We start from the raw sequence: 144,179 nt of genomic DNA, 5'->3' as shown, positions 1-144,179 counted from the left end.
CTGAACTTAGAGGAGGTGAAGATGTAAGACTTTCATTTTATGATGTATTACTTTTAGTTATTCCGACATAATACCGATTTATACAAATCTAAAATTATAATAATGTATGGCTTTAGGTTTTTCTCACAATGAACATGCCAGATCAATTCCCCATAATATGAATATCTTATATCTCCCAAAAACTGAATGACTGCAAAATTTGATTCAGATCAAATTTGGAAAAATTCCTTTTAGGACCATAAAAGTAACAATTATTACCGTAGTCATTAAAGGGAACCTGTCACCAGGAGACCCATTTTTAGCACTCCTCCAGTCCCCACAGAGCATAGTACATACACTGCCAAAGTGTTTTTGTATTAAAAATTGGTTTTACAGAAAAAAATATATATTATTGTGTACCTTTCATTAGCATCTGCTGTGTGACTAGGCAGTTGGGAGGGTCTGTAAAGGAGCAGTCCCCCCACCCTTGGGAAACAGCTTCTCCATGTGACCTTTTCAAATATATGAAAACACCCATCACTTGGCTTAGCGACGCCCCCTGCTCCTCTACAGCCAATCCCGAGTGTGGGGAGTTATTCATATATTTGAAAAGGTCACATGTTTCCCAAGGGTGGGGGGAACTGCTCCTTTCCAGCCCCTCCCAATTGGCAACTGCCTAGTCACACAGCAGATGCTAATGAAAGGTACAATATAACCTATCTTTTTTTTGTAAAACCAATTTTTTATACAAAAACACTGTACTATGCTCTGTGGGGACTGGGGGAGTGCTAAAAATGGGCCTCCTGGTGACAGGTTCCCTTTAAAGGGCCACTAAATATAAATTCAGCAGTTTATAAAGATCTAGTAGAGGATGGGTATTTTTTTTAATCATTTTATGTCTATAGGGCAGTATTATATATCACAAATTTATGTCCTCACTTTAAAGGGGTATAAAGGGAGTCCCAACTTACAGACAACCCCTAGTTACAGACGTACCATAGAAACTATCCTGTACGTAACTGGGGACTGTCTTTATTTGTCTAATTAGACATAGTAGTAGACAGTGTTATATAGGCCTTATATGAAGCTTTTATGTGTGATGGTGCTACATTGGTAGAGTTGTTTGGTCATTACATGGTACTATTAGGTATGCCCCATGCTGTATCCTTTGGAGAGTTGTTTTTTATGTGTCACTGGTGGTAGTCTAGCATTACATGTATGTACACAGGGTAAGAGAACCAGGAATGTTGCAAAGAATCAGTCGCTGAGATATCAAAAGGAGCAAAGTGTTACAGTAGTCATGCAGCAGGTGCACTCAGTATCCAGGGTGTGCAGACTCCAGGATATTGAGTGAGGATGCTGCAAAGTAAACAGGAGAGTAACATTGCAAGGGCCAGAGTACAGGCAATATGGATGCTGGGAAGTAACAGTGATGGGGTCCTGTACGGTTCTAAACATAGGAGTGCAGCAGAGTACTAGCAGTATGGATACCGAAAATGACAGTGGTGGGATGTTGTAATGTAATAACAGTAGGGGTGCTGCAGAGTACTAGCATTATACACAGTGGGGTGCTATGATGTAATAACAGGGCGGCTTCAGCACTTCTGCCTTGCAGCATTGGGGTCAGAATCCCACCCAGGTCAACATCTGTAAAGAGTTTGCATGTTCTCTCCGTGTTTGCGTGGGTTTCCTCCAGGTCCTCCGGTTTCCTCCCACACTACAAAACATACTGTTAGGTTGTTTAGATTGTGAGCCCCATGGGGACAGGGACCAATTTGACATGCTTGTGCAGTGCTGCGTAATCAGTGTGCGCTATATAAATAAAGAATTATTATTATTATTATAACAGTAGGGGTGCTGCAGAGTACTAGCATTATACACGGTGGGGTGCTGTAACGTAATGACAGTAGGGGTGCTGCGAAGTACTAGCATTATACACGATGGGGTGCTGTAACATAATAATAGCAGGGGTGCTGCATAGTACTAGCAATATACACGATGGGGTGCTGCAGAGTACTAGCATTATACATGGTGGGTTGCTGTAATGTAATAACAGTAGGGGAGCTGCAGAGTACTAGCATTATACACAGTGGGGTGCTGCAGAGTACTAGCATTATATACGGTGGGGTGCTGTAACATAACAACAGTAGGGGTGCTGCAGAGTACTAGCATTATACACGATGGGGTGCTGTAATGTGATAACAGTAGGGGTGCCGCAGAGTACTAGCATTATACACGGCGGGGTGCTGTAATGTAATAACAGTAGGGGTGCTGCAGAGTACTAGCATTATACACGGTGGGGTGCTGTAATGTAATAACAGTAGGGGTGCTGCAAAGTACTAGCATTATACACAGTGGGGTGCTGCAGAGTACTAGCATTATACAAGGTGGGGTGCTGTAATGTAATAACAGTAGGGGTGCTGCAGAGTACTAGCATTATACACGGTGGGATGCTGTAATGTAATGACAGTAGGGGTGCTGCAAAGTACTAGCATTATACACAGTGGGGTGCTGCAGAGTACTAGCATTATACATGGTGGGGTGCTGTAACATAATAATAGCAGGGGTGCTGCATAGTACTAGCATTATACCCGATGGGGTGCTGTAATGTAATAACAGTAGGGGTGCTGCAGAGTACCAGCATTATACAAGGTGGGGTGCTGTAACATAATAACAGTAGGGGTGCTGCACAGTACTAGCATTATACACAGTGGGGTGCTGTAATGTAATAACAGTAAGGTTGATGCAGAGTACTAGCATTATACATGGAGGGGTGCTGTAACATAATAACAGTAGGGGTGCTGCAGAGTACTAGCATTATACACGGTGGGGTGCTGTAACATAATAATAATAGGGGTGCTGCAGAGTACTAGCATTATACATGATGGGGTGCTGTAACATAATAATAGCAGGGGTGCTGCATTGTACTAGCACTATACACGATGGGGTGCTGCAGAGTACTAGCATTATACATGGTGGGGTGCTGTAACATAATAATAGCAGGGGTGCTGCATTGTACTAGCATTATACACGATGGGGTGCTGCAGAGTACTAGCATTACACACGGTGGGGTGCTGTAATGCAACAACAGTAGGGGTGCTGCAGAGTACTAGCATTATACACGGTGGGGTGCTGTAATGTAACAACAGTAGGGGTGCTGCAGAGTTCTAGCATTTTACACGGTGGGGTGCTGTAATGTAATAACAGTAGGGGTGCTGCAGAGTACTAGCATTATACACGGTGGAGTGCTGTAATTTAATAACAGTAGGGGTGTTGCAGAGTACTAGCATTACACACGATGTGGTGCTGTAACAAAATAACAGTAGGGGTGCTGCAGAGTACTAGTATTATACAAGGTGGGGTGCTGTAATGTAATAACAGTAGGGGTGCTGCAGAGTACTAGCATTATACACGGTGGGATGCTGTAATGTAATGACAGTAGGGGTGCTGCAAAGTACTAGCATTATACACAGTGGGGTGCTGCAGAGTACTAGCATTATACATGGTGGGGTGCTGTAACATAATAATAGCAGGGGTGCTGCATAGTACTAGCATTATACCCGATGGGGTGCTGTAATGTAATAACAGTAGGGGTGCTGCAGAGTACCAGCATTATACAAGGTGGGGTGCTGTAACATAATAACAGTAGGGGTGCTGCACAGTACTAGCATTATACACAGTGGGGTGCTGTAATGTAATAACAGTAGGGGTGATGCAGAGTACTAGCATTATACATGGAGGGGTGCTGTAACATAATAATAGCAGGGTTGCTGCATTGTACTAGCATTATACACGATGGGGTGCTGCAGAGTACTAGCATTACACACGGTGGGGTGCTGTAATGCAACAACAGTAGGGGTGCTGCAGAGTACTAGCATTATACACGGTGGGGTGCTGTAATGTAACAACAGTAGGGGTGCTGCAGAGTTCTAGCATTTTACACGGTGGGGTGCTGTAATGTAATAACAGTAGGGGTGCTGCAGAGTACTAGCATTATACACGGTGGAGTGCTGTAATTTAATAACAGTAGGGGTGTTGCAGAGTACTAGCATTACACACGATGGGGTGCTGTAACAAAATAACAGTAGGGGTGCTGCAGAGTACTAGCATTATACACGGTGGGGTGCTGTTATGTAATAACAGTAGGGGTGCTGCAGAGTACTAGCATTATACACGGTGGGGTGCTGTAATGTAATAACAGTAGGGGTGCGGCAGAGTACTAGCATTATACACGGTGAGGTGCTGTAATGTAATGACAGTAGGGGTGCTGCAGAGTACTAGCATTATACACGGTGGGGTGCTGTAATGTAATAACAGTAGGGGTGCTGCAGAGTTCTAGCATTATACACGGTGGGGTGCTGTAATGTAATAACAGTAGGGGTGCTGCAGAGTATTAGCATTATACATGGTGGGGTGCTGTAATGTAATAACAGTAGGGGTGCTGCAGAGTACTAGCATTATACACGGTGGGGTGCTGCAGAGTACTAGCATTATACACGGTGGGGTGCTGTAATGTAATAACAGTAGGGGTGCTGCAGAGTACTAGCATTATACACGGTGAGGTGCTGTAATGTAATGACAGTAGGGGTGCTGCAGAGTACTAGCATTATACACGGTGGAGTGCTGTAATGTAATAACAGTAGGGGTGCTGCAGAGTTCTAGCATTGTACATGGTGGGGTGCTGTAATGTAATAACAGTAGGGGTGCTGCAGAGTACTAGCATTATACACAGTGGGGTGCTGCAGAGTACTAGCATTATACATGGCGGGGTGCTGTAATGTGATAACAGTAGGGGTGCGGCAGAGTACTAGCATTATACATGGCGGGGTGCTGTAACATAATAACAGTAGGGGTGCTGCAGAGTACTAGCATTATACAAGGTGGGGTGATGTAATGTAATAACAGTAGGGGTGCTGCAGAGTACTAGCATTATACACAGTGGGGTGCTGTAACATAATAATAGTAGGGGTGCTGCAGAGTACTGGCATTATACATGGTGGGGTGCTGCAGAGTATTAGCATTATACATGGTGGGGTGCTGTAATGTAATAACAGTAGGGGTGCTGCAGAGTACTGGCATTATACATGGTGGGGTGCTGTAATGTAATAACAGTAGGGGTGCTGCAGAGTTCTAGCATTATACACGGTGGGGTGCTGTAATGTAATAACAGTAGGGGTGCTGCAGAGTTCTAGCATTATAAATGGTGGGGTGCTGTAATGTAATAACAGTAGGGGTGCTGCAGAGTACTAGCATTATACACAGTGGGGTGCTGCAGAGTACTAGCATTATACATGGCGGGGTGCTGTAATGTGATAACAGTAGGGGTGCTGCAGAGTACTAGCATTATATATGGCGGGGTGCTGTAACATAATAACAGTTGGGGTGCTGCAGAGTTCTAGCATTATACATGGTGGCGTGCTGTAACATAATAATAGCAGGGTTGCTGCATTGTAGTATCATTATACACGATGGGGTTCTGCAAAGTACTAGCATTATACATGGCGGGGTGCTGTAATGTAATAACAGTAGGGGTGCTGCAGAGTTCTAGCATTATACACGGTGGGGTGCTGTAATGTAATAACAGTAGGGGTGCTGCAGAGTATTAGCATTATACATGGTGGGGTGCTGTAATGTAATAACAGTAGGGGTGCTGCAGAGTACTAGCATTATACACGGTGGGGTGCTGCAGAGTACTAGCATTATACACTGTGGGGTGCTGTAAGGTAATAACAGTAGGGGTGCTGCAGAGTACTAGCATTATACACGGTGGAGTGCTGTAATGTAATAACAGTAGGGGTGCTGCAGAGTTCTAGCATTGTACATGGTGGGGTGCTGTAATGTAATAACAGTAGGGGTGCTGCAGAGTACTAGCATTATACACAGTGGGGTGCTGCAGAGCACTAGCATTATACATGGCGGGGTGCTGTAATGTGATAACAGTAGGGGTGCTGCAGAGTACTAGCATTATACGAGGTGGGGTGATGTAATGTAATAACAGTAGGGGTGCTGCAGAGTACTAGCATTATACACGGTGGGGTGCTGTAACATAATAATAGTAGGGGTGCTGCAGAGTACTGGCATTATACATGGTGGGGTGCTGCAGAGTATTAGCATTATACATGGTGGGGTGCTGTAATGTAATAACAGTAGGGGTGCTGCAGAGTACGGGCATTATACATGGTGGGGTGCTGTAATGTAATAACAGTAGGGGTGCTGCAGAGTTCTAGCATTATACATGGTGGGGTGCTGTAATGTGATAACAGTAGGGGTGCTGCAGAGTACTAGCATTATACACAGTGGGGTGCTGCAGAGTACTAGCATTATACATGGCGGGGTGCTGTAATGTGACAACAGTAGGGGTGCTGCAGAGTACTAGCATTATATATGGCGGGGTGCTGTAACATAATAACAGTTGGGGTGCTGCAGAGTTCTAGCATTATACATGGTGGCGTGCTGTAACATAATAATAGCAGGGTTGCTGCATTGTAGTATCATTATACACGATGGGGTGCTGCAGAGTACTAGCATTATACATGGCGGGGTGCTGTAATGTGATAACAGTAGGGGTGATGCAGAGTACTAGCATTATACATGGTGGGGTGCTGTAACATAATAACAGTTGGGGTGCTGCAGAGTTCTAGCATTATACAAGGTGGGGTGATGTAATGTAATAACAGTAGGGGTGCTGCAGAGTACTGGCATTATACATGGTGGCGTGCTGTAACATAATAATAGCAGGAGTGCTGCATTGTAGTATCATTATACACAATGGGGTGCTGCAAAGTACTAGCATTATAGACGGTGGGGTGCTGCAGAGTACTAGCATTATACATGGTGGGGTGCTGTAACATAATAATAGCAGGGGCGTGCATTGTACTAGCATTATACATGATGGGGTGCTGCAAAGTACTAGCATTATAGACAGTGGGGTGCTGTTATGTAATAACAGTAGGGGTGCTGCAAAGTACTAGCATTATAGACGGTGGGGTGCTGTTATGTAATAACAGTAGGGATGCTGCAGAGTACTAGCATTATACATAGTGGGGTGCTGTTATGTAATAACAGTAGGGGTGCTGCAGAGTACTAGCATTATACACAGTGGGGTGCTGTTATGTAATAACAGTAGGGGTGCTACAGAGTACTAGCATTATACACAGTGGGGTGCTGTTATTTAATAACAGTAGGGGTGCTGCAGAGTACTAGCATCATACACAGTGGGGTGCTGTAACATAATAATATTACCACTGTAATACAGACCATACCATAGCACCATATGGCGGCATGCAGTGCAATGAGCAGGACTATTCGCACACAGCACTGGGGCTCAGCTATATACTATTTCTTTATATACTCCTGTCACTGTGTAAGACGTATCGTGGATAGGTGGTAATAGATACTGCACCCACAGCTCCTCCTGCCCTCTCCACAGGCTGCATAGAACAAGGATCATAGGTTTGTACCTGCAGACGACTCTCTTGTTGCAATGCTCTGCAGATAGGCTCCACCCCCTGGTCACATGACCACCAGCACAGCTCTTCTTCCAGGGTGAGGACTGTGGAGGTTGTGAGTATGATCCTAAGCTTCTACTAAGAGGGGTTCACTTACTTATAGGAAATCCCGTAGCAGATGGATACTACGTATAATAAGGACCTCGCAGATTATAATTCACACTCCATGTATGAGTCTGTGCTGTAGATTTTCCTGTGCATCTCTCCCTGTCCTGAGCGGATTTCCTCCATTGACTTTTATGGGATAAAATACTAAATAAATTGTCGAAAGGCGTGGATGTGGCATCAGGTTATGTTCACACATGGCAGATTGGTTGTTGCTCTGTGCCATATTTTTTTCAGATGGTTAGAAATAAACAATTTCTGCTTATTTTGGTTCATGCGTCCACTACGGCGCGTATTTAGCGGTGCGCCTTGCCTATGTGACATCACCGCCTCTATATACAGAGGCCAGCAGTGAACGGATACAACACTCTAGGAAACCCCCTTAAAGCCGCGTTCACACTCTTGTGTTTTGAAATAGAATTTAAGTGCAGTGGAGAGGTGGTAAACCATGCGGCTTCCCCATCGCAAGGGGGTTAAACGCATCTGTGATCGGGAAGGGCTCCTCACTGTGCTTCAATCGCGTTTCGAAATTCAATTTGACTGCCAGAGTGGGAACGTGATTTTATATTAAATTGTTTGGGCCATAAAGCTCCACAACTGTAGAAATGGGGTGGAACAGGTGCAATATGTTATGTAGACATGCCTTGCGCCAAACAGCATACCTCCCAGCTCTTGGGCTAGACAAAGAGGGACAAAGGCCCCTCCCCTTTTTCAGAAACAGCGCCTTTTGACCTACCCCTAAACATAGTATAATATTGACCTAATGGCCCCCACATAATATAATGCCCCCTGTGGCCAAGACCCCCCCCCCCCTTCCTTGCTGACCCATATGCCCCCTAATACATCTCAGCAACATATAATGGCCTCCTGTCCTCCTCTATCTCTCCTCATATAGTGGCCTGCTATTCTCCTCCATCTCCCCTCATATTGTGGCCACCTCCATCTTCCCTCATATTGTGGCCTTCTGTCCTCCTCCATCTCCCTTCATATAAAGGCCTCCTGTCCTCCTCCATCTCCCCTCATATAGTGGCCTCCTGTCCTCCATCTCCCCTCATATAGTGGCCTCCTGGCCTCCTCCATCTCCCCTCATATAGTGGCCTCCTGTCCTCCATCTCCCCTCATATAGTGGCCTCCTGGCCTCCTCCATATCCCCTCATATAGTGGCCTCCTCCATCTCCCCTCATATAGTGGCCTCTTGGCCTCCTCCATATCCCCTCATATAGTGGCCTCCTGTCCTCCATGTCCCCTCATATAGTGGTCTTCTGTCCTCCTCCATCTCCCCTCATATGTTGGCCTTCTATGCTCCTCCATCTCCCCTAATATAGTGGCCTCCTCCATATCCCCTCATATAGTGTCCTCCTGTCCTCCTCCATCTCCCCTCATATTGTGGCCTCCTGTCCTCCTCCATCTCCCCTCATATAGTGGCCTCCTATCCTCCCCTATCTTCCCTCATATTGTGGCCTCCTGTCCTCCTTCATCTCCCCCCATATAGTGGCCTCCTCCATCTCCCCTCATATACTGGCCTCCTGTTTTCCATCTCGCCCTCATTGTGTCCTTTTGTCCTCCCCCATTTCCATTTATATAGTGGCCTCTGTCCTCCTCCATTTCCCCTCAAATAGTCACCTCATCTCCATCCCCTCTCATATTGTGGCCTCCTGTCCTCCACCATCTCCCCACAAATAGTGGCCTCCTGTCCTCCCCTGTCCCTGGGTATTAAAAAAAATACTTTGCTACTCACCTTTGCCTCGTTGCCCTGCAAAGTATAGAAGAGACATGTTGAGGCAGCAGCAGCTGATCCTGGCCCTGCAGCTCTGGTGAGTAGGGACAGGGACCAGTAGGAGAGACCACCCATGGGATTGAGGAGCAGCTTGGACATTCACCCAACCACCCGGGGCGGCGGGACAGCACCCAAAAAAAAACGGGAGTGTCCCGACGAATCTGGGACAGTTGGGAGCTATGAAACAGTAGTAAACCTGGGTGAATTTCAGTATTTAGGAGGAATAGTTATATAGGTGTTATACAGTCATAAATATGGAGTGCGTTTTAATCCCTGACCTCATATTTTCTGAAAAATTACCAGATTGCTGCCGGATCCAATTCCAGAGCTCTTCTGTAGCAGCATGTACCTCAGTGGCCTAGTAAATTTACTATAACTTACATTAATAAGAGTGGAGTTATAGATTATTATTAATTATGTTTATGATGTATATTCTCTTTGTTTCCCCAGGTAGGTCTCCCCTTACTGGATATATTTGGCCCTTATCCTTTCCCCTCCCCGCTCCTGGCTCTTTCAGGGGGGCAGTTCATGTTTTCTGTTAACTGCAAGGAGATGGGGCCTGTGCACCCTACAATATGAAAACCCGACAGAACAAAGACTCGGTGAGTACTGGGTAATCCAGGTGCTGACCCACGTTTCGTTCCTGAAATAATTGTGCTACTAGGGACTCTTGTACCTTTCCTATCTCCTTTGTGGTGGATTCTTTCCCGCTTATCGCCGCTCCCCTCCTCACATCATAGACCTGGCTTGGCCCCTGCTGCCTATACGCTTCCTCATCTCCAAAAATTCTCTGTTGCTTAGAGACGGTTTTCAGTCTATTACATAACTTTCCATAGGTATTTTTTTTTTCCTACTCAATATGACGCGTCTTTTCTTTTCTGTGTCTTTAAGAAGATGTCGATGAGGAGTGGAAGGAAAAAGGAGAGCGTGGGTCCACGGGAGGAGCGTAGAGCGAGGGGCAGAGCATCTCCTGGGGCCATCAGTACATCCAGTAGTGACAGCAAGAGTGAAAAGGGCAGGCCAAGTGCGAAGGTAATGGTATAAAACATAGGATGTACCTGGGAACCCTAAGGTCCACCTTATTTACAAAAATTCTTGTCTCCTCCTGAAGAAGGGTCGCATGGATGACTCTGTCCCTAAGAACAGTAAACGGGAAAGAGTAAAAGACTCCTCTGAGAGTGAGAGCGACGCGGGGAAAAGTCAGAAGAAAGCTAAAATGGAGGTGAGACACTTGTCATTTCAGAGAGTTCTACATCTCCCTACATTCATCTTCATACATGTCTAATACTAGGTAATATGGAGGCAGGAAGTTCTCCCTATCAGTATTTTACAGTGTTTCTTCATTTCTCAAGAAAATCTGATTACCATCTCGGCCTGCACTATTCATTAGATTTTTCTAAAAGCAATTTTCAGTCCTTCAAGACCTTTCCATATGACCCATTAGGGTAAAAGATTATCGAGAGAGGCGTTCCCTTACCCTAATTGTGGAAAAACAACACAAAGTGGACAATGACTAGTTGATTTGGGCAACTTTGGGGTCTCTAAATACTACTCTCTTAGTGTGCAGGAGGTTTATAGACACAGATCTTCGTATATTTCTGTAACATAATCTGTATGAAGTCTTAGACTCTGACAAGACATTGTGCTACTCAAACGAAGTGGTTGAAACTTTCTGGATTTAAAGGTATTTATGAAATTAATATCAAATCCCTAATAGAGGAACCTAATATTCATGTCTGTTCACCTGTATTCATCCACAGTCTCCTGAAGTTCCCCGTCCGCCTCCTGATGAAGAAAGCTTAGATGGGCAAAGTGGTAATGAAGATGGAGGGAGCGACCCTCGTGATATTGACCAGGATAACCGCAGTACTTCTCCGAGCTTGCACAGTGGAGACAGTGAGAGTGACGCGTCTTCAGTCCCTTCCCCAAAATCATTTCCTTCTCTGTATAGGGGTCCTGGTTCTCCCCCACCTCCTGCTTCACCAGTTCCTGAAAATCCTGTGTTGCCTCCACCACCACCTCAGACTTCTCAGCCACCTGTACCAAGCGAGCCTCCAACTGCTAGACCATACCCAGCTCCCCATCTCCCACAATTATATCCCAGTAGTGGTGCGATGATAAAAGCTGGACCTCCACAGACCCCTCAAGTCAAGCCTCCACCCACCACTCCTATAGCAGGGTTGGGTTCTCCAAGGCCGTTGGCTTCTCCTACAGCTCCTCCTCCTTCTTTACCCGCAAGTTCTTCATCCACAACATCATATCCCCATGTTTCCCACAACTTGCCTCCACCACCGGCTTTGCGTCCTCTCAATGCATCTCCTGGACTGCCATCCCAGGTCGGAGAAAAAACTGGACCACCTCTTCCTTCTGCTTCCTGTACACTTCGATATCCTCCTTACCCAGGACAATACCCACCTGGTTACCCTCATCAGTTCCCTACACAAGGGAAATATGGTCAGCCTCAGCCAGGTCCACATCCATCTTGGAGTCAAGGTGGACTTGGTTATGGGCGAAATGAAGGAGCCCCACGGTATCCCCAGCCCCCTCCTCAAAATGGACAAGTTAGTGGAGGGCAGAACCTTGGAGGTGGGTTTGGTGCTCCTCACCACAGTAGCACACGTGCTCAATCCCCTCATAATAATCACCCCCCTCACCCAATGCCTACACCAGGCACCATTCAATCTCCAGCATCCCAAAGTAGCATGCTTCACCCTCATGGGGGAGCAACAGGTGCACAGGGTCAGTCTCCAAATCATAATACAAATAATTCTCACCACCCTCATATTCTACCAAACAGAGGAAGATCTCCCACTCCACAAAGTAGCCAACCACAAGGGGTTGCTCCACAATCCAGCCATCACCCCCCTCATGTTCTGCCTAGTGGCATTTTATCTCCAAGTTCCCACCATCAAAACAACACTCAGCATACGGCTCCTGGGTCAGGAAGTGGCGGTGGACAGTCACCTGCACCCCAAAATACATCCCATCTCTCATCACAGCCTCCAGCTACAGGTGGGAATTTGGGTTACTCTTCCCAGGTCGAGTCCCAGAACCCTCAGTCAACACATAATCTCTATCAACCCCAATCAACTTCTTCAGTTTGCCATTATCCTCCTAACAATCAACCTTATGCCAACTACCCACCATTCCAAGGTTACAAAGGAGCTCCTCCAGCATCAGCACCACCTTATAAAAGTGGACCTCCACCACCTTATAAGAGCGGGACATTTCCAGTTTCCACTCCGCCACCAGTTCCAACCCAGACGTTCAAAGACACTTCGCCTACCACTCCTTCTACTGCTCCCCCAGCAGCTCCTCCACCGGCACCTCCACCGCCAGCTACAGCTCCTGTGCAGATCAAACAGGAACCAATCGAGGAGTGTGAAGCAGAGGGCGAAAGTCCTGTTCCTCCTGCCAGCAGCCCCTCGCCTCCCCCCAAGATTGTGGACACCCCAAGTCATGCTAGCCAATCTGCAAGGTAAATCAAAATCATGTTAATATCAGTATGAAAGCACATGCCTTTAAAAGGGCACCAACACAACCAAAATCTCTCACCAAGTATTATATGGTCAACTCATTGGTGCCCACAGCTGATCAAGTCATGTTCAAGCTTCTTTGTTTTTTTTCCTTTCCTGTTTCATGCATCAATAGATTCAACAAACACCTGGATCGAGGCTACAACTCGTGTTGTCGGACCGATCTGTATTTTGTGCCCTTGGAGGGGTCCAAGCTTTCAAAGAAAAGATCGGAGCAAATTGAAAGAGCACGACGAGAGAGTGAGCAGAGGGCTAGAGAAGAACGTGACCGAGAACGTGAACGGGAGCGAGAACTGGAAAGGAATGTGGTAAGATCACATTAATCACCTGAGAGGTGTTGTTGTTCATTCCCAAGTCATTTTCGGGTATATGCCGAATATGTTATCGTCAACTTCACTATGTAAGGAAGCCCACATAGCCACGGCTGCAAAATGATCCAATCACCTAAATTTGTCGAAATGCATGCCCTCCATAATCATGAATAGAATATAGAATAGAATAATCTAGAATTTTTTTTCTTAATTTCTTTCTATGTTTTATTGCAGCAAAAATTGGAGTCTCGATCTCATGACTGCCCTCAGCTGTGTTCTCAGCCCCCTCCTCACCATCCCTCTTTGGCACTGCCTTCTCCTTCTTCAGCCCCGTCTCGTCCTCCTCACTTTGAACCCCCGGGAGCTGTAGCTGCTGTCCCTCCTTATTTGGGACCTGACACACCTGCTCTCCGCACCTTAAGTGAATATGCTCGCCCTCATGTACTTTCACCAGCTGGAAGAGCACCTCAACCCGGTCACCCGCCGCACCACCCATTTTATTTACCTATCGGAGACCCACTTCTTGCCTACAATTTACCTGCTGTGTTTGCCAGTGACCCTTCTCGGGCAGAAAGGGAACTGCGTGAAAGGTTAAAACCTGGATATGAAGTAAAACCAGGAGAGCTAGACCCTCTACACCCATCTACTCTCCCTATGCCTCCACCACCACCACATCACCCCCCACCTCCACAGCCACCACCCTCTTCTGCTGGTGTCCCACCACAAATGGGATTGCACCCTGCTTTTCCTTACCACCATGGGCAGCACTCTCACCAACATGCTCTAGAGAGGGAAAGACTAGCACTAGGGGCCACAGGGGCAGGACCCGGGGCTGGACCAGGAGCAGCTGGAGCCGCAGGAGCTGCCCGAGGGGAGTTATCCTATGCTGAGCGACTGGCTGCAGAACGACAGCACGCAGAAAGAGTGGCTGCTCTAAGTGGTGACCCCTTGACTAGACTCCAACTGTTGAACGTTACTCCACATCATCACCAGCATTCCCACATCCATTCACACCTACACTTACACCAGCAGGACGCCATACACGCAGGTGAGTTCTAGAGTCGTAGCCTCGAATTCCGATAACGAAAGTATGGTGCCTTCCAGCATTTGAAAAAAAAATCCTATTTTTTTTTATTTTAGCTTCCGCTGCAGTGCACCCTTTAATGGATCCACTCACATCAGGGTCCCATCTTACACGGATCCCGTACCCTGCAGCTGCCCTCCCAAATCCATTAATTCCTCACCCCCTGCATGATAGTGATGTCCTCCGACAACAGATATTTGGTAAGTGCTACAGCAGTCATTTCAGTTTCACAAATGTGACAGTGTGTAAGAGAAGCAATAACTTTAAGGCCCCTTTCACAGAACCGTATATGGTGACCATATGCTAGCCGTAGGAATGGCAGTTAGCATACAGCCCCATACAAATGCATTGTGCATAGCACGATACGGTGAGCACACAAATGTATCACTGTACTGTGCTATTCAAGCAAAAAAGATATACCGCGCCTCTTTCTTTTGCCAAATGTACGACCTGGCTGCACAGCTTCCGTTGGAGAGGGGAAGGGTGAGGAGCGCTCACCCCTCCTCCTCACCAGCCGAAAGTATGCTACACCTAGGTCCGAGTGTAGCACATATGTGTGGGAAAGGGGCATTAGAGTGGATTTTAACCCATTTATTTATTTGTATATCTTCTCAAACTAATCTGCTTTTCTGATACAGAGCACCAAATCCTGTGCATAAACTTAGATTAAGAGCAGAAAACACTGGCTTCCTGCAGCCACCTCTAGAGGGAGCTGTATTAGTCCAGTTCTGTCCCATTATGTGTCAGTGTGAGAAAGACAAGATTGATCATTTTCTGGATTCTTTCACTTGTGTCATATTTTTACCCCTACAGCCTCTCCTTATCGAGACCTCCCTTCCTCACTTTCCGCCCCTCTCTCGGCTGCCCACCAGTTACAGGCCATGCATGCTCAGTCTGCAGAATTACAGCGCCTGGCCCTGGAGCAGCAGCACTGGTTGCAGACCCATCATCCTCTACAGGGAGTTCCGCTTCCTGGACAAGAAGATTATTACAGGTAAGTCGTTTTCATCTAAGATTATAAATCCTGCCATTCCATATTCCGAAAAGCTAAAAAAAATAAAGTAAAAAAAAATAATCCACTTTGTAGTGATAGGGGTTGTTGACATTTTTTTAACAAAAATCTGATTAATACGGCAATAAAAGGAGCAGAAATGACGTCTGTCTAAGCAGATATGTTGCTGAGAACATGTTGTTTTGAAAGTACATGTTACTGTGTATCCATGGCAAAAAGTCTTTAGCAGAGGATTAAAAGCACCCTAACTGCAGCCTTCTTGTGCTTTATTAATCAGATTTTTTCTAACAAAAATGTGCTATGAAACTAGGAAATTCCACTCTGCATCAACTTCATTATGATATGAATTATCCATTTTTTTTACTAAAATCTGATTAATATGGCAATGGAAGATGCAGGTAGGACCTGTGTAAGCAGGGTTGCCACTTCAGAAGACAAATTTTACCAGCTACAACAAAGGTCAACACTCAAAAATACCATCCACAAAGAGACAGGTAAAACAGTTAAATATGTTGTTTTATGGCAACAAGAAAGGAAAATAGAAAATAACAGGTGATGATGATTGCCTGGGTGAAATCCTCTGTAGAATACCTGAAAGCAGGCAGTACTCCATTAGATATGGTGAAACAAAGTGGCTTTATTCACCCATGCAGCTACGTTTCGGCTGATCCATACAACCTTTATGAAGCTTGATAAAGGTTGTATGGATCAGCCGAAACGTTGCTGGCAGTACTCCTGCTTTCTGCTATATGGCAACAAGGCAATCTCCAATAATGAGCGGAGAATTAAATGCAGTCTGTTGCAGTTTTGTTTTGCTTTATTAATCAGATTCTTATAAAAACTACTATTAAGGGCGCATTCACACTGCCATTGCCCGCCATACCGTAGCCAGGGAGAGGAAGAGGGCTGCTCACCCCCGCCCCTCTCCATAGAGGAATATGGCACCGCATGCTATGGTGCACGTGTGCTGCACCGTACCGCTCCCGTGTGCCCATTGCCGTCTATAGGGGACGTATACCGGCCGTATATACGTCGGTGTGAATATAGCCTAAATTGCAAAAAAGCTAAAATAATCCAATAATACAATTGAATTATTAGATTATTATTAGATACTTAGAAAAATTCTTTTTTACTAAAATCTGATTAATATGGCAATAAAGGGTGCAAAAAAGGCCTGTGTTAGGGTTGCTTGAAGGGTTGTCGTCTCTCCAACGCAAATATGCCAGCCGCCACAGACTCAAACCAGAGGGACACTTTATCTGATTTATCAGTTTTTGCACACAAAAAAATACTGATCTTTAATAGGATTGTAAAATATATATATATATCTCTATTGTAATAACTGTAAAAAGTGTTCCCAGTGGCAACATGTGGACATGTTGCCTTGTCAATACTAAACTTTTACTGTGTATCAATGGCAACAAGTCTATCTCAGGAAATGGGCGTGTTTGTGCCTTATTAATCAGATTTTTCTAAAATTTAGGTGGAGAAACTCTTTAACAATCCAGTTGACTAAAAAGGACCAGATGCCAATAACCAGACCTTAGTGACTCTTTTAAGATTTGTACAATCCTTTTACAGTCACTTGAAGAAGGAAACCGATAAAACCCTGTAATGAAGTCGCGAGGTTCGGAGGTCATCTCGCTGGTCACATGCATCTAACTGGACAAGACAAGGATCACATCACGGCTCCAGAAATGAGAATCTGCTGCCCAAGATGGGGGAAATATTTATCGTGACCAAAAATTTCATAAAACTCCCTAAGGATGGACATTGGTAGCAAGAAAAAAACATTCTTTGAGAAAGAATCGGAGATTGTATGAATATACACCTGGATACAGAATCTGTGGCAAGAGACTTACTGTATCCCGGACTGTGATATAGCGGAGCAAGAAACTATGTGGAAAAATTTTCCCCAATTAACCTAAGAGAGCAATTCTACAGATATAGAGACACCCTACTACAGTTAGATAGCCCTTCACTCAAACACTGCACCTTGAAACCCAAAATATGGAAATCCTCACGTAGAAAGAGATGCCCTGAAACATCCTGTGAGAGTCCGTGACCCACACGCGGGAAGTACACTGTGAGAACTCCTACAGACTAAGACAGTGACAGCCCCATAACAGACAGAAGCACTTGATGGAGGCCAATGCCTTCTGTGAAAAGAGACACTTCCTATAAGAAAGAGACATCATAGGATAGTATCAGCAAGACTCCTTATAAACACTCCCCCACTTCCCAGCAGAGAGACATCCTGCAATAGAGAGACCACACAATTCTAGAAAGAGACTGCTCGCTCCATTAATGTGACATCTAATGGACATGATTTTTTTTTGTATGTAACGTGTCACTAATAGTTTGTCTGGGTGTGACTGAGCTCAGCCCCCCCTGGATGTGTCTGTATGTACGTTATAATTGGACATTGATGCCCTGAGAGGCACGTACATAAATGGCGGCCTATGTCATCTGACCCATCAAATGCGGGGAAAGTCATATATAACATACAGGGGAAGAAGTCATGGGGGAGAGTAATGTCTTGCCCATAACAAGTGTGAGATCTGGGCTCTAATTAGTTGCTATAGGTAACAAAGACTGCTTTGATAAACAAGGCCCACAATACTAGGAGGGCAGCCATTTTGTGACCTAACAACAAAACATTGGTGTCCGTACTTCACACCTCAGTAAAGTTATTGGTACATTAAGGGAAGGCATTACAGTAATTTGTGTGCCCTAATTAAAGACACAGATATCAGAAAAATAACCCATCTATAAAATCCCTAATATGTTCACTGAGGAAATATTTGTATCTGACTGACTGCTATGAATGAACACAACCCTATGACAAAATGGCTGCCTTCAAAGTATACAGGTGAATTGTAAAATGGCACCTTCAACCATCCAAGGACAGTTTACAAAATGGCTGCTCTTCTACAGCAAATATATTTTGACCATAGATGGGCAACTATTGCCTCCTCGTGACCAGCGTCGCCGTGATGTCACTTGAAACGCACTTTGACATGATTTCAGATGATGATGATGTCATCGCTTACTAAAAAACCCAAAAAGATTCAAAAACAGGACTACTTTCTAGTCAGCATATTCGGAGATGCATCACATGAAAACGCCATCTATGTACTTCAGTGCCTCACTCAGTCTGTATATATCCGTGTATGGATGTACATATATATAGGTGCGTGAGGCTCTAGTTCACCTTGTATATACCTGTACGTGAAAGAGGATGCATGTTCTTGTCGCTGTATATATGTGAGCGTAAGTACGCAATGCAAGTGTTGTATACCTGTATATAGCAGTAAGCACGTCATTTTTTTTCCCGATCACCTATGTCTGAGTGTGTACTTGTATCTCTCTATGTATATACCAGTGATGATTGCGTTTTCCATATCTGTATATACATATATTTGAACCCTGCGTATAGAGTATATCTGTGCATACGCACACTCCATGGTGTATGCCAGGACAAGCGGTATGTGTGCGTGCGTAGATGTGGCGTGTGGAGGTATGCAATCAGTCTGTCTCAGATCCCTATTGGACGTGTCTGTCACAATTCAGGAGATTTTAGACAAAATAATTCCTAAAAAAAAATTAGTATTGAGCACTTAGGAATTTGGGGGAAGGCATGTTATGTTTTAGTAGGTGTCAGTAAAAACACAAGACAGTTATAGCTTAACCTATGTGCTAATTTGCATTCTCTTCCCAGAAAGCATTGCCAGCGCCGCCTAGATCTCCTCAAGGAGAACCAGTATTATACTTATTATAGTAAATTCCACAGTATTTTAGTGTGGTATATTTATTTTTTAATGTATTTATTTTACTTTTTAAAAAAAAAATTTTTTGCCAACCTACATTTATTTTATATGTATATATACTGCAGAAGGACCACGCAGCAGACTTTAACCCAAGTCTAAAGGGTGATCTTTTTTGAGTACTTTTTTGACTTTGGGGTCTGTAGAGCGGAGGGAGTCCTATGTTTAGCACTTTTTAGCTTTTTTTTCTATACCTAAGCCAATTGTGACTTTAGTTTAGAATTGTCTAAATCTTCATCTGAATTTTAGGAGGTTGGGTGACGTCTATCACCTATGTGATAGTGTCTATGACACTTGGCTGTATTATTTATAATTTTGCTTGTAATTAGGGCTGGGTTTTACCTATCCAAGGATCTCATAGGCCCAGGTTAGGGCACCAAAAAAGATCAACTCAGATTAGAAATTTAAATATCCATTAAAGATGGGACCCTAGGCACTGCAACTTAAAACTGCTAGGGACCCGTCAATATGTGACTGTACATCACTTTAAGCTTTTTCAAAAAATTGTCCAATCAAGGAGTCTTTCATTTTTGGTCCCTGAGGGAAAATTTGAATGTATCATAATTTTTCACAGATTTGACCCAAAATTCACCCATATTTTTTTGGCCTAAGCTTTGATTTTTCCGGTCCAGCAATTCTGTATGTATTTGAGATCTAGGACATATATGGGATGTGTGTATGCGTGTATTGTCCATCACCTCCAGCTATGGGCGACAAGTCTTTCCTATATTTCAGCCTTCTCTACTCCTCATTTTATAAATGACGTACGTAAGTAGAGAGCGTGACTGACAGAGCTGTATTTATATATGAGAAATCTGCGTGTACCTGTATATATATATGTGTGTGAGCCTGTGCGTGTACATATGTGTGCGAGAAAGATGGGGGAGAGTGAGAGCCTATGAACATATAACTGTATAATTATATATGGATATTACACTCCTTCATCCACCCAAGCCCCACCCCTTTTGTACTCTCCGCCTCCTCTTGCGCCTTTGCACGATGACTTTGCGCGGCCACCTGTGTAACGTGCGGAGGGGGGGGATGGAATAAAGTGAAAAGGCACTTACACTATATATGTCATCTATGTGGAGAGTTTTTTGTGTGTATTTTGTGACAACTGTTTGAATTATGGGTTTATGCTTTAATCTTCTAGGATTTACGGTAAGATGTTCCAGACTTCCAAGTAAGTGTGACCGTGCACTGGTTCTGGAATATACTTGGAAAACCAAAGCATGGAGCAACCAGTTCTACTACTTAGATTCAGCTCTCAGAGAAAACTATAAAATACTATGAAGTTCATGATCAAACATTTGGCTCCAAACTAAGCCCCCCCTGTAACATTTAGTACCTACAACATTAAGTGAACTCACATAGTGTGATATAAAGTGATATAAAGTCAAACCCCAATGCATATTTAAAGGGATCCTACCACCACGATTCTACTTATAAAGGTAGAATGGGTGGTAGGTGGATGAATGGGACGTGAGGATAGCCCTTTTTAGAGCAAATCCTCACATCCCGCTATCTTTTAAAAATCTTTATTGCCCTAATATGTAAACAGGGGGGAGCGGGTTAGGTAGGTCGTAGAAATATTTTCTATGTTGAAATGTTGCAAAGAACTCTTGAAGTCTTCACAGATGTCTCCCACATAGAATACCCCCATATAATAATGGAAGCATACCCCTACCCAAAGCAGGAGTTGGTGCAATAGATGCCCCTCTATGAAGGAGGCTTAAAGGAAACCTACCACCACGGATCTACCTATTAAGGTAGATCGGTGGTAGGTGCGTCTATTGTATGTGAGAATAGCCCTTTTAAGGGATAATCCTCATGTCCCCTGTATCTTTTTTAACTTTTATTACCCTAATATGCTAATTTTCAAAAGAGGCTACTGGGGCGTGGAGTAGCCGGACATGAGGCTACACGTCTCCACACCCCAGTAGCCTCTTTGTTCCTCCTACCCTGACATCTTTGGCGCGCAGCTACGAGGAGCCCTCGTCTGAAAAGCCAGAGTTATGTGCATGCAGTGTAGCAGTGGCTGCACAGCACGCCGGCTTCTCGGACGAGGGCGTGCAGCTACTCGTAGCTGCACGCCGAAGATGTCAGGGTACGAGGAACTAAGAGGCTACTGGGGTGTGGAGTAGCTGTGACGTGTAGCCTCATGTCCGGCTACTCCACGCCCCAGTAGCCTCTTTAGAAAATTTACATATTAGGGCAATAAAGATTTAAAAAAGATAGCCGGTATGTGAGTATTATCTCAATAAAGGGATATCCTCACATCCAGTACATGCACCTACCACCCGTTCTACCTTTGTAGGTAGATTCATGGTGGTAGGTTCCCTTTAATGCTCAACACAAACTACATTTATTTATATACATATATTAAATAAAAGACCAAATATTACCACAATAACCAAAAGCAGACCTGGCTAACTGGTACTACTCACGCTAACTCACTTCTCACGCTAGAAGGTTAGTCGGTGACTAGAGTACTGAACACAAAAGTGGCATCTAGCAACTTACAGGTGACTTGTTCCTTCCATCGGGTCCTTGACTACTGCTCCCAGCCATGACTTATAGATGGCAAATTTGCTCCCAGATGTCGTTAGCTCCGTGCGGCCACACTGCGCCCCTAAAAATAAATGCTTCTTAATAATAGAGTACATAACCCTCCAACAAGTGACATCGCTGTGTCCCTGCATATATCATATTAAGCTCACATGCCACAACCGATCACACTGTGCCCCCACATATATATACCCTCATATCACAACTGACCACACTGTATCCCCATATATCATAGAAACCCCTCACACCACAAGTGAGGACTCAATCAATATATAGTAATATATATTCATAATATACATTGAAGACAAAATATATACTGTACCCAATAAATAAATACAGTCCTACTCTAATATCAGGCCACCTTGAATTAATTATATACAGCGCCCCACTAGATGATACTACATGCAACATCTCCATTTATTCCATTACAATTGTAACATTCAGGACCTTGGGAAAGCTGGGTGAGGCAAGATAAACACATTACACACAGAGCTTGTCATTACATATGGAGCTTAGTCAAAACCTGCCTAATCAACCTGAGCTGGATCACTCATACACAGCAGCTGGGGGATGGTGCAGCACTTGATTATTCTGACTTCAGCCACAACCCAGTGATTACATCATCCTCTGGTGCAGTGAATAACTAATGTGCTATGAGAAGCCTGAGCCAGCCACAGAGACAGCTTCATTATCATAATTTTATAATTGTTTTATCAACAAAACCACTCAGCGCAGGGATTAACCAAGATATGATCCTGCATCAGTGTAGCTACAGCATTCTCAAGGCATGTTTGCTTCATAATGCATCAAATCAAATGTTAGGTTTCCTTTAACACCTATGGAGCCTGGAGCCCCTCAGGTTCATTCGCATAATTTTAATAGCCTTTTCTTGTAAAAACCAGGGCATAAGGAATTAAAAGAAGAGTCGATCCTACCAGAGGGGGCACACACCAGCATGTAAGTGTGCTGGGTTTACAAGCCTTGGTCCTGGTGGTAGATACCCTGCACATTATATGCAGAATCTCCTTGGAATATTTATATAGATTTCCACCAATGAATATGGTCCTGAGGTCTATAGCTCTGAATATTATGTGAAATTATATTATATAGGTTCCCACCAATTTTTTATGCAGCCCCTCCCCTCAAATAAATTCAAATCCTTAATTATGTTATCGTTGAGACCCCCTGAAATGAATTAAAATACATATAGTGCTCCTATAATAAATCATTTACCATGTCCCCCAATCATATACAGTCCTCCCAGCCTCCCAAATAAGTGATCTAAACAATGCAGAGGTATGGGTCTACTATGTTCTTAATATTATTTGTTCTCATATACAAGTCATTTATTATCCTGTATCGTGCAAGAATTATTTTTCCAGCTTTCCAGTACATTGCACAGAATAATTAATGGTGTCACTAGGACGTACAATGTGCCCCACAGATAACAAGCCTCATATGGCTCTGTGAATTGAAAAATAAAAGTGTTCTGTCTCTTGGAAGACAGGAAGTGGAAAATCGGAAACGCAAAACTTGAAAATGCTGTTGCCCTGAATGTGTTAAAGGCTGGGTATGTCCAGATAATCTCATAGAAGTGAATAAGCTCAGTATGGGGCATTCTCAGACTCCTAGGCTCTGTCCTACCCTACAGTGGGTATGTTCCGGGTCCTCCGGACACCTACAGAGATACTGCAGACAGCTGTCAACTGTGCCTGCTGCTGCCGCTGTGTGCACCCGAGGATAGTCGGCACAATATGATGATGTCATCCTGCCTGCTGGCATCAGTGCTGCACACAGCAGAAAGACAGGAGCTGCTGCTGGGGAACGGTCTATAGTGCCAGTATAAGGCACAGAAGTCTATATCCTGTTCGTGACGCCACTTGCAACATCCCCCACCTAGCCTTTTCTTGGGGTCTGGGGCAGCCGGGTCCCAGAATACCGGAGTGGCTGGCGGTTGCAGCCTAGGCACGCTGATGTCCCGGTGCTTGGTATTTGTTACCGGAGGGCTGTCCTACAGCCTGGCAGGTCTCCAGCAGGTGTTGTGTGCATGGAGGGAGAGGCTGATGCAATGGTTTCTCCCTGGGGCAACCCTTGAATGTCTGTAAGATAGGTCATTGGGTAATGGATGGGGAGCTAGTGGTGGTGACAGCCGTATCCAGGGATCAGACGGAGGCAACGTTGTGCAAATCAACTTACAGTTCTCTATTGAACAGCAGGCAACGACCAGAAACGGTTAACAGCAGATTCTTTATGCTGGAGTGGTCAAGGAGAGTGGTCCTCAGGAATGGTGCACACAGCCTGATAGTTGATACAGGCTGGGATAGTTGAGGTGGAGCTGCGTCTATGTGGTGGAAGCTGCAGTTCTGGGCTTAAGTCTCCAGACTTGCCTGTGTGCCAGAACCTTCCTAGAGGGTTTGTCACTCCCCTAACAGCTGCTGACCAGGAGAGGGCGCTATTCACAACTACCAGCCTGTCTATGCATTTGCAGTTGTATTATTGTTGCATGAGTAACTGGTGTTTATTATTTTTTTTATAAAGCACCAACAAGGGGGCACAACATGTAAGGAAGTTTACATAATGTAAGGGGGAGGCACTAGAGGGAAAAATATGAGGGATAGTTTCTGGGGGTCATAGTATGTGGGGGAGCTGCTTGGGGCATACTATGAGAGGGGGAGCTGCTGATGTGGGTAATATGAGAGGAGCTCCTGGGGTAATACAACAAAGAGACGCTGGGGGGCATAATATGAGAAGGAGGTGCTGGGATAATAAGAGGGGAAACTGCTGGAAGGGGTTATACAAGGGGGAGCTGCTGGGGGCATAATATGTGGGGGATCTACTGGGGGGACAATATTAGGGGGAGCTGCTAGGGACATAATATGAAGGGGACTGCAGGGGACGTTACAGGGGTAACTGCTGGGGTGATATGAGGGGAAGCTGCTGGGGATTAATAGGGGGGTGCTGAGAGGTAATATAAGGGAGGGGGGCTTATGGAGGGTAATACAAGGGGAGGCTGCTGGGGGGAGGGGAGTAATATGAGAGGGAACTGAAGGGGGATAATATGAGAGGGAGCTGTTGTGGGGGGGGGGGGGGTGAGAGGTTAATAATATCAGGAGGACACAAGATGAGAGTGGCTACAATCTGACATGGGGCTGGGGGGACACAATGTGAGGGGAAGTATGAGGGAAATGACACTGTGTGGGGTTGTTCCTTTTGTCCCTCTCTTTTCGGTGGTGCAGGAGTCTTGAGGTCTCCCGCTCACCTGTCACAGCAAAACCCCCTCAATTAATCAGACCAAAGAAAAGACCCTCCACTCCACCTTATTCATAGAGCACGGGGTCGCCCCACCTAATGCCATCCGATGTAAAAAACTACAACTCCCATCATACCCTGGAGTTGTAGGTTGGTGACAGGGTCCGATTAGGACTAATTGGACGCTGCTTTGCACCAGTACATGCTAGGAGTCCTTGTTTTTTTTTCTACGTGACATGATAGGAGTTGTAGTTTTGTATCAGGACATGATGGAGGTTGGCATTTGACAACGTGGCATGCTGGGAGTTGTAGTTTTGCAGCAGTTACAGGTTACACAGCACTAATTTATGGCATTGTCCATGGTAACCAGCCTCATTTTGGAAGCTTACACCCGTCTCTTCGGCCCAGTACTAATATTTAATGTCTTCTCTGCAGGAGTCACCCAAGGACATGGCGTCTCGCCTAGACACGCCCAACGAAAGGGTTACGCCCATTCTTCTTCTCCGCCGGCCAATCAGTGCTCAGTAATCTGCATATTTCCCTGGGATTCATTTCTTAGACTATTCTCCATATATATGATATAATTATCACTCCTAACATGGCGGCCGGGGTGTGCTGCGGTCACCGGTGTATTACGTCACTCCTTAGTGTGGTGTGCAGGAGTCGCCATGACTGTGAGAGAGAGTGCGGGGCAGGCGGGGGGCGCAGCCTCGCTTTCATCTTCCGGTTTAAAGCTCTTTTGCTAATTGTCTAGAAGGTTCCTGGTAACAGGAGCCGCATGAAAGTGGTTAAAAACAGAGAATTCTGGGAAATTCAGTTGTGTTATGGTTACTAGAGGCAGGTATAGTATTAGCGTCATGTGACCAGCTGTGCAGTACTCCGGCCAGCAGAGGGCGCTCGGGCGCGGTCACTCCGCCGGGTCTCGCACAATAGAGACGCGGGCCGCTCCCAGCGTCTTCATAACACACCCGGTACATGTAACGAGGCGGCGGCAGTGTCCAAATCAACGCCATGTCCAGCCTGCAGAGACCGGCGCCTCCCGCGCAGAATGTCACCCTCAGCCTGGAGCAGGTCAAAGGTAACTGTGCGGCGTCTGACCCTATAGACGTGTCCATGTATACACCGTGTATATAGTGAGGGGGGCAGAGGCATGTCATACACCCTTGTGCCATCTCCTAGTAACACCCCCAATATATGCCAGTGATACCCCATTAGTGCCCCCCTACATTGTAGTGCCAGGTCCAGGGGCCCATAACAGCCAGTGATGCCCCATTAGTGCCCCCCTACATTGTAGTGCCAGGTCCAGGGGCCCATAACAGCCAGTGATGCCCCATTAGTGCCCCCCTACATTGTAGTGCCAGGTCCAGGGGCCCATAACAGCCAGTGATGCCCCATTAGTGCCCCCCTACATTGTAGTGCCAGGTCCAGGGGCCCATAACAGCCAGTGATGCCCCATTAGTGCCCCCCTACATTGTAGTGTCAGGTCCAGGGGCCCCATAAGAGCCCCTCTACATGGTAGTGCCAGGTCCAGGGGCCCCATAAGAGCCAGTGATGCCCCATTAGTGCCCCCCTACATTGTAGTGTCAGGTCCAGTGGCCCCATAAGAGCCCCTCTACATGGTAGTGCCAGGTCCAGGGGCCTCATAAGAGCCAGTGATGCCCCATTAGTGCCCCTTTACATGGTAGGTCCAGGGCCCCCATAAGAGCCGGTGATGCCCACTATTGCCCCTCTACATGGTAGCGCCAGGTCCGGGGGACCCATAAGTCGGTCGTTGCCCTCTAGTGCCCCTCCACATGGTAGTGCCAGGTCTAGGTGCCCACTATAGTCATGCTGCCCCCATGTCCCAGTGGCTGCCGCTCACCAGGTCCTTATTGGATTCCATATATTGCCCTGATTATTTCCACATCCTCTATTGCCAGTAGCAATGTCACTTACCATCTCACACACATAAGTGCCCCTGAAGCACAAGTATTGACGCCCCCAAATGTGCCATCCCTTAAAGGGATTCTCCAGTTACCACACATCAGCAGTGGGGTCCTCCACCTATCATGAAAATTGTGGTCCAGTTCCTTGAACAAGTCTGGTTTTTACATCGCTCAACCTGTCACTGTATTAATATGAGGCAATGAGACCCCTATACTCACAGCTGCTCAGACCCCACATGCTATAGACTATACAGTGGACAGGCCAATGCTTGCGATGACTGGAAGATCCCTTAAAGAGTAAGTCTACAAAGTGTGTCAGTTTCTGGAGGAGGTTCACATGCCTTGCGGCTTCATTTCACCCCTACATTGTAGATGTATATCCCCCATCAATGTCCATGACACGCTGCCCGTGTTATAGGGTCTCACAGGGGTCACCCAGGCTGTGAGGGGCTCTGATTCACACACATTGCAGCTGGACATATATACAGGGATTGATATGTTCTGGATCTTTCCCTCTGTCTTCTATCGCAGAGGCATTAGGGGAAGTGCTGGACGCTTTGCAGTCTCCCACCGGCAGCGCCCGCCTGGAAGAAGCCAGAGAGAATTCTGGGAATGACCTGGGGAAGATGCTGCAGCTCCTGCTCCCCACAGCTGTACAGATCCAGCAGGAGGTGCTGCAGAGCTATGGATTCAGCCCTGACGGGGAGGGTAAGTCTCTGCTTGTGCTAATAGAAATGTGTCATTTAAAGGAAATCTACCATCAAAATGCATCATGATAAACAAGGGGCTCTTACTCTTAGATCCAGATCCATGACCTCCTTCCTTCTAAAATCAGATTTATAATTATGTAAATTTGCCTGATGGGCTCTGAAGGTATCACCAAAGCTTCTCAATGCTGTAGATTCACAGGCTGTTACACTGCCTCAACCTCCACTTTGTTCCCACAACACTTCCCCCTCCCGCTGCCTGCTGTAATCTCACACAGTGGGGGGGGGGGGGGGCTGCACAGTGTAACAGCCTGTGAAGTTACAACATCGGGGGGCTTTGGTTACATCTTAAGGAGCCCTCCAGACTCATTAGCATAATTATACAAGTTGATGTTAGAAGGAAGGAGGCTGTGGATATAAGAAGAAACCACAGTCACGGTGCCTGGATCTATAAGTAAGTGTTCCGGGTTTATCATGATGGATTTTGATGACTGATTTCCTTTTAAGGGGCAATTCTAGAAAAGTAATCTTCTGATCGTAAACCTGGGTGACCACCACAATCCAGTATCTATTCAATGATGATGTCATGTCCATACGCTGTCACATGAGTGACTATGGTGATGTCACAAGTCATCTCATGTTATGACATCACAAAACTGACACAGCTAATTCATGACGGAGTCGACACCTTCACATCCACTCTGGGTCTTCCTCTTTCAGGTGTCCTTCGATTCGCTCGTCTGGTGAAGTGCTTTGAGTCTCAGGATCCGGAGATCGCAGCCATGTCCAACAAGCTGAAATCCTTCTTCCTTCCGCCCCTGCCGCCGCACCCCGGGCTCCCCATCCCCTCATCATAGGACTCCACTGGGGATACAAAACACAGGACTGTCAGGACCTTACGTTGTTTTGTCATGTGTATATTTTGGGGGGTGGGGCTAACCACCAAAATGAGGACGCATCCTGGGGAAGCTCTGATGGTGGCACCCATTGCTACAACCCTGGTGCCCCAAATCACTTGGCAGAGCCAACCACCGACCTGCTGAAGTCTCCACGAGTGCCTGCATATCAACATCTTGCAGCCTAAGCCACTCCATCAGGTCCGGAGCTCTGTACCCCACCCGGTCACAGTTTTTGGCGCCATCCTGCCTCTCCGATAGCTCAGATGCCATCCAATGGACCACCGGGACTGTCCATCTGCCCCACGAGGCTCCGCCAGCCTATGAGGCCTACATTGTTGCTGGATCCCTGGCCTTGATTAGGGGGCCGCACCTGGTGCTGGCACAGCACTTGCTGGACCAGAGCTCCGGAGGTCACCCGCTGGCCGGAGGAGGCCTCTCTCGCAATCCGGATGCCACTGCTGGCCTTGGCAAGGTCTGGTGAGTGTTTGTGCGCCTCGGCCTATTCTGCTGCTGCAGCACCGGGCTCATGTTGTTCAGAGGACCACACAACCTGCACCTTCTCACATCCTCCTTGAGTGCTAAATTACTGTATGCATCTGTGGACACTCTCCCATACTCACAGAGGATCAATTGCTAGAACTGGCAGTTCAGGTTATGCCCAGGTCACCTGGGCCCCCATAGTTCCTAAACCGCCTCCTCCTGGCACATTGTAACACACATTTATTGCCAAGTTCCTGGACTACAGGGACCGAGAAGCCGTTCTCTGCCTGTCCAGGGAAAAGGGCAACTTGCAGGTGAGAGATGTGGAGGTCATGATATTCCCAGACTTTTCAATCTATGTCCAAAAGAAGCAGGTACAATATGTTCATGTCAGAGAACACCTGCATGATGTGAAATACGCCCTGCTCTATCCTGCTGGAATCTGCATCGTCACTGGAGATCAAGCGCGGTTCTTTGACACTCCTGATGAGGTCTCGGTGTGGCTGGATGCTAGGGGTCGCTGGCCTCACGTGTCTTTTTTTTTTTTTAAAGAGTCGGCACAGGATCTTCCTTTCACCTGTGGACATATATATTGTACAATTGGTGGGAAGTGGGGTTTTGTTTTTTTTGTGCCTACTGCACCTCTCCATAACACCACTGCGCCTCACCCTGGGGTTCCACTATATTTTATCATGTCAGAGGGGATGAATGAGAGAGTGAAGCGATCCCCGGTCCTCCGATACCTCAGGAAGCACCGTTTATGTGCCTACAGGAGGTGCACCTGAGGGCAATCGCCTATATTGACTTAAAAAGACCCAGCCCATTCGGGACTGTCACTCTGTGTTCTCCTCCAATGCTAGAGGGGTATCTATATTTACACATAAGCGTGTTTCTTTTACCCTGAAGCGGGCATTAATCCTGAAGGCTTCTATGTTATTCTGCACGCACTGCACCAAACACCCTTTTTAAAGGAGGCCTACCACCACGGATCTAGCTATTAAGGTAGATCGGTTGTAGGTGCCTCTATTGTACGTGAGGATAGCTCTTTTAAGGGCTGATCCTCATGTCCCCTGTATCTTTTTATAACTTTTATTGCCCTAATATGCTAATTTTCTAAAGAGGCTACTTGGGCATAGGCAGAACGCAAGCCTGCAGCTGCGCGGTCGCTGCTCCGAAGCCAGAGCTTCACATATGGAGAACTCTGGCTTTGCGGATGAGGGCGCGCAGCTACGCGGATATATGCGGGTAGGAAGATCAAAGAGGCTACTGGAGCGAGGAGTAGTGCCCTAGCCGGCTGAATCAGCTCCGGCTAATCCATGCCTCAGTAGCCTCTTTACAAAATTAGCATATTAGGGCAATAAAAGTTATAAATAGAGGATGTGAGGATTATCCCTTAAAAGGGCTATCCTCACGTACGATAGAGGCACCTACCACCTGATCTATCTTGATAGGTAGATCCGTGTTGGTAGGTTTCCTTTAATCCTCCTCCATAGAGGGGCATCTATTGCTTTATGCAGGGGTATGCTTTTATTATTACACCTCTAGTTTTGACGTGTTCACCCGTGTGGAATAATTCTGCACTCCCTAAACTTTGCTTGCTGCCTAATGGAGCTAATTGGAGGGCCAGGGGGGTATTCTATGTGGGAGACATCTGCGAAGAGTTCTTTGCAACATTTCAACAATGAAAATACTCCTACGACCTACCTAACTCGCTCCGCATGTTACACCTTCAGCTCCGCCATGCCCTAAATACAAAGTTCCCGGGGGACCAGCTGGTAGATGAGGCCCCTCGTTCCTGGTTTGTACAGCGGGTGCTATTCACCCACATGAAGCGGGCACCTGTATTGGCGATATTGGATATTTATTCATAGGAAGTTTCATCATAGAATTGCCATTTGCCTTCCATCCTAGCTACATAATCTATAGTTTACACACGGACCGTGCTATGAGGGGTGGCCCTGGGGTGGGGGCGCGGGTGCTTTGTTTTGCTTGAATTTGAAGTTTTTTGTACCAAACTGTATGACTGTACTGGCATAGGGTTTCCTTTGCACGTCTATTCTCATACCTGTCCTGTGCTGGACCATGTATGCATATTGTATGGTCGCCGCTCTTTTTCTTCTTTGTCTTCAATGGGTCCTGCAGGACCACCCTAAATGCGCCTTGTTTGCTGCAAAAATTGTATCTCCATGTTACCCTTAATAAAGTTTATTGTTATTTAAAAAATATAAACCCTATGGTATTTTTTTTTTTACCCAGTTGTCTGTGTTCACATTCTGGACCCCCATAAGTTGGCACTAGGAATTACTATCTCTGTGTAGGTTTGGTGAGAATCTGTGCCGCTTATCACTAGAAGAAGATAAAAAAATCAGACAAGTTAAAGTCCAACTCAGATGATGATGGAGATTTACATGGAAGGATCTGCTGTCTCTGTACATAGAGGATTTACTGGATTCCTATAGAGATCCTTGGAGATGGTGAGGGTTAGTGTTTTGGTAGCCTTAAAGGGAACCTATCAGTGGGTGGGTGGCCCTTGAACCTTCAGTTTGCCTTGATGCAGCTGGGGTTCAGGGTCCCTACCCTTTGTACCCTACAGCTGTCAGGCCGCCATGCTCCCAAGTTTATGCAGAGAAAATATGGTGGAAGCGAAGTGAGTTAAGATCACTCTGGATCCCTGGCGTATGCACATTGAATGGAGGTGTACTTACCTCAATAACGCTATGCACAGAACACATGCAACGGGGTCCAAGCCCTCCCATGTCACTGAGGACCCCTCCAGAATCTCGGAAGCATGGCCTGTATGGTAAACAAAGTATGGGATACTAAAACCCAGCTGCATGAAGGCATACTGATGGTCTAGGGGTCCCAAGGCTACTGGCAGGTTCCCTCTAAGACTGCATTCACGCATATTGCGTGTACATAATGTTTCCTTAAACACATTGTAAATGCAGCCTAATGGGATATTTACAGAATGACAATTTATCCTCTATTCCTAAAGGGAACCCGTCACCACGTTTTTCACAAATACAGGTAGTGGCAGGTTGCTATAGAGCTCTGGTAATTATCTGACACCCTGCTTATAGCTAAAAGTAGTTTCCCTCAGATCCCCATAAAATAAGAGTTGTAATCTATGCATCTTTGGAGCGAGTCGAGGGGCCGTGGCCTAATGTCATGTGATCATCACAGTACCTTTAGCTACTTAACATTAGCAAACTGTACCCCATGTACATATCTGACCACATAAAACAATCACAGCAGCCTCCATGGACCTCTACTCCTCTCCATGCAGGCTGCTGTGATTTAATGTGATAAAATATGCTGTGATTTCATGAGATATATACTTAGTGTACAATTTCTAATGCTACAAAAGCTTAAGGACCTGTGATGATGTGACCCTGGGCATATGACATTACAGCTGCATACAGAGATAGCAAGGGGAGGAGCTGCGGGATTCAGCCCGAGGAGGCCACGCCCACCTGGACTCGCTGTAGCCATGTTTAGATACCAGGTAAAACTATTGAAAATATGGGAATCTAAGGGGAACAATTTTTAGCTAAAAGAAAGGAGTCAGATAGTTAGTAGGACTCTATGGGAACCTGTTACTACCTGTATTTGTGAAAAATGTGGTGACGGGTTCCCTTTAAAGGAAATCTGCTATCAAAATGCATCATGATAATCCTTACATTACTCATAGATCCAGGTACAGTGACTGGTATCTTCTTATATGTGTTATCCATGGCCTCCTTCCTTCTAAAATCAACGTTGAAAATTATGCTGAGGAGCCAGATGGGCTCGGTGGGCATTAACAGCCTGTGATGTAGCTTCACAGGCTGCCACTTCCCTTCCTCCCACTGTGTGAGATTACAGCAGGCAGAGGGAGGGGTAAGCACTGAGGGAGCAGGGGAGGTTGAGAAAGTGTAACAGCCTGTGAAGTTGCAACATAGAGGGGCTCTGGTAACCAGAGCTCTTCTAACTCATCAGCACAATTATAAAAATTGATTTTAGAAGGTAGGAGGCCATGGATAACAAATATAGAAAGATTCCCACAGTCACGGTGCCTGGATCTATGAGTAAGTGACCCTGGATTATCATGATGGATTTTGATTGTAGATTTCTTTTAAGCGTACACAGCCACAGTAGGCATACTTGATCAGTGATCCAATCCCAAGGTGGTCTCCTGGACTGTTCTTATGACCGATGTGGTACCGCTGATCATACCCCCAATGATCAGACATTGGTCACCAATTTTATTCTGTTCTGCTATATCCCTTTAACTATTGAGTGGTAACTGCAGTCAGCTGATACATGTAAGTAAAATCTTAAAAACTGGTGCACTAAATAAATGACAGATGTAATACCAGCACTGTCCTCTAGACTGCACTACTAACTGTTAGAAAAAGTAATGACATATATTAAAAATAAAAAGTGGAAGGAAAGCCCCGAGTGCTGCAGAGGAGCTGCTATTTCCCCATAGGCAGCCGCTGCAATGACTGAACCAATACTTAAAGCAGGTGTGACCACGTAGACTGCAGCCAGTATTGGGTATTGTCCCTGCAGAGATGTGTAATCACACCTTGTGTATGGTGTTAGTAGCAGCAGGACTGTGGTATGTGGATTTATATTCCAGGATCGTAGACGCCCTGGGGGAATATCCTCACAATGTATCTATCTCATTGCATTTTATTGCTTCATAGCAAGTAACGTGCAGCAGATTAATGCACAGAGCTAAGAGCACAACAGGGTGAGGACACCCTAGTGCTGCGACTATCCTGAAATATAAATCCATACGTCACAGTCCTGCTGCTACTACTAACATATGCAAAGGTATGATTACAGATGTATCCCAGGACAATACCTAAAACTGGCTGCAGAGAGCACAGAGTGCAGCTGTGTGAGGATACATTCCCAGTGCACTAGATGAAGAGTCCTGGGACATAAAATACAACCTGTGACATATTCCATGTTTCTGGATTTTCTACCAATTTTCTTTGGTACAGTCCGTCATCTCATTTGTCATCCAGCTTTCCCTTAAAGTAAATCTACCATCACAATCCATCATGATAAACCAGTGGCATTACTCATATATCCAGGCACTGTATCTTCTTATCCATGAACTCATTCCTTCTAAAATCAACATTTACATTTATGCTAATGAAGGGCTCTGGGGGTGTTACCAGAGCCGCTCCATGCTGTAGCTTCATTGGAAATTACACTTTCTCAGCCTCCCCCTAGCACTCCCCCCCCCCCTCCCGCTTTACCTCCTGTAATCTCACACAGTGGCAGGAAGATGTGCTCCTGCACAGTGTAACAGTGGATCTGCAGCATGGAGAGTCCCTGGTAACACCCCACTCCCCAGAGCTCTTCTGGCTCATTTGCATATTTATAAAAGTTGATTTTAGATAAAAGGATAACAAATATAAGAAGGTTACCACAGTCACGGTGCCTGGATCTATGAGTAATGTCCCTGGTTTATCACATGTCGGCCAAAGAGGACAAGTCAAGGACTTCTACTGAATTGATTTATTTTTTTCCCCCAGCAGCTTCTATGTCCACTGTGCGGTGTCGCATCCAGATCACATGACTCACGGGTAAACATCAGCGGCTGCACACGAGGTCAAGAGACTGGAGGATACAGATAGTGGATCCCAGCCGCCATAGTGAAAGGTGCATTCAGCAGAGAAATGCAGGGCTGGCTGATGCCAGAGAACAATAGCATAGGAAGTAATGTCAGCATTAGGATACTGTAACCCTGCGCCGCAGCCCTGAATGCGGTGATCAGCGTCTGAGAGACTTTCCCACAATCTTTTCCCAGCTTTTAGAACCAAAATTGAATATAGAGAGTAGTTTGGCCCAGAGCGCTCAGCCCTGACTCTGACGCATGTCTATGGTATCTCTATAAGATAAGAAGCTGCAGGTGACGCTTATCTTCAGACAAAACCAGGTAGGAGCCGGGTCTGGCAGCTTCAAGCTACGAGTTACCCATCCTACTGGGCTTACCCTTAAAGGGAACCTGTCATCAGCAACTGGCCTACTAAACCGCTACCAGTAAATTGTCAAGCATATTGTAACATTGTCTAGTTTCTGTTTCTTTCATGGCACATGGTGATGGCATCATCCCCCAAAATCAACTATGGAGTAAGATGTAAATTGGTTGTATAAAGTCAAGGAGGAGGAGAGTGTAACACTGAAGTCAAGGTGGAGAGCTCTGAAGGCCTCCTCCTCTGTGATTGACATCATGCACCGGACTTCAGGAGATCTGGTTAGTGATGTCTCTGGATGCAGGACCTTTAATTACAGCAAAGGAGACTTTCTGTGGAAGAGAGAGCTTGACTTCAGTGTTAAAATCTCCTCCTCCTTGACTTTATGCAGTCAATTTACATCTCACTTCAAAGTTGATTTTTTTGGGTGATGCCACCGCACTGGGTCACAAAAGAAACCCAATCTGGAAGGTGTTCAGCTGCTTGATAACTGGTAGCAGTTTATTAGGTCAATTTCTGATGACAGGTTCCCTTTAAAGCGGTTGTTCCAATAGAGTTACATTGTAACCCCGGGGGTTGCTGCAAAACTTTCTGTGATCTTAAGTCACATTCACAGCAACCTCAGGCCGTGAAGATTTTGTGATCTGTAGTTTTGGATGTCCCAAACTAGGAGTGAAGCGAAAGAAAAGAGGAAGAGCATCGCCTCTTCTTTATTTATTCTCACCCGTTAAAGAACTGCATCAGAAAACCTCAATGTGTGAACACAGCCTCACGGTTGCATGCGCTTTGTTGCAATGGTGACACATTGATATTATGACTCGTGGTTCCCCATGTAGACCCGTGCCTTAAAGTGGCAAAACACTTAAAATTTGTGACCCCAATAGCAGCCTCTTTATAGTACATTCACACCAGACCATCCCGGGTGCCTACTACCTGGGCTCCTGACGCAGCGTATAATAACATAACACCGTTGTCCTCGTAGTGTTATTTGCATACACGTCTTTGTACAGCAATTCCTGCCCTCGGTCAATTTTCATATAACACAATCCTGACGCACCCGAATGTCCCCATCAGAGATTACAATGGGTGCACATTGATACCTGCCAAGCCCAGCCGTGCATTTGCAAATTAGTTAACTGTGAAGGTGCTGGTTCTAAAACGCTTCATGTATCTATTGGATATAAGCAGTAGCATTGTCACTGGCAGTGAAGGCGTTAAATATCAAAAACTAAAAAAGAAAAGAAAAACTAAACTAAAATTGGGAACAAGTGATATGCTTACATCTACTGACCACTTACATGTATCATAGAATTTAATTGTCATACTCTGCCCCCTCAGGAGTGATACATTATATATGCTTATACCCACCCAGGGCCGAATTAAGGTTGGTGGGGACCCCAGTGAATGTAGCATACCTACATCTGCTCACTATCTATTTTCCCCCAGTAATACATCAACATACAGCCGCCAACCCCCCAGTAAAACATCTACATGCAGCCGCCAACCCCCCAGTAATACATCTACATGCAGCCGCCAACCCCCCAGTAATACATCTACATGCAGCCGCCAACCCCCCAGTAATACATCTACATGCAGCCGCCAACCCCCCAGTAATACATCTACATGGAGGCGCCAACCCCCAGTAATACATCTACATGCAGGCGCCAACCCCCAGTAATACATCTACATGCAGCCGCCAACCCCCCAGTAATACATCTACATGCAGGCGCCAACCCCCAGTAATACATCTACATGCAGGCGCCAACCCCCCAGTAATACATCTATATACAGCCACCTAACCACCAGTAATACATCTATATACAGCCACCTAACCACCAGTAATACATCTATATACAGCCGCCAGCCCCCAGTTATACATCTATATACAGCCGCCAGCCCCCCAGTAATACATCTATATATAGCCACCTAACCACCAGTAATACATCTATATACAGCCGCCAGCCCCCAGTTATACATCTATATACAGCCGCCAGCCCCCCCAGTAATACATCTATATATAGCCACCTAACCACCAGTAATACATCTATATACAGCCGCCAGCCCCCAGTTATACATCTATATACAGCTGCCTAACCCCCAGTAAAACATCTATAAACAGCCGCCAGCCCCCATTAATACATCTATCTACAGCCACCTAACCACCAGTAATACATCTATATACAGCCACCAGCCGCCAGTAATACATCTATACACACCTGCCTTTCCCCGCCCAGTAATACATCTATATACAGCCGCCAGCCCCCCCAGTAATACATCTATATATAGCCACCTAACCACCAGTAATACATCTATATACAGCCGCCAGCCCCCAGTTATACATCTATATACAGCTGCCTAACCCCCAGTAAAACATCTATAAACAGCCGCCAGCCCCCATTAATACATCTATCTACAGCCACCTAACCACCAGTAATACATCTATATACAGCCACCAGCCGCCAGTAATACATCTATACACACCTGCCTTTCCCCGCCCAGTAATACATCTATATACAGCCACCTAACCACCAGTAATACATCTACATACAGCCACCTCACCCCCCATTAATACATCTACATACAGCCGCCTCACCCCCACAGCCGCCAGCCCCCAGTTATACATCTATATACAGATTCATAAACCCCAGTAATAAATCTATGTACAGCCGCCTCACCCTGCCCAGTAATACATCTACATACAGCCGCCAGCCACCTAACCACCAGTAAAACATCTATATAGAGCTGCCAGCCACCAGTTATACATCTATATGCAGTTGCCTAACCCCCAGTAATACATCTATATACAGCCGCCTCACCCTGCCAGTAATACAGCTATATACAGCCTACACAACCCCCAATAATACATCTACATACAGCCGCCAACCCTCCAGTAGTACATCTACATACAGACGCTTCACCCCCCCTGTAATACATCTATGTACAAGAATATAACTACTATAATACTGCCCCCTATGTACAAGAATAAAACTACTATAATACTGCCCCCTATGTACAAAAATATAACCACTATAATACTGCCCCCTATGTAGAGGAATATACCTTCTATAATACTGCCCCCTATGTACTGGAGTATAACTACTATAATACTGCCCCCTATGTACAAGAATATAACTACTATAATACTGCCCCCTATGTACAAGAATATAACTACTATAATAGTGACCCCTATATACAAGAATATAACTACTTTAATACTGCCCCCTATGTACAAGAATATAACTACTATAATACTGCCCCCTATGTACAGGAATATAACTACTATAATACACCCCCTATGTACAAGAATATAACTACTATAATACTGTCCCCTATATACAAGAATATAACTACTATAATACTGCCCCTATGTACAGGAATATAACTACTATAATACTGCCCCCTATGTACAAGAATATAACTACTATAATACTGCCCCCTATGTACAGGAATATAACTACTATAATACTGCCCCTATGTACAAGAATATAACTACTATAATACTTCCCCCTATGTACAAGAATATAACTACTATAATACTGCCCTCTATGTACAAGGATATAACTACTATAATACTGCCCCCTATGTACAAGAATATAACTACTATAATACTGCCCCCTATGTACAGGAATATAACTACTATAATACTGCCCCCTATGTACAGGAATATAACTACTATAATACTGCCCCCTATGTACAAGAATATAACTACTATAATACTGCCCTCTATGTACAAGGATATAACTACTATAATACTGACCCCTATGTACAAGAATATAACTAATATAATACTGCCCCCTATATACATGAATATAACTACTATAATACTGCCCCCTATGTACAGGAATATAACTACTATAATACTGCTCCCTATGTACAAGAATATAACTACTATAATACTTCTCCACTATGTACAAGAATATAACTACTATAATACTGCCCCCTATGTACAAGAATATAACTACTATAATACTTCCCCACTATGTACAAGAATATAACTACTATAATACGGTCCCCTATGTACAAGAATATAACTACTATAATACTGCCCCCTATGTACAGGAATATAACTACTATAATACTGCCCCCTATGTACAAGAATATAACTACTATAATACTGCCCCCTATGTACAAGAATATAACTACTATAATACTGCCCCCTGTGTACAGGAATATAACTACTATAATACTGCCCCTATGTACAAGAATATAACTACTATAATACTGCCCCCTAGTACAGGAATATAACTACTATAATACTGCCCCCTATGTACATGAATATAACTACTATAATACTGCCCCTATGTACAAGAATATAACTACTATAATACTGTCCCCTATGTACAAGAATATAACTACTATAATACTGCCCCTATGTACATGAATATAACTACTATAATACTGCCCCTATGTACAAGAATATAACTACTATAATACTGCCCCTATGTACATGAATATAACTACTATAATACTGCCCCCTATGTACAGGAATATAACTACTATAATACTGCCCCTATGTACAAGAATATAACTACTATAATACCGCCCCCTATGTACAAGAATATAACTACTAGAATACTGCCCCCTATGTACAAGAATATAACTACTATAATACTGCCTCCTATGTACAGGAATATAACTACTATAATACTGCCCCCTATATACAAGACTATAACTACTATAATACTGCCCCCTATGTACAAGAATATAACTACTATAATACTGCCCCTATGTACAGGAATATAACTACTATAATACTGCTCCCTATGTACAAGAATATAACTACTATAATACTTCTCCACTATGTACAAGAATATAACTACTATAATACTGCCCCCTATGTACAAGAATATAACTACTATAATACTTCCCCACTATGTACAAGAATATAACTACTATAATACGGTCCCCTATGTACAAGAATATAACTACTATAATACTGCCCCCTATGTACAAGAATATAACTACTATAATACTGCCCCCTATGTACAGGAATATAACTACTATAATACTGCCCCCTATGTACAAGAATATAACTACTATAATACTGCCCCCTATGTACAAGAATATAACTACTATAATACTGCCCCCTGTGTACAGGAATATAACTACTATAATACTGCCCCTATGTACAAGAATATAACTACTATAATACTGCCCCCTATGTACAGGAATATAACTACTATAATACTGCCCCCTATGTACATGAATATAACTACTATAATACTGCCCCTATGTACAAGAATATAACTACTATAATACTGTCCCCTATGTACAAGAATATAACTACTATAATACTGCCCCTATGTACATGAATATAACTACTATAATACTGCCCCTATGTACAAGAATATAACTACTATAATACTGCCCCTATGTACAAGACTATAACTACTATAATACTGCCCCCTAAGTAAAAGAATATAACTACTATAATACTGCCCCCTATGTACAGGAATATAACTACTATAATACTGCCCCTATGTACAAGAATATAACTACTATAATACCGCCCCCTATGTACAAGAATATAACTACTAGAATACTGCCCCCTATGTACAAGAATATAACTACTATAATACTGCCTCCTATGTACAGTAATATAACTACTATAATACTGCCCCCTATATACAAGACTATAACTACTATAATACTGCCCCTATGTACAAGAATATAACTACTATAGTACTGCCCCTATGTACAAGAATATAACTACTATAATACTGCCCCCTATGTACAAGAATATAACTACTATAATACTGCCCCCTATGTACAAGAATATAACTACTATAATACTGCCCCCTATGTACAAGAATATAACTACTATAATGCTGATGTGTAGATGCTGTATGTGTGAGAATATGTTGTGTATATATATGGTGTTTATAAACTGTATGCAAGTTGATATATGTTTGTACTTGGCATTGTATGTAGGTGTGTATATGTGTGTGTTTAATAACTTTGTATGTGGTACTTTATGTGAGTATATATGGTGTGCATATTCTGTATATATGCGTGTTTATGCTGTGTGTTTGTATATGGTGTGTTTATACTGTATACATGTCTGTATTTGTTATGTATATACTGTATGTGTATTAATATGATGTATGTATGTGGGTAAGTGTATAAATGTATATTTCAGTGAACATAAAAGTATAATTGTGAAAAAAATAATTTTTAAATGTGTGCGTGTATATGTAGAACACTGCGGGGCACATGTATTATCGCATCTGCGCCAAAGAAATGCCAGGATTTTAATGTTTTTTTTGGCACAGAATTGTTGCGGATCATTTATCTATCCTGACTCCTCCATCTTTTTTTTAGCGCAAGTGGGCGTGGCCTAGCGTTTCCACATTATCCTCCACATTTATGTGTATTTTGTCGCCATTTTTAGGCACAATTTTTGACGCACAATAGACCGGGAAAAAATGGTCAGAGAGCAAAATTAAGGCGCAGTCCATGTAAGATTTTGGCGCACATCTCATTGATATCGGCATTTTTATGGCGCACGACTGATCAGTTCAGTCTACCCATTAATTACTTACAGCCGTGCGCCACTTTAATACATCGGGCTGTGCTTTCCGGAGACTGATCTCCTATGCCGACAGACGTGCTTGTGCCAGAATTAGTAAATCCCCCCTATATGTGTGTATAAATGTATGATAACGTATAAAAAAATGTATATATTTTTAAGAGGAATGGGGGCCCCATTCAGAAGTCTGCTATGGGGGTCAACTTCTCCTAGTTACGCTCCTGGACAGGGACATGGCGTAAATTGAGATTATTTCAGGGATTCAATACCAGTTTTCTGACATAGAAGCCCTGATAAGTGTCTGCCATGATATTTACTAGTAGTAGCAGCAGGAAAGCAGTGAGAACTGCAGTGATTGGGCCACGATCCGGAGAACCTGCATATTTTCAGACATGGACCTGTAATGACTTCTCATTGGAGCTGATCCACGAGAATCCTGTACATAGGGGACAGTATTATAGTAGTTATATTCTTGTACGTAGGGGGCAGTATTATAGTAGTTATATTCTTGTACATAGGGGGCAGTATTATAGTAGTTATATTCTTGTACATAGGGGGCAGTATTATAGTAGTTATATTCCTGTACATAGGGGGCAGTATTATAGTAGTTATATTCTTGTACATAGGGGGCAGTATTATAGTAGTTATATTCCTGTACATAGGGGGCAGTATTATAGTAGTTATATTCTTGTACATAGGGGACAGTATTATAGTAGTTATATTCCTGTACATAGGGGGCAGTATTATAGTAGTTATATTCTTGTACATAGGGGGCGGTATTATAGTAGTCATATTCCTGTACATAGGGGGCAGTATTATAGTAGTTATATTCCTGTACATAGGGGGCAGTATTATAGTAGTTATATTCTTGTACATAGGGGATAGTATTATAGTAGTTATATTCCTGTACATAGGGGGCAGTATTATAGTAGTTATATTCTTGTACATAGGGGGCAGTATTATAGTAGTTATATTCCTGTACATAGGGGGCAGTATTATAGTAGTTATATTCCTGTACATAGGGGGCAGTATTATAGTAGTTATATTCTTGTACATAGGGGACAGTATTATAGTAGTTATATTCCTGTACATAGGGGGCAGTATTATAGTAGTTATATTCTTGTACATAGGGGGCAGTATTATAGTAGTCATATTCCTGTACATAGGGGGCAGTATTATAGTAGTTATATTCTTGTACATAGGGGGCAGTATTATAGTTGTTATATTCTTGTACATAGGAGCAGTATTATAGTAGTTATATTCTTGTACATAGGGGGCAGTATTATAGTAGTTATATTCCTGTACATAGGGGTCAGTATTATAGTAGTTATATTCTTGTACATAGGGGGCAGTATTATAGTAGTTATATTCCTGTACATAGGGGTCAGTATTATAGTAGTTATATTCTTGTACATAGGGGGCAGTATTATAGTAGTTATATTCTTGTACATAGGGGGCAGTATTATAGTAGTTATATTCCTGTACATAGGGGGCAGTATTATAGTAGTTATATTCTTGTACATAGGGGGCAGTATTATAGTAGTTATAGTCTTGTACATAGGGGGCAGTATTATAGTAGTTATATTCCTGTACATAGGGGGCAGTATTATAGTAGTTATATTCTTGTACATAGGGGGCAGTATTATAGTAGTTATAGTCTTGTACATAGGGGGCAGTATTATAGTAGTTATATTCTTGTACATAGGGGGCAGTATTATAGTAGTTATATTCTTGTACATAGGGGGTAGTATTATAGTAGTTATATTCCTGTACATAGGGGGCAGTATTATAGTAGTTATATTCTTGTACATAGGGGGCAGTATTATAGTAGTTATAGTCTTGTACATAGGGGGCAGTATTATAGTAGTTATATTCTTGTACATAGGGGGTAGTATTATAGTAGTTATATTCTTGTACATAGGGGGCAGTATTATAGTAGTTATATTCTTGTACATAGGGGGCAGTATTATAGTAGTTATATTCCTGTATATAGGGATCAGTATTATCCTGTTTAATTTTGTTTGTTGCAGGATGTGTTCTCTATACTTATTTTGCTAACAATAAGGTTAATATTTTTGTATCATAAAATGTCCTGTCATTTTTAACAAAATGAGGCACATTTACTAAGAACAGTGGAAACTGCAGTTTGCAGAGGGCGCCAGATTCCGGATTTTTGGTGCCCGTTCTCCATGAATCTGGCGCCCTTTTTTGGTGCACCTTTAACATGCGGCGTGCAACACAACTCTGTTGGATTTTACATGTTACATCTGGCGCACGCCCCCATCAGTGCAGCAGAATAGTGCAGCCATGACACAAAAGGGTCATGTGCAACACATATTTGTCGCAGACACTTCCTAAATATCTGTGCAAGCAGTTTGCACTAGAAAGAACGTGCAAAGTCCGACAAAAAACTGGCACAAGCACCTTAGTAAATGTGCCCCATTATACTTTGCTTTCTGCTAAGGAATTAAAATATTCTTGTCTACATCCTAAACTTCCATCCAAAACTCGACCCTGCGAACAACAATAATAATTATTCCTTTATTAAACATCTATCCAAAACTCGACCCTGCGGACAACTGTAAACTTTCTCACAGCTGAGGGTTTGCTACATATGTTATTTTTCCTCGACAGATTAGAAGCACAAACATTTCTGCTGACCTTTGCTACAATGTATCGGTGCAGCTAGATCTCCCTCCCATTAGCACTGTAGTTTGTGGGAGGAGGACTTCCTTGGTTACCTGTGAGGTGTATCAGAGCGGCCTCTCACCTGTGAGACCTGGTTTTATACTCAAATTACAGGTAAAGCCCCCGTCTGGCTGCACCTTAGACTTGAGGCTCTCCCCGTGCACCTTGTACCCGTCTATACCTATGTGCCCGTGGGCTCCGGGCCTTGTGTCTTGCACATTGCTGTAGCTGGGCTTACACAATGTGTGTGAGGTGCACAGATAAAAATGAGAAGTAGAAGCTTTAGAGAAGCGAGCTTCCTGTTTGAGAGAGTGAGAGAGGGATTAACTCAGGCAGAAAAGAATACTCCTCTTTTTTTTTTTTGCAAAGTGAGAACGCACTGAGTGGGGCAATGAAGTCAAGAGGAGACATACCCTGACAGGTCCACTCCATAACAGTGAGAGTAGAAAGGTCTCAAGATAAGAGAGGTGAAGGGGAGTGAAAGCAAGAGAGGCAAAACAAGAGACGGAGAGAAGAGGAAGAACCCTGGCAACAAGTCATCTCAGCGCACACAAAGACCCCAGGACAAGGCTTCAAAGATGGTCAGGTAAGGACAATGTAGATCCTCTCCTTGCTCCTGAGATATGGAAAGTCAAAATCTGGTCAATTTTCTCAATACTCTCCACCCTCCCTGCTACGAGAGTTCAAACACTACCTACAGCAGATGTCTTCAGACTTGTACTACCTGCTCAACATCTTGAGGATGTCCGAGACAACGTTTTATCGTCTTGTCGTTCTTGAGATGAACATGATTTCTTCTTTTTTTCTAAAGCTGGAATATCGCACATAAGAGAATAACTATAAGGTTTCATAATCTTGTTATCCTGGTTTATTAGTCTTGGCCCGGTTCCTGAGGAGTTTGAAGTGGACCATAGTCACCCTGAAACCTTGTTTTAATGTCTGGTGAGATGACCATTGCTTGGTCCTGGAGACTTGTCATCAACTTTTGGAGTAGGATCTCCCCCTGGGATATTTGTCTCAGACAGTTTTCTGTATCACTTCTCTTGGTTTGTGGACGCCTGTAATATATGGCCCATAGTGTTTGTTGTCTTGGTCTTTGATTCTAGATTTCAGTTATTAGTCTACTCCACCTCACTGTCGCTCCCCTAATTCAGCCTCTAACCAGGACTTTATTTTGGAAGCCTTCTTTGTATTCATAATTTATGAGATGCAAGATTCCGGAATATATGCCAATCCCACCGCCACATATGTACCTACAATCAGCACCGATAGATAAATAAATGACTACTGACTCTACAACGAAGAAGACTTCTCCTGTAGTCTAATGTTGTCATATAATGTTGTCTGTAAACTGCATAATACATTGTTACAAAACCGCTTGCATATAATCTCTACATAGGGATGTTTACAAGGGTATCATATTAGATAGTAGGGTAAATCTTACCCCATCTTCCGAGGAACATGGGTTCCTCATCTACTCAATCACAAGAACAAAACTTCCAGTATCATTTCCATGTGAAATGAGGGTCAGCGAGTAAGAGTTCTTCTTACGGACAGTTTGCTTGCTGCCGTGGGGAGACCTATAGCCATTGAGCGGCATCCTCTCTGTACCCAAAGGATGGGGCTGGGCAGGTCCCTCCCTGATAACTATAAAATATGAGGTTATTGATAATCATCTCAGAATTCTATGTTGTTTATTTGAGTTCTAGACTCTCAGTTTAGATACGCCCTACCAAGTTTGTTGGTCCCACGACTCTATAGAGAAGAAGGACTTAAGCCGATACATAGTCACTTCATACAAAGTATCAATATTTTGTATCTACAAAACTCTGATTATCCAGAAGACAAAACCACCCGTTCAATTGTGCAGAGTAGTGTAAAAACAATATATGGAAAAAGATGACTCCGTTTGTAAGATCACTTTGACTTCATTATTTGTTGTTGTCTGTATGACCATTGCTTCTCTAGAACTTCTTCTTTTTGGGTCTTCAAGCTTCTCCTTAACTCTTTTGACTGTCCTCATTTTTTGCTTCAACTTTTTTTTTTTTAATTTCTTGATCTGGTTCACTCAGGGAACCAATAGATGGTTTCCCATTAGAAAGATTCAGCGGAATCCCATCACCATCACAACTGTGGATGTAGTGGTGCTGTTTTGTTTGTATAGATCTAATTACAGACAATGGAGTATGTTTACTGTGTATTACTAGAGGTTAGCCGTCAGAAAGTCCATAGCGGTGACTATTTCCCGGAGCCTTGGAGTTTTCTATCTGAATACAAAGCCGATAACTATAGATAAAGTTGTGACAAGACATAAAAGATCTATTTTTGGCCTGCATTTGTTCATGTTGTGTGCACGCCATCAATGGTTAGATATTACGTAACATTTTACCCCTACATGACACAGCTTTGGCCTTGCAGGGAATTTTTATGTCTAAATTTGGAAAGCCGCTATTTTTCCCTGTTACCAATTGCTCTACAGTTTTGTGTGTTTTTTTTCTTTTATTTTTCCTTGAAATATAAATTATAAAGTATACAGTTCCAACTTACATACAAATTCAACTTAAGAACAATCCTGCAGAACCTATCTTGAACGTAACCTGGGGTCCCCCTGTATTCCCATATTCCAATCTATAGATTACAACCATCATAAAAATTAGAAGACAATATACCATATCTTCCAAACATTACTACATTATCTTCAAAACATTATTATTACCTTGTCAGATAAAATTCAGCAATGTGTTGCCTAAGAGCCAAATGACATAATTAATGCATTATATTAATACATACATTTTCAAGTAATTTAATTATAATCTACCTCTTTTTCCCTAATTCCATATATTTCGATCCCCCATCCCATCCCCAAACCCCCTTCCTATCCCAACTCTCCCCTACCCAAAGAAAATTAAAATGTGTTTTTTATGTCACTCTTTTTGTAGTTGTATTAGGACTTGTTTTTAGTCAGGTGAACTGTAGTTCTCATTGGTACCATTTTGGAGTACATACCGGCAGTCCCTGGGTTACATACATAGGTTCCCTAGGTTTGTTCTTAATTCGAATTTGTATGTAAGGCGAAACTGTATATTTTATCATTGTAGATCCAGAGAAAAATGTTTTTTGCCCCAGTCACAATTGGAGTTTTACAATTTTTTGCTGTAATTGGACCAAGGATTATCAATAAAACTTCATTACATACACCTTACAGCTGATCATTGCAGTCTGGGACTATAGTAACATCCAGAGAGGTCACCAGAGGTCACAGGGGGCAGAGGGCTCCGTTTGTAACTAGGGGTCGTCTAAGTCCAGTGTCTTTAAGTAGGGGACCGCCTGTATATTTTAATCACTTTTTATTACGGTACTTTTTTTTTTGGTTATCCGGGGGCGTTTCTAGGGTCATAAAAGAGCCAGGCACTGGCCACAGTGCACATGTACCAAATACTAAGTAGTGGCCGGACCCTAACATATATACACACAAGCGAACATGAAAAAAACAGTGCTTATCATATACAGCTATAGAAAACACAGGAGAGATCCCTACCTATTACCCCAAGTGACCTCAAGTGATTTGTCCTCGGATTGTACATGTTCTCGCTCCTTATCTTCTCCATAAGGTCCACCTTCACCTTGTCTCTACCACCAGCCACGCACCATCCCTGCAGAGTTTACAATGTTAACAATGTTATTCTTCTGCTACCCCTAATACTATGCCCCCCAAATACTGTAATAGAGCTAATACAGAGCCCCCCCATGAAATACTAGTACCACACAAATAGTGCGCCATAATGTAACCTCCACTGTGGTCATCACACAGTAAAATCCCCTTGTGGTGATCCCTACACTGTAGAATACCCCCTGCTCTAGTCGCACCCAGTGTACTGTCACGATTGTGGCCCCAATACTTAATAATACACCACTTATTGCGGGACTGATATCTTATAATGCCCCTCATATTAGTCACCATGTTCTATAGTGGCCACTGCACACTATATGGCGCCCCCCATTCTTAATAATGCCCGTTATCTTCTGGTCCCTTACACTTGTGGTTGTGTTCACATGATTCACATTTGTTCACATTTGGTGTGTGTTCGAAACGCATGCAGTTTTTACGTAGCAGCATATGTTTTCAATGTTATATGCAAAACACATGAGGTGGTCTTTCTCCTTAGACACCGTCCTGAGAAATTTGCAAAGGTCTGGGGCAGGTGGTGCGACTCCCCCCCCCCCTTGACTATACGGGGGAAATTTATCAGAAGTGTCTGAGGTAAAACTGTGCTAGTTGCCCATGGAAACCAATCAGAGCACAGCTTTAATTTTATAAACAGCTGTGGGAAAATGAAAGCTGAGCTCTGATTGGTTCCCATGGGCAACTAGAACAGTTCTGCTCTAAGAGACTTAGGATAAATCTCCGCTTATGATGGGCTTTGTCTTCCTCGCAGGAGGCACTTAGGTAGATTGTTTGTTAAATATACTGGATTTTGCTCACTTTGCCTGACAAGGTTTGAGGCCTTGGGACTGTGAAGGAACTAGGTTGTATTTTTTCATGCCAAGGCTTTTGTATGTACAATGTTTTCTTTGTATATGGCACTTGTGATGTAATTTGTAAGACTTGTACATGATTTGTAACAAGTGTATGTGCCTTATTTTCTTGTTCAATAAGCGAGTTTAAAAGAAATTGTAAAACACACGTTGCTATGTGAAAAAAGGCAATGTAAACTTATCATGTGAACACAACCTTAAAGGGGTTCTTGGGGATGGGATTTTTTTTGTTTGTGTCCCCAGGTGGTGTAAAATGAAGAAAGAATTTTTACTAACCTCTATCTTTACCTCTGGTCCAGCTTGGTAAAACAGAGGAAAGCATAATTTCTTTCTCCCTTCTCTCCATGAACCCCCTTAACCACCCTCTTTGTCCCAGTATGAATAAAGCCCCCATTATGATCCAGTCTTGGTGATTATGCCCCTACTCTCAGTGTAGAGGCGCATCTCTTAGGCTGACGGCATACGTGGTGTTTGAACCCGTTTTTAAGCTCTCCGTTTAAAAACACAAGCGTTTTTGACCCATTTTAATTAAGATAATTGGTAAAACCGATCAAAAACAGATGCGTTTTAAAAAAATGCAGTTTGATGCAGAGTTTTTTAACACATGCGTTTATTAACGGACTGTTTAAAGACGGCCAAAAAACAGGTGCAAAACGCCACGTGTGCCGCCGGCCTTATACCAACCAAGGCACGGGGTTTAAAGACCAGTTTTTGCGTTTCCATTTTTCATTTCTAAAGAGCTGTGTGCGGGCTTGTTTTCTGAGTAAAATATTGCATTTCATAGGGATGGGATTTAACCCCACTACGACCTGGCCCTTTTTTTTTTTAATTTCCATTTTTCACTCCCTACCTTCAAAAATCTATAACTTTTTTTATTTTTACCCGTAAAGAGCTTGTGAGTAACAAATTGCACTTCATAGAGATGGTATTTAATATCCCCTGCTGTGTACTGGGAAGCAGGAAATAATTACAAATGCAGTGAAAATGGTGAAAAAACGCATTTGCGCCATTTTCTTTTGGACTTGGAATTTACGGCTTTCACTGAGCGCCCCAAATGACATGTCTTCTTCATTCCTTGGGTCGGTACGATTACGGGGATAACAAATTTGTATAGGTTTTATAATGTTTTCATACATTTACAAAAATTAAAACCTCCTGTACAATTTTTTATTTTATTTAGCCATCTTCTGGCGCTAATAACGTTTTAATTATTCAGTGTATGGAGCTGTGAGTGGTGTCATTTTTTGCGACTTTTGATTACGTTTTCATTGCTACCATTTTTAGGACTGTACGACCTTGATCACTTTTTATTGAATTGTTTAATATTTTTCAAAATATAAAATAAAAAAATCCTCAGCTTGCGATAGTATGGCGCACATCAGGGAGGGGTTAATATTCCATGCCGTGCACTGGGAAGTGGAATATTGTCCTGCTGGACTGACACCTTGGCACATCGCAATCATAAATGGGTTGCAGAATTTGATTATACCACTTTATGCACAGAAATGCTGCAGGCATCACGCCACACGTCTCATACTGCTATATAATGTCCTTCAAGTGAATGGGGCACATTTTCTCCATGTGTAGTGTATGGGAGACCCTATAATAGCTAGTCTCCATGCACGCCATGCTCAAGGACAACTGAGAATTAGATATAAAGCTGGTTATATGATTGTCGATTAATGTGATATTCTAAATTAATATACATAGAGGTGGCATTACCGTATTTTCTGCCCTATAGGGCGCACCGGACTATAAGGCGCATTAGTCCGATGCGCCTTATATATGTAATAATTACATATATAAGGCGCATCGGACTATAAGGCGCGGGGTCCGGGGGCGTGGCGGAGACGCGACGGGACGCGGCGACGGGACGCAACGCCGAGACGCGACGGGGAACGCGGGGAAGGTGAGCGGGGAAGGTGAGGGGGAGGTGGAGGAGGGCAGCGGACCATACTTACATTGGTCCCCGCTACCGGAGACAGCAGATCTCCAGCGGGAACTGCAGACCACGCGGCAGAAGTTGTTCGTGCCGCGTGGTCTGCAGTTCCCGCTGGAGATCTGCTGTCTCCGGTCTCCGGTAGCGGGGACCTATGCAAGTATGGTCCGCTGCCCAGCGCCATACATAGGGCGCACCGGACTATAAGGCGCACTTTGGATTTCCACGGAAATCCAATGCTTTTAAGTGCGCCTTATAGTCCGGAAAATACGGTAGGTTTCTAGTCTAGTCTGGGCTGGACTGTAGGGACTTGTAAACTTAGCCCAAAATATTCAGGCTCTTGACCCAGAAATTTTAAATCCTCCAAAATTAAACCAGCCATCAATGGACACCACACCATGTTCCTTGTTGTGGGTGGGTGGGTGTGTGTGTGTGTGTGGGGTGGGGGGGGGGGCACAGCATTTATTTTTAGAGAAACAATGAATTAATTAAATAACCAATAGAAAAAATGCAAAATAGTTGGAACAAAATTCATGCCCATCCGGGCCCTTCGCTTCTTCTTGAGCAAAAACCTTTCACCCGAATGGTGTCAGACGTCATGTGGGCACCTTCATCTCGCCTTCGGGCATGTGAAAATCCGCCAATGCTGTGACATCTGAAAGGAAGAAAGAGAACAGCCAGAAACCGGAACACCACCTGTAAACGAAAATTAACCTGAGGGCAAGGGTGGGTGGGCGACTTCACACCGCTCGGTCCTGAGGGCAGAAGGAAAGAGGCCCCGCCACGTGCCCCCAATGCTTTTAAAACCACGGGGCGGGCCGCAATAAGCCCGCCCAATCCAGCCTCTTTTTGGGACCGCCTAAAGAAGGGGCCAATCGCCTTTTTAGCCGCCTTCTGCACCATCACCAGAAATCCCCTACAGTCCCCAGCCCCTTCTCTATGCGATTTGGGGCTAATGTTAGCGAAGGGAAGAACCCGTTAGGTTGTTGTTTCATTATACAGTATTGAAATATCATATCAGTAATTCACCTGGTAAAGACCTCTTGTACTTTTGCCCCCCCACCACCTCCTTAATGTTTCTATTATATACTCCACTTTCAGTTAGGGTGATGCCACCCATGGTGTTTTGAACCCGTTTTTGGTACGCTTTTAAGCAGTCCGTCCAAAAACGCATGCGTTAAAAAAACACATCCATTTTTGATAACGCATTTGTTTTTGACAGGTTTTACTAATTATCTTAATTAAAACTGGTAAAAAACGGATGCATTTTTGGACGGACTGCTTAAAAACGGATCAAAAACCGGTTCATAACGCCATGTGTGGCATCACCCTTATGGGGAAGCCATCATGACCAGGCTAATGCATTTCCACACAAGGCCCATTGCCATAAGAACATTGTCAGGAGGTAATATAGGAGAGTATTGTGGGCATGCTTAGTAAGGTGTACATAGGAGGCAACAAGCTTGAAGCTTGATGGTTACACCACAGACATTCAAGATTTAACATGGCTGCTACCACCACCATTTGTGGACCCTTATCTTCACCGGCGGTGATGTCACCCCACATGGCCACATACACCACTTCTGCATTCAGGTCTGCCGGCTTCCTATTGCTAGAGAGCAGGACTGCTCAAATACGAAACACTTACTGACCCGGAGCCGGATTGGCCCCTTTAACCCCTTTGTGTCTAAGCCATTTTAGACCTTTAGGACCAGGCCTGATTTTTAAAATTTACCCTGTGTCATTATAGGAGGTTATAACTTTGTGACGCTTTAACATATCCAGGGGATTTTGAGATTGTTTTACCGTCACACATTGTACTTCAAAGTAATAGAAAAATTTTGATGATATCTTTTGTGTTTAGTTATGAAAAAAAATGAAATTTGGCAAAAATTTCTAAAAATTAGTCATTTTCAAAGTTCCAAATTTTCTGCTTTTCAGGCAGATAGTCATAGCACCCAAGTAACTTTATAACTAACATTTCTGGAATGTCTGCTTTATATCGGCATAGGGTTTTATACCTCCTCTCTCTTTTCTAGGTTGTTAGGAGGTTCAGAATTTTGGGTGCAATTTTTCTCATTTTTATGAAAATCGCCAAAACCCTTATTTAGAGGCACCTCCTCAGCTTTAACTGACTTTGAGAGGCCTAAACAGCAGTAAAACCCCCAAAATCACGCCATTTTAGAAACTACACCCCTCAATGTGTAAAAAAAATCAACTTTAAGAAGTGTGTTAACCCTTTAGATGCTTCACAGGGGTTAAAACAAAATGCAGCTGTAATTTTTTTTTAGACAATATATAAATTTTGGACAAAAATTAAACCGTCACAAAGTATTAAATGACAAAAAACTCCACAAAGTTTGATACCCAATGTCTCCCGAGTATGAGGATGCCCCATATGTGGTGGTGACTGCTGTATGGGCACACGGCCGGCATAGAAGGGAAGCAGCGCCATTCAGAGCAGATCTGCAATGTCACATTTTACAGGCTATAAAATGTTTCTTTTTTTGTAATTTGGACACATGGGAGATTATTTTTTTTTGGTGGTGAGATCCACTTTTCAGGTACATCATTTACAGGGGGGTTTAATAGCCAATAATCAGATTTTATTAACTCTTTCTTGGTTTCTTGGATTAAAAAAATCATTAATTCTTGTTTATGGTTTTTAGCATTTTTTCCCCCGGCATTCACTGTACCATAAAATTAATGTATTATCGTTATTCTGGGTCATCATGATTACGGCGATACCCCATTTATATGGCTTTTTTATGGTTAACTTGTTTTGCAGAATATAGAACTCATTTTGTGAGTTTGTTTTTGTATCGCCAAGTAACAATGGGCAGAACATTTTTATATATTTTTTTTACAGAGCTTATTTTTTGCGGGACAAGCTGTACTTTTACTTGGTATCATGTTGGACTAAATATTACTTTTTGATCACTTTTTATGCGCTTTTTATGTGGTCAGATGTGAAAATGTAATAATTTTTGTGAGGTTTTTTTTGTGTTTTTTTAACGGCATTCACCATACCGGTTCAGTGACCATGTTATTTTATTGTACGGGTTGTTACGGACGTTGTGATACCCTATATGTTGTGGTTTTTTTGGTGATTTTCACTTTTTCTACTGCATGGGATGGGACTTAAGTTGCACTTTTGTTTTAAACTTTTTTTTTACTGTTTTATTTTGTCCCAGGGTGGGACATGAACAAGTGTTCATTTGATCACTTGTTCATTGTAATATACTGCAATACTAATGTATAGGCATTCTGCATAGGCTGACAGCTGCACTGTTAGATCGTGCACAGTGCACGATCCTAGCAGGCAGCTACTATAGGCAGCCCTGGGGTCCTTATCGGAACTCAGGGTTGCCATGGTAAAGATCGGCACCTCTGTGCCATGCACCAACCCGAACTGATTTAACCCGAACTGATTTAATGAGCCATTCGCAGTTTCACCACTGCACCACTATGACCGCGGCGTCTATAGGGTTAAACAGTCGGGATTGCGATCGTCGCGATCCCGGCAGTTACTGCGGGATCCCGGCTACCGCGTACCGCCGGGATCCCAAGGCGATCGCCCGGGCTCAGCTTCTGAGCTCGGGTGATCGCCATGACGTGATTCTACGTCAGGGTGCGGAAAGGGGTTAATAACTGCATAGTCCAAATCTAAATAACCACACAGAAAACCATTGCTTAACCATTCTCAATTGTGGGTTGACTCGGGGTCGGGCACAGCTTTATTGAAACTATGAATAATTTAACCATTTCTTGAATATATAGACACTTTTAACCATTCCACTTTACATAACAGCAGACAACACCCTGTATGCCTATCCTTATGTCAGGGCGTGTAGGGCAATGTTACCCCTGAAAAAATGCCCGCTCTGACAAAAATATATGAAAAAACTGTATAAAAAAGGGAGGGAGGGAAAACCGATGAAAAAGAGGGTGAGTCTGCTGTTCTGAGTATACGAGCATGCGCCCACCTCTTGTACCGCCCACGTTACTAGCCACGCCCCCAGCGCATGTCCTTCTCATGTATGAAGATGAGAGAGGGAAGAGCAACCTCCGATTAAAGGGGCCACACACCCTTATTGTATCCTGACTGCTAGCCACCTTTGAGCAGTCATTAGCCCAACAGCTATACGCCTAGGGGGCTATCAATACTATAAGGGACATCATATGACGGACATACAGTAACAACAGAGCCGCTTAGTGACAATAGACACAGTCACTTCCAAGTAGTCGCCCTCACAAATTTTTACTTGGAATGGAGAAGAAGGCATGATGTCACCCAGGGAATTAAAATGAGTACTCCGAAAGATGTCCTAAGAGGAATACACAGAGAAGGAAACATGTCCGACCTTATGTACCTGTGACCCGTGTCACCACTCTGAGCCTCAGAGCGTGATGCTTGGGCGCACATATTTACTCCCATTTGCCTCCAAGTTGGTCAAACCCTAAAAGCTAATCAATAAATTATATGTGCCCAAAAAATGTTGCATTGAAAAAATGGTTGGAAATGTTACTCATCCAACAAAAAACTAGCCCCAAACAGCAAAATTCATGGAAAAATGATAAACTTATAAAAAAATGTAAAGTGCTTGGACTTCAAGATGTAAAATATGTTTAATGCTGCTGGGGTGCACTTTGATGGTATTATAGTTCTTTAGGAGTTCAAAAAGGACCACTGTTTTCTTTCACAATTTTTTTTCTTTTTTTGTACTTACATGTGGATTTCACAATCTCTTTTTTTATCCTTGTCCCACTATGAATTTTGGAATAATCCGATCTTATTCTCTGTGTAACATTTGCAGGTGGTTTCACAGGGACATCACCGGGCTGGAGGCCGAGACCCGCCTGAAAGCCAGAGGAGTCTATGGAAGTTTTCTCGTACGTCCAAGCAGGAAGAAGCCGGAAGACTTTTCATTATCTGTCAGGTCAGTCCACCAGGGACCAATACAAAATGTGGGATTTGGCATCCCCTGATCCCCCGTAAACTAACACACTATCATGCTTGTGCTACGCCTCTAAAGTCCTTATTTTTGAGTCCTGATGGCTCTTTGTGGCAATGGTGGCAAGCACTTCAGCGAACCAGCATTAAGTACTAAAGGGGGGGGGGGTAGGTGTCACTCTGCATGCAGCACAGCTCCGGGGAAACACGCTGCATGCAGAATGCTATTGAGTACGGCTGGGCAGGCACGCTCACACTGACAGTGAGTCATTGTCACAGCTTGGAGGAAGGCAGCGTAGTGGCACCACCACAGCTCATCGCCACCAGGGACAGATTACTTCTAATGGGGCCCCCTAAGAGTAAAGTGCTGGGGGCCATGTGGTGCACCTCATAGTTCAGCCCTGGTGGCACCCTAAGGGCCCCTTTGCCATTGTACTATAAAATGTCTCTAGATACCACCAAGGCAAGAACATCTGGGGCATCAGACATCTTGCGTGGTTCCTATGTGGCCACTAGAAAAGAAGCCAAATTTAGGTGTCCAATATTACCAAGAGAAAATGAGGTGTGGGTAACTTGTTCCCTAGATAATTAGGAATTCAGCGCTGTCATCCAGCTGTTGGCATTTAAATTGCACAAAATAAGGGTCGTTCCACACTTGCAATGCATGCTGCCTGGATAGCACGGCCCGAATTCTGCAAACCGGGACTGAAATCAGAGCATGTCAGTTCACTCCCGGGTTTGCAATGTTCGGCCCAAGCGATCCGGGCAGCATGCATTGCGAGTGTGATGCGAGTTCATCGCATCACACTTGCAAGTGTGGAACGGCCCTAACAGGCGAGGAGAAGAGATTTGCCTAATCACATTGCTGTTAACATTTGCGTTTACAAAACGCATTGTTAACGTGGCGCTAACACATATGTAAAACGCAATGCTTTGTAATCGCTAATGTTTACAGCTGTTTAATGATGCTAATCTCAGCTGTCGCAATTCGTTTTGAAGTGTATGCTCTAAACACCACATGTGAATTCAGCCATATAGGCCCATTGCTTTTGAGTCCCACTCCCTATTAAGCCTATTTAAGTTCTGGCCCATTTTGTGGAAGCTATTTTTGAGTTTTAACCGTAGCTAGAATATGGGGTCACTGACTCCCCTACTACAGCAGCTGCGTGTGGATAGGTGTTTGCACATGGAGACAGGGGCTGGATGACCCCCATTTATGAACTTAGTCTATTGCTCTCTGTTATCAGTTATTTTCGGGCTAGTTAGGAGAAAAAGTGTAGGCATCAGCCGCCCCTTGCTATTACACTATGGGGCTATTATAAGCCCCTGAGATGGGATTTACAGTAAATCCTCCCTCTGCATAGATCTGCATTGCCGCTTTGTCTTTCTCCTTTTTCCGCTTTTGCTGTTCTTTCTGCTTTTCCCATGGAGATGGCTGCGGTGCTTTCTGTGCACAATGAGGAAGTGCAACTTATTTTTTTTCACAATCAATATATGTCACAGATTTCCTGCTTGACTAAAATGCACATTTTTAGATGTTTTTACTCGCAGCCTGGCGTTGTCACAACAGTCACGTGTGTGCAATGACTTCAGCTTCTTGTATTCCTTTATGTCAGAGCAGCACAGAGTATTTCAGGAAATACTCTGGTGACATGGAGGTGATACAATGGGTTTTTCTTCTTCTGCCCCCTTTAGGTTGGAGGACACAGTCACCCATATCCGGATACAGAATACGGGGGACTGCTACGACCTGTATGGGGGAGAACAGTTTGCAACGTTGACAGAACTGGTGGAGTATTATATGGGACAGCAAGACTACCTGCAGGACACAGATGGAACTATCATCCCGCTGAAATACCCCCTGAACTGCTCCGACCCCACCAGCGAGCGGTGAGCCTAATGTCATCCTGTCACCACTCCTTTCAGCTCCTAGAATGTGGGTGTCACCCAACTTTCCTCTAAGACACATTGATGTGCCGTGCAGGAGGCTGGTACAGCCAGACACACATGGTCCGCTGACAACTAAGACCCATGTGTAGATGTCAGATTGTAAAATATAACCCTCAGGGTCAACGCATAATGTATAGGTGGTACGTGTACTGTGTGAGGCGGTGCGTGTACTGTGTGAGGAGGTGCGTGTACTGTGTGAGGGGATACGTGTTCTGTGTGAGGCGGTGCGTGTACTGTGTGAGGCGGTGCGTGTACTGTGTGAGGCGGTGCTTGTACTGTGTGAGGCGGTGCGTGCACTGTGTGAGGGGATACGTGTTCTGTGTGAGGCGGTGCGTGTACTGTGTGAGGCGGTGCGTGTACTGTGTGAGGCGGTGCGTGTACTGTGTGAGGTGGTATGTGTACTGTGTGAGGCGGTATGTGTACTGTGTGAGGTGGTATGTGTACTGTGTGAGGCGGTGCGTGTAATGTGTGAGGGGATACGTGTTCTGTGTGAGGGGATACGTGTTCTGTGTGAGGCGGTGCGTGTAATGTGTGAGGCGGTGCGTGTACTGTGTGAGGAAGTACGTGTACTGTGTGAGGCGGTGCGTGTAATGTGTGAGGGGATACGTGTTCTGTATGAGGCGGTGTGTGTAGTGTGTGAGGTGGTACGTGTACTGTGTGAGGCGGTGCGTGTAATGTGTGAGGGGATACGTGTTCTGTATGAGGCGGTGTGTGTAGTGTGTGAGGTGGTACGTGTACTGTGTGAGGTGGTGCGTGTAATGTGTGAGGGGATACGTGTTCTGTGTGAGGGGATACGTGTTCTGTGTGAGGCGGTGCGTGTAATGTGTGAGGCGGTGCGTGTACTGTGTGAGGAAGTACGTGTACTGTGTGAGGCGGTGCGTGTAATGTGTGAGGGGATACGTGTTCTGTATGAGGCGGTGTGTGTAGTGTGTGAGGTGGTACGTGTACTGTGTGAGGCGGTGCGTGTAATGTGTGAGGGGATACGTGTTCTGTATGAGGCGGTGTGTGTAGTGTGTGAGGTGGTACGTGTACTGTGTGAGGTGGTGCGTGTAATGTGTGAGGGGATACGTGTTCTGTGTGAGGCGGCGCGTGTACTGTGTGAGGCGGTGCGTGTACTGTGTGAGGTGGTGCGTGTACTGTGTGAGGCGGTGCGTGTACTGTGTGAGGCGGTGCGTGTACTGTGTGAGGCGGTGCGTGTACTGTGTGAGGCGATGCGTGTACTGTGTGAGGCGGTGCGTGTACTGTGTGAGGCGGTGCGTGTACTGTGTGAGGCGGTGCGTGTACTGTGTGAGGCGGTGCGTGTACTGTGTGAGGTGGTATGTGTACTGTGTGAGGCGGTGCGTGTACTGTGTGAGGGGATACGTGTTCTGTGTGAGGCGGTGCGTGTACTGTGTGAGGCGGTGCGTGTACTGTGTGAGGCGGTATGTGTACTGTGTGAGGCGGTGCGTGTACTGTGTGAGGTGGTATGTGTACTGTGTGAGGAAGTGCGTGTACTGTGTGAGGCGGTGCGTGTACTGTGTGAGGTGGTACGTGTACTGTGTGAGGTGGTATGTGTACTGTGTGAGGGGATACGTGTTCTGTGTGAGGTGGTACGTGTACTGTGTGAGGTGGTACGTGTACTGTGTGAGGTGGTACGTGTACTGTGTGAGGTGGTGCGTGTAATGTGTGAGGGGATACGTGTTCTGTGTGAGGCGGTGCGTGTACTGTGTGAGGCGGTGCGTGTACTGTGTGAGGCGGTGCGTGTACTGTGTGAGGCGGTGCGTGTACTGTGTGAGGCGGTGCGTGTACTGTGTGAGGCGGTGCGTGTACTGTGTGAGGCGATGCGTGTACTGTGTGAGGCGGTGCGTGTACTGTGTGAGGTGGTATGTGAACTGTGTGAGGTGGTGCGTGTACTGTGTGAGGCGGTGCGTGTACAGTGTGAGGCGGTGCGTGTACAGTGTGAGGCGGTGCGTGTACAGTGTGAGGCGGTGCGTGTACTGTGTGAGGCGGTGCGTGTACTGTGTGAGGCGGTGCGTGTACTGTGTGAGGCGGTGCGTGTACAGTGTGAGGTGGTGCGTGTACTGTGTGAGGTGGTGCGTGTACTGTGTGAGGTGGTATGTGTACTGTGTGAGGCGGTGCGTGTACTGTGTGAGGCGGTGCGTGTACAGTGTGAGGTGGTGCGTGTACTGTGTGAGGTGGTATGTGTACTGTGTGAGGCGGTGCGTGTACTGTGTGAGGCGGTACGTGTACTGTGTGAGGCGGTGCGTGTACAGTGTGAGGTGGTGCGTGTACTGTGTGAGGTGGTGCGTGTACTGTGTGAGGTGGTATGTGTACTGTGTGAGGCGGTGCGTGTACTGTGTGAGGCGGTGCGTGTACAGTGTGAGGTGGTGCGTGTACTGTGTGAGGTGGTATGTGTACTGTGTGAGGCGGTGCGTGTACTGTGTGAGGCGGTGCGTGTACTGTGTGAGGCGGTGCGTGTACTGTGTGAGGCGGTGCGTGTACTGTGTGAGGTGGTGCGTGTACTGTGTGAGGTGGTATGTGTACTGTGTGAGGCGGTGCGTGTACTGTGTGAGGCGGTGCGTGTACTGTGTGAGGCGGTGCGTGTACTGTGTGAGGCGGTGCGTGTACTGTGTGAGGCGGTGCGTGTACTGTGTGAGGCGGTGCGTGTACTGTGTGAGGCGGTGCGTGTACTGTGTGAGGTGGTGCGTGTACTGTGTGAGGCGGTGCGTGTACTGTGTGAGGCGGTATGTGTACTGTGTGAGGCGGTATGTGTACTGTGTGAGGTGGTACGTGTACTGTGTGAGGTGGTATGTGTACTGTGTGAGGGGATACGTGTTCTGTGTGAGGCGGTGCGTGTACTGTGTGAGGCGGTATGTGTACTGTGTGAGGCGGTCCGTGTACTGTGTGAGGCGGTGCGTGTACTGTGTGAGGGGATACGTGTACTGTGTGAGGCGGTGCGTGTACTGTGTGAGGCGGTGCGTGTACTGTGTGAGGCGGTGCGTGTACTGTGTGAGGCGGTGCGTGTACTGTGTGAGGCGGTGCGTGTACTGTGTGAGTAGGTGCGTGTACTGTGTGAGGCGGTGCGTGTACTGTGTGAGGCGGTATGTGTACTGTGTGAGGCGGTATGTGTACTGTGTGAGGCGGTACGTGTACTGTGTGAGGTGGTATGTGTACTGTGTGAGGGGATACGTGTTCTGTGTGAGGCGGTGCGTGTACTGTGTGAGGCGGTATGTGTACTGTGTGAGGCGGTCCGTGTACTGTGTGAGGCGGTGCGTGTACTGTGTGAGGGGATACGTGTACTGTGTGAGGCGGTGCGTGTACTGTGTGAGGCGGTGCGTGTACTGTGTGAGGCGGTGCGTGTACTGTGTGAGGCGGTGCGTGTACTGTGTGAGGCGGTGCGTGTACTGTGTGAGGCGGTATGTGTACTGTGTGAGGTGGTATGTGTACTGTGTGAGGGGATACGTGTTCTGTGTGAGGCGGTGCGTGTACTGTGTGAGGTGGTGTGTGTACTGTGTGAGGCGGTGCGTGTACTGTGTGAGGCGGTGCGTGTACTGTGTGAGGTGGTGCGTGTACTGTGTGAGGCGGTGCGTGTACTGTGTGAGGTGGTACATGTTCTGTACATGTCATCTAATAAGTGACTTTGTTTTTGCTATTGTCCTTTTGTTTACATTTCTTTTCATTTCTTCTCTGTCCACGGTGTATAAGATCTGTGTCACTTCAGAAAGACTGTTATACCTGCCTGATGAAGGGACCTAAGATCTCCCGAAAGCTTGTAACATCTTATATTTCAAGGTGGCACATGTGCAACATACTCCAGCCTTTTCTTGGGGCCTGGAGGCAGCAGGGGCCCTGAATACCTGAGTGGCTGGCTATTGTGGCCTAGGCACAGTGCTTGGTATGGGGAGCGGAGGGCTGATCTACAGCCTGGCAGGTCTCCAGCAGGTGGTGTGTGCAAGAAATATGCTGATGCAGGAGGCTGATTGCTTCTTACTGGGGCAACCCCTGAGGTATCTGTAGGATGAATCCCTGGGTGATGGATGGGGAAGCCCTTGGTTGCAGCCAGCCGTATCCAGGGATCAGATGGAGGCAACGTTGTGCAAATCAACTTACAGTACTTTATTTAACAACAGGCAATAGCCAAACGATAGCAGCAGATTCTCTAGCTGGAAGAGTCATGGAGAGCTGGTCCACAGGAAGATTGCACTAAACCTGGTAGTAGCTTCAGGCTGGGCTGGTGCAGATGGAACTGAGTCCTGGTGATGGATCTCAGCTCTGGGTTTATGTCTCCGGACTTGCCCTAGGTGCAAGGTGATGGCCTGAGGCACCTGTAGTTCCTGGAATTAGGACAATGGCTGTGGCACACAGACCCTAAAGTCTGGCTTTGTCTGCAGACTCTATGCCATGTGTTTCCGCCCAGCAGGGGTCAATATACTCCCCTGGTCAGGTGGAGCACTTCTCCAATCACCTTCCAGCTTGGTTTACAAGAACATAATTGGACAGTAACATCTCACAATGTTAATACTTGCCTTGCTAGGCAGTACCTACAGCTGCAATCACTAAGTTCCCCAATACCTAGAGACCTACTAGAGAGGTGATCAGTTTCCCTAACAGCTCCTGACATGGAGAGGGCGCTATTCGCAACGACCACCTTGTCCATGCATTGGCAGGGGTGTTGCATACCCCCGTGGTAATTGAATGTGCCGCCCATGGCTCGTTATGGACTGGTTTGGGAATATAGGCTGGAGCTGGCTAGCATTACACAGCCTCCAGATGGTCACTACGTTTAGGGGTGCAAAAATAAAGTGCACTTTAGGGTAAAAGACAAACCGCCCACGGTCCTGGTTACAGGCACCGGGCTTGGTATCGGACTAAGTACATAAATGAGGACCATGCACTTTGTGGCTAACACCCTTAAACCAATTGTTTTCTTAGGAAAGGTGTGGTGTCATGTCCTGTAATCCACTTCTTGCACCAAGGCCTGAAATTTGTCCGAAGACACGTCACCTAGGTGGCATAATCATAAACATATATAGTACATACAGTACACATGGTATACCTGACGTCTGACAGTCTTACCCTAGTGTGCAACGTCTAGGGGTCACTACTTAGACACCCCCAGGCCCTTAAAGACCTGCGGTTTACAGAGGCAACACAAGTACAGAGCTCTGATTTTAGGCTTGAGCCTGTGGTGAGGATTTGACATAAACACGGATATAGACGGTCCGACACAGTCTTTTCCACCTGGCTGCAAAGCCTATGAAAGGGTTAATGCAAAACTAACATATAGTAATTGTTACTGTACTTGTGTAAACTTCACATTGGCAGCAGGTAGCACAAAGGGTACATTACTTAGAAACGTTACATAACGTTACAGTAGGTTGGCTACTTTGAGTATCGAATATAGAAATCTCCTTTTCCCTGGAAAAAAGGCATGAGATGCATGATAGTCCTCATGAAATTAAACGTAAGTCCTTTTGACCTGAAAGGTAAGGCATAAAATGCATTACAATCAATATTAAATGTCTGTCTCCTGTAAAAGAAGGCATAAAATTGAAAACAGCAATAATAAGGCTATCCTTTTCCCCTGAAAAATGATAATGACTTTAAGTCTCTCGAGAGCTCAAATACATCAGAGTCCATTCTCTGGGCACAGTCCTTCAAGAAGAGGAAAAAGGTGTAAAAGCAAAGGATCTCCTTGTAGTATGAGGGACACAGTCCTTTGAAGAGGAATTTGCCCTGCAGTCAGCAGAGAGGGGTGCTTTCAGAGCACAACTGGGGAGAAGTCCAGCAATGTCTCTGGCTTTTTAGAAATAGATAGTCCCAGGATAGTCTCTGGCTACAGCCCATCAGGGAATTACTGACTGTCTGAGCTTGGTACTGAAGAAGCCTGTTCTGGATCCCTTGGTAGGACAGCACCCGCCTGGGGACATCCGGTGGTGATCTCAGGAACTGCACGTTCCTCCACGTCGTCACTGATCTTTTGAGATCAAGGAGCAGGAACATTGGCCTCTGGAGTGTCTGCAATATCAGCTGGTTGATTTGCAAGGCCCGCCATCATGAACAGGTCGAGGGACAGGTAGATGGGAGCTTGTGGCCGCGCCATAGTCCCCTCTTCATCCTCTAGTTCTTCTGGGGCCGGAACATCACCCCACTGGTAGGATGCTGCCGGACGGGGTCTATTGCTGGGGACCAAGGGGGTGATTCATCCATCGGGAAATATCTCCTGCCACAGAGGACACCTGGGATCCGGCAACACTAGCGGTTGGAAAGGCGGCCGGGGTGTTCCCACGGACCAGGTCTGGCCGGTGGATGGCGATGGGACCCACGCTCTCAATACGGCAGCCAAGGGACCCTCCTGGAGGTTGAACTCAATCCATTCCGAATCAGTCGGATAATCCCACGGCTCGCCCCCGATTTCTGTTGCATGAAAGCAGCGCAGCTACACCACAATCCGATCGCGTGCGACACAATCCCAGCGCAGACCCATGTTAAATACCTGTCAAAGCTGCGCAAATCCCTGAAAACGGCAAACAGTCTGAGGAAAGTGCGATCCGCAACCCTTAGTAAATAAGCCCCAAAATGTAAAGAACACAAATCCACAAAATCACATCGTTATTTGCACATTGGGGTGGAAAATAAGTATTTGGTCACCTATTAATGTTCAAGAATTCTGGCTCTCACCTTTTTAAGTGGGAGAACCTGCACAATTGGTGGCTGACTAAATACTTTTTTTCCCCACTGTAACCCAGGACAGCTTAGATACACCCCTCAGCAGACAGTGGAAGGGTGATGAAGGCCTCAACTTGTCTCACTATCCTGTGTGTGTGTCCGTGATCGGGCCTGGGGTGGGTTCCCCTTTATGGTTCCGAATCCCCGTAGTATATTGGCACCTCGCTCGCTCACAGTCTGAGAGCTGATGCTATTTTGGGCACAGGATGAGGTCTGGCCGCACGTCACACCTCGTCTTATGAATTAAGGATGTGGTGTTTTTGTAAATTTAGACAGTATTTGGCTCGTTTTAGTAAAATCTGCTGCGGTATCTGCTGCGAGGGTCAGAACTGGACAGCGGTGGGTGAAATTATATCACAAGCAAGTACTAGGAAGTAGAAGTTTAGGTCATATCTGTTTCTAAGAAAAAGGTTCCTGTTACTACCAACTTTCCCAGAATCCCTCACGGGGTATGTGTCGGGAATATAAATCAACATCAAATGGCGACCGCCATAAATGATGAGAAGACGAAACGGGGTAAAGTGTAGAATAGAGGAAGCTGTACTGCCCATGTCAAATGTTTCACCATTCAGACTTGTACCAGGACATTTTTCCTGCATGCTGTGTAGAAAAATCACAAATTCGACATGGAAACCATCAGCAAGCTGCTTTTGACTGATCTGCCAAACTAACCATACATGTACAGTGCAAACAAAATGTGATGGCTATTTGGAAACCACCAACAAGCTGATACTGAGGGATCTGCCCCCCCAGTGTACGTGTACAGAAAATGGAAATCGAAAAATGTGAATTCGAGATGAAAACCATCAGCAAGCTGCTGTTGATCTGCTACAATAATTATGCACAATGAAAAGAGTTTTTGAAGCTGAATGGAGACCACCAACAAGTTGCTGTTGATGGATCGGTTACACCTATTTAGTAGTAGTTTATTTTATGGTTGCTTATTTATAGCCAGTTCACAGGGGTTACTATCAATATAAGTGTTGTGGGTCCCACAGGTGGAGTGTCTCCATGACATGGGTCATCGGTGTGGAATAATCACCATAGGGTGCCCACTGAGGGATCTTAGGAATGTGGTTCCTTAGTTAGGGATCCTTGATAAGGTATAACACCTGACTTGTACATGTGACTGGTTTTATGGTTCGGATTGAGCAAATAACCCTCAACCATCACAAGCTGAGGGTCACTCATAGCCAGCATATATATAAGGTGTAACGACCAGGCCAAGGGTAGGTATAGCCCTAAGTGCCTGACAGTCGTTTCTATCCTTCTTGCAATGTCAATTAACTCTATCTATTCCTCTATGTATCTGGCACCGGATTATAATATAGTAGGGTTGGGGCGGCCACTCGGGGCTAAAGGCTTCTAGGGGGCCCATGACCACATGAACCAATCGCCAAATCATGTACAGGCGGTCCCCTACTTAAGGACACCCGACTTACAGACAACCCATAGTTACAGATAGACCCCTCTGCCCACTGTGACCTCTGGTGAAGCTCTCTGGATGCTTTACTATAGTCCCAGACTACAATGATCAGCTGTAATGTGTCTGTAATGAAGCTTTATTGATAATTCTTGGTCCAATTACACCAAAAATTTTGAATCTCCAATTGTCACTGGGGCAAAAGAAAATTTTTTTTCTAGAACTTCCATTATAAAATATACAGTTTCGACTTACATACAAATTCAACTTAAGAACAAACCTCCAGACCCTATCTTGTATGTAACCCGGGGACTGCCTGTACAGATAAAAAAGAGAAGGATCTCCTAGCATGGAATGCTCAAGCTTTTAAAAAACATGTGTAAAAGGGTCCTTTCAGGACCTTTGAAGGTCCTCCAAAGGTCCTCAAAAAGGTGAACTAAAAGTGGAAAGAAGAGACACCCCTCTTTTCCCAAATAGCTTGAGTATGATATCATGTGAAGGAAGAACATGCCATTAAATACTTAGATATTATATAGCCCAGGGCCCATGTCTTAATCCGCCCCTGTAGTAGTACATGCCGGGCCCCCGTAGTCTCCAGTCTTTGTTCTCAGTTTCCCCTTCTTCTTCTCTCTCCACCCTCACCGCCGTGTCCCTCTCAGCTTCCTTCTTGCGGTTGGAAAATTCTCTGCCCTGTTTTGAAATAATTTGTCACTGAAGTTTCCATCATGTGACTTCTGACAATTCAACCACACGATCCTCTTGTGCAAAATGCAAACCGTGGCGCGTAACGCCAGGGCCAGGCGCAGGCGCTCAGATAATTGGAGAGCAGGGGATATGACCTCCTGCATCCCACAACGTGCAAACAACTTCACATAAAGCCAGGGAATCTTCAGCAACTCTGCAAATACTTCCCTTAATTTACCACGTCCTGATCTAGAGCTGCATAAATATTATGCTCCAGTCACATCCAAAGCTGTCAGTGGGGATGATCTTCAATCACAACCAATCCTACCAATGCTGTTAGTAGCACAAGACTGTGAAATATGGAGTTATATTCCAGGATTGTAGGACAGTGGTGTGTTCTCACACTGCTGTGCTCTGTGCTCTCTGCAACCAGTGCCATGTATTGACCCTGGAGAGATGTGTAGTCAGACCTATCTGTATGTTGTAAGAAGCAGCAGAACTGTGAAATATGGATTCATATACCAGGATTGTAGCTTTCCCAAGTGAAACAGTGGTGCGTCATCACACTGCTGTGCTCTGTGCTCTCTGCAGTCCGTGTTAGGTGTTGTACTTGGAGAGATGTGTAATCATAGCATTGTGTACTTTGTTATAAGCAGCAGGATTGTGAAATATGGATTGATATTCCAGGATTGTAGCTTTCCCAGGTGAAACGGTGGTGCGTCGTCACACTGCTGTGCTCTGTGCTCTCTGCAACCATTGTCATGTATTGACCCTGGAGAGATGTGTAATTAGACCTTTCTGTATGTTTTTAGAAGCAGCAGAACTGTGAAATACGGATTGATATTCCAGGATTGTAGCTTTCCCAGGTGAAAGAGTGGTGTGTCGTCACACTGCTGTGCTCTGTGCTCTCTGCAGCCAGTGTAAAGCGTTGTATTTGGAGAGATGTGTAATCATAGCATTGTGTACTTTGTTATAAGCAGCAGGACTGTGAAATATGGATTGATATTCCAGGATTGTAGTTGCTGGAAACGTGTCCTCACACTGCTGTGCTCTGAGCATTGGGCTGCTTCACCAGTTCTTAGTATAACTTTAGTAGTTAACCATACTCCTGGCTATGCCCCTGACTTATGTGCCCTGCCATGCTCTGAGTAAGTGCTGTAGATGGAGTATGGTTAACTACTAAAGCTTATACTAAGAACTGGTGAAGCAACCCAATGCTCAGAGCACAGCAGTGTGAGGACACGTCCCCGGCAACTACAATCCTGCAATATCAATTATATTCTGTGATATAATTTTGATATTATATTCGTGCGGTTAATACATTGAACGTCATGTACTCTAGTTACATGTAAAGCCGCACAAATTTCATTGGCACGGTGTTTCTTGTTAGTGGTTATTCTCAGGCTTGTCTCTGCTGTTCTCATGTCGGGTGTGATCTCTGTATTAGCGCCTCACTTTTGTTTATCTGAAGATCGCAGTTATTTTTGGACTTGTTATCTGCTGCAGATATTTTTTACTCTGTTTTGCTTATCAGGATATAGTAACTGCATGTGTCAGTTTCCATTAATTTCCATATACGCTTCAGGATAGCGCCACCCAGTGGACAGTGCCAGGAATAGCGAGCTGGCTGTGAGAAATCCTAGATGAGCTGGAGATACAATTACAAAGGAAGGCTTCATAAATCTTATCTTGTTCTAATGATGATTTAGCTGGGGTGAGGATGGGGTCTCCTACAGGGCGATGTCCTAAGGACGCAATGGGGTGAATTCTATGTAGAAGGAGAAATTCATACAGATATTCACTATTCCCACAGCTGGTATCATGGCTATCTATCTGGGGCAGAGGCAGAGAAGTTACTGCAGCAGAAGGGCGAACCCTGGACCTTCCTCGTCAGGGAGAGCCGGAGTAAACCTGGAGATTTTGTCATCTCTGTCGTGACACCTGATGTAAAAGACGACAAGCTCCGGGTCACCCACATCAAGATCTATAACGAGGTAACATGATAAGGACATGTAGAATATAACTATAATACTGCCCCCTATGTACAAGAATATAACTACTATAATACTGCCCCCTATGTACAAGAATATAACTACTATAATACTGCCCCCTATGTACAAGAATATAACTACTATAATACTGCTCCCTATGTACAGGAATATAACTACTATAATACTGCCCCCTATGTACAAGAATATAACTACTATAATACTGCCCCCTATGTGCAAGAATATAACTACTATAATACTGCCCCCTATGTACAGGAATATAACTACTATAATACTGCCCCCTATGTACAAGAATATAACTACTATAATACTGCCCCCTATGTACAAGAATATAACTACTATAATACTGCCCCCTATGTACAAGAATATAACTACTATAATACTGCCCCCTATGTACAAGAATATAACTACTATAATACTGCCCCCTATGTACAAGAATACAACTACTATAATACTACCCCCTATGTACAGGAATATAACTACTATAATACTGCCCCCTATGTACAAGAATATAACTACTATAATACTGCCCCCTATGTACAAGAATATAACTACTATAATACTGCCCCCTATGTACAAGAATATAACTACTATAATACTGCCCCCTATGTACAGGAATATAACTACTATAATACTGCCCCCTATGTACAAGAATATAACTACTATAATACTGCCCCCTATGTACAAGAATATAACTACTATAATACTGCCCCCTATGTACAAGAATATAACTACTATAATACTGCCCCCTATGTACAGGAATATAACTACTGTAATACTGCCCCCTATGTACAAGAATATAACTACTATAATACTGCCCCCTATGTACAGGAATATAACTGCTATAATACTGCCCCCTATGTACAGGAATATAACTGCTATAATACTGCCCCCTATGTACAGGAATATAACTACTATAATACTGCCCCCTATGTACAGGAATATAACTACTATAATACTGCCCCCTATGTACAAGAATATAACTACTATAATACTGCCCCCTATGTACAAGAATATAACTACTATAATACTGCCCCCTATGTACAGGAATATAACTACTATAATACTGCCCCCTATGTACAAGAATATAACTACTATAATACTGCCCCCTATGTACAGGAATATAACTACTATAATACTGCCCCCTATGTACAAGAATATAACTACTATAATACTGCCCCCTATTTACAGGAATATAACTACTATAATACTGCCCCCTATGTACAGGAATATAACTACTATAATACTGCCCCCATGTACAAGAATATAACTACTATAATACTGCCCCCTATGTACAGGAATATAACTACTATAATACTGCCCCCTATGTACAGGAATATAACTACTATAATACTGCCCCCTATGTACAAGAATATAACTACTATAATACTGCCCCCTATGTACAAGAATATAACTACTATAATACTGCCCCCTATGTACAAGAATATAACTACTATAATACTGCCCCCTATGTACAGGAATATAACTACTATAATACTGCCCCCTATGTACAGGAATATAACTACTATAATACTGCCCCCTATGTACAAGAATATAACTACTATAATACTGCCCCCTATGTACAAGAATATAACTACTATAATACTGCCCCCTATGTACAGGAATATAACTACTATAATACTGCCCCCTATGTACAAGAATATAACTACTATAATACTGCCCCCTACGTACAAGAATATAACTACTATAATACTGCCCCCTACGTACAGGAATATAACTACTATAATACTGCCCCCTACGTACAGGAATATAACTACTATAATACTGCCCCCTACGTACAGGAATATAACTACTATAATACTGCCCCCTACGTACAGGAATATAACTACTATAATACTGCCCCCTACGTACAGGAATATAACTACTATAATACTGCCCCCATGTACAAGAATATAATTACTATAATACTGCCCCCTATGTACAGGGATATAACTACTATAATACTGCCCCCTATGTACAAGACTATAACTACTGTTATACTGCCCCCTATGTACAAGAATATAACTACTATAATACTGCCCCCTATGTACAAGAATATAACTACTATAATACTGCCCCCTATGTACAAGAATATAACTACTATAATACTGCCCCCTATGTACAAGAATATAACTACTATAATACTGCCTCTTGATTTCACATGTGATTTGTATATAGGGTGAGAAGTATACACTGGGAGATGTAAAATATGATTCTCTCACGGATCTTATTGAAGCTTATAAGAAGACTCATATAGAAGAAGTATCCGGCACTCGTGTGTACTTACAGAAGGTGAGAGCCTCTTCATTAGGTCTATGGAGATCTCCTGCGTCATTCCTCAGCTATTTCCCTTTTCTTCATATTGTAAAACACAAGAAGTGTTGTATTATTTTACTACAGACTTGGATCAGGGCCCTCAGGGGTAAGTGTGGGGTCCCTATAACATAACTTGTAGATGAGCTCCACTTTATCCTCTTATATCAGTTGTTTAACGTCTTAAAATAGTTTCATGATTTGGTTGAACTCTCTATCATTTGGCCAGACATGATAGTCCTTGGTCTCCTCCGCCTTCTTCATCTACCTCTTCCTCTCTCCTCCAGCCGTACCACTCCACCAGGGTCAACGCAGCCGACATTGAGAGCCGCATGAAGGAACTAGACAAAAAGTCAGAAAAAGAGGAGTCATCGAAGGCGGGATTCTGGGAGGAGTTTGATGTAAGACCTTCTCTACCAAAACGTTGTCTTAAGACTTCATCTTGGAGCAAAATATGTTGAGGGAGAGTCAGGAGACCCCTGGTGGGTTGGGGTCTTCTATATGTGACCGGAGTTAGAGCGCTGGGTGTAATGCTTTATCATGGGGTGAAGCTCGGGCGCATGTAGTAGACATTGAGATCATCACCTACATCTGGTTGAGGTCCATCAAGTTCGGTAGGTCCTGCAGACGATAAAGGTCAAACCGCTGAATACTATAGACAAAAAAAAAATCTAAAATATTTATCAGGTTTTGGGCATGTTTGTTGAGTGTTACGTAGACCATCAGTAGCTTAGAGTTGGCTGGTGGCTTCTTCATGGACTTGTGTCTCTCCTCTACAGGCTCTTCAGAAACAAGAATCCAAGTTATTGTACGACAGAAAGGAGGGTCAAAGGCCGGAAAACAAAAGCAAAAATCGATACAAAAATATCCTTCCATGTACGTTTTTTTGGACCTGGCCACCAACTCTTGTCTAATGTTATTGGTCCAGATGTAGGTCAAACACTTCCACTATTGACCAGTCTGTGGCCCTCATTGAATACCAGGGAAACTCACATCTACATTCATCTCGGGTGTCAAAGGACTTGTCCCACCAATTACCTCTTACCCCTTCCTAAATGTTCTCTCAGCTCTTAGTTTTTTTCCTCTTCTCTTTCAGTTGACCACACAAGAGTAATCCTACAGGGCGGAGACCCGGATAAGATAGGATCAGATTATATCAATGCCAACTACGTGACGGTAAGGACCTTGGGCAGAAGGGGGCATAAAAAAAGCACCTTGAGGACTTCATAGGTTTTGCAGAACATGAGAAGAACTTCTGGTAGATCGGACAAAGGTTTCCAGGTTTCCTACCACAAGGGTCCTTAACAGTGGCGGAAGTAGAAGCTGATGGGCCCTAGTGCAAAGTCTGTGCCAGGCCCCCGACTATAATGTATGGTTTATAGTAATAGTCTTCTCATATGGGAAAGTGACACCATAAGGGCCCCCTAAACCTCTTGGGCCCTGGTGCGACCGCAACCTATGCACCCCCTAAAGTTACGCCCCTGGTCCTTTGGACCTGATCAGTGCCTAGTGGTGTCACAGGCTTCTCCTACACCCTGGACCATTCCTACTTGTTGATAGATGAATGTTCTCTTCATCTTTTCGCACTTTCATTCAACAAAAAAGATAAAAAAAAATAATTTGGAAAGTAAAACATTTTTGGCCAATTCCAGATTGTATGATGTTGCTTGTTCTCTCAGAACCAACTGATTGGCGAAGACGAACCTTCGAAACGTTTCATCGCTTGTCAGGGATGTCTAGCGGCCACCACTTCAGACTTCTGGCAGATGGTTTGGCAGGAGAACAGTCGGGTCATAGTGATGACCACAAAAGAAATAGAGAAGGGCCGGGTAAGTGCTGCTCTACTATGATGTCTCATGTTGGGTCACAAAGATGGACGGACGATACTGAGGTACATAGACGTAAAAGGAGAGGAGAGGGGCTACAGCAAGGGCTCCACCCATTCAGCGTATGTGTAAAGATATGCAATAAAGGGTTTCTGATACAGATTTTACTCTGAGCAAAGAGGAGGGGCTGCGGGGCAGGTTAATGCAGAGACCTGGGGGCACAGCAGTGTGAGGACACACTACTAATCCACTTAAAGTAGCTACAATCCTACTGCTATTAACAACATACACAAAGATCTGATTACACATCTCTTCAGGTACAATACCTAACACTGGCTGCAGAGAGCACACAGCACAGCAGTGACAGGACACATCCCCAGTGCACTTGGAGAAGCTACAATCCTGAAATATGAATTCATATATCACAGTCCTGCTGCTACTAACAGCATACACAAAGGTCTGATTACACATCTCTCCAGGCACAATACCGAACACTGGCAGCAGAGAGCATTAGTGCACTTGGAGAAGCTACAATCCTTCTATGGAGAATAAAATATGATATTTCACAGTTCTGCTGCTACTAACAATATATGAATAGGTCTGATTACATATCTTGCACATCCAGAGTCAATACCCAACACTGGCACAGCAGTGTGAGCTTATACCCCCTAGCAATATAAATCCATATTTCACAGTCCTGCTGCTACTAACAATACTTTTTTTCCTTCCTGTCTCTGACCATTTTATTTCCCCCTAGACAAAATGTGTCCCCTATTGGCCTGATATGAGGTCTCCCGGAACAGAATTTGGACGCTTTTGGGTTGAAATTCTTTCGGAACACGAGGCTATGGAGTACAAGATCCGGACTCTGCAGGTCTCCATTAAAGACCATGTGAGTATCCGGGATCCAGACACTCAGCTTTCCTACTATGTAATCTTCAGAAGGTCTGAATTTAAAAACCAAACCTGGTATTTTTAAAAACATTCTCCATATTTTTTTTTTTAAGTGTCTCCATTGTAACAGACTACAGTCTCATCCTGCACCTCTGTGTTATGCCACAATAAACATGGAAGCTTGTAGGATCTGACTACACACAGTCTCTTTGTAGTCTGTAACTATAGCGACACATAGGTCTGCCCTGGAGCTGTATACACAAAACTGCAGATATCTGTCCAAGACCATTTTTAAAGGGGAAACATTTAACTTAATATTAGGTATAAGCAATGCAGATAATTTAGGGAACAGACTTTACCCCTCTTGCACATTTGTATGTGGGATGAACCAAGTGTGCATGTGTATGGGGGAGTCAGAGGGGATAGTGATCAGCACCACAGAGGATGTATTAGCCCCTATGTGACATGTCTGTGGTTTCAGCCTGACAAGACCCGGGAAATCTATCACTACCAGTACCTGACCTGGCCGGACCATGGCGTGCCCTCCGACCCCGGCGGTGTCCTGAGCTTTCTAGGGGAGGTCAATCGTATTCAGGACAACATTCCCGGAGCAGGACCCATCATCATACATTGCAGGTAATGCCACAACCTTCTTTTCCTCTAGTCACATCCAGAGCTGCATCAAAATTATACAAGACTTGAACTCTGATGCAACACTGTTAGGGAGACTCTGACTGCTGAAGGGTTGTGAACGCAGCTCTGGATGTGACTGGAGAAATACATGTGGACGGGTGGGGAGTTAGCGGATCCACCCTCTAAACTGTCTCCGCGTTGTGTTCACAGCGCCGGGATTGGCCGCACTGGGACCCTCATAGTGATTGACATGTTGGTGGACACCATCCAGACAAAAGGTAAGAAATCTCTCCGCCCGCAGCTCCGCCCAGCTTGTGCTTCACAGTGACCAATGTGAGCGAGCAGAGCTGCAGTGTAAAGCACAATCTGGTGTCTATGATTGCAGGTCTGGACTGTGACATCGACGTACAGAAAACCGTCCAGATGGTGCGGTCCCAGCGCTCCGGGATGGTGCAGACCGAGGCGCAGTACAAGTTCATCTACGCCGCTATCGCCCAGTACATCGACTCAGCCAAACACAAGCTGCACGCGCTAGAGGTACGAGACATGTGCCTCCCACCCATAGGAGATCACTACATTCCTCTACTCCCATCATCCAGCACCAAACCCCCGGATAATCAGGAATATCAGGGGAAAATGCCACATTAACCCTATAAGTTTCTAACAAAACTTTTCAAGTTCTGTTAAAAAAAAAAAATTCTTAAAGGAAACCTACCAATTGATTTGCTGCATTATGAACCAAACCTACCGTGAGAATGCTGTGGCCACACTCACACAGAAACATATCTTGTTTAATCCCTGAGCTGAGTTTTGGTGAAAAAAATAAACTATAAAATTATGATAATGAGGCTCTGCTGCTCCTGTCCTGGGGCTCAGCACTTTTCCTCTCACATTAAGTATGCACTGCACCAGAGGATGATGTCATCAGCGTGTTGTCCCTGACAGGCAGAAATAATCAATCACTGCATCATCCCCCAGCTGCTGTGTATGAGTCATCCAGCTCAGGTCGATTAGTCCTGTCTAGACAGTTCAGGAAGCTCCATAAAACACAGCAGCCAGTATGCACCCAGCTTTCTCCAAAGCCTGAATTTTTTAATTGCTTTTTCAGCAAAGCCACTCAGTTCAGGGATTAAACAAGATATGTTTCTGCATCAGTGTAACATTCTCAAGGTATGTTTGGTGCACAATGCATAAAATCAAATGATAGATTTCCTTTAAGTCAGTGCATCAGTTTGAGGACTTGTTTCTTGTGGGATACATTTGATTTTTCCTTTGGTGCCTTTTTGTGTTACTTGTATCTTATTGATCACCTTTTCTCTTGTGTACAGCATTAACCACATTCTACTCTTCTTCCGTCTGATTATAAAGATCCAAAAGGTTTAGGCTCTGCACACATTGAGGATTGTCAAAGCGGAAAATCCACGTATTCAAAAAAATCAAATTTTTTAAATTTTATTGTCTACATTACTCTTTCCTAATCACATTCATTTTTATGCCACTGTTTTACTATGCAGATTTTCCACAATGTGCGCGAGCCTTAGTTATTTTGAGTTTTTTTTCCCTTCATTTTGCAACGTTTGACATTTTTTCATTTTACAAAAAGCTAAATTTTTTGTGCCACCAAGTTTTATCAAAAGGGCTTGGTTTTTTTCAGGTTCGTCTGCATTTTTCTCATTTTAGATTAATTTCCTTTTTAATGGAAAACGTTTCGGAATACATTACGGTACTTTTATTCTGCAGCAAGGGGATGTAAAAATAGGACTTCTGTTTTTTTGGATGTTTTCTGTCATAATTAAGTTGTATTTAGTGTACAGGTTATTATAATATGAAAAAAATTTTTTCAAGAGGACAAAATAATATAAGAAAGATATTAAAGGGGGTTGTCCCACAAACCAAGTTAGGACCTATTCACAGGATCCCGTACACAGATCCCCCAGAAAGAGGTGTCCAATGGGGTCCCAGTTGGACCCCTCGTGGCTCCCAGAGATTAATGGAGCAGACGGCTGCACATGACTGCCGGGCGCCTTGCTTCCTCATGTGCGGCCCCCCATTGGACTCCTGGATCTCATGATCTGTGGGGGTCTCATCACAGAGACCCCACCCCCCCATTGATCAGCAAGTTAGGCCCCATCGTCTGGATAGGGCCCAACTCGGTTCGTGAGACAACCCCTTTAATTCTAGTAGAGGACTAGACTATGGGGTGCTCTGATCTTGCATAGCACAGGAGCAGGGACCTGAAAATGAAAGATGTTGCCATTGCCCCGTGGTATCTAAGGGTAGAAGGATCCGCCGCTGGGAGTTACAGTAACGGAGCAGGGAGAAGTTTTAAAGAAACAAGTGACTCACAAGAAACTGATTAGGTGTCGCCTTCCCTTATAGAAAACAAAGTCTACAGAATCGGAATACGGGAACTTGGGTCTGACATTGGCCAAGATGAAGGTTACACGGAGCTCCTCCAAGTAAGACCCCCGCATCCTAACGTGTAATGTCCCTGCCCCGCACACGCCTGATCTCATGTCCATCCCGCTGCCATGTTACAGGAATAAAGACGAAGGAACGGTTTACGAGAATCTGAACGCCAAGAAGGATAAAAAGGAAAAAGTGAACAAAAAAGTCTCATCAGAACGAGAGAAATCCCGCAGCTCAGTGAAGAAGAAGTGAAACAGGTGAGGACTGTGTCACACACGGGAGGATGAGATACAATATCTGAGCAGACAGTATCACACACAGGGGGATTAGATACATCTGAGCACAGTATCACACACGGGAGGATGAGATACAATATCTGAGCAGACAGTATCACACACGGGAGGATGAGATACAATATCTGAGCAGACAGTATCACACACGGGAGGATGAGATACAATATCTGAGCAGACAGTATCACACACGGGAGGATGAGACACAATATCTGAGCAGACAGTATCACACACGGGAGGATGAGATACAATATCTGAGCAGACAGTATCACACACGGGAGGATGAGATACAATATCTGAGCAGACAGTATCACACACGGGAGGATTAGATACATCTGAGCAGACAGTATCACACACGGGAGGATTAGACACAGCAACTTTGAAGACGGTTTAATGTTTTCTTCTTCACTTTTTCCTAACAGGTCGGATCCCACCAGAACTTCTGCACCACAGCCTGTTTGTACTTGACCTACCACTGCCCTGCCCCCCACAGCACAGAACCCGGACAGTTTTGCTAGAAAATGATGTGAAATTACTGCTAATTTAATAAAGTGACCTTGCACACAGCGACGCCAGGATTCCCTTTACTACTCACCAGAAATTCTTTACAAAATGCTGTGGTCCAAGATGTTCTACAGTCGGTAATCAGATTTTTCTGTACTAACTAAGGGCTCGTGCACACCTTGCGTAGGACGGGGGTCCTTGCATCAGCTGGCTGAGCTGAAAGCACTGTATTAACCACTTCTGTGCTGATGTTACAGTTCAGCCGGCAGACAGGAAGTCCTAGCGTTATACGATGAACTCTTATATTGTGCAACGTGTACAGTCCGTGGGATTGTTCAAGCTTAGGAGACCCTAAACCTCCTCTACCAAAGGGACCCCCTGCCTGACCAAAGCACCCATTAAAACCTCCCCTGCCCAGGTTAGATCATCTCTCCTATATACCAGCCTCTGAGCCTCTCACATTTCTCAGTGAGCAGTAATACTATACACAACCTTAGTGTGGCGCTGTCTCAGGCAGCCACAAGAGTCAAACACAGATCCTAAAGGTGTTGAAGCCAAAACCTCAAAAAAAACAAAAACAAACAAAAGTCGATTTCATTTGAAGGATTTTTTTTTATAAATTTTTACACCCGGCTGCATCCTCCCTCCCGGGGGCACAGTCCAGTAAATGTTATCCAACTAGGGTTAATGTCACCGTGGCGCGTGTCCAGCTCCACAGCAAGTGTGTGGGCCGGGCTCGGATCATTCTGGGGAAGGGGGGGAAAGGTTAAGGGTTATGAAGATCTGTGTGAGGTCTTCAGTTGTTTGGTCATCAATCATCATTTCTTGCCTTTCTGTGTGACAAGGCTGTCGCTGCAAAGAGAATATGAGAAAATATGAGCAGCGAATATACTGAACCTACTTTCATCTATTCAACTGCTATACAAGACTCTGACATCAGCTCCTCCTGCTCTATAACATGCTGCCTGCAGATTGTACATAGTGCCCTATCTGCTCAGCTCCTCCTGCTCTATAACATGCTGCCTGCAGATAGGACACTATGTACAATCTGCTCAGCTCCTCCTGCTCTATAACATGCTGCCTGCAGATAGGACACTATATACAATCTGCTCAGCTCCTCCTGCTCTATAACATGCTGCCTGCAGATTGTACATAGTGTCCTATCTGCTCAGCTCCTCCTGCTGTGTAACTTGCTGCCTGCAGATAGGACACTATGTACAATCCCCTCCCAGGAGATGTTCCTCCACCGATCAGCATAAGGCCTATCCCTCTATCTTGTGGGCTTGGGCTGTCCCCTTTCTATCAAATACTACACTGGATGCCTTCCTATTGGTCATGTTACTGAACTGGCTGATAACATGGGACAATAGATTCATTCTATACTAATAACTGCCAACCATCTATGTAGCAGAGACTTACCTCCCTCTGCAGGATTCACAACGTCCCGGGTGAGAAAAGTTATGAGGAGAGGAGAAAAAAACAAAACAAAAAAAAAAAACACAGGTCAGTGCAAGAAAGAAGACATTTGTGTATCATACACATAATCTAGATGTAGACTGCATGTAACATGGTCTCCGTGTGCAGGCCCCACTTCTCAGTCATATTGGGGGCGGGGGTCACACTCATCCTCACCTGGTGAAGGTCTCGTCCTGAAGGTTAAGGACCAGGTTGTCAGCGTTCAGATATACACGGTTCTGAGATGCAGCGATCTGAAAGACATAGAAAATGTCACCCGTGTGTTCTCACATTACAGCGCCCCTAGTGGTGGAGCAATGATCAGCAGCACCTGGTTATCCCTCCTAAACTGAAGTAGATCCCACAAACCTCCAGCAGCCCCTGCTAGTCCCTACAAATTCAGCCCAGAACTGCAGAGATTATACACTTTATACATTGTACCCGTAGACCCTCTACTCACCGTCTTTGCTATGCTCTGAGCCGCCCGGATCCGCCTCAGTTTCAAGTAGCCGGGGTTCTTACCGAGAGCATCACCGATGTACCAGGCAGTCAAGGAAAAGGGAAGGCAAAGAAGAATACGGCGGCCATTGTTAGGAGCCCACCCATGCCCCTCCCCCATCAGCCGCGCTCTACTGGAGGAGGTGCCAGATTACACCCGGATTATAAGGATATCATCTTTGCAGCGGTGGCTTCTCCCTCGGCCTGGACAATCTTCTGTTTCTGGTCCTGCTTGGCCTTCTCCACCAAAAACTGAGCTCGCTGCGCCTCCTGTTGAGCTGTAGAGACACCCAAAACCCTCAGTAACAGGCAGACAGGTCATCGGGGTGTGGATTTTGTTTAACTTTACAGGGGTCAGAGCTTTATTCTTATACAGGGCTCCAAAGCCCCTACAAAAGATAGAAATGGCCAGAAAATTATAACTGCTGGTGGCCACCACTAGGGGGAGCACAATGAAGATGAAGCCATACGGCAGTTGTATTTCTACGTACGCAGGGAGCTCCCCCTAGTGGTGGCTGCGGTCTATACATATTGAAGATAGTGGAGGAGAAGGTGTGGCGATCACTTACCCACTTGCTTGGACTCAACAGCTGCTGTGTATTCTCTGCTGAAGCTCAGTTCTGTGATGGCCACATCATCCAAGATCAAAGAGAAATCCTTTGCTCGTTCCGTCAGCTCCCGGCGGATCAGGAGAGACACCTGAGAGAGACAGGAGAGCAAGAGAAGAGCTTAGTATATGAGGGAGCAGGAAGACAAGATCATGTCATGCACAAAGGAGAGAGTGATGTGTGCAGCATTGAAATATTTCCCCCTGGGGTCTGCCTTGCTTATAGACATGGGTCCAAGGTGAGGTACACAGATTACAGGGGGTACGGAAAGTATTCAGACCCCTTTAAATTGGTTGTTTCACTGCAGCCAATTGTTAAGATAAAAAAAAGACTCCTGGCTGCACCAGCTCCAAAGCTGCTTCTACCCAACACTGAGAAAAGGGGCCGAATACTCATCACCATGTGATATTTCAGTTTTTTAAAATTATCAAAAATATCTACAATTCAGTATTTTTCTGCGGGCAGAGTGTACATTAATGAGCAAAAAATAAATAAAAAAAATGTTGATGTTACAAATTGGCTGCAATGAAACAAAGAAAAGCAGTCATTCTGTACCCTCTGTAACCTGCCCCCGACCACCCTCCTCACCTGGGCTCTCTGAGTGATGAGCTGGGAGGCATTGAATTTGGCCACAACGCTCTTCAGGACTTCATTAACAATAGAGGGCAGGACTCTCTCATCATAATCCAGGCCCAGCCGCTGGTACAACTGGGGGAGCTCAGAGGCCAGAGGGCGAGAGAGGACACGCAGGGTGATGTTCACCATCTGCAGATCTAAGAGAGAAGAGAACAGAAGCATTATATAACCCGAAACACAGACAAGTACAATACCACATACATAGCCAGCACACAACATGCTGGAAGCCAACCATGTACAGACATATATACTCCAGAGCTGCACTCACTATTCATATCATGTGTACATACATGCCATTACTTATCCTGTACTGATCCCGAGTTACATGCTGTATTATACCCCAGAGCTGCACTCACTATTCTGCTGCTGGTACAGTCACTGTGTACATACATGACATTACTTATCCTGTACTGATCCTGAGTTACATCCTGTATTATACTCCAGAGCTGCACTCACTATTCTGCTGCTGGTGCAGTCACTCTGTACATACATGACATTACTTATCCTGTACTGATCCTGAGTTACATCCTGTATTATACCCCAGAGCTGTGCTCACTATTCTGCTGCTGGTGCAGTCACTGTGTACATACATGACATTACTTATCCTGTACTGATCCTGAGTTACATCCTGTATTATACTCCAGAGCTGCACTCACTATTCTGCTGCTGGTGCAGTCACTGTGTACATACATGACATTACTTATCCTGTACTGATCCTGAGTTACATCCTGTATTATACCCCAGAGCTGCACTCACTATTCTACGATATTACTGTGTAGACACTGAAAAAGCAGTTGGGAGATTTACATCCACACACATCTGACTTAATTCAGCAATGTGGATGACATAACGCTTTTGCTCTATGTTCTTACCTTTGGACCCAGTGGGGGAGGAGATTTTTCGGGGTTTTGCTCTTATATCATAGATAATTGGATACTGGAACCAGGGAACCCTGAAAAATACAAGACACATTATAGATTGACACAGAACATGTAGGAAACCGTTAGCAACATCCTAGGCCCCAGGCCTTGGTACAGACCTAAAATGAATGTGCAGACTCTGGTGTTTTTAACATTTGTTACAATGTATCAGTGCAGGTAAAATGTTTCTGCATGGAGCCTAGAAAGCATTGTGTGTATGGAAACCTGGGCAGAGAGCATATTACAAGCCATGGATCTGTTACTATTGTATCCTCTGAGTGCCTGGATCCCGAAGCATAGGTGTTACCTGCACTGAAACACTGTACCAAACCTTCAGCATGAAAGAGAGATCCCTGTATATGCAAAATGATAGATTTCAAATAACAACCAAACCCATCCCTCTTACATCTGAAAACACAACAACAGAATTTGGAAAGCTGGGTGACCATTCACACGCCCCATATCAGTACTTCCACCTCTGACTCTGGGAAAGCTGGGTAACAAGTACATATAGAATCATATACCTGAAGTGAAGGCCTTCTGCGAGGATGGTGTCCTTCTGCACGCCCCCGATGCGGTTGAAGAAGATGGCTCTGTGACCTCCCTCCACTGTGGGCAGAGACAGGGGTGAGAGAGGGCACCAATTCCGGGGCGGGGGATGTGGGGGAAGAGGGGGCAGTTACCTGTAAAGACAGATTCCTTGACAGCATAACCCACAGCGCCGGCCCCAAGCAGCAGCTTCAGACCCGTCCCCAGACCACGGGGTCCGGCAGGAAGACGACCAGCAAAGTCCTTCAGGTTCTGAGCCATGATCTGCAGAGGAGAAGAGAATCAGTCTCACAGTCAGATGTGGAGCGAGTCCCGCACCCATTTCCAGATCTCTGATTGCAGTCAGTGGGGGGACATGCATCATCCCTATTGCTTTCTTTTTTTGTTGTTTCGCTGTTTGAAACTTTTTAGGTGCAGAATCAACCGTTGTACCAGCGTTAGCTGCCTCCAGGATGTAATGCAATGGCCCGATATATCTTTGTAGCCCAGATGTTTGGTGAACTTGTGAAATATTTTGTCTCTGAAATTGTCCCATTCTTGCGCCTAATAAGTCCCAAAAAAAGAGCACGCTAGACCCAGACCTTCCTTTGGGAGCTACTATTTTGGACTATAAAGTTGCACACCACAAAAAGTCCCAAAAGTGAGACTAAACGGGCAACTCATCACAAACTATCACAAAGGGGAAACCTTATACATTGCAGGGATTAAGTAGTCGACTTCAGGAAACCTGAAAAAGTGGCAGCCGAAAAACTATGATACATCTGCCCCTAGGAGTATCTCTTCTATACTCTGCACCTGTAATCAGGACTGAAGGAAGTTACCACTCACTGACAACAAGCAGAGATCTCTTAGACATTTTCATTATTTGAAGGGATTTTCCATACTTGAGGCTAGGCCTGATGATGGGAGGATTACAGCAGGTTGCATCAGATCCTTCACATCCATGATATCTACAGCCTCAATCATCTGTAACCTCTATCTTTAGGGCTTCCACCTTCTGACCCTAATCATGACCTCCATTAACCCCCATCTATATCTAACCCCTACTGTTCCTACTGACCCCCCAATAGATGTTAACCTTGAGGATTTTCTTGGTTTTACAACCCCCCCCAGTCCTGTATGAATGAAACAAACTAATTCTGATTGTAAACCTGACCTCTTACTCAGTCCTCCTATGACCCCGCTCAGCCGACCTCTAACCCCTCACTCACCCATCACTATCCTTGACCTCCAAACTCCGTCTAGCCCTATCCTTGCCTTCCCCCTTTTCTCCAATCCATACCTGGCAGATTAAGCTTTATCATGTCTCAAATTGACCCAAATCACACGTATGAACCCCCCCCCCCCCCACGAACCAACCCAAATGAAATCGTAACTGCAAAAAAAAAAATTAAAATTAAATAAATCAGATGAAAAATAAAGTCACGTTATGGGGAGACTATGCAGTGACAGCCCCCGCTGTGCTCTGAGCCCCCCTAATTAGGGGCAATGGCGCAGTCCTAGGGCTCCATGATGACTGCAATGCATCACGTGACCTGTCACAACCATTTTTCGGATGCAATTACTATAAGACTATGAAAGAGACAATCCTATATTTTAAAAAAACGGACACCGGTCACATGACGGTAAATAACGCGCACAGCTTAAAGCTTACTTTTACGCTATTTTGTCACATGACCATTGCTGGATGCTTTGTACCCACAGACTGAGTTAAAAGGACGAGTGGTATTATGGGAAGTAAGAATTCAGTCACATGCGATAAAAATCGCCCGATAAGTGACATGCGATGTGGTCGTGTGACAGCCGTCACCGCTCGCACACATGACACATACACACAGCCCCCCGGTGTCCTCACCTCTCTGCCGCTGCTCTCACGTGTCCCCTCCTGGATGTCAGCCCCGGCAGTAGAAGGACACCGGAAGTGTTCCCCCACCTGTCAGCTCCGGGCAGCCTCTTCTCCTCCAGCGTTATGGTTCCGCTGAACCCGCGTCACGTGACCCACGGGCCAACCCCAACATGGCGGCGGGACCGGAAGTCACTCTCTTGCCATCCGTAACCGAAAATCAAACATGGCGGCGCGCGGTGGACCCACGAGTGTGAAGCACACAGATGAAGATGCTCCCAAAGTAAAGCGGCGGAAGGACAAGAGGCTGATCGTGTTACTGGAGGGGGCTAGCCTGGAGACCGTGCGGGTAATGGAGACTTGTGTGGGGGACTAGAAGCATCAGAATGTCCGGGGCGAGAGCAGGGGCTGACATCTTCCACTCTACACAGAACCTGCAATGCTTCCCCCTACTAAACATCTAAATGGTTTGGTCCATTGCGCCTTGTAACGTGATCTTTCCTCAGCGCGGAACGTTCCATTTTTATTATTGGGTGGGTTTAGGTGAATCCTATATTTCATGTTCCATCAAGGACTGGTGGAAGGTGCCAAAAATATACAACAGGTAACAGGGGTGATCAAAAACCTTCAGGTGATTGTGCTCCTTCCCTGTTTCCTCTCCTGGAGCTGTAGAGCATGCTGGGAGTTGTAGTCTTGATTTCAAGATGATCCATTTGATGGATCTTATCAGATCTTTTGCTGCTCCTCTGGTATTATAACTCTGTTTCTCATTCCAGGTTGGAAAATCATATGAATTATTAAATTGTGACCAACATAAAAACATCCTGATAAAGAATAAGAGAGACCCAGGGGAGATGCGGCCGGACATCACTCATCAGGTACGTGAGCGTGAATATTGCGTCTGATGCGACATTCATGTTGATGCGACTACATATACATAGTTTTTTATGGCTAGGTTAACATTCCCTTTATTTGAGAAGCTTGCCTCCACCCTGGCTGATAAATGAGAAAGTGAAAGGAGGTTATCTATGCTGATTTCTTTAGCAGGATACTCGCCCGCATCCGTATAACATGTACTAGAGGTGCCCATACCCATAGCTGATCCTTCCAGGCAGGTTCCCATCTAGAACTTGGAAGAAAATCTGCTCCTGGTTCCCATTAGTCGCCCCTTAACCCCCATCTTTGGGGGTATAGCTTCTACCTTGTACATAGTATAGCACTGATGTCTGTGTATTGGTCTCTTTAGAGCCTGCTGATGTTACTGGACAGTCCTCTGAACCGGGCCGGCTTGTTACAGGTCTACATCCACACACAGAGGAACGTGCTCATTGAGGTGAACCCACAGACCCGCATCCCCCGAACCTTCCCACGATTTTGTGGGCTGATGGGTAAGTTGTGGAAGACCCTATTATTATTATTATTCGGATGGCCTTGGCTCCTGTGACACCGATGTGTCTGACCTACTAAATACTGCAGTGTGTAATTTATGCTCCAGCGCAGTGTGACCTCACCACAGTCCAGTGCATTTACAATATTAAAGGAAACCTACCACTTGATATGGTAGGTGTAAGATGGAAATACCGAGCACCAGCACAGGGTGACCTGGTGCCGGAGCTTATTTTTTTTTTAGTGTCCTAAACTGCTGCATCGCGGTTTAAAACACTTTTCAATCTTTATGGCCGAAGCTGCTACGGCGCACCAAGCGTGCGACCCTCCTTCACTTCTAAGCAGCTTCGGCTATAAAGATTAAAAAGTGTTTTAAATCGCGATGCAGCAGTTTAGGACACTAAAAAAAATAAGCTCCGGCACCAGCTCACCCTGAGCTTGTGCTTGGTATTCCCATATTACACCTACCACTTCCTTTAATAGAATAAAAATGGGGACATGGTGCAGTGGAGTATGAATTATGCAATGCAATATTTAGTAGTACCAATGTCAGAAGAATGTAAAGTCCTAACACATGAGAGGGAAGCAGCGAGGCTCTGTGTATAACAGGCGTGACTTTATCCACTAGTACCCGCCCCCATGACTCTATAAAGGTAATTTACATTTTACCGTAGATGCGAATCGGATTTCATTTGAGTAATTCTCTGAACCCTAATTAGTGTGATCAACCTGCTTAATGTCTGGTTGACATCTACAGAATTATTGACCTCTATTCCTGTCTTTTCCAGTGCAACTTCTGCATAAGCTGAGTGTAAGAGCTGCAGATGGACCCCTGAAACTCCTAAAGGTGAGAGCACCTCAAAAAGTCTATATTTCTCCTAAAATTAAAGGAACTCCCCAGTCACAGCTGACTCTTTGGAATATACCTTCTGCAGGGAGGAGCAGGACTCTGGGTTCTAGCAATACAATGAAAATGAGTCCTGCTCCTCCCCTTAGGCCCTGCACTGTGTATTAGTCAGTGAATTCCCTTTGGCTGGAGTGTTCCTTTAAATAGACAGTCCCCTACTTAAGAACACCTGACTTACAGACGACCCCTAGTTACAAACGGACCTCTGGATGTTGGTAATTTCTTGTACTTTAGCTTTAGTTCATAATAATCAGCTGTAACAGTTATCACAGGCGTCTGCAATGAAGCTTTATTGTTAATCCTGGTTCTTATTACAACCCAACATTTTTAAAATCCAATTGTCACAGGGATCAAAAAAATTTGTCTGGAGCTAAAATTATAAAATATACAGTTCCGACTTACATACAAACTCAACTTAAGAACAAACCTACAGAACCGATCCTGTACGTAACCCGGGGACTGCCTGTACTCTGGATCATTGGGCACTACCTTAGTTTCACCAGATGGGGAGCCATTCTCTGGCTGGATTCTTTGGGGATGTGGTTATTCCTGATCCGGCAGCTTAGCCTGTCATTTTTCTCTTGTCTCTAGGTTATAAAGAATCCCATCACAGATCACCTCCCTGCAGGCTGTATGAGGGTCGCCACCTCCTTCCAGGGCGAGAGCGTTCCTTGTGTGCGAGACCTTGTCCCGTCCGACAAACCGATGATGATTGTAATCGGAGCGTTTGCACATGGCTCGGTGAGTAAATCGGGAAGTGTTTTAGATATGATTAAATATTTACAGCAAGATCTCTGCTTGCTTGTCAGTAGGTCACCCCCTGCACTGGTCATGTGTCATGCACCCTACAGCTGTGGGATCCAAATACCATGTTTTGATCCCTCCTAGTTTTCTGCTCAAATGTGTTCAACTGGACCCAAACCTGAGCTTCCTATTTAGTTCAATAGGAATTGACGAAGAAACCTAAAAGAACAGCAGGAATCCTGGAATCCTACATCCCGATCTGTCATCACCTGAACAACGGCTGTTATATAGGGAGTTCACTGACTGGTTAGCTGTAGCAGAGCACTGCCCAGCCTGAATGTAATTGTAACAAACCCTCAGCTGTGAGGAGTGTGGATTCATTGCAGATTTTCAGGCCGCATACACACATTGGGGTAGATTTCTCAAGTGTCTGAAAGTCAGAATATTTCCAGTTGCCCATAGCAACCAATCACAGCTCAGCTTTCATTTTACCAGTGCTCATGAATATTTTAAAGGGGAGCTGTGATTGGTTGCCATGGGCAACTAGAAATATTCTGACTTTCAGAAACCTTGATAAATCTGCCCCATTGCGTTTTGGATCTGCCTGATTACAGTTCTGTTAAAATTTGCGTTTACACAATGTTTACATATTATGTTAACACTGCGTTAACAAAGACCATGTGTTAACACATGCATTATATATATTCAAATGTTAACAGTAATGTAAATGCACAAATTGCCTCTCCTCAGCTGTTGTAATGCGTTTCTAAACTCATTGTAAACGCAACCAAAATGCAATGTGTGAATGCGGCCTCAGCCTTGAAATGCGATTCACTTACAGCATGCAGAGATTTTAGAAATAGGTAAGAAATGAAACACAAAGTGCATCAGAGAAGTGTCAAATTATTTTTAAAGGTTCAAGTAAATCCATTTATATTCCAGGATTGTAGCTTCTCTGTAGAGTCCTCACACTGCTGTGATCTCTGTATTGACAGTGTTATGTATTGTGCCTGGAGAGATGTGTAATCAGACCTTTGTGTGTGTTGTTAGAAGCAGCAGGACTGTGATATATGCATTTATATTCCAGGAATGTAGCTTCTCCAAGTGCACTGGGAGTGTGTCCTCACACTGCTGTGCTCTGTGCTCTCTGCATTGAGTTGTTGCTTATGCCAGATATTTTTCTCCTTGCAGGTCAATGTAGATTATACAGAGCGCTGTGTATCCATCAGTCAGTATCCACTGTCGGCAGCCCTGACCTGCGCCAAGGTCTGCACAGCCTTTGAAGAAGTCTGGGGCGTAGTGTGAAGACACAAGATGCTGCTGCTGCTTCTACCTGTTTGTTGTGTTTATATTTTCTTTGTCGAATATTAAACCATTTATTTGTAGTTGCTGTAAATGTTTCCGATAAAAAACCTGAATTTAACATTTTTACTCTAGGAATGGTCTGTTCACACCAGACAGATTTTGCTGCAGAAATTTTACTCCAAGATTGTGCTGCTCATCTAAATTAACTGGGCCGCCGCACGAGCCATTGTCGTTACAGGGGCCCCGCACGTTGGTTTGTAGCAAGAAGTTATGGAGGGGGTTAACCAGCTGATCCCTTTTTATGCAGACCGCTCATTATCATGGCATTGGAGAGCAAAGACCCATTGCTGTGACCGCTTGGAGTTTATGTGAGACTCCAGGCATTGTCATTTCTGAAGATCTGTTACAATGTGGCACATTGCACAAGATCATGTGTAAAAATGCCACATTCAGTTGTAGATCAGACCCCCTAGGGCAGTGGTGGCGAACCTATGGCACGGGTGCCAGAGGTGTCACTCAGAGCTCTTTCTGTGGGCACTTCTGTGGGATACTTACTTCGCTGCTTGGGACTGTAGGAAGAGGGAGAATGAGTAGACGGGGCCGAATTATCTTTGAACGACCTTCTGCTGGCCCCACAATTCTCTGTGTGCAGAGGGACACTGGAAAGAAGCTAAAATGATGCACATTTCCCATCTTGTCCTCAGGAGGCCAATATGATCGAACCTTGTTGAAGAACAGGGAGCAATAAGTTACCGATTTAATTTTTGGTTGGCACCTCACAATAAATAAGGGGGGGTTTGGGTTGCAGTTTGGGCACTCGGCTTCTAAAAGGTTCGCCGTCACTGCCCTAGGGTTAAAGTACCTTAAGGGGGGGGGGGGGTCTAAAAAAAATTATAATTTTTTTCCATAGCGTCCCCCATGACGGCCCCAACTGGAGGATGACCCTTGACCTCTGTAGGGACAGGAAGCAGAGAGGTTAAATACCCCACCCCGGCATCCGTACACCAGTGGCTTCCTGTCCCTACACAGGGCAGGGAGTAGAGAGAAGTCTCTCCTCATCCCCAGTAGTTGGGACGGTGAGGGGGGACCAGTGTGGCGCAGGGAATCGTCCCTTACCCTAAGGCAGTCTCGGCCTCGATCGGACTTCGGTCCTTTCCTCTGCCACAAGACAGAGATGCCTTCTTCTCCGGCTCTGCCCGCGGCTCTGCGCAGCTAAGGACACCCGGAGCGTGTCCATCGCGGAGGTCACGTGGGCCGGCCGCCGTCCGACTCTGGTGACGACTTCCGCCGGAAATGACGGGACCGGATGTGACGTCACGATGGCGCGACCCGGAAGCAGGAGCGTGGAGCGGTAAGCTTGAAAAAGCAGGTATTCACGTTGATCTGAGGTCTAATAGTCGCACTCTGGTCCTGACGAGAGTAGTCGCTAGAATCGGACGCTATTCTGAGCATTTTCCAGCCAACAAGGTCGGTTAACATGCTGTATGGTTGCCTCATATGTGTCATATGTGTTATATACAATTCAGGTCTATATAGACATGTGTATATCTTTCTTAGGGGCTTGTGCTGTGTAACCCTCAAGATACCTCAGGTACTCCCTTGTTATATTCCACTTGATTAAATGTCACAGTCTATCTCACATTTCTATAAATGTTTAGGCTTGCTGATATCAGTGGTCCCACAATTGGGAATATGGAGACACATGGCATGGAGGCTTCAAGTCTGCACCTCATATCCTTGAACCCTGTAAGTAGGGTCAACCGGGGATAGGGTGGTGGGTCACCCACATGTCCCTATATTTTCACATGAGGTGTCGGTTACGGACTAATTACCTCTCCTTCTCCTTGGCAGGAGCCCAGGGAAAAGGAGAAGGATAAAGGGAGAGCTAAAGATCAGTCCGGCACAAAGAAAACCACTTCCAAAAAGTGTAATATGTGCTTAGAGAAACTCCCTACGGACTATAAAAAGCCGGTCTGTAAAACCTGCGTAGATAATCTACTCAGAGAAGAGGGAACCTCATTTGTGGATGAAATGCGTAGCTTTATCAGAGAAGAAGTTAAAACATCTATAGCATCATCCATAACAGCTTTCATACCTCAGGAGCCTCCACATAAAAAACAAAGAGTTATAGAATCCATGTCGGATTATACATCAGACTCAGAAGGGACCAAGGAGTCTACGGATATGGAGCCAGGTCCCTCAAATTCAGCCAGTAAGATGGAGTCGAGATATTTGTTAGCATCCGAAGATCTGGAACCCTTACTAAAAGCTATGAGGGATACCCTCAAAATTGAGGAAATAGAAGAGACCAAATCTATTCAGGATGAATTATTCGGACTTCTTAAAGTTAAGAAGAGGCGAGTGTTTCCCATAAATGACACTCTTAAGGAACTAATACTAGAAGAATGGAGAGAACCGGAGAACAAAATCTCCATATCTAGAGAATTTAAAAGTCGTCTGTCCTTTGATGAAACAGAAGCCAAAATTTGGAACGCTACCCCTAAAGTAGACATCCAGGTCACAAAAATGACCAAGAAGACGGACCTCCCGTTTGAGGATGCAATCCAGTTAAGAGATCCCCTGGATAGAAAGGCGGACAGCCTTCTAAAGAAGACATGGGAGTGTGCCATGTTAAATCTAAAATCAAATATTGCCACAACATCCATGGCACGGACTCTCTTTCATTGGATTACCGAACTGGAGGGTCATGTTAGAGATGGTACTCCTAGGGAGATGCTATTGAGTACATTTTCAACGTTGAGAGCAGCCACCGCCTTCATCGCAGATGCCTCAGCGGAAGGAGTTAGAATAAGTGCCAAGGAAGGGGCACTATCAAATTCAGTTAGAAGATCACTTTGGCTTCGCCAGTGGACTGGTGATTTCAGATCGAAGTCAAAATTATGTGGTATTCCATTTGAAGGGGAATACCTATTCGGTTCCGAACTTGACACGCTGTTGGAAAAAGCGGCAGACAGAAAGAAAGGGTTTCCGGAATCCAGAAGTAACCAAAGAAAGCAGCCCTTTCGAGACTCTAAGGACAGAAAACAGCCCTTTAGAGGGAAAGGCAAACAGGGCAGGTGGAGCTACCCTAAAGGAGGGAGAGGAAGGGGCTTCCTTCTCAGTGCCAGCAACTCGGCCCCAGCGTTTAGAAAACAATGACGCCAGGGTGGGGGGAAGACTATTGAAGTTCCACTTCCAGTGGACTCAGATAACATCAAATCCCTGGATACTAAGTATTCTTCGGGAAGGTTACCATCTAGAACTAACCTCTCTTCCCCCAGAAAATTTGTTTTGACAGAGCAGCCCTCAGGAAACCTCTCAAACTCGCTGTGGTCAGAGATACAAAAACTCATTCAGTTGGATGTCATCATCCCGGTACCTCAGACACAGTTAAAAGAAGGACACTACTCTCCCCTCTTCTTGATAAAAAAACCGAATGGCTCTTTCAGGATGATATGCAACCTGAAGAATCTGAACAGGTACATACGATATCGAAAGTTCAAGATGGAAACAGTGAGCTCGGCAGCAGTTCTGATCCAACCAGGAGCGTCTATGTGTACGATAGATCTGAAGGACGCATATTACCATGTGCCAATACATCAAAAATCTCAAAAATTCCTCAGATTCGCAGTACGATCACCTTGGGGAGAAGAGGCCCACTATCAGTACAAGGCGCTGCCTTTTGGGATTTCTTCGGCCCCCAGGACATTCACAAAGATCATGATCGAGGTGATAGCTTTCTTGAGGCGGAAAGGGATTCTAGTCATCCCCTACCTGGACGATCTGTTACTGGTGGCCAGTTCGAAACAAGAGCTTATACACCACCGAGATTTCACAATGAGGATCCTACATCAGTTAGGATGGATAATAAACCTGGAAAAGTCCAAACTAAACCCAAGTACAGAGGTTGTGTTTCTAGGAACGTTATTAGATTCGATCCAGCAGATGTCCTTCTTACCGCCAGAGAAAGCAACAAGACTAATGCAACATGTCATATTGTTTCAAAAAAGAAGTCATTGCACGATAAGGGAAGCCATGAGGATACTGGGCCTTATGACATCTTCCATACAGAGTGTACAGTGGAGCCAGAGTCACACCAGAGTCCTTCAAAGTTGGATATTGGCCTCCTGGGACAAAGATCCCCAACATCTAAATCAAAAGGTCCAGATTCCAGAAGCTGTCAAGCAATCCCTGGAGTGGTGGATAGATACTTCCAACCTGGGAAGAGGGATATCATGGCATCCCTGGCCAGTGATAAATATCCGGACGGACGCAAGTCAGTCAGGATGGGGAGCGGACATAGCAGGCCTTCCCGTTCAAGGTCTTTGGCCGTCCTCGACCAGATCCCGTTCCTCGAACTTCCGAGAACTGAGAGCTGTACTAGAGACTTTAAGAGCAAGTGCTCAAAGCCTGAGGGGAAAACATGTAAAAATTTATTCAGACAACACCACCACGGTGGCTTATCTCCGTCATCAGGGGGTACCAGGAACCCCGATCTTCTCAGTCTTTCAGACAAGATATTCATCTGGGCAGAAACCAACATCCGCTCTCTTTCAGCCACCCATCTAAAAGGAGAATTGAATCAAGTAGCGGACTATCTCAGTCGTCAGACGATAGACCACAACGAGTGGTGTCTAAACGAGAACATCTTTTCAAGTCTCATACAAAAATGGGGACAACCAGTGACAGATCTTTTTGCCACCAGCAAAAATACAAAAGTTCCTCATTTCTTCTCTCTGGATCCAAATACTCCGGTTTGCCAAAGGGATGCCTTCAGCCAGTCCTGGAGCGGACCTCTAATGTACGCATTTCCTCCTATACCTCTCATAGCGAGAGTGATTCAGAAGATCAGAGAGGACCAAGCAAAGGTTATACTCATTGTTCCCTGGTGGCCAAAGAGGAACTGGTTTCCATGGCTAGGAAAGATGGCATTGGAAGGACCTGTCATGCTGGAACCTCTAAACAACCTTCTGTTCCAGGGTCCAGTTTACCATCCAGATCCACAGGCTCTCCGGCTCTCGGCTTGGATCCTGAAAGGCGATTGCTGATATCCAGGGGACTATCAAACAAGGTAATTTCCACACTCAAAGCGAGCCGCAAACCAGTTACCCACAAAATCTATGCCAGGATATGGGGAAGATTTGTGTCTTTTTGTGGCAGGACTCCTCCTAACCAAATGTCCCCTAATGTCTCACAGGTGCTCGACTTCCTGCAAGCAGGGTTTGACAAGGGCCTTAAGACGAATTCCTTAAAAGTCCAGATTTCAGCCCTCAGTGCCTTTTTCGACACCCCATTAGCCGAAAATAGATGGATCCAAAGGTTTGTCAAAGCTACGGCTAGACTAAGACCTCAAATAAAACAGAATATCCCCAACTGGGATCTTTCATTAGTACTGGATTATCTCACAAAAATACCGTTTGAACCTCTGGAGTCGGTCAAGCTTAGAGAATTAACGCTAAAACTCACCTTTCTCATAGCCATAACAACAGCTAGGCGTTTGGGTGAGATCCAGAGTTTGTCTATTAAAGAACCTTATCTTAAAATATGTGAAGATAAGATTGTACTAATGTTAGATAAAGCCTTTACTCCCAAAGTAGCTTCATCTTTTCATCGTAACCAAGAGATTATTCTGCCTTCCTTCTGTCAGAATCCAAAACATCCCAAAGAACAGGAGTGGCATACGCTAGATGTCAGAAGATACCTGCTACATTATCTTGAAGTTACCAAATCCTGGAGAAAAGACAACAACATTCTCCTACAATTTAGAGGAAAGTGCAAGGGCAGAAAAGCTTCAAAGGCATCCATCGCCAGGTGGATAAGAACAGTCATCAAAGAAGCTTATGATGCCAACAACCTGGACATTTCAGGGACTGTTAGGGCCCACTCGACCCGAGGAGTGGCAGCCTCCTGGGCGGAAAAACGGGGCGCCTCGTTAGAGGACATATGTAGAGCAGCTACCTGGTCTACTCACCTAACTTTTGCCAAACACTATAGGCTAGATGTTCAAAGTGCTAGAGACCAGTCCTTCGGAAGGAAGGTCTTACAAGCTGTTGTCCCACCCTAATTATTTATCTGGTACATCTCCAGTTGGGGCCGTCATGGGGGACGCTATGGAAAAGGAGAATTATTCTCACCGTTAATTCGGTTTCCATTAGTCCACCATGACGGCCCATATATATTTCCCACCCTGTAATTTGAAAAAAGTTGAAATTGCCTATTTGTTCTGTGTGCATTGATAACATACAATAAATGGGTTGCATCCAAGGCCGGTGTAGTTATTTGGAAGCCACTGGTGTACGGATGCCGGGGTGGGGTATTTAACCTCTCTGCTTCCTGTCCCTACAGAGGTCAAGGGTCATCCTCCAGTTGGGGCCGTCATGGTGGACTAATGGAAACCGAATTAACGGTGAGAATAATTCTCCTTTTTTTAAACGTAAAAGTTAGTATATTATGCAATCTAAAGAAAAACCATAAACTTATAAAGATGTTGGGTATCGCTGCGTCCCAAAATTCTACTTCTATCAAAATTTGAAAGCCGTTATTCCTGGTGGTTAACCCTGTAACAGAAAATGCCTACCAAAAAAGTCACTTTTTTTTTTACCATTTTGCAACTTGTAAGGTAAATGGAAAAGGTTATTAGCGTTGAAATTTGGAAATCTTTTTCCTGCTTCCAAGTGCGCAGCATGGACCCAGCAAGGCCCCTCCATCACCCGGATGCAGGTGCTACTTGCTATATCCTGTACGGAGGTAATATTTTGTCCTGGTAATACGGGACTGCATAGGTTTCAGTATTACGATAGTAGTCACGGTGTGGCGGTATTATTTTGGTAAGATTGCTCTGTGAATGGTGGGTTTTATTTAGTAACAGTGTAGAGGTTATATTTAGTCCCAGGATAACAATATATAGATAGTTGAGCGGTGGATGTCTGGTATCGTTTCTGAAGTAACATTTTCTGCTTTTCACATATAAGGGTAATTCATGAAATAACATTAAAGAAAATATTACCCATAGTCAAAGCACATCTTTCATTTTGTCAGAGCAGAGAGCATGAAAGCTGAGCTCTGATTGGGCATTACAGGCCATTACATGAATGGTAATATTACCTGAACTGCCAGGGATGCTATAATTTTCTGACCAGCAGGGGGCAGCAGTGCATCAATTTGTCCTTCAGTGCAGGAAGGAACAGAGTGATTGCTGGGAGTCTGACCACTCAGTAATACTAGAGCCAGGTCTGCAGGGGATATTCTGTGTGCAGATGAGATGGAGGATGCAAGGAGAAGAGCAATCTGTATAGTAATGTACATTACCAGCAGAATAGTGAGTGCAGCTCTGGGGTATAATACAGGATGTAACTGGGGATCAGTACATGATAAGTAATGTCATGTATGTACACAGTGACTGCACCAGCAGCAGAATAGTGAGTGCAGCTCTGGAGTATAATACAGGATGTAACTTAGGATCAGTACAGGATAAGTAATGTCATGTATGTACACAGTGACTGCACCAGCAGCAGAATAGTGAGTGCAGCTCTGGGGTATAATACAGGATGTAACTCAGGATCAGTACAGGATAAGTAATGTCATGTATGTACACAGTGACTGCACCAGCAGCAGAATAGTGAGTGCAGCTCTGGGGTATAATACAGGATGTAACTCAGGATCAGTACAGGATAAGTAATGTCATGTATGTACACAGTGACTGCACCAGCAGCAGAATAGTGAGTGCAGCTCTGGGGTATAATACAGGATGTAACTCAGGATCAGTACAGGATAAGTAATGTCATGTATGTACACAGGGACTGCACCAGTAGAATAGTGAGTGCAGCTCTGGGGTATAATACAGGATGTAACTCAGGATCAGTACAGGATAAGTAATGTCATGTATGTACACAGGGACTGCACCAGTAGAATAGTGAGTGCAGCTCTGGAGTATAATACAGGATAAGTAATGTCATGTATGTACACAGTGACTGCACCAGCAGAATAGTGAGTGCAGCTCTGGAGTATAATACAGGATGTAACTCAGGATCAGTACAGGATAAGTAATGTCATGCATGTACACAGTGACTGCACCAGCAGCAGGACAGTGAGTGCAGCTCTGTAGTATATACACTCACCGGCCACTTTATTAGGTACACCGGTCCAACTGCTCGTTAACACTTAATTTCTAATCAGCCAATCACATGGCGGCAACTCAGTGCATTTAGGCATGTAGACATGGTCAAGACAATCTCCTGCAGTTCTCCCGAGCATCAGTATGGGGAAGAAAGGTGATTTGAGGCCTTTGAACGTGGCATGGTTGTTGGTGCCAGAAGGGCCGGTCTGAGTATTTCAGAAACTGCTGATCTACTGGGATTTTCACGCACAACCATCTCTAGGGTTTACAGAGAATGGTCCGAAAAAGAAAAAACATCCAGTGAGCGGCAGTTCTGTGGGCGGAAATGCCTTGTTGATGCCAGAGGTCAGAGGAGAATGGGCAGACTGGTTCGAGCTGATAGAAAGGCAACAGTGACTCAAATCGCCACCCGTTACCACCAAGGTAGGCAGAAGAGCATCTCTGAACGCACAGTACGTCGAACTTTGAGGCAGATGGGCTACAGCAGCAGAAGACCACACCGGGTGCCACTCCTTTCAGCTAAGAACAGGAAACTGAGGCTACAATTTGCACAAGCTCATCGAAATTGGACAGTAGAAGATTGGAAAAACGTTGCCTGGTCTGATGAGTCTCGATTTCTGCTGCGACATTCGGATGGTAGGGTCAGAATTTGGCGTCAACAACATGAAAGCATGGATCCATCCTGCCTTGTATCAGCGGCTCAGGCTGGTGGTGGTGGTGTCATGGTGTGGGGAATATTTTCCTACCTGAGTATTGTTGCTGACCATGTCCATCCCTTTATGAGCACAATGTACCCTGTAACATCTGATGGCTACTTTCAGCAGGATAATGCGCCATGTCATAAAGCTGGAATCATCTCAGACTGGTTTCTTGAACATGACAATGAGGTCACTGGACACAAATGGCCTCCACAGTCACCAGATCTCAATCCAATAGAGCATCTTTGGGATGTGGTGGAACGGGAGATTCGCATCATGGATGTGCAGCCGACAAATCTGCGGCAACTGTGTGATGCCATCATGTCAATATGGACCAAAATCTCTGAGGAGCTTCCTGCACCTTGTTGAATCTATGCCATGAAGAATTGAGGCAGTTCTGAAGGCAAAAGGGGGTCCAACCCGTTACTAGCATGGTGTACCTAATAAAGTGGCCGGTGAGTGTATGTCCACAGTGACTGCACCAGCAGCAGAATAGTGAGTGCAGCTCTGGAATATAATACAAGATGTATGTACATACAGTCATGATGCCCATTAATAAAACCATTTGGAGCCATTGTGTTTTCTATATATTTTTTATATATAGTTTTATATATATTTATACCAGAAATCAGTGTTATTTCATTCATTGTCGTGACCCCCATTATCCGAACACCCCCGTCACAGGGGCAGAGACGTGAACGAGGTGGAGGTTGGGGTAGACAGGGAGGGGGTAACACTTTAAATAGGAACAAAAGGAGACGTCTGGATGAAAAAAAAACATGATGGGGTGGGGGGAGATGAGCGGCTTTGGACCATCTATGGGTTATCAGCCATTTCTGTGGACTTTTCCTCCATTGAGGTGTCACTCTCAGTATTTGAGTCTTTGTGGTTAAAGTGAAGCTGAACCCCCAGAAAACGAGTCGGAGGGGCGGGGCCTATTTGACCAGAAGGGAATCGGTAGCAGCCTCTCAGGGACATAATGTAAAAAACATCACATGAGACGGTTACAAACACGGAATGGAGGAGAGGAGGCGGCGAGTTTTCCCCTGAGAAATGATGACATAAACGTAGGGAGGTGCGGGAGAGGGCGAGGCGTCCGGAATGACAGACATTGTGGACGTAATACACAACCCAGCCAGTGTCGGGGTGGGTGGCGCTCTCAGAGAGACAGCCAGGCTGTGACACACACTCCATAGAGAGGAGACGTCGGTGGGACGTGTCCCAGGCTGAGTGTCTATGTGTTGCACTCATTAGAGTGTGGGAGGAGTAGCACTAGAGCGCAGTCACACGTGGCACGCGCCGCACAGTCGTGTCAGGATGTGGCATACACACCAGACAATGGTGGGGATGACACATAAGCGAGAAGTACACAGATGCACGGCTGGTAAAAGAGACGTCTCTCAACGCGACTCCTCTTCTGGCTCCTCTTTCTCTGAGGCGGATGATTTCTGTGCCGGGACCAGACCGCGAGACTGCAAAGACTAAAGAGAGAGGAATGGAAAAGAAACAGGGCCTAAGAACATGTAAGGGTGATGCCACACGTGGCGCTTTGAACCCGTATTTTTGGTCCGTTTTTAAGCAGACCGTTAAAAAACGTATCCGTTTTTGAAAAACACGTATGTTTTTTGAAAACGCATCAGTTTTTGACCAGTTTTAATTAAGATAATTGGTAAAACCTGTCAACGGACTGCCTAAAAACAGACGAAAAACGGGTTTAAAACGCCAGGTGCGGCATCACCCTAATAAAAATGTGAAAACCGCTTGTAATTATCTCCCTTCTATGCGGAGATATGACCCGGGAAAGTTACAGGCCCAAGGCCTGAGGGCGCGTTCACACGTTCCGCTAGCGCCACGTTCATAACGCGATGCTAGCGCACAGGGGGCGGAATTTGGGGCGATCGCATATGCGTTTCCAGAGAAACGCATGCGATTGGGTTATTAATATTCGATCGGCCCGAGCTTCGCCCACTGTGCGCTAGCGGCTGCACTACTCAAAGGTTTCCATGTCAACACGTCTTCTGTTGAGTTTTTCTCAGGGCGCATTCACACGTTCCGCTATCGTCGAATTCATAACGCAACGCTAGCGCACAGTGGGCGGGGCTCGGGTCGATCGCATATGCGTTTCCCAGGAAACGCATGCGATTAATAACCCGGTCGCATGCGTTTCTCTGGAAGCGCATATGCGATCGCCCCAAACTCCGCCCCCTGTGCGCTAGCGTCGCGTTAGGAACGCGGCGCTAGCGGAACGTGTGAACGCGCCCTCAGGTGCAATGTTGTGTGCAGATTGTTTTTTGGAGTGAAATGAACATCATCATCAATATTCCCAGCACGAAGAGAGGCGAATACGTGTGAATATTGGTTTATTTGGTCGACTGGATCGACGTATGGTCTCCATGACAACACTGCACATGACAATTCACACGTGAGCATAATACAGACCCCTGTGTGCAGCCGCATTACACAGGCAAGTCCTGGCCTAGTCATAGGATGCATAGTGATTGCTATCACACAGCTGAAGCTAGAGCTATTAGCATTCAGCACACACAAGAGGTTTTACCTCAAGTATGGTTACAGGGCTGTTCCCATTTCGGTAAATTAATGTTATTGTTTGTATAATGAAAAGTTATACACATTTCCAATTTACTTTCTGTATCAATTCCTCACAGTTTTCTAGATCTCTGCTTGCTGTTCTTCTACAGAAAGCTTCTATGTTACTTCCAGTAGTCAGAAATCTGACCATGGTCACACAGGTGCACGGCTCGTTATAACCCACAACTCTGATTACTCTCTGTGATATAACGAGCCGTGCACCTGTGTGACCATGGTCGGATTTCTGTCCACTGGAAGGAAACAATTAAACTTTCTATAGAGTGACAGCAAGCAGAGATACAGTAAACCAAGAGGAATTGATACAGAAAGTATGATGGAAAATGTAATCACTTTTTATTAAATAAACAATAAAAAACGGACTAAAAATGGGTTCAAAACGCCACGTGTGGCATCACTCTAAGGCCGGCGCCACACGTAGCGCTTTGTCTGCGCTTGCAAACGCAGACAAAGTCGCGCCCATTAATTTAACGCGAAACACCGGCGGCTAGTTCCCGATCGCAGGCGTTTCCATAGAAACACCGATGCAATCGGGCCTAGGCCCGCCCCGGTGGGCGCGACTTTGTCTGCGTTTGCAAGCGCAGACAAAGCGCCACGTGTGGCGCCGGCCTTAGAGTGATGCCACACGTGGCGTTTTGAACCCGTTTTTAGTCCATTTTCAAGCAGTCTGTTAAAAAACGCATTCGCGTTTTTGGAAACCGCATCCGTTTTTGACAGGTTTTACCAATTATCTTAATTGAAACGCATCAAAAACGGATGCGTTCTCAAAAACGCAAGCTTAAAAACAGACCAAAGACGGGTTTAAAACGCCATGTGTGGCATCACCCTAAACTATACTGGCATGTTTTAGGGCGCTGCCCCACATTGCGTTTGCAAACGCAGCCAAAACCGTGCCCGGGGCAGGCATTAATTTAATGCAAAACACCGGCGGCTCGTACCCGATCGCAGGCGTTTCCATAGAAACGCCGATGCGATCGGACCGCGGACCGCCTCGGTGGGCGCGGTTTTGTCTGCGTCTGCGTTTGCAAACGCAACGTGGGACAGCGCCCTTAAACAGTCTTCAGTCCGTTTTTGGCAGTTTACCGTGCATTTGGCTGCTTACAACCTGTTTATCTATTAAGAGAATTGGGAAAAACGGACTAAAAATGGACCAAAAACTGAATAAAAATGCCATGTGTGGCATCACCCTTAGGGCGCATTCACACGTTGCGTTTTGGTTGCGTTTTCATTGCGTTTGAAACGCATCGCAACAGCTGATGAGAGGTCATTTGCCTAATTACATTACCGTTTATGTTTGTTAACACAATGTTAACGCATGCATTAACATCGAGTTTACGATGCATTTTGTAAACGGAAATGTTAACAGTGATGTAATTAGGCAAATCACCCCTCCTCAGCTGTTGTATATGCGTTTTAAATGCAGGTCAAAACGCAACGTGTGAACGCGCCCTTACAGATAAAGAACCTCCATAGCCCTCCATAGCCCTCCACAGCCCTCCACAGCCCTCCACGTTGTCAGACATTGCGTTTTGGTTGCGTTTTCATTCCTACAGCTGAGGAGAGGTGATTTGCCTAATTACATTACCGTTAAAATTTTTGTTTCCAAAACACAATTCCAAAACAATTTGTGTTAATAAAATTCCACATGTTTGAAAACGCAACCAAATCGCAACATGTTACCGCGTGGAGGGCAGTGGAGGTTCTCAGCCTCTAATTGTAAACTATACAATCTCCATTCACTGTCAGCAAGTAGAGATCCTGAAAAAAAGGCAAAACTTTCTGTACTATGTTTCCTGACTATGTCATATTGATGTGCATCTACTCACCTCCATTGGGTTCACAGTTATAGTCATTGCAGAGTCCTCCCAGAATGGGTCACGTTGATTGGCTGCCTCTAGCTCCGCCCCCTCGGAGCCTCTTTGCCTCACGTTGTGTATCCTCGAAAGCCCCAGTGTAACAATCAGGGCCAAGAAACCGACACAGACCACGATAATGACCATCGCAACGCCAGGGAACACTGTGAGGAGGGAGAGATTATTGTGGGTGGGTGATGGTCACCAGTGGGTGTAGATCATGTGTGCAATTCCACCGACCTGAACTGCGATTGGCGCTGACCAGTGCGTGTCCGGATAACTCGGCTGGGGCCTGGTGTGCATTGTGGATAAACTGCTGAGCGGATAGGAGGTGACTGGGCGACACGGCGTGAATCCCATGTAACACGTCAACCTATGGGGAGAGATTCAATGAGAACATATATATATATACACACACTATACATACAGTACATATAGCAAAATGTTGGGAGTAGCAGCAGCCGGATTGTGAATATGCAATTATATTCCAGGATTGTAGTTACTTCTCCCAAGCGTGTCCTCACACTGCTGTGCTCTTAGCTCTACAGAGGTCTGATTACATATCTCTTAAAGGACAATTCCTAACACTGGCTGCACAGAGCATAGCAGTGTGAGGACATGTCCCCAGTGCAGTTGGAGAAGCGATAATCCTGGAATATAAATCCATATATTACAGTCCTGCTGCTACTAACCAGGAGCTTCACACAGTCGTCTGCAAACTGGTTTCTGCGCATGCACAGAGCGCCGGCTATGCAGTCTCGACTTTGAAGCCGGAGCTACTGCGCATGCGCAGAACCCACCTCCGCAGACAAGTGCGTGCAGCTTCTGTGTAGCCTCAGCTCTGGCTACTCCGCGCCCCAGTAGCCGCTTTAGGAAATTTGCATATTGGGGGAATTAAAATTTCAGGGCCACAAAAGAATTATACATCTATATACATTAGAGGAACCTGCCACCGGGGTAATAGGTACTTCTGTGGTGGTAGGTTTCCTTTAACATTGGCTGCAGTCTGGATGGTCGCACCTTCTAAAACATCTCCTTTAACTACTAGTGGATGGTATTGTCTAAATATGAAGAGGCAGATTTTGAGATCCCTTTAAGACAACATTATTCTGGGATCATCTTCTACACTTGACCTGAAGGATACATGAGCCCTGTTTTCTGAGTGATCTGAAGAAGCAGGGAGCCAATATTATATCACATTGCAGAATCCGCTATACAGCAATGTCCCTTACAGTATTATATGGCGACAGCCCTCCTGTATAAATCTCCTTACTGAGGATATATTACATGTAATGGGATGTGGTACAATATAATACCGCAGCACAATGATAATAGCCGTACAGACATAAGAGGCTGATCTGTGTGAGAAAGTAACAGCTCTACAGGCATTGGTGTAATAAAGCGGCTATAATATTGTACATAGGGGGCAGTATTATAGTAGTTATATTCTTGTACATAGGGGGCAGTATTATAGTAGTTATATTCTTGTACATAGGGGGCAGTATTATAGTAGTTATATTCCTGTACATAGGGGGCAGTATTATAGTAGTTATATTCTTGTACATAGGGGCAGTATTATAGTAGTTATATTCCTGTACATAGGGGGCAGTATTATAGTAGTTATATTCTTGTACATAGGGGGCAGTATTATAGTAGTTATACTCTTGTACATAGGGGGCAGTATTATAGTAGTTATATTCTTGTACATAGGGGGCAGTATTATAGTAGTTATATTCCTGTACATAGGGGGCAGTATTATAGTAGTTACATTCTTGTACGTAGGGGGCAGTATTATAGTAGTTATACTCTTGTACATAGGGGGCAGTATTATAGTAGTTATACTCTTGTACATAGGGGGCAGTATTATAGTAGTTATACTCTTGTACATAGGGGGCAGTATTATAGTAGTTATATTCCTGTACATAGGGAGCAGTATTATAGTAGTTATATTCCTGTACATAGGGGGCAGTATTATAGTAGTTACATTCTTGTACGTAGGGGGCAGTATTATAGTAGTTATATTCCTGTACATAGGGAGCAGTATTATAGTAGTTATATTCCTGTACATAGGGGGCAGTATTATAGTAGTTATATTCTTGTACATAGGGAGCAGTATTATATTAGTTATATTCCTGTACATAGGGAGCAGTATTATAGTAGTTATATTCCTGTACATAGGGGGCAGTATTATAGTAGTTACATTCTTGTACGTAGGGGGCAGTATTATAGTAGTTATATTCTTGTACATTGGGGGCAGTATTATAGTAGTTATATTCTTGTACATTGGGGCAGTATTATAGTAGTTATATTCCTGTACATAGGGGGCAGTATTATAGTAGTTATATTCTTGTACATAGGGGGCAGTGTTATAGTAGTTATATTCTTGTACATAGGGGGCAGTATTATAGTAGTTATATTCTTGTACATAGGGGCAGTATTATAGTAGTTATATTCTTGTACATAGGGGGCAGTATTATAGTAGTTATATTCTTGTACATAGGGGGCAGTATTATAGTAGTTATATTCTTGTACATAGGGGGCAGTGTTATAGTAGTTATATTCTTGTACATAGGGGGCAGTATTATAGTAGTTATATTCTTGTACATAGTGAGCAGTATTATAGTAGTTATATTCCTGTACATAGGGGGCAGTATTATAGTAGTTATATTCTTGTACATAGGGGGCAGTATTATAGTAGTTATACTCTTGTACATAGGGGGCAGTATTATAGTAGTTATATTCCTGTACATAGGGAGCAGTATTATAGTAGTTATATTCCTGTACATAGGGGGCAGTATTATAGTAGTTACATTCTTGTACGTAGGGGGCAGTATTATAGTAGTTATATTCCTGTACATAGGGAGCAGTATTATAGTAGTTATATTCCTGTACATAGGGGGCAGTATTATAGTAGTTATATTCTTGTACATAGGGAGCAGTATTATATTAGTTATATTCCTGTACATAGGGAGCAGTATTATAGTAGTTATATTCCTGTACATAGGGGGCAGTATTATAGTAGTTACATTCTTGTACGTAGGGGGCAGTATTATAGTAGTTATATTCTTGTACATTGGGGGCAGTATTATAGTAGTTATATTCTTGTACATTGGGGCAGTATTATAGTAGTTATATTCCTGTACATAGGGGGCAGTATTATAGTAGTTATATTCTTGTACATAGGGGGCATTGTTATAGTAGTTATATTCTTGTACATAGGGGCAGTATTATAGTAGTTATATTCTTGTACATAGGGGGCAGTATTATAGTAGTTATATTCTTGTACATAGGGGCAGTATTATAGTAGTTATATTCTTGTACATAGGGGGCAGTATTATAGTAGTTATATTCTTGTACATAGGGGGCAGTATTATAGTAGTTATATTCCTGTACATAGGGGGCAGTATTATAGTAGTTATATTCTTGTACATAGGGGGCAGTGTTATAGTAGTTATATTCTTGTACATAGGGGGCAGTATTATAGTAGTTATATTCTTGTACATAGGGGCCAGTATTATAGTAGTTATATTCTTGTAAATAGGGGGCAGTGTTATAGTAGTTATATTCTTGTACATAGGGGGCAGTATTATAGTAGTTATATTCCTGTACATAGGGAGCAGTATTATAGTAGTTATATTCTTGTACATAGGGGGCAGTGTTATAGTAGTTATATTCTTGTACATAGGGGGCAGTATTATAGTAGTTATATTCTTGTACATAGGGGGCAGTATTATAGTAGTTATATTCTTGTACATAGGGGGCAGTATTATAGTAGTTATATTCCTGTACATAGGGGGCAGTATTATAGTAGTTATATTCCTGTACATAGGGGACAGTATTATAGTAGTTATATTCCTGTACATAGGGGGCAGTATTATAGTAGTTATATTCTTGTACATAGGGGGGCAGTATTATAGTAGTTATATTCTTGTGCATAGGGGGCAGTATTATAGTAGTTATATTCTTGTACATAGGGGGCAGTATTATAGTAGTTATATTCTTGTACATAGGGGGCAGTATTATAGTAGTTATATTCTTGTATATAGTGGGCAGTATTATAGTAGTTATATTCCTGTACATAGGGGGCAGTATTATAGTAGTTATATTCTTGTACATAGGGGACAGTATTATAGTAGTTATATTCCTGTACATAGGGGCAGTATTATCGTAGTTAAATTCTTGTACATAGGGGGCAGTATTATAGTAGTTATATTCTTGTACATAGGGGGCAGTATTATAGTAGTTATATTCTTGTACATAGGAGGCAGTATTATAGTAGTTATATTCTTGTACATAGGGGGGCAGTATTATAGTAGTTATATTCTTGTACATAGGGGGCATTATTATAGTAGTTATATTCTTGTACATAGGGGGCAGTATTATAGTAGTTATATTCTTGTACATAGTGGGCAGTATTATAGTAGTTATATTTCTGTACATAGGGGCAGTATTATAGTAGTTATATTCTTGTACATAGGGGGCAGTATTATAGTAGTTATATTATTGTACATAGGGGGCAGTATTATAGTAGTTATATTATTGTACATAGGGGGCAGTATTATAGTAGATATATTCTTGTACATAGGGGGCAGTATTATAGTAGTTATATTCCTGTACATAGGGGGTAGTATTATAGTAGTTTTATTCCTGTACATAGGGGGTAGTATTATAGTAGTTATATTCCTGTACATAGGGGGTAGTATTATAGTAGTTATATTATTGTACAAAGGGGGCAATATTATAGTAGTTATATTCTTGTACATAGGGGGCAGTATTATAGTAGTTATATTCTTGTACATAGGGGGCATTATTATAGTAGTTATATTCCGGTACATAGGGGGCAGTATTATAGTAGTTATATTCCTGTACATAGGGAGCAGTATTATAGTAGTTATATTCTTGTACATAGGGGTAGTATTATAGTCGATATATTCTTGTATATAGGGGCAGTATTATAGTAGTTATATTATTGTACATAGGGGGCAGTATTATAGTAGATATATTCTTGTACATAGGGGGCAGTATTATAGTAGTTATATTCCTGTACATAGGGGGTAGTATTATAGTAGATATATTCTTGTACATAGGGGGTAGTATTATAGTCGATATATTCTTGTATATAGGGGCAGTATTATAGTAGTTATATTCTTGTACATAGGGGGCAGTATTATAGTAGTTATATTCCTGTACATAGGAGGCAGTATTATAGTAGTTATATTCCTGTACATAGGGGGCAGTATTATAGTAGTTATATTCTTGTACATAGGGGGCAGTATTATAGTAGTTATAGTTTTGTAAATTCCCCTCTGTCTAAGGATACTGTATAATCTGTACATACCTCAGTATAGAGCTGGTTGCTGATATATCTTCCATTCATCTCACTGCAGGATACATGAAATTTCCGTGCATACAATGTGGCCCGGGCCCCTGTGCGGTAGCTGACACTGCGGAGGATGTCCTCGTACACTGCTACGTTCTGTACACCTGGATGAGACATGCAGGTCAGGGCTTCCATGCTTTATGAGTTCTGGTTATTATGTGATGTTGTTAGGGAGGCGCATTCATTACCTGTAACTCGCAGACTCCTGGAGCTGTTCTCTGTCTCCAGACCGCGCTGCCATGCAGAGGAGACATCTAGGGACAGGCTCTCATATTCAGAATTCAGATCATCCCCCACCACTCCAATCTCACATCTCTCCAGGGCGCACTCTATTCCATCTGGAGACTGCACATCTGGACATAGAGAGGAACAAGAGGAAATCTAAGGTCCTATAAGGAAAATTTCATCATTCTATGATTATTTCACAGCAGTGTGAGGACACCCCAGAGGGAATGTAGTCATGCAGGCTTCATGCTAATCTGGAAGGAAATCTGACAACATTGAGTCAAAAGACAACAGTGGGTCAAGGATTTTGACATGTCACCCACCTGATCTTGGCGCTCTTTCCAGCTTGTTAGGAGGTAAATTATGAGAAACGGTGCAGGTAATCCTCAGGTCTGGAAAGATGGGAACACCCAGTTGCCCCTGGAAGTCAGATACAGGGTGTGCTGATCGAGGGGACCCTGCCAATTGGACCTGTGGGGCATCTGGCTGCAGAACCACAAGGTACCCATCTAGATCTGGTACCGTGAGACATCCTTCATCAGTGAGACACCTGGAGAGAGACACGAAGCTCATTAAGATCTTAAATTATATGAATGAGCAATGCTTTCTATGTGAGAAATCAGCAGCATTAAACATAGCACTGTGCTATTGACTCGTGGCTGCCACTAGAGGGCGATGTGTATGAAGCTGCAGACATGTTCCATTAACCTTATTGGGGTTTTCCCACAAAGAAAAATTAGGCTAACTTGCTGATCAGTGGGGATCTCAGTGCCGAGACCAACACAGATCACGAAAAAGGAGGGGTCCAATGGTGACCCACGTACCTCCATTGGACCCCTCATCGCTTCGTAAGACTAATGGAGCAGACAGCCGTGCATGACCGTTCTCCTCCATTAATCTCTATTGATCTGACGGAGCTGAAGGACCCCTCGTTTTCGTGATCTGTGGGGTCTCAGCACACTGAGAGAATTTTCTTCTTGGGAAAACCCCTTTAATAGAAGCCACGTGCACAATGCCTCCTAGTGGTGGTAACAGATATTTACCTATTGGAGGAAGGTCGTCTATACTATGTATACACTATCAGGGGTCCACAATCCTAATCATGAATGCTGTTGTTTGCCCGGGTGTAGATGCCCTGGGGTAAAGGCTAAAGGTATAGGATTCATTTTCATGATACAATGCACCCACCTGACTGTTGTCTGCAGTTTTAGGGGTCTTACTCCGGGTGTTGGAAACTGTAAGGAGTTGAGGTATTCTACATGCTGCAGAGCTCGGCTGAAGGATAGCGCGTCGTCCCCTTCCAGGCTCAGCTGGGATTGAGCAGGGTTCACATGAACCTGAGGGAAAATGGAATAATAAGTATCTTGTCCCATACAATGGGTGGCAAGGACCCCCTCATCTGGCGAGCATCCCACCATGGACTATCATCTGATATGTGGCACGTTATACCTATCTATAGGTTAGTTCATTATATACATATATATATATACTTAGTGCTGTGCTGACAACTAGTGGTCATGTGATGTTACACAGGTGCACAGCTCTTATATCCCTGGTCATGTTATGTCACACAGGCGCACTGCTCGTAGTATCCCTGGTCATGTGATGTCACACAGATGCACAGCTTGTAATATCATGTCATGTCACACAGGTGCACGGCTTGTAATATCATGTCATGTCACACAGATACACTGCTCGTTATATCATGTCATGTGACACAGGTGCACGGCTTGTTATATCACAAAGCTCTGATTACCCTCTGTGATAACAAGTTGTGCCCCTGTGTGACATCACATGACCAGATCCAGTGTTTATCAACCTGGAAGTAAACAATGAAGCTTCCTATAGAATGACAGCAAGCAGAGATCTAGAAACCCATGAGGAATTCTTACAGAAAGTACATTGGAAAACTGTATAACTTTATTGATATCAATTCTTTGCTGAAAGTGGACAACCCCTTCCAAAGGACTTTAAGGACTGTATGCATGAGAATGTGACCATGTCAGAACCTTCAAGTGTACAGGCAGTCCCCGGGTTACATACAAGATAGGGTCTGTAGGTTTGTTCTTAAGTTGAATTTGTATGTAAGTCGGAACTGTATATTTTATCATTGTAATCCCAGCCAGAACTTTTTTGGTCTCTGTGACAATTGGATTTTAAAAATGTTGGGTTGTCATAAGAACCAGGATTAACAATAAATCTTCATTACAGACACCTGTGATATCTGTTACAGCTGTTTATTGAAGCCTAGGACTAAAGTACAATAAATTACCAATATCCAGAGGGGTCGTAAGTTGAGTGTTCTTAAGTAGGGGACCACCTGTATTAAACCCTGTACCAGAGACTTACAACTTCAGACACTGTGCAGAGACTGTGATGGACTAAACCCTCTAATGTCACTATGTGGAATATGGAGAGACTGGAAAATATAAATCATATATTAAAAGTAAAAATTACGACAAATATGAAATGTTCTCAGTTCGATATTTCGTTTGCACCATTGTCCCCGGATTATCCCACAGTTCCTGTATATACTATAGGTATAGATACAATAATCCATCATAAGACATTCACCAACCCCCTATCAGAAGTGTTACCTTCATGCCTTTCCCCAAGCTGTCAAAGTCGGTGTATTGCAGGCCTTCCTTACAGGCATAGAGACACTCAATCACTTCCCGAGAATCCACTGGACCGAGCCGCAAGGACAGGCCGGAGACGTAACCACGGAGGAAGCGGCCAACACTGGAGCCTTGGTGCAGGAGAGGGATAGAACGTCAGCAGAGGACAAGGTATAGATTACAAAAGATGGCTGGGGACTTCTCCAAAAAAAATTATACATCAAGTGGGTGTCAGGATCCACATATAAAGGGTCCATTAAATCTCCAGTTGACCAACTATTAGGACCCCCGCAGAAGGTAACTTCCACCTCCTCTTACAATTTTTTTGTTTTTAATGTATCTAATTAAAAAAATTAAAAGAATCCCAATAGGTTTTTATAAGGAAAAACTATATGATTGTTTTGGTTCTACAGTTTCTATGCAATATGTCTCCATGGTAACAGACAACAGCCAGACCTGTGTAGTCTAAGCCTTCAGTCATTGCTTTCTTCTTCCATCTGTCTTGCGCTGAATGTTTATGTACACTTGTTAGTATAGTAAGACAGATATATGGGAGTAGTGCCGCAGGATCAGACTACACAACATTTGTCTGTTATCATGGAGACACATCAGTCTGAGTGGGATCTGTGGATACAAAATGGTAAAATATTGTATGTTGTATATATACTGTGTTATGATCACTTTATGCACTGGACCAATGGTTTCCAGTTTGGGGGTTCAGTCTAATCCCTCACATGTATGTTTACAGGAGGTGATGTGATGTTGTACCTGATGTTCTTGACGTTTCACCATCGTTGACTTTTACCGAAATCTTCTCATCTGTACAAAAACAAACAAAACAAAAATGTATGCTTGTGACTGTATAATCTTCATGTAATTTATACAGTTTGAGTCCTCAGGGGCGGTACCTCTCAGTGAAAATCTTGTCCTCGGGGGCGGTACCTCTCAGTGAGATTCTTGCAACAAACTTTGCAAAAAAATTAAAGAGCCTGGGAGAAACTGGTCGCCAATCCGAAGAGCGATGAGCAGATATGAAGGGAGGAGTAATCCGGATAAGGGGAAGAATGAGGCATGGGAATAAGTTGGGGCCCATTTAAGACCCTCCAGTCAGCTCCTATTGTTATGTCGTAAACAGTTTGGTCCATTTTCTGTACACGTTTTCCACCGCTCCTTACCTGTCCAGCAGCCACCAATCATCATCCTGGCCTGGCGCTTGGGAGGTGTAAGAGCTCCATTGTCATGCATGAGCGCAGGGTCGTACGTCACTCCGTCCACATACAGAGCCACCGTAGGAAACTCAAGGCTCAGAGCATAATGATGCCATTCCACATCACAAATCTGAGAGACACAAGAAGTCATTTAGATATAGACTGAGGGGACGGTATGATGTACAAGGATGTGACGAGAACATAAAGAGGGAGATGGGACGACAACACTGCTGGATCATGGAGCAAGGAGGACATAAAGAGGAGAGGAAGGTAGAAGGACAACTACTATTTTTCTTTTCAAATGCTTTAAGATGAGTAGCAACATGATCATCAGCAGAAGAAATACCGGCTTTGCAATGTCACATTCTATACTGTAGCATGTAAACCCACATCAGGTAAGATTAAGGGACAAGGAGACATGTAAGGGCGAGAAGATGGATGAGTAAAATTTGGACGTTCTGAGTAGCAGATGTGTGAGGGTCAAAGTAATGATTATGTGTCCATAATAATTATATGCTTTATGATTGTATACATGTGCCCTTTGCCCTATATTTTGTACTTTGTCTGTTGAGAAATACAGAGCTTTTCCCTTACATCAGTTTTAACCAGACATGCAACTGTCAGCAGAACTCAAGTCTTGTGATGGAAAGCAGAAGATGGAAAAGCAGATGTTTGATAAGAATAGCATCAGCATCCAGACTAGTGGTCAATTTACTGTAGACAACGGTGACTGGAAATTCCCCTGGCATAGCAACTAAAGCCTAGTTTTGGAAGACCAATCAGCAAGAGCCGGGGGCCAGACATATATGCTTAGCTATAACCAATTACAATGATTTTAATGTATGTGACCACACCTTTCCCTATGGGTATAAGAAGCTATGTAATCAGGAAATAAACACAGTTCATCTCTTTTTTCTGTTCGGCAAGTTAAGAGCATGAACCTAAGATAAAACAGAACTTCAGTCTTCTGTCTTTTCTTATCCAAAGTGCACGCATGCTCAAATAATTTGGAGTGTCTGGGAGAAGAGTGTAAGGCGGGATTGGCCCGACCCTGACAGCTGGCGCCCAACGTGGGGCCATCCCCGCTGATACCGTACACCCGAGGACCCGAACCAGAGGACGGAGGACGAACGCTTGTCCACACCAATAGAGGACCGCGGCCTCACTGAATCACGGTAAGTTGATGCATATTATATATGTGTTGGACTTCCCTGTGATCATTGGTGTGGAATAAGTTAGTAGCTTCTGATACTTTTCGGGTCTAAGGGCTGATTGTCTGAGTGGTGAGACTCATTTTTCTTTACGGTGATCGCTGGGATGGTTCAGAACTGATACATAGTGACACTTCCCTATGGTGTGTCACTGAATCACCACGCCTCATTCTCTCAGGCACTGAGTCAGACCTTTGGGTGGAAAGTGAAAGTAAAAGGCTTCATTGTGACATATAGAGTCTCTGCCCCCCTTCTGTAGAAGCTGGGGAGGAAGTTTGCGGACTGAGAATAGTACAGATTGACATCCTCTGTTCTGGGGATATTGGGCACTGGTTACGTGTCCGGATTGTTTCTATTGTTTTTATTATTTTATACGGGGGGAGGGAATTAAGGTGGTCTAGGGTTAGAGACCGGAAAGAAGATAGCATTGGCTCACTAGGAGACCGGCTGATTGAGGTACCGAGGGAAGCACGGTTTATGAGCTAATTAATAGCTCTAACGGGTGTGTGATCAGAGGTCGGGTAGGTTAGGGACTTTGTTATTTTGCTGACACACGACGGTGAGCCGGGGCCCCTGCGTTGAGTGAGTAGCTACACTAACGTGTACCTTGTTAGAACATGATGTTAGGTGTGTTTAAGAAAGTGCATACCCTCCCCGAGGGGGCAGAGACTGCAGTCAGGTTTGTTGAAAAAAAGGGAAGGAAAAAAGTATGTTAATAATTGTGTGAGGTTGTACAAGTATGTTGATATGCCCTCAAAGGGAAGGCTGCAGCCTTCAGTGTGGAAGCAAAATTCTAACCACAAGTAGAGGTGTGTTAGAAGATAAGGGCATATTGGAAGCTGCTCAGGCTCACTACAGAGTGGTCAGAGCATTGCAAGTTGTAGGATGGTCAGAAGTGCGAGGAGATGATTGTTCAACAAAAGCGGAAGTGCTATATGGATATGTGAAGCTTTTAGATAGAGATGTGAAATGCAGAACCAAAATGGCGACAGTGCCATGTGCCCAGCCACAGCCCTATAATGGCGGCCAACCCGGTTCGGAAGGGTGGACCTGTACAGTGTGTGGTTTATAAAACCTGGAATGGGCGGAGTCATGATAAGAATTAGAAGAATTAGAATTAAAAGGACGGTGAGAGGAAAAAAAAAAAAAAAAAAAACTTGCTCAGATTTTCAAATAGACACTTAGAGCCTCTGACTTTGACAGACGGACACCAGGACAGAGTGACAGGAATTCTTCAGAGTGCCCGTTGAGAAAGAGACAGGTGATAAGGGACATTTTAGAGATTTTGATGTGTACAGAATTTGAGAAAAAGAGATTTTATTTCTTGAGGGCTAAATTTCTCCATAGCTGCTTGTAATTGGTGTCTGAGAACTGGTCTTGAAGCGATCAGTGACTTTGCAAGTGCAAGATTACAAGGAGGGGGGGGGGCGACAGAGGGAAACTGAGATCAGTGTTTCACAGACCACACCAAAGTATGACTGACAAAAGTTTCGATTCCGGAGGAGCCCAGTTCAAGGGGGCGTGCTTCCACTTGCTGGGAGGAGACATTACTGAAGTGACTAAAGTGAGTGGCCATATTCTAATAGGGGGGCGGTAACTAACAAGGACGTCAGCAAGTACATGCCCCCAGACAGCATCTCTTATTGTCAAATAAGCCCAGTGATGATTTTAACCCATTCACAGTCAAGAAAAAGACCCAGAAAGAACAACATACATGTAGGATGGTCCATGATTTCCAAGCTGCTAATGAGTGTCCCACACTGGCAGCAGTCCCTGAGAGTGACAAATTATTCACTGTTATTGATTTGGCAAATGTTCTCCTTTCTGTGCCCCTGCATGAAAATTGCCAGTACCTATTTGCCTTTACCAGTTCAGTATTCCAGTATATCTGATGCAGATTCCCACAAGGGGGGTAAAACTCACCCAGCAAATACCCCACGGCCCTACAGGGAGTAGACTGGCAGACTAGCCCCTTACTGGATGTTCTCCTTTTCAGTATGCGGAGGACCTACTGTTTTTGTTTGCCAGGATGCATTTATTGACCTTATGTGTTTTCTGTTCCAGAAGGGTTGAAAAGTTTCCAGAGACAAACTCCGGTACTGCCAGGAGAAGGTGGTCTTCCTAGGCCACTGCTTCTCAGACACAGGCAGACACCTGACAGAGGAAAGAAAGCTGGTGGTCCAGAATGTGCCCCTGCCCCGAGGCCCTGAGCCTCTTTACATGATTCTAGGACTGGCCAGTTCCTGCAGCCTAGGATAAGGTCTGCTGCCTCCAGCCTGATGTTGCCCCTTGATAAACTGAATTGCCTCTTCCCCATTTGCCCTTAGTCAGGAGGCAATTGATGCATTCCATAGCCCTAAACTGGTAAATTTTGTCTGCCCCGGCCCTAGGCACATTCCACTGAACCAGACATTTTATTTTATTTCGCTTTGAGTATTCAGTCCATGCCATAGATGTTTTAGCCCAGGAATATGGTGGCCTCCCCAGTGGCCCACTATTAGGCCCGGTTAGACTCAGTCGTGAGGGGAGCCCCTCATGTGTCAGTAGCTGCAGCCAGCAATCTGCTCAGCAAGGCCAGTGAGCTGATCCTAGACCCTAGATCACTCAGTTACAGTGCAAACCCCACTTACCGTGCACAGTGTCCTCACCCAAGTACAGCCTAAACATCTGAAGAAAGGCCAGACAGCTCAGACTCCAGTGTGCACTCCTGATGCCCCAGGATACACTGATAAGGTGCACAGCTCTGAATCCTGCCGTTCTGTCACCAGTCTTCCAGGATTCGGGGGGGGGGGGGGGGGAGAGAAGGGTGATTAACCCAGATGTTGAGTTTTTTTTCTCATAGATGGCTCCAGGTCTGCAGGAGAAGACATACGGTTCTACACTGGATATACAGTGGTCAGTGGCGCACATGAGGTAGTACAAGCAGAACCACTCCCTCCACACAGGTCAGCGCAGGAGGTGAAGTGATGGCACTCTGGGAATTGCTACAGCTGGTGGAAGGTAAAAGGGCAAACATCTATACTCAAGGTATAGTCCTGGGGTCTAAACACGACTATGAACCCTTATGGAAGGCTAGAGATTTCCTCACCTCTGCAGGGACCCCCTTTAAGCATGGCAAGCTGGGTAAAGAGCTCATGGATGCTCTCCTACTTCCACAAGAGGTGGGGATAGTAAAAGCAAAAGCACACACAATTTGGTAACTCCACAAGCCAAGGGCAAGGATGTGACTGACGGGATGGTGAAGGCAGCTGCACAGATGGAGCCCAGAGACTGTCCTGAAGTCTCAGCGGTGAGTTCTGAGCTAAAAGTTTGATCCACAGGTGTTCCAGTCCCTGGTGGCCCGAGAGTCATCAGAAGTGAAGGAAGTGTGGAGGAAAGCTGGAGCCCAGATGACGATGGGACCTGGATGCTGGGAGAGAGGGTGTGCCTGCCAGGAGCCCTGCACCCGACAGTAAGTCAAGTAGCCCACAGACACACACACATCCAAAATGGCCATGCTAGTGCTCATAAACCGTAAGTGGTTTGCCCGGGCGTTGCTACCCCTGTCACTAGACTAGTGAAAGCCTTTATAGTCTGTGCCCGCCACAACCCGGGTAAGGTGGAAAAGACCCCACAGAAGGTGACACCCAAGCTGCTGTATCCCTTCCAAAGACTGCAGATGGATTTTATCCAGCTACCAAAAAGTGGTACGTAGGAGTACGTGCCTGTGTGCATTGATCTCTTTCCAGGGTGTCCAGAAGCTTCTGCCATGACCAAGGCTATTGCCAGAGCCGCAGCCAAGAAGTTGGTGAGTGAGATTTTTCTGCAGGTTTGGACTTCCAGAGACCATAGAGCCCAGTCGCAGAACCCACTTCACTGGACAGGTAAAGACCTGAAACCTTGTCCCTCCTGGGTGTAGAACAGGCGAGTGCTTTCTTGCTGCCCACCATTCAGTTAAGACCACCTCCAACAGAAATATGGGATTGCCCCCTTTGAAGTACTTTTTGGCTGCGCACCCAGACTAGGCCCCTACTTCCCACAGACCCTAGAGCTGATGGCAGGAAACCAGGTGGAATATGCCACACAGCTGAGCCAGGCCTTGAAAAAGGTCCGCAAAAGTGTTTCTGATTCCTTTTTCAGATCCAGACAGAGACCTCAGGACGCATAACCTGGAGCCTGGAGACTACGTGGTGGTAAAGAGACACTAGAGAGAGAGTCTGGAGCTTTGTTACGACGGTCCTTTCCAAGTCCTGCTGACCAATGCCACGTCTGTGAAGCAGGAGGGAAGCCAGCATGCTGGCACGTTTTTTTATTGCAAACTTACTTATTCTTCCTGCTAGCTGGTCTCTTCTGACTGACTGTATGCTCAGGGACACCCCAACCATGACTATCACTGTAACCAGGATGCCCCCAGGGTAGGAGACTTTACCTATGGTTGGTGCAACAAGACAATGACCTTTTTTAACATTGACAGCACAGGTAACCCTGTATTAGCAGTGTCTGGTATGTACAGGATTTGTGGGGATAGGAGAGTCAGGTCAGGCCTAGAGGCTGGGAAGGTTAGTGTACGGTGATAAGATTTGTGCATTCTTTCCTCGTGATCCCCAGGGATAAGGTTGAGCAGACACATAAGAAAAGGTAGAGAATCCCAAAGGATTCTGAAGGTCTAAGAGAAGCACCTAGATGACAACGTTTATATAGATACACCAAGGGAGCCACACATCGGGGAAAGAACCAAGCCTATGCCTGCATCCAGAGAATCTATTACGCCTCAGGAATCAGACCTGCCATTGCTGCATACAACCAGGCCTGTACCGTATGCGCCACTTGCAATCCCGCCCCTACGACAAAGGTACCCCAACAACACCTTGCCAGACCAGAATACCCATTTCAAAGGATCCAAGTGGACCACATCCAGCTACCCAAGGAGGGAAAACACGAATATGTACTTGTAGTAGTAGACATGTTCTCCGGATGGCCAGAGGCGTACCCAGTAGCTAACATGACATCAAAAACTACAGCAAAGAAACTGATCACTGAGACAGTTTGCAGATTTGGGGTGCCACAAGTCATAGAGTCAGACCAGGGCCCTGCTTTTTCTTCTCAGATATTCAGAGAATTATGGAATATGTTGGGAGTAGATTTGGGCCTGCATACACCATACCACCCACAGAGCTCAGGAAAGGTAGAGAGGATGAATGGTACCCTAAAGAACAAATTGCTCAAAATGACCCAGGACAGTCCCCTCCCCTGGCCAGAATTACTCCCCATTGCTCTGTATCATGTCCGACACACTGCCCAGGCCAAGCATGGTCTCACCCCCTATGAGATTTTGTTTGGCAAACCACCAGTTTTTCCCGTGATAAGTAAACAGGAATTGTCTGAAAGTCATGATAAGACTGTACAATATGTAATTGAATTGTCCAAGGAATTAACTAATCTGCATGCTGCAGTTGTTGCTTCTCTTCCAGAGTTATCAGGTGACATGGTCCATAACTTCCAACTAGGTGATCAAGTGTATGTGAAGAAGCATATTAGGAAAGATTGCTTTCAACCCAGATTCGAGGGACCTTACACAGTGGTCCTGGTAACCCCTACAGCGGTGAAACTTGAAGGGAAACCCACCTGGATGCACGCGTCACACTGCAAGGGGAAGACAAAATGAAGCTCTATATCCTTTTCTGTTTAAGTTGTTTAATAATCACAGATAATTGCCAAATCACAACCTTTTGGGTACATACCACGGCCCCGTATGAAGAGTATTTCTTTGATTTTTGTGATATCGTAGATTGTCGAGGGACAGAGGACATTAGATGGGATCCATCATACCAGTACAAGGGTGAAGCACAGTTTTATATTTGCGTAACCCGTCCCGGAAATGAGAACTGCAATTCATGGTCAGATGTAGGGTGGAACACAGGGAAAAAGTGGGGATATCGACCCCAAGAAGGGTTAGCAAGGACAGACAAACATGGCAAATCCCTTCTTGATCGGATGACTCTGTATCTGGGGGGGTTCCCAACTAGATCATGTAAATACCCAGGCAACTGTCTTCCTTTGTTTATAAGCATTACGATGCCTTCCCCAGGAGATTTAGGTAAATATGTGCTAGGATGCTACAGGGGGACGCTAAATGGGAAGCTTGGGATGTTTGAATTGCGGGACGCCAAATTGAGACCCACAAGTGCCCCAGTAAATCACATAGCAGGAGCAGATCAAGAACTACAGAAAGAAGTAAGCGAGGTAATACCAGTTCCCGGGTTAAAATGGGAAGAGGTTTTCTCTATGGAAACTCAGGTTGTCCCAAGAGAGAACTTATGGTTAGAATGGGAAAGGTATACTGTAAAGGCACACAACATATCAGTCGGATGCATAGCTTGTGCAGGGGTAGATACCTCCCGGGCAGCATGGTTTACTAGCTGGACAGGAGGGTGGAAGGCCCTTTTCCAACAGATAGGATTGGTACTACTCGGGATGTTCATCCTGGCTCTATTTCTCTTATGTTGTTGTATACCATTATACAAGAGGTTGGCCAAGAAAATTGCGAATAACAAGGCTAAAGGAGTTTTTCCGAATATCGATAAACAGTCTGTTTGTTATATGTCCATGAGAAATAGAACTCTGCCCGATTTGCCTGAGATCTCAGTTCTGTCAGAACAGCCTGATGTTCCAGTTCTGGAACACCCAAATTCTTCCCCGATAAATGACCTACCTACCATTGTGATCTCGGAATACTTAGCCCCCTCCCCAATAGTGGAAGCTTTAGTGTAAGGGAAAGAAGGAGGACTCCATGTGTTAGTAAGGTTAGTGCTGGGAAATTGATCCTGGTGTCACAAGGGCACGTTGGGTCAATGACTCAGTGAAGCAATCCACTCCCCTCTCCCACCACATGGACAGCCTATAGGAAAAACGAATCGCAGCGAAGTGTAGGGAAAAGCTCAGTATTTAGGGGGGAATTGTGAGGGTCAAAGTAATGATTATGTGTCCATAATAATTATATGCTTTATGATTGTATACATGTGCCCTTTGCCCTATATTTTGTACTTTGTCTGTTGAGAAATACAGAGCTTTTCCCTTACATCAGTTTTAACCAGACATGCAATTGTCAGCGAAACTCAAGTCTTGTGATGGAAAGCAGAAGATGGAAAAGCAGATGTTTGATAAGAATAGCATCAGCATCCAGACTAGTGGTCAATTTACTGTAGACAACGGTGACTGGAAATTCCCCTGGCATAGCAACTAAGGCCTAGTTTTGGAAGACCAATCAGCAAGAGCCGGGGGCCAGACATATATGCTTAGCTATAACCAATTACAATGATTTTAATGTATGTGACCACACCTTTCCCTATGGGTATAAGAAGCTATGTAATCAGGAAATAAACACAGTTCATCTCTTTTTTCTGTTCGGCAAGTTAAGAGCATGAACCTAAGATAAAACAGAACTTCAGTCTTCTGTCTTTTCTTATCCAAACGTGCACGCATGCTCAAATAATTTGGAGTGTCTGGGAGAAGAGTGTAAGGCGGGATTGGCCCGACCCTGACAGATGTAGCGGGAAGAGAGGATGGATGCAAGACAGGCCCTGCAAGGGTCAGTGAAGGTGATCGAAGAGTGGAACGAGGTGGAGGGAAAGGATAAATAGACATGTAGAAAAAAAGAATGGAGAAAATGGGTTATAAGAAGACATACAAATAGGAAGGAGAGAAGAAGGAGAGTAAAAGGGAATGAGTTCTGAAGAAATATCATAATATGGAGAGTGAGGGAAAAAGAAGGCGTCAGGAGGAATCAATAAGGAGGAAAGAAGAAATAGACAAGGTGGAGAGGAGGAACAAATAGATTAAGTGCTCATGAAAAGGTTAAAAGTAAAGGTGAGCTGGAGGAGGAACAGAACAGGAAATTTAAGAGGCAAGATGGTGAGAAGGAAAGGTAAGACAAGTGAGAAGGTAGAGGAGACGGATGAGATGCTAAGTGGCAAAGGATTGGATGGGAATGAAGTGAAGAAATTAGAAGGTGCAAAATAATAAGAGAAAACTGAGGAGGTGGAGAACATGGAGGAGGAGGTAAGGTGGGAATAAGTAATGAGTTGGTAAGAGATTTGAAGGTTAGGAGAGCGGGGATGAGTAAGGAAGAAATATAGTATAAGAGAGTAAAGGAAACCGAGAAACTGGTGAGGAGGAAAGAGGTTGGAGAGGATGATATGATAAAGTGATGAGATGAAGGCTGAAAGAAAAGTAAGAATGAGTTTGAGAGAGAACTGAATGGAAGAATGAAAGGGCAAGTAGGAAAGAAGAAAAGGTGAAATATGCGGAGGAGATGAATTATTAGAGAATAAATTATTAGGTTAGAAGGTAGACAAGATGAGATGGGAAGATGCAGGAGTGAAGAAGAGAAAACTGAGGAGGTGGGGAAGATGGATGAGAAGGCACGGTGGAAATGAGTAATGAGAGGGCATGAGCTGGGAAGGTGAGAATGAGGGAGTGAAGGACATATAGAAACATGTAAGAAGACCGAGATGACTGGAGAAGGAGGTTTGTAGGTCAGGGGAAGAGAAGAGTAGGAGAACAGAATGGATAATTGGGGAATGGGGGAGTGAATGGACTAGTAAGGAGTAGGTAGAAAATAGAAAGTTATTGGGGCTTATTTACTTTCCGTCAGACTTTCTGACATTTTCGGGTTTTGCACGGCTGTGAAAGATATTTAGCGGGGGATTGTGTTGCACGCAATCGGATTGCGACGCGGCTGTGCTGCTTTCGTGCGACAAAAATCGGGGGGCGGCCCGTCGAACCATCCGACTGATTCAAACTGATCGTGGGATTTCACTTTCAAATTGTGTCGCATGACAATGCACTTACATACACCGGGAAGAAAAAGGTGATCTCCGGCGGACCTGAGCGGGAAAGCGACACATGCAGGATATTGTGCGCACAAACTTAGTGAATCGCAGCACAGTACATGATCGTGCCGCGTTAAGTAGGAAAGAAGAATGGAGGAGGTGGAGAAAGAATAGGGGAAGGGAATGGGAGGAGGTCATAAGCAATGAGTAGATATCTGGAGAGAAAGTATATAAAGGCTGGGAGAAGATCAAAGGGATGAGACTGGGAAGGAGAAAAGGGCATGGACAAATTGGAGCAAGGACATTGTATAATCCAGGACTATAAATAAGGAGAAAAGAAGGAATAAGGAAGGAATGTAAAATGCCAAAAGATAACGGACCAAGAGATAAGCAGGGATGGAGGAAAGAATAGAGAGCGTGGAGCACAGGTACTAGGTCTGGTAATGTAGGTCGTCTGTATTCCCAGTCTACAGATGAAGGAGAGGTTGGATGACGAGCGGGATCCATGCTGTGAGCAGGTGGTATCACAACATGCCAGGTTTCTTCCATCCATCTCCTCCCTCCCCCAGACCTACAAATGCTGCACGGCCCACATGATGTTCTTCTCAGTTCTGATTCCTATAAATGAATCTAATGAGGCCAGAATGAGGCACTGAAGTCACGGTGGCCCCGGGCTGCTGCCTCTTCTGGTTCAAATAAAACACAAGAACTGAGACTGAGGATAGGAGAAAGGTAAAAGGACGAAGAAAACTCACAGAAAGAAAGAGGGTAGTAGGAAATTATGGAGGAGTCATCCAGCACGGAAAGATAGCAGTTAAAGGAAACCGGTCACAATAAGCCCCAAATAGTACCTTATAGGTGACAGTAATTGTGGTGTAATGCTGCTAGTGCGGCTCCTCGCATTGGTGCTTCAGCACAAAAAAAACTTGTATTGTCCATCATTTTCTTATGAGATCCAGTCAAGGAAGCGTGAGAACTCTTGGATCCAGTTAAGAAGCCGGGAGAACTATTGGATTCAGTCAAGGAGGTGGGAGAACTCTTGGATTCTATCAAGTAGGCGGGAAAACTGTTGGATCCATTTAAATAGGCGGAAGAACTCTTGGATCCCGTCAAGTAGGTGGGAGAACTCTTGGATCCAGTCAAGGAGGAGAACTCTTGGATCCAGTCAAGGAGGCAGGAGAACTCATAGACCCAGTTAAGGAGGTGGGAGAACTCTTGGATCCCATCAAGTAGGCGGGAGAACTCTGGGATCCAGTCAAGGAGGAGAACTCTGGGATCCAGTCAAGGAGGAGAACTCTTGGATCCAGTCAAGTAGGGGAGAGAACTCTTGGATCCACTCAAGTCGGCGGGAGAACTCTTGGATCCACTCAAGTCGGCGGGAGAACTCTTGGATCCAGTCAAATAGACAGGAGAACTCTTGGATCCAGTCAAGCCCCTTCTCCCAGTCCCCGGGTCCATGTCACTACAATTTGGTTTAACAGTTCTTCGCAGTGACGTTTGTCTCTCACTTGCAGCCGGCGCAGCAGACAATACTTGCGCATGCGCAGAATTTTCATACCAAATTGTAGTGACATGGAGCCAGAGGCTGTGACAAGGGGCATGTAGAGGGGCAGATTTTACTAGTCAGAGGGTCCGGGAGGAGCTCGGATCTCAGAAGAAAATGATGGACAATTAAAGTCTTTTTTTGTGCCGAAGCACAGAGGAGCCACACTGGCACCATTACACATCAAATACTGTCACCTATAAGGAATTGTTTGGGTTTTTTGTGGGGTTTGGCAGTGTCAGGTTCCCTTTAATACAGAGATCAAACTAGATTACTTCCAGAATATTCTCACTACAACTACAGAGCTTTGTCATCTGCAACACTAAGTAACCACTGCTACTGCTGTTACTCAGAGCAGAAAGAATGAGAGGGGGCGCAGTTCAATGCAGTGAGGACAACCCCCGTCCCCAGTGCACTTGGAAAAGCTACAATTCTAGAATATAAATCTGTGTATCACATTCCTGTTGCTACTAACAACACAAAGTATTCATTGCACATCTTTCCATGTGCACTGGCTGCAGTCTACAGGGAACTGTCTTAGCCCCCCTCCAGTGGCATAACTAGGAGTGGCAGGGCCCCATAGCTGGCTTCGGCATGGGGCCCCCCTTCCCACTTAAAAATTATACATATTTGTATAGTCACACATGCAAGTTACAATCACACATTCATACACTTATGTACACTCCAAACGAACAAACGAAGTCTGCGCTTTCAGGGATGTTGCAAGTAAAATCAAAAATTCTTTATTGAATGCCGTTAAAATCCAGAATAGGCAGATAGCATAGGTGTGAGGGTCCAAGTAAAGCGACCTACGCGTTTCGCCCTTAAGCGGGCTTAGTCATGGTCTATCATGTGCATCAGAAGGTGAGCAGGAACTTTCTTTCCCTTTACTCATGTACACTCATATAGAGCATATACACACACACATACAGTGACATTTACAAACACACAGCATATATACACACATATCGTATATGCAGACGCCATACACCGTATATACATACAACATATACACATCACAGATGCAGCACATACACTCACCGGCCACTTTATTAGGTACACCTGTCCAACTGCACGTTAACACTTAATTTCTAATCAGCCAATCACATGGCGGCAACTCAGTGCATTTAGGCATGTAGACATGGTCAAGACAATCTCCTGCAGTTCAAACCGAGCATCAGTATGGGGAAGAAAGGTGATTTGAGGCCTTTGAACGTGGCATGGTTGTTGGTGCCAGAAGGGCCGGTCTGAGTATTTCAGAAACTGCTGATCTACTGGGATTTTCACGCACAACCATCTCTAGGGTTTACAGAGAATGGTCCGAAAAAGAAAAAACATCCAGTGAGCGGCAGTTCTGTGGGCGGAAATGCCTTGTTGATGCCAGAGGTCAGAGGAGAATGGGCAGACTGGTTCGAGCTGATAGAAAGGCAACAGTGACTCAAATCGCCACCCGTTACAACCAAGGTAGGCAGAAGAGCATCTCTGAACGCACAGTACGTCCAACTTTGAGGCAGATGGGCTACAGCAGCAGAAGACCACACCGGGTGCCACTCCTTTCAGCTAAGAACAGGAAACTGAGGCTACAATTTGCACAAGCTCATCGAAATTGGACAGTAGAAGATTGGAAAAACGTTGCCTGGTCTGATGAGTCTCGATTTCTGCTGCGACATTCGGATGGTAGGGTCAGAATTTGGCATCAACAACATGAAAGCATGGATCCATCCTGCCTTGTATCAACGGTTCAGGCTGGTGGTGGTGGTGTCATGGTGTGGGGAATATTTTCTTGGCACTCTTTGGGCCCCTTGGTACAACGCCACAGCCTACCTGAGTATTGTTGCTGACCATGTCCATCCCTTTATGAGCACAATGTATCCTGTAACATCTGATGGCTACTTTCAGCAGGATAATGCGCCATGTCATAAAGCTGGAATCATCTCAGACTGGTTTCTTGAACATGACAATGAGGTCACTGGACACAAATGGCCTCCACAGTCACCAGATCTCAATCCAATAGAGCATCTTTGGGATGTGGTGGAACGGGAGATTCGCATCATGGATGTGCAGCCGACAAATCTGCGGCAACTGTGTGATGCCATCATGTCAATATGGACCAAAATCTCTGAGGAGCTTCCAGCACCTTGTTGTATCTATGCCACGAAGAATTGAGGCAGTTCTGAAGGCAAAAGGGGGTCCAACCCGTTGCTAGCATGGTGTACCTAATAAAGTGGCCGATGAGTGTATACATCACATATATGTTATATACATATTATGCAGTGCAATGTGCAGCATAATAGGGATATAATGATGCACATCCTCCACTCTTTAGTGTGTCAGGTCCGTTGCTGGGGCCCCCTGACAATGTGGGCCCCATAACGGTTGCTATGGCTGCTACCACTCTAGTTACGCCCCTGCCCCCTCCCAACCCATTCCAGGGAGAGCAGTCATGGGGAATCTTTACATATACTATTTTGCAGTCCATTACTACAAGTGACTGTGACTACATAATAGGCAATGTTCACACACAGATCAGTGAGAAGGAGCCTTGTTCCGCCCCATGTGTTTTGCCTCGTTCCTTTATCTCTGATGCTTCTTGGCTTGTGCAGCCCCTGACAGTACATGGAATATTCATCGTGTCATTACAGCTCATGAATATTGATATCAGCTCCGATCCACATACAGACATGTGCAGAGGACAAGTCAGAACCAGCTGCAGAATAATATCTCATGGCATTTACATTCAGCATTGCAATCCTCTTAGCATCTGCTGATTGTCAAGAAGATGTATTTTGTGTAGAGCTTTGCAGCAGCACAGAGTATTTCAGGAGATCTTTTCAGACTAGTGAACTGGCTACAGATCAGAGCTCTGCAAGTTTTCAGCATTATAATACTCGAAAAAGACCCTTCAAATTAACGTGCACATTCGGCTGAGCCACCAGCAGTGCAGAGTATTTCAGGAGTTGAGCATGCAAGTGGTGGGTGGTGGTGTTAGAGAGGACGGGGCGGCCTGTGGTAGGTGCAGTGTGTAGGAGGTTACACACTAACCAATGTGTAGTTGAAGGATCAGTCTTCCATCAGCAGCACAGAGTATTTTAGGAGATCCGTTTGTGATTGTGATAATGAGGACGTACCTGCAAGTGTCAGGTCATGGAGACCAAAAGAAGGTCAAGCCCTGAGGATTGAATTGCTGGAAGATCAGAGTCCCCATCAGCATCACAGAGTATTTCAGGAGATGTGTCTTATGTAAGGCAGTGACCTGACCAGTCTACTGTCAGCAGCACAGAGTATTTCAGGAGAGGAGTCTTGTATAAGACAGTGACCTGATATGTGACAGTGACAGGGCCGCGGTGTCCCATGCCCTCCATAATTCGTCAGTCTATGGGGCTCATTTACTAAGGGTCACAGATCACACTTTCGTTTTGTGGGGATTGTGCGGCTTGGACAGGTATTTAGCAAGTGTCTGCATAGGGATTTTGGCGCAGGTGATCGATTTTTGGCTCAGCTGCGCTGCTTCAATGCGACACTCATCGGGGGCCATTGGACGATCCGACTGATTCGGACTGAACGCGGGATTTAACTTTCAAATTGTGTCGCAAGCCCGAGCACTTACATGCACCAGGAAGAAGAAGGTGAACTCCGGGGACCTGAGCGGGGAAGCGACACATGCAGGACATCGGGTGCACAATCTTAGTGAATGACAATGCACTTTCGGTGAAGTCCGCGGACGGGTAAGTAAATGAGCCCCTATGTGTATTACTGTCTTCATTAACCCTTTCATAACCACAATCCTATATAAATACCTGTTCCAGCTTCCAGAGGAATTTGACAGGGTGAGCGCTGTCCAGGAGAGACCAATAGAGGAAGGAGATCCTGCAGCCGTGTACGGCCAGAGTGTAGTGCGAGAAGCTGCCGTCTGGGGGAGACGTGAAACATGGGGTATCAGTAAGAACAGGGCATGCTGGAAGTTGTAGTTCTGCAATGACTGGCTCATCACTATAGTTGCCTCTTACCATTCTGGACAGTGTTACACAGCAGCACCTCCTCTTCCTTCCCGCTCTTCCCTCCGCTGCCTCCTGCGTGTTTCAGCCAGAAAGAGAGAGTCAGGTGATCAGCGGCTCCGCCCCCTGCAGGTAACCGCCCAGGAGGAACCTCCACTGATTGAGAGCCATTAAACCAAAAGACTGGGCTGCTGTCCTGTGTGTCCTGTATGGGAAGGCTATGGGTCCAGTTATACGCTGGGCTAGATGGGGGTAGAAGGTCGACATCCCCTGGAGCAGCTCCTAAAAGCAAGAAAAGCCATCAGAACCCCAAAAGATCATAATCATCAATAGTTCATCATCCAGTTTCCAAAAACACCGAATAATATATAAAAATATTGTTTTATAGACTCATCACAGTCTGATTAAAGGTCTGCAGTACCAGGAACAGCCACATTTGTATGTATGATGCTGTGTCTTTGTAAAGTAATGCGAGGCTTGTTTATCCCCTTAATTCTGATCATAGGTGGCCTTAGTGGAAAGATGTGTTCGTTAGACCTTTGTGTGAGTTTGTTGTTAGTAGCAGCAGGACTGTGATATATTGAAATTTTGGGGATGTGTATTGAAAAATGGATGGACTGGAAAATTATATATGATTCCCCACGACTGCTCTCCCTGGAATGAGTTGGACTGTTTTACGAGTTAGATGGCTACATGTGACTATTGTCCCTACAGAGATGTGTAATCAGACCTCTGTGTACCATATATTGGTACCAGCAACAGCAGATCTGTGAAATATGGATCTATATCCCAGGATTGAAATTTCTGGGGGAGTGTCCTCACACTGCTGTGCTCTCGGGTTGAATTAAATTGCTACACATGCCCTACCTTCTGTCTAAGTCTAAGCTGTAGTATCCAAACAGAAGCCTAATTATTTTTATCTATAACAAAGTGGAGGGGGCTGTGCTGCCGCTCAATGCACAGCACAGTGCACAGCAGTGGAAGGACACATCCCCAGTGCTGCAATCCTGGAATACAAATCCATATTTCACAGTCCTGCTGCTACTAACAGTAGTACACAAAGTACAATACCTAACTCTGCAGGCAGGGTCACACCTGATGACAGATCCCTTCAACAGTCTACTGTAAATGTCCCCTGACTGTCAGATGTCATTTTGAGAGGAGCCAGACTGTTCAGTTTCCCAGCAGTGCCCCCACAGGGCAAACTAAGTATTACACACTGCCTATAAAAATCAATGAGCTGTTCATGCATTGCTGGAGGTCCTTAGTGTTGTAACCTTCTGTGCCGGCTGCTTATTCACCAAATTCATGGTCCCTGATGCATAAGATATGGCAGGGGCCCATATATGACCCTGCGCTGCCTTTAACTATTACAAACAGGGCAGCATATAAAATGTGACCTGTATCAGTGCTGCCAAATCCCAGCATAATAAAAGGGAATTACAGGTCTTATCTCCCAGCCCCACGGGCATTGTATTACACGCTGGTGGACGTACCGCACAGCTTGCGCAATGATCTTTCTGAATAGTTATCGCGGTCGCAGCCCTTGGCAATGTGACTCGTCTGGATTTCCACCGTGGCCTGAATACTCCAGATTGGCTCCTCGCAGGTCTCCAGGTGGATGGTGGGAAACAAAGCCAGGCTGCCGCTGCCAGGAACATACTCGATACGCTTGTTCCAGCCTGTGGGGACAGAGACCAGGGGATTGCGGTTCATATCACGTATGAATTAGCGCCAACAGAGCGTGGAAAATACACAGATACCAAGGTAGCACCAGGGTGAGGCCTGGACCTGCCCACACTAGAAGATCTAGCCTAGACATGTCATGGATGCACATCTACTACCACACTGAGAGTTGTAGTTTCTCAAAATGTGGAGAGCCACAGATCAGAATTTCATGCATCATAGCCAGGAACCTGGAGCATTAGTCAGGATGGGGCAAAGGAGATGACCCTCGTTAGGGCAGCATGACCCCTTGACAGTGCACATACTGCTGATTTTAGCTAATCGGAACGGGACCGAGGTTTAGGACCCCCAATGCAGGAGATCTGAATATATTCAGACATATTCTTCTGGCTTATTAGAATAATTTTAAAAGTTGATTTTAGAACAAATATAAGAAGATTACCACAGTTACGGTGCCTGGATCTATGAGTAATGTCCTTGGTTTATCGTGCTTGTATTTGATGCTAGATTTTCTTTAAGCTTTCAGTACATATAAACTAAAAAAAAAACTCTCCCTCTGTTTTGTACTATAGTGGGAGGGATACATTGTGATACATTGCAGAAAACATTGCATGTCATCCCGTTCATGTAAATCTGTTCTGCACATTATCCATTCTAGGGTTAATATGGGACAGTGCCCCGTGTATCAGTAACCATTGTACTCATCAGGGCGCCATTGTCCCAGATCCATGGGGCAGACCTTCATCAGGACCCTGCTTGTCAATGTCCCATTGTTCTGGGGCTAAGTAGTCAGTGCTGCCATTGTTCTCTATGCCCCTAATGACAGTATCCTGGGTTCTCATGAATATATACAATGCCAGGAGGGACTAGGGATGGGGGTAGTCGTATCATATGGAAATGTTTCATCAATTTTCTCCATGGCATTAAAATGATACTAATTGTTATTGTGATTGCTAATCACAGCAAGCAGAGATACTGACATAGTTAATGAATGGCAAGAAATTTCTGTTAGAAAGTTGCAGATTTTTTGTTTTACTGCAGGTAACATACAATGCCCCCTAGGTTACCTCTCCAGCTGGGTTTGCAGGTGGGCTTCACTTGGATCTCTACCTCAGCGTCCTCCACAGCTCGCTTCTTCCCACAGTCGTATGCCGTGACTGTAAATCTGATCAAGCGGTCGCCACTGGCCTGGAGAGGTTGTGTATTCTTTATATAACCTGTCAAATACCAAAATCACCTATTAAGCTCATGAGTCAAAAATTCTGGGGAACTTCAACCCATTAAGGAACATTACAAAAGGTCTTATTCCATTGCAGTGAAGAACCTCTGGTTCTGGCTGCTGACTCACCATCGTTGTCGATTGTGAAGGGCACATTGGGGGTGAGGATTTGGTAGAAGCAGACTTGGCTATACTGAGGAGAACAGTCTTGGTCCCACGCCTGCACTCGGAGAACACGCTCATACATACGGCCCTCAGTGACCGAGGCTCTGAAGACACGTTCACCGAACACGGGGGCAAACTCATTGACATCATTGACTCGGACGTGAACTGTGGCCCTGTTGTGGACAAAGAAAAAGTGAAATACGTACTTAATTTCCAAACTTTAGAGTTTTCGCAGGAGGTGTGCCCATACAAGATGGCCACCCATATGCATGGGCCTCTTCCTGTAGGTCTAGGAAACTGTTCACTGTCAAGAACTTTAGACTCTATAAAAGAGAGTCACACATACATGGCCACCTCTTTTTTTACTGGACATAATGGACATGATGGACATACTGGAAATGATGATCACAGACACCACCATGAGAGTTGCCATTTAAACCCTTGATCTCAGGTTAGGGGTAGTGAGGCCTTTAAATGTTTTTCAAGTGATCTTTGCCCATTGAGATTTGCTCACTTGTGAGATTTTTTGCTGTTGCTCCCGTCTGGTCCCTCTCCACAGTCATGTGCCTGGATGGTAAAGGTGTGCTCTCTCTGGGCTTCACAGTCCACTGGACCCTTTGCTCGGATAAGACCTTCACCTGTTGTTCGATCTAGAACAACAGCTTCAAAGGGAGTTCCAGATCCATGAATCCGAAACCCACAAATTTCCCCTGTGATAAAAAATATAATATTTTCAGAACACCATCTTCTAGCTCTCCCATCTCCAACCAATGGTCCTCCTGACTGTCAGCCATGATGAAGACAACCGGAGCAAATCATACATCCAGTATTGTCTCAGCACCATTAATAGGACACGTACCTGCGTATCTCAATGGAGCATCTTTGTCCAAGGCGAAGAGAGGTGGGTTGAGTAAGACTGTGTTGTCATTCTCCATGATGATCCCTTGGTACTGGGCTTCCATCCATGGCTTGTGTTTGTTACCTACAAACAAATTTTGCATATTATTAATATGTACATGATAAAGCTGCTCCATAAAAAACTAAATTCGTCTCCCTATGAATCCCTGGGTCTCATCCAGCTTATCCATGTTCCTCCAACCCACTGAAAACACAATGAGGCACATTTATTTACCCGGTCCTGTCGCGATCCCCGATCCGGACTGTCCGACGAGGATGAAGTCCGGTGCGATTCACCAAGATCGTGTGTGCCCAATATCCTGCAGGTGTCGCTTCCCCGCTGAGGTCCGCCGGAGTTCACCATCTTCTTCCCGGTGTATGTGAGTGCATTGTCTTGCAACACAATTTGAATTTTAAATCCTGTTCTAGTCCGAATCAGTCGGGTTGTCCGATGGCCACGCCCCCGATTTGTGTCACATGAAAGTCGTTGCGATTGCGCCTAAATCGGATCGCGTGCGCGGAAAAACCCTGTTAAATGCGGCGCAAATTGGAAATTAACGTAATTGCCGTAATAGCGGTCCGAAGACCCTTAGTAAATGAACCGCATTGACAGATCATAGCTTTATTGTTGGTTGAAAAAAGAAGCAAGTTCAACTAAGGAAGGGAACAGTTTGGATGAGAAAGGGATGTAAGGTAAACCATTGTATAGTATAGATCAGTGATGGCAAACCTTTTAGAGACCGAGTGCCCAAACTACAACAAAGACCCGCTTATTTATCGCATAGTGCCAACACAGAAATTTAATTTGTGATTTATACTCCCTTCTCTGTCACAGCTTTCATTGATACCAGCACAGGACACCAATAAAGCAGAAAATAGTCCCAGGTAGAGCTGTCACTTTAAAATACCTCTGTGCACAGCAAGTCCTGGGCTGTCTGGGACTGCAGGAAGATACCTGGAGTCATCTCTGGTGATGGCCTGAGTGCCCGCAGAAAGGGCTCTGAGTGCCACCTCTGGCACCAGTGCCATAGGTTAGCCATCACTGGTATAGATCATTTGAGTTCTGACAACATTTTCCCAAATATGTGTTTAGGCTATTCGAGAGATGTTTATTTGGGAAAGTCCTTAATTGGGAAATACTCAAGTAGCAGGGCATGACACATGGGAATAGCGTTTTTGTAAGGTGTAGCTTATGAATATGTACGGACCCCGCCCATATTAATATCAGACTCAAACCAAACCCTATAAATAATATAACACCCCCATACCAAACAGAAGACCTAACTATACCCAGACCCTCTGGAAGTATATGTCAGACCACTAAATAAATAGACTAAGTATGATCCCAGACTAAATGCTTACACTAGTATTAGACCCAAGACTAGTCCTCCTAGATAGTTTAAGTAACCCTATAATTATATCACACTACTAAATTAATTGCAGACCCTAAACCAGACGCTCTAAATAGATATAAACCTACAAAAATCATATCAGACCCCAGACCAAACATATAAATGAATATTAGACCCAAGACTACGCCTACATATACTGCATATACTCGAGTATAAGCCGACCCAAGTATAAGCCGAGGCCCCTTATTTTACCACAAAAACATGGGAAAACCCATTGACTCGAGTATAAGCCGAGGGTGGGAAAAGCATTGGTTACAGCCTCCCAGTATATAGCCTGCCAAACCTTGCCCCATAGTATATAGCCAGCACCAGCCCGCCAGTATATAGCCACCCTGCCCATATTCCCCAGTATATAGCCATCCCCCTGCCAGCAGCGGGGAAAGCCGGAAAGGTGAGTTTTGATATATTTTTTTAACTCAAGTTTAAGCCGAGTTTGGGGCTTCAGCACATTTTTTGTGCTGAAAAACTAGGCTTATACTTGAGTATATATGGTATCTAGTCCCTCTATATAAGGTAATTGCAGACCTCAGACCAGTTACCCTAAATAGATTTAGTCTTCCAAAATGTATATCAGACCCCTGACCAAAAATATAAATTAATATTAGACCCAAAACTACTCCTACATATATTCAGTCCCCCTATAATTATATCCGACCCCAGCCTGCAGAGCAGATGCCCTAAATATATTCAGACCCCATATATTACTACTAGACCTCAAAGCCGGTGCCTATATAAGTCCTCAAACCCCAGACCAGACAATATAGTTGTTATAAAACTCTGAAATTCTCATCTATTGTCGCACAGATAGCAAAATTGCTATACATTATGGGATACAGTCCGCCATGTTCCCTCTGATCTACTATGGTAGCCGGAGGCAACTTTCCCGATTAGATATAGAGCGACACTGTGTTTTGCTGTAGATGTTGGCTTGAGGCCTGGATCAATCCCTGGTCTCGCAGCGGCTCAGCCCACCCTTCATTGTGGCGTCCATCCAAAACAATGCACCCCTGATAAAATACAGATGGCGGCGGTGTGTGTGCTTGTCACTGGCATTATTTATCCATCAGGCAATTGAGTGCAGCTGACAGCTGCATCCGAAACGTCAGTCCCCGGCGCTGTCACCTGTGCACGCTATGACGGCAGTATCCATGATATATAGCTGGATATGTCTGACCTTGTATGTAATTATTTAGGGCATGAGGGTTTATATGTCAAAAAGAGGTGCACAGGTGAGGATCCACAGGGTATTTTTGTTTTTTGTATTCCCCACAGTTTATGTTCTATGGTTGCATACAATGGTATAGTGTCTGATACTGATTGTTTGGAGTGGAAATCTTGACACTTCACCTTAGGCACCTTAATATTGAGGTCCCATGACAGCTTGGGCATGGCTGTGCAGCGTGCAGCTAGTTGGGGCACCATTGTATTGATTAAGCTTGGTGGTATATGGTCATTTAGTGTCAGGGTAGATTGAGACATCACCAGGCATTAAATGGGTACTGGTTAACCATAACTTACTTCTTTATACAATACTTGCCAACTTTTTGAGCAAGGAAGAAGGAGTAGCCAACCCAGTGGAACCCAGCCCCTTGTCATCAGCCCCCGCCATTCATTTGGACATCCTACACCAGTGGTGGAGAACCTATGGCACGGGTGCCAGAGGTGGCACTCAGAGCCCTCTCTGTGGGCACCCAGTCTATCACCAGAGAGAACTCCAGGTATCTTCCTGCAGCCCCAGACAGCCCTGGTCTTGCTGTTCACAGAGATACGACAGATATGACAGCTCTACCCGGGACTACTAGAGGATTGGGAAGGTGTGGACATATCTGGATTATCATTGTAGCTCATGGTCCGGCCCCAGACAATACTTCCAGCTTAGGGGACCCTGCAGAGAATTTACAATGATCATCCAATGTCTCCTATTTTCTGCTTTATTTGTGTCCTCAGAGTGCTCATATGAATGAAAGCTGTGATAAAGAAAGGATCTAAATAACAAATTAAATTTAGGTGTTGGCACTTTGCAATAAATAAGTGGGTTGTTGGTTGTACTTTGGGCACTCTGTCTGTATAAGTTTTGCCATCACTGTCCTACACCATCAACTATGTCCCAACCTTCATCAAGACCATCCACTTGTATCATTGAGACCACCTGCTTTTGTCAACAAGACTGTCCCTCCGTCATCCTGGCCCGGGGCTGCACCCAGCAGATGTGCCAATAATCCCGGTAATCTGGGAGGTCTACCATTTTCCCTTAAGCCTTCCAGTTTTTTGAGTTGTTGATCCCTTTACATCATTTAATGGGACCAATACCGTAATGCATTATAGCTTCAAGTTACATTTTGAAACATTAGATTTTAGGGCAAGCACCAAATTTCCATATTTCCCTGTAATGATGCAATCTGCAAAAAAAAAAAAGCAGTTTTCTGATAACAAAATCATAGGGGATTCAAAGTATCTACATCCGTCTTTGCTAAATGATATAAATATATATATTAACCTTCTCCTATATACAACACATTTTTCACTTTTTTCCCTCTCTACATAATAAATCACCTCCAAACGCTGAGATTATGCTCTGAATGTATTTGACTGGCACCCAAAATCCAAGGGATTCGGTAAGCGGCTTTCATTCAGAGTCTCCGGCAGCCATCTGCTCCCCTCTTACACGGACTAGTGCCAGCATCTGCATTCTTGCAAAGCAAGTTAGTGTCATCTCAGCAGAGTTATAGCTACTGACTGCAATGACCTTCACAGACAGAAGAAGTGTTTTCTTGAGTGTCTTGTGGGATTACAATGTCTTCCCAGTCGGTCTATGACATTTAGAGGGACAATAGATTTGTGACGACAAACGCAGTGGAATAGAACCAGGGGAGCAGTTCTGTATAATAGAGACCGGCGCCAAGACAGAGGCTGAAACACTTAAGATTCACGTCATGGGTCAAGTATTCAATAACTGTAGTACTGGTATAGGATGATATTACCATAGGGAAGGGATTTCCATCTTGTGTCTCTACATCTTTTACAAATCTACCTCCTGATTTTTGGAAATTTAATAAGAAAAACAAAAGGTAAAAAATGTATAATGGTTAGATGGAGAGACAAGTGGGTTGGAATGGTAATGGTGGAGAAGATTGAAGACTGCACGATGATGATATAAGGAGATCAAGAACATGGAAGTTCTGTAGAGAAAATCATGAACATAAAGATAGGGAAGGAGATCAGGAACGTAAAGATGATCTAGTAAAAGGATAAATAACAGAAGGATGGAAGATGAGCAGCGGCGTGATAAGGAGCCAAGTTAATTTAGAATATAAATCAGAAGAAGGAAAGATTAATAAAGTCAAGATGAAAAAAAAGAAGGAGATCGCAAACATAAAGATGGAAGATGAACATTGAAGGAACGGAGAGGCAACTGGATTAAGATTGTTAAGATAAGGAATAGAGAGGATTTGTACTATTAAGATTAGGGAAGAAGATTTACAACATGAAAAAGGAGAAAGAATAAGAACATAAAGAACAGGAAGGGAAACGATCAAGAATATAATGATGATGTAAGTAGAGGATCAAGAAAGAGAGAGAAGGAATGAGGAGAAAGAATAATCAGGAACATAAACATAAGGATAGAAAATCAGGAACTTGAAGATACACATTATAACGATGATGCAAGAGGGATATAAAGAGTAAAAGGAGCAAAGAAGAAGATCAAAAACATAATCACAAGTGTAGAAAAAGATCAGGAACATGAAGATCAAGAATTTAATGATGATAAGGAGCGGATCTAGAGAGGAGAAGGAATGAGGAGGAAGAAAAAAGATAGAGAACATAAACACAAGGATAGAAAAACATCAGGAACATGAAGATCAAAATAATGATGATTTAACAAGAGAATCTAGAAAGTAAAAGAAATGAGGAGGAAGAAAGTTCAGGAACAGAAACATAAGGATAGAAGACCAGGAATTTGTAGATCAAGAATATAAGAATATAATGATGATGTAAGTAGAGGATCAAGAAAGAGAGAGAAGGAATGGGGAGAAAGAATGATCAGGAACAGAAACATAAGGATAGAAAATCAGGAACATGAAGATATACAATATAAAGATGATGCAAGGGGGGGGGGTATAAAGAGTAAAAGTAACAAGGAGGAAAGAAATAGATCAAAAACATAATCACAAGTATAGAAAAAGATCAGGAACATGAAGATCAAGAATTTAATGATGATAAGGATGATAAGGAGCGGATCTAGAGAGGAGAAGGAATAAGGAGAAGGAAAAAAGATCAAGAACATAAACACAAGGATAGAAAAACATCAGGAACATGAAGATCAAAATAAGTAAGTAGAAGAAATGAGGAGGAAGAAAGTTCAGGAACAGAAACATAAGGATAGAAGACCAGGAATTTGTAGATCAAGAATATAATCATGATGTAACGAGAGGATCTGGAAATTACAAAGAATGAGGAGGATACAAGGAGATTAGGAACAAAAAAGGAAGAAGATCAAGAATGTAAAAGAAAGAAAGACATCAGTAATATAAAGATAGGAAAGATGATCTGGAATATAAAGATAAGAGATAAGATCAAGAACATAGGGAAGAGGATTAGGAATACACATATAAGGAAGATGATTAGGAATATAAAGATAAGAAGATCTGGAACATAAAGATATGGAAATGATCAAGAATATAAGGATAAGGAGGAAGATAAGAAACATAAAGACAAGGAAGACGATCTGGAATACAAGGATAAGGAAGATGACCACAAAAGATAAGCAGAAGAAAGGAAGATCTGGAATATACATAGGGAAAAAAAGATAGTCTGAAGAGCTGAAGAGACAGGCGGACTGAGAGGATGAGCAGACAGGAGAGGGTAAATATAAAAAAGCAGAACATAATAATGAAGGAGGGGCAAGACGATATCTATAACCAGTAGAGAATCCTAATTTAAGATATTCCCATCCTCTGCAGAAGAAGTGAGGCATTGGGGCACATTTACTAAGGGTCCACGGACTGCGATTCCGTTGGGTTTCTCGAATATTTCCGTTTTGCGACGAATTGCCCCGGGTTTTTGGTGCGCGCGATCAGATTGTGGTGCATCGGCGCCGGCTTGCACGTGACAGAAATTGGGAGGCGTGGCCATCGGACAACCCTACGGATTCGGAAAAACTGTGTCGCAAGATCACGCACATTGGAATGGGTTGCTTATTTAACACAAATAAAAAATCCCGAAAGGAGACAGAAGTTGGATTTATGGGGGTAATAAATATAAAGGCATTGCACAGCTGAAGGTTGTGGACATTATTGGCTCAGTCACTTCAGCTATAGGTTAGACAACATCCAGTATAACTTACAGTAAGTCTTCATGGATAAAGATTAGGTTATCTTTTAATTTGTGGAGTACACCTGACTGTATAAGGAAGGTACCCCTAGACTGGGGGCTGATGTTATTAGATGCAAAAGGGTTAAAAGTGTGGGTACTATTTCACTTTAATAGGGTTGGTGATCAGTGCCTCTAAGATGTGTTCTCACCCCTCCCCTGTTGCTTACCTCATGACGTCCTCCCCTCCTACAGGACTTGGGGGTTTATATTGCTGATTACTCAATGTTATCTCCCTCTTTGAGGCGACATTCAAGCTATGTTATTAAAATGTTATGTTTTTTTGTAATGTTTTACCTTTGTATTTTATGGTTGATTTCAAGTCACAGCAGACGGAATGGTGGAAGATTTGAGATGGTGGTTGCTCGGTTGGCCGACTTGCCAGCTGGGAGTCTAGTTTAGCATAGAGCTTCCAGGGTTCAAAAATGTGAGATTCTATACCAAGTGCCTGATTTTTGGATGTTATGGTTTAATATATTTTAAAAAATAAAGCTGTGACCCAGCAAGGAAGAAGTGTCTGTCATATTTTGGAAGTTACTTTATACTGTTAAAGTGCACTTACAGGTTGTGTAAATAAGGTGTTCTGTTGCATGTCCTCCAGTCTTTGGTGTCTCCTCCTTTAAAGGACACCTGTCATCAGGTCTGTGTCACTTGTCCTGTCACCTCTACCTGTTGGAGCAGCTCACAAGGATCCATCCCAGCCTTTATCTAGTTATTTCATACATTATTCATTGTAAAATCATCTATTTTTTACCATGTAAATGAGGCTGGTCACATGGTCAGAGGCAGTGATGTCACTCCTGTTACCCCTCCCCTCTCCTCCCCCTGCTCATGTCTGTGTGCAATGTATAGTAAAGCATGGCTAGTGTGTGTGCTGCATCTGCTGACATGCTGCATCCTCCTAATATACACGTGTGAGACACAGACATCAGCTACACATGAATCTGACATGTTCTGCTGTAACATGGCTGCCTGGAGCTGCTGTATCTCTCCTATACACACACACATGCACACACAGGCTGCAGGGGGCGTGGCCACCAGCACCAGGAGGCACATCATTATACAGCCTCACATCATTATACAGGCTGTCAGTCATGCACTGGGGGTGTGGCTGTGCCTCCCACTCATGAATAGAGTGGACAGCTTGAATATGCTAATGCTTCATTGGACATTTCACAGGTCATTTGCATACAACTTTAGGACCTCATTGCTTAGGTTTACAGGCATGTAGAGGGACAATGAAGGGATAGAGGCAATGCTCTCTAATGGCAGTTTATGAAAATATATTTAGTTTAGGGGGGTTATTTTGCATGACGGGTTCTCTTTAAGGCTGGCAAGAGGAAACATTGAGGAGCCTGGTGAAGGTCTGCTGAAACACCAACTACTGAGATATCAGCCCTGGGAGTAGATGACCATGGCTGAACACTTATTTATGAGTCTACGAGGTCTGCACAATGCCAGGCAGCTGCAGGATTGTGTGTAAAGCAACCAGCACAGGACTCAAGAGCAGTGCAAATCTTTACTCTCCAGCAGTCTGATGTATTCATGTGATTCAGGTGCAAATTCAGAACTGAAGGGGGATACCTCATCAGTGGACTGAGCACATTAAGAACATAACCCTTTGTGGGACTTCCAAATGAATTCATTATTTTTTCAATCTCAAAAGTCATACCTTTATCATTTTCCTCTCATCAAAGCCATATGAGGGCTTGTTTTTTTTCGTGTGATGAGTTGTATTTTTAAGCGGCAAATTTTTGGGTCATTTATGTTTCGTAATCAAAACTGCAAGTTTACCATTGTTGTTTCGGTTTTGTTATTTTAGTGGATCATTACAGTTACAGCTATACCAAATGTATGTAGATTGTGTTCTGTTTCACCAAAACTGCCTCTCTCTGCCCTGAGATAGGTGACTGGGGCACTTCATTTGTCATCTGGTGGGATATTTCTACCACATGCCATTTGCCAATTGTGGATATAATTAGGGTCAATCTCAATAGAAAGTCCAACAGAAACTTCTTAATTTTTAGGTGACAGTGCAGCCAATTTCATGGGGTATTTTACTTATGAGCTGATCCTCAAATTGTGGGGTCCTTGATGCTTGGATAGTGAGATTACATTATCCACGGTAGCTGAGCTGACTGAAGAGACCCCTTGTCAGATAAGAATGCGCCTGTGTTACAGTATATGGGGCCCTTGTATAGGCTTTGCATGGGTGCCCAATAACCTCTGAACCTGGGTCTCTGATCTTATATTGTATAAGAGGATATTAAGGATCATGGTTGTATAGTAGCGAATATCCTTTTCCTATAAGAACAATAGATTATCCCTCCTGTGCCTCTCCAGATGTGGAAAGACTACAACTCCCAGCATACCCATACAGCCTGATGCCTCTAATGTTTGCTGGGAGACAATGTCACATTTGAATCTGTCTACATATGTGACAGTGAGCGGTGGGTCTGTAGGCCCCATACATTATGTATATGATCACATGCACGTTTTGTCTGCCATAAATCATTAACTCCTTTCGCTTCGGAACATAAATAGAACGTGCGAAGAGGATCTGTCAATTTACACCCGCCATCATCCTCAGCCGCTGCTATATTAGGATCATATCGAGCAGGGATTGGGAGGGGGGGAGCATTGATCTGTCTATAAGAGCTCCCCGGCCTTCATACCCATCGCTTCCACTCTGTCACACTGCATAGCAACGCCATGTTAGCAGGAGACAGGGTTTTTTGCCCTTAGCAACCAATCAGAGCCCACCTTTCATTTTTCCAAAACGGTTAGTGAAACAAAAACTGAGTTTTGATTGGTTGCTGTTGCAAAACAAGATAGTGTTGATATATGAGGCCTAGTAGGCCCTGAAATTATCGCTTCTACTTCAATGTCACATCACAAGGGTTAAAGGGTTAAAGTCCTGTTCCACAGGACACATCATAAATACATCATAGGCGCAAGTCCTACCTCTGGGACCCACACCCTTCTCAAGAACGAGGTTTTGCCTACCCCCTTTTGGTGGTTGGGTGTGAAGTTTGCCGCACATGCACGGCCAATCTCCACTCAGCTCTATGGAAGTGATGAAAATAGTTCAGTGCATGTCCCAGAGGTAGGACCCGCATCTATCAAGTATTTATGGCATCTCCTATGGAAATGTCATGAGCATTGAACATGAAAATACGCCTTTAAAGGGAACCTGTCAGCCGGTTTGCCCATGCATACTGCAGCCAGTGTATATTTTTAGTAGCAGCAGGACTGTAATAAATTGATTTTGATTTTCATTACAGGATTGAAGCTTCTCCAAGTGCACTTGGGGCATCTCCTCACACTGCTGTGCTGTTTGAATTAAAGTAATCCACAGCCCCTACGCTATGCTCTGAGTTTGCTGCTGCAGACTTTGGTTGGGCACTACATCAGTTACTAAGAGCAGAAGGGAGGGGATATGAAGCAGTTCTAAGCAGAGAGCTAAGGGCAGAGAAGTGTGAGGACACTTGGAAAAGCTACCTGCTGACAATTTCCCTTTAAGAAAACTGTCACATTATACTGCCTGATACACTGTAGTTAAATCTAACTAGAAATCTACCCTCAAAATCCATCATAATAAACCGGGGGCACTTGCTCATAGATCCCGGCACTGCGACTGTGGTAATCCTCTTATATTTGTTAACCATGACCTCCTTCCTTCTAAAATCAACTTTTATAATTATGCTGATATACCATAAGATCTCTTGGGGGAGCATTACCTTAGTTCCTCTGTGCTGTAGCTTCACAGGCTGTTACACTGTGCAGGAGCACTTCCCCTCTCACTGTTTTAAATTTTGAGCCTCACTGACTGACTTTCTCCATGTTGCCTTAGTGAGGTTGTTTGAAGACCCTACAAACAGTCTTTCATTTCTTAGCTTCCTATAATTTAGTACACATATTGATATGTCATTTATCCTTCATACATATATATATATATGTATATATATATATATATATTTGTTCAGACAGAGCCTCCTTTTTCATGAACTACCATTAAGACTGCCACTTACATAAGCAGAATTTTAGAAGAAAAGGAAAAGAATAAAAACTATAATTCCAAACATAAGTTTTACTATTCAGAATCCAGAAAAGCTGGGTGACATCTTACTATTTGATGCTATTCTCACCACAGATGTTATTGACACGAAGAATTAGCTGTATGCTACCACATTTTCTAATAGGGGGTTATGCTAATTCCTGAACCCAACCTGCCTGTGACAATCAAGTGTTTCTAGCCAGTGCAGTAAAGCAATACGCTGCAATATGCTGCAAAACTTATTCTTGTCACTAAACCTTCAATGAGTGATAATGGACGTGTACGATGCAGCAGTGCTGTGTGAGCTCTGGATGAGCATCAGTAGAGACTGCGGACCCCAATTTCCATTTTTAGAGAAACCTGTCACAGACAGTGCCCTCTCCATCAAATAACGCAAACCCAAAACCTTTTCATCTATCCATTTACTCCTTAATAAAATCATTTTCCAGGAAAGTTGGGTGACCGTATAACTGGGGTTGTCACCTTGCAGACTGAGGAAGGTACATAATGAGACACGGACAAGAGTCAGTGATTACCCCCTGAGGGACTCATAGGGGCAGCCATTTTGGCTGTCACCTGTGGCAGCCATATTGGCTGTCACACATCTTTTCCAGTAACAAATAATAAAGAGATGAGTGAATAAAATTTATGACAAAGTGACAGAAGAGGGACATGGATTTTGGGGGATTTGTCTTGATTTTAGGGGATGGAGGCTTCTATACTCTGGCTCACTCCCCTATATACCCCTATACACCCCCTATTCCCATACTAACCTTTATTGCAGGTAACTGTGTGCAGAACGGCCGTCACTAGAAGCAGCGACAGGCAGAAGTCTCTCTGGATCATTCTTAGCTGTCTTCGGTGGTCTTGCTGCACGTACAGGGGGGTCTCGCTGTATTATTCCGGGGTGCTGTCTCCAGATATGACGCTCCTGTATGGAAACAATATATAAATTAAACGCTGATCCGTCTCTGTGACATCACAGACAGTCTAGTCTATCAGCCCTGTCAGTGCAGTCTCGCTGTCAGACAGCCGTCTCTATGCTGGCAGCTGTCTCACTGACTGACAGCCTTTTAGCAGTCTATCCTATGAAATGCATGCCATCTAAGGAGTTAAATGTGATCTATAAAATTATGTAAATCGATCAATATTGAGACGTCACGCTATATCATTACCCATCTAGGGACACTCCATCCTCAATATGATGCCAGGATATCTAACCTGTGTCCTCTCACTGTCTTCTCAATGTCACAGGGTGCCCCCCATTTTCTATCACAGTACCCCCCTACCCTGAATTCTAGTGTAATGTGTCCCCGTCTCTGTGCGGAGGGATTATGTCGTGCCAATGGCTCTGCTGCTCTGGATCAATGATCTGCTGTGCGGCGATGTGGGGGATGCTCTACAAGAACGCACAGCACAGGGAGGATGCTCTGCAGCTGCACCTCATGCTGCTCACCTGTAATGCTTTGCCTTGGGGGGGAGAAGGGGTAGGGGAAAAAAATATTGCAAAAGCCAAAAAAAAAATTCTCAGGTTGATGTTGCGGAGCTGAAGGAGGAATGATCTGCGGAGAGGTGTACTCCAGGGGGTGGGAGAGATGCTCTGCGTTGGGGAGGGAGATGTTGAGCTTTCGGGGGATGCTCGGCTCCGGGGGAGGGTCTAGGGTGTAATGTCCTTAGGATGGAGCAGAGTCTAGCAGCACTGCAGGATGACATCAGCTGCAGACTGGCAGCTCCTCACAGCCAATGGGAAGGCTGCTGCAGGTGGTGGAGGGGAGCGGAGGGCGGCGGTGGTCCTTACCCCCTCCCTTCCCTTCCACTACCTTGTGCTCCATGTCCTCTCTGTTTCTCTCCCCTCCCTCGCCCCCACCCACCATATTACATTCTGTCTTCCCACATTAGTGTCTCTACAAGGTCCCCACAGCAAAGGCGTGAGATATGGGGGGGACACGGGGGACGACGTGTTGGTGGGGGACAAACATCAGCTAAAAATAAGATGGAGATGTAAATGAGCAAAGACTATGTACAATCCAGCAAATGCAAATACATACAGGAAGGTGCTGGATACAGTGTATCAGCCTGCAGGATGACTATAGGGACAGACTGGGCCCCGGGCAATGAATACTATACCCCCCTCCTGGTAATTAATAGGCTGTAATCAGCAGCAATTAAGCCCAAGACAGAAAATAAGAGGCTTCTACATGGGGAATTGTGAATGATTCATTCATCCATTCATCCTGCAGAAATTCAGGGGAAGTCCAATAATCTGGTATTTGATAATCTGGACAAAGCAGAGAAAAATAATTTGAAGATGTAAAGTAATTATTACCTAACCACAAGATGTTGGGGGCACAAGACCAACCTGTTGCTTCATTCACTAGGGGAATGAATGATCCCCCCCCCCCCCTTCCTACTTGTGAAGTTATTGGACTCCTATGGATCAGTGTAAGGCCCCTTCTCCACTGGCGTTTTTCACGCGCGAGTTCTGCGCGTGCATTTGACGCGCAGAACTTGCATTGCACTCTGTCCCATTGTATTCAATGGGTCTTTCTTCATTTGCGTTGTTTTGCACGCGCGTGCTTGCGTTCGTTTGCACGCGCGTCAAAATCGCAGCATGCTCTATTTTTGCGATTCACGCGCATTTTTCACGCCCCATTCAAGTCTATGGGGACGTATCAAAAACGCATTGCACTCGCAAACATTGCAAGTGCAATGCGAGTGCAATGCGTTTTAAACGTAAGGGTTGCTAGGTGACCAGTATAACAGTATTTCCCCTGCTCGCGAACGATCATTTAATTAAAAAAACACAATGAAGAACAGTGAAGAATAGAATAAAAACAGTGAACACAATGACCACAGGATCATTTAAGATAAAAACACAGTGCAGAACACAGTGCAGAATAGATTACAGATGTTCGGCACATCTGCTTACTTGTCGGGAGATACGCGCGGAGCGGTGCGAACAAAATAGCATGTGAAGAACAATATATATGTGTGAAGAAGACATTGCAGATGTATGGAAACATCTGC

General features: G+C 44.5%; 6 protein-coding genes, 1 long non-coding RNA gene and 1 other non-coding gene across 18 annotated transcripts in view; 5 read left to right on the top strand and 3 right to left on the bottom strand.

Annotated features, from left to right (window-relative positions):
- ATN1 (atrophin 1) overlaps positions 1-20,212 on the top strand; it is a 23,138-nt gene extending 2,926 nt beyond the window's left edge. For 3 of the 7 annotated variants that reach the window (XM_072129877.1, XM_072129878.1, XM_072129879.1), the window contains exons 2-10: positions 9,820-9,971; positions 10,261-10,401; positions 10,481-10,591; positions 11,130-12,847; positions 13,021-13,213; positions 13,451-14,264; positions 14,357-14,500; positions 15,114-15,294; positions 16,796-20,212. In XM_072129877.1, the coding sequence (XP_071985978.1) occupies positions 9,945-9,971; positions 10,261-10,401; positions 10,481-10,591; positions 11,130-12,847; positions 13,021-13,213; positions 13,451-14,264; positions 14,357-14,500; positions 15,114-15,294; positions 16,796-16,859 (3,393 nt within the window). In that variant the 5' untranslated portion in view covers positions 9,820-9,944 and the 3' untranslated portion in view covers positions 16,860-20,212. Of the gene's footprint in view, positions 1-7,522; positions 7,543-9,819; positions 9,972-10,260; positions 10,402-10,480; positions 10,592-11,129; positions 12,848-13,020; positions 13,214-13,450; positions 14,265-14,356; positions 14,501-15,113; positions 15,295-16,795 lie in introns of those variants that run through there. The other 4 variants (XM_072129880.1, XM_072129881.1, XM_072129882.1 and 1 more) reach the window with 4 other exon arrangements.
- A 5,179-nt stretch (positions 20,213-25,391) lies between these two features.
- Positions 25,392-31,196, top strand: C11H12orf57 (chromosome 11 C12orf57 homolog). The gene is made up of 3 exons (XM_072129893.1): positions 25,392-26,034; positions 27,413-27,589; positions 28,309-31,196. The coding sequence occupies exons 1-3, from the start codon at positions 25,968-25,970 to the stop codon at positions 28,443-28,445; spliced, it is 381 nt and encodes a 126-aa protein (XP_071985994.1). The 5' UTR covers positions 25,392-25,967; the 3' UTR covers positions 28,446-31,196.
- LOC140106808 (U7 small nuclear RNA) lies at positions 25,681-25,735 on the top strand. Its single transcript, XR_011850867.1, has one exon. It is a non-coding gene; the product is annotated as a U7 small nuclear RNA (small nuclear RNA).
- Positions 31,197-34,515: 3,319 nt separating the features above from the next.
- On the top strand, positions 34,516-77,297 carry PTPN6 (protein tyrosine phosphatase non-receptor type 6). Of its 4 annotated transcripts, none has more exons than XM_072129885.1 (17): positions 34,516-34,628; positions 44,529-44,745; positions 55,452-55,574; positions 57,284-57,478; positions 68,167-68,347; positions 70,541-70,654; positions 70,963-71,076; positions 71,455-71,551; positions 71,772-71,851; positions 72,355-72,504; positions 73,259-73,393; positions 73,877-74,031; positions 74,239-74,306; positions 74,414-74,565; positions 76,408-76,487; positions 76,569-76,694; positions 77,150-77,297. In XM_072129885.1, the coding sequence occupies exons 2-16, from the start codon at positions 44,738-44,740 to the stop codon at positions 76,687-76,689; spliced, it is 1,773 nt and encodes a 590-aa protein (XP_071985986.1). In that variant the 5' UTR covers positions 34,516-34,628; positions 44,529-44,737; the 3' UTR covers positions 76,690-76,694; positions 77,150-77,297. The 4 variants fall into 4 exon arrangements, with proteins under 4 accessions (XP_071985986.1, XP_071985985.1, XP_071985987.1 ...); XM_072129886.1 differs by lacking the exon at positions 34,516-34,628 and adding an exon at positions 44,196-44,273; XM_072129884.1 differs by lacking the exon at positions 34,516-34,628 and having other exon boundaries at positions 44,193-44,745.
- LOC140105797 (uncharacterized) lies at positions 45,567-48,423 on the bottom strand. Its single transcript, XR_011850636.1, has 3 exons — positions 48,195-48,423; positions 47,698-47,812; positions 45,567-45,806 (listed from the first exon to the last, which is right to left on the bottom strand). It is a non-coding gene; the product is annotated as an uncharacterized lncRNA (long non-coding RNA).
- A 526-nt stretch (positions 77,298-77,823) lies between the features above and the next one.
- PHB2 (prohibitin 2) lies at positions 77,824-83,912 on the bottom strand. The gene is made up of 9 exons (XM_072129891.1): positions 83,753-83,912; positions 82,032-82,161; positions 81,873-81,957; positions 81,301-81,380; positions 80,381-80,565; positions 79,754-79,883; positions 79,359-79,462; positions 79,147-79,224; positions 77,824-78,940 (listed from the first exon to the last, which is right to left on the bottom strand). Exons 2-9 carry the CDS (start codon positions 82,156-82,158, stop codon positions 78,860-78,862), a joined length of 870 nt encoding a protein of 289 aa, XP_071985992.1. The 5' UTR covers positions 82,159-82,161; positions 83,753-83,912; the 3' UTR covers positions 77,824-78,859.
- EMG1 (EMG1 N1-specific pseudouridine methyltransferase) lies at positions 83,848-88,200 on the top strand. Its single transcript, XM_072129892.1, has 6 exons — positions 83,848-84,089; positions 84,517-84,618; positions 84,987-85,128; positions 85,915-85,973; positions 86,625-86,774; positions 87,969-88,200. Exons 1-6 carry the CDS (start codon positions 83,967-83,969, stop codon positions 88,080-88,082), a joined length of 690 nt encoding a protein of 229 aa, XP_071985993.1. The 5' UTR covers positions 83,848-83,966; the 3' UTR covers positions 88,083-88,200.
- A 9,270-nt stretch (positions 88,201-97,470) lies between these two features.
- On the bottom strand, positions 97,471-142,837 carry CLSTN3 (calsyntenin 3). Of its 2 annotated transcripts, none has more exons than XM_072130848.1 (19): positions 142,609-142,837; positions 141,926-142,083; positions 130,276-130,398; positions 129,931-130,126; positions 129,381-129,589; positions 129,100-129,249; positions 127,843-128,028; positions 126,359-126,628; positions 126,149-126,261; positions 110,755-110,917; positions 110,348-110,398; positions 109,559-109,710; positions 108,150-108,298; positions 107,285-107,511; positions 106,925-107,089; positions 106,695-106,840; positions 101,597-101,729; positions 101,330-101,520; positions 97,471-98,377 (listed from the first exon to the last, which is right to left on the bottom strand). In XM_072130848.1, exons 2-19 carry the CDS (start codon positions 141,996-141,998, stop codon positions 98,297-98,299), a joined length of 2,778 nt encoding a protein of 925 aa, XP_071986949.1. In that variant the 5' UTR covers positions 141,999-142,083; positions 142,609-142,837; the 3' UTR covers positions 97,471-98,296. The 2 variants fall into 2 exon arrangements, with proteins under 2 accessions (XP_071986949.1, XP_071986950.1); XM_072130849.1 differs by lacking the exon at positions 142,609-142,837 and adding an exon at positions 142,442-142,567.
- Between the last annotated feature and the right edge of the window lie 1,342 nt (positions 142,838-144,179).

This window comes from Engystomops pustulosus, chromosome 11, assembly GCF_040894005.1.
Source record: "Engystomops pustulosus chromosome 11, aEngPut4.maternal, whole genome shotgun sequence".
Classification (NCBI taxonomy): domain Eukaryota; kingdom Metazoa; phylum Chordata; class Amphibia; order Anura; family Leptodactylidae; genus Engystomops; species Engystomops pustulosus.
This window is presented reverse-complemented; position numbering and strand designations above follow the sequence as displayed.

Excerpts from the sequence above, each read along its gene's own strand:
- PTPN6 (XM_072129885.1), top strand. Across the intron at positions 68,348-70,540 it reads ACATCAAGATCTATAACGAG|GGTGAGAAGTATACACTGGG; the intron begins GTAACATGATAA and ends ATTTGTATATAG. Across the intron at positions 76,488-76,568 it reads GTTACACGGAGCTCCTCCAA|GAATAAAGACGAAGGAACGG; the intron begins GTAAGACCCCCG and ends GCCATGTTACAG.
- EMG1 (XM_072129892.1), top strand. The coding sequence starts at position 83,967 with ATGGCGGCGCGCGGTGGACCCACGAGTGTGAAGCACACAGATGAAGAT. Across the intron at positions 84,619-84,986 it reads GGCCGGACATCACTCATCAG|AGCCTGCTGATGTTACTGGA; the intron begins GTACGTGAGCGT and ends TGGTCTCTTTAG. Across the intron at positions 85,129-85,914 it reads ACGATTTTGTGGGCTGATGG|TGCAACTTCTGCATAAGCTG; the intron begins GTAAGTTGTGGA and ends TGTCTTTTCCAG.
- CLSTN3 (XM_072130848.1), bottom strand. The coding sequence starts at position 141,998 with ATGATCCAGAGAGACTTCTGCCTGTCGCTGCTTCTAGTGACGGCCGTT. Across the intron at positions 129,250-129,380 it reads CTTCACAATCGACAACGATG|GTTATATAAAGAATACACAA; the intron begins GTGAGTCAGCAG and ends GGTATTTGACAG. Across the intron at positions 110,918-126,148 it reads TCCTCTGGAAGCTGGAACAG|ATTTGTGATGTGGAATGGCA; the intron begins GTATTTATATAG and ends TGTGTCTCTCAG.
- C11H12orf57 (XM_072129893.1), top strand. The coding sequence starts at position 25,968 with ATGTCCAGCCTGCAGAGACCGGCGCCTCCCGCGCAGAATGTCACCCTC. Across the intron at positions 26,035-27,412 it reads CAGCCTGGAGCAGGTCAAAG|AGGCATTAGGGGAAGTGCTG; the intron begins GTAACTGTGCGG and ends CTTCTATCGCAG. Across the intron at positions 27,590-28,308 it reads ATTCAGCCCTGACGGGGAGG|GTGTCCTTCGATTCGCTCGT; the intron begins GTAAGTCTCTGC and ends TTCCTCTTTCAG.
- PHB2 (XM_072129891.1), bottom strand. The coding sequence starts at position 82,158 with ATGGCTCAGAACCTGAAGGACTTTGCTGGTCGTCTTCCTGCCGGACCC. Across the intron at positions 80,566-81,300 it reads CTCCCCCACTGGGTCCAAAG|ATCTGCAGATGGTGAACATC; the intron begins GTAAGAACATAG and ends CTTCTCTCTTAG. Across the intron at positions 79,884-80,380 it reads TCATCACTCAGAGAGCCCAG|GTGTCTCTCCTGATCCGCCG; the intron begins GTGAGGAGGGTG and ends TGTCTCTCTCAG.